General features: G+C 47.7%; 4 protein-coding genes across 16 annotated transcripts; 1 reads left to right on the plus strand and 3 right to left on the minus strand.

Moving 5' to 3' along the window:
- Positions 1–13,853: 13,853 nt before the first annotated feature.
- SMUG1 (single-strand-selective monofunctional uracil-DNA glycosylase 1) lies at positions 13,854–21,062 on the minus strand. 2 transcript variants are annotated; one of them, XM_027543084.1, is made up of 3 exons: positions 21,026–21,062; positions 17,179–17,480; positions 13,854–16,174 (listed from the first exon to the last, which is right to left on the minus strand). In XM_027543084.1, exons 2-3 carry the CDS (start codon positions 17,467–17,469, stop codon positions 15,647–15,649), a joined length of 819 nt encoding a protein of 272 aa, XP_027398885.1. In that variant the 5' UTR covers positions 17,470–17,480; positions 21,026–21,062; the 3' UTR covers positions 13,854–15,646. The 2 variants fall into 2 exon arrangements, with proteins under 2 accessions (XP_027398885.1, XP_027398884.1); XM_027543083.1 differs by having other exon boundaries at positions 18,937–21,044.
- Positions 21,063–56,153: 35,091 nt separating this feature from the next.
- CBX5 (chromobox 5) lies at positions 56,154–90,586 on the minus strand. 4 transcript variants are annotated; one of them, XM_027543088.1, is made up of 6 exons: positions 90,455–90,586; positions 90,192–90,288; positions 73,565–73,743; positions 69,229–69,415; positions 65,947–66,047; positions 64,005–64,282 (listed from the first exon to the last, which is right to left on the minus strand). In XM_027543088.1, the coding sequence occupies exons 3-6, from the start codon at positions 73,699–73,701 to the stop codon at positions 64,132–64,134; spliced, it is 576 nt and encodes a 191-aa protein (XP_027398889.1). In that variant the 5' UTR covers positions 73,702–73,743; positions 90,192–90,288; positions 90,455–90,586; the 3' UTR covers positions 64,005–64,131. The 4 variants fall into 4 exon arrangements, with proteins under 4 accessions (XP_027398886.1, XP_027398888.1, XP_027398889.1 ...); XM_027543085.1 differs by lacking the exon at positions 90,192–90,288 and having other exon boundaries at positions 56,154–64,282; positions 90,455–90,585; XM_027543087.1 differs by lacking the exons at positions 90,192–90,288; positions 90,455–90,586 and adding an exon at positions 75,492–75,592 and having other exon boundaries at positions 63,996–64,282.
- Positions 90,587–91,158: 572 nt separating this feature from the next.
- On the plus strand, positions 91,159–97,575 carry HNRNPA1 (heterogeneous nuclear ribonucleoprotein A1). Of its 4 annotated transcripts, XR_003511256.1 has the most exons (12): positions 91,164–91,272; positions 91,822–91,938; positions 92,211–92,357; positions 92,495–92,705; positions 92,800–92,892; positions 92,982–93,074; positions 93,313–93,387; positions 93,582–93,740; positions 94,290–94,445; positions 94,686–94,751; positions 97,144–97,219; positions 97,433–97,575. XR_003511256.1 is itself a non-coding variant. In XM_027543090.1 (11 exons), the coding sequence occupies exons 1-10, from the start codon at positions 91,258–91,260 to the stop codon at positions 94,739–94,741; spliced, it is 1,122 nt and encodes a 373-aa protein (XP_027398891.1). In that variant the 5' UTR covers positions 91,164–91,257; the 3' UTR covers positions 94,742–94,751; positions 94,987–95,707. The 4 variants fall into 4 exon arrangements, 2 of the variants coding, with proteins under 2 accessions (XP_027398892.1, XP_027398891.1); XM_027543090.1 differs by lacking the exons at positions 97,144–97,219; positions 97,433–97,575 and adding an exon at positions 94,987–95,707; XR_003511257.1 differs by lacking the exon at positions 93,582–93,740 and having other exon boundaries at positions 91,165–91,272.
- Positions 97,576–99,351: 1,776 nt separating this feature from the next.
- NFE2 (nuclear factor, erythroid 2) lies at positions 99,352–106,655 on the minus strand. 6 transcript variants are annotated; one of them, XM_027543094.1, is made up of 4 exons: positions 102,993–103,789; positions 102,225–102,708; positions 101,872–102,040; positions 99,352–100,640 (listed from the first exon to the last, which is right to left on the minus strand). In XM_027543094.1, the coding sequence occupies exons 2-4, from the start codon at positions 102,329–102,331 to the stop codon at positions 99,630–99,632; spliced, it is 1,287 nt and encodes a 428-aa protein (XP_027398895.1). In that variant the 5' UTR covers positions 102,332–102,708; positions 102,993–103,789; the 3' UTR covers positions 99,352–99,629. The 6 variants fall into 6 exon arrangements, with proteins under 6 accessions (XP_027398895.1, XP_027398893.1, XP_027398898.1 ...); XM_027543092.1 differs by lacking the exons at positions 102,225–102,708; positions 102,993–103,789 and adding an exon at positions 106,371–106,655; XM_027543097.1 differs by lacking the exons at positions 102,225–102,708; positions 102,993–103,789 and adding an exon at positions 103,796–106,332.
- Between the last annotated feature and the right edge of the window lie 11,111 nt (positions 106,656–117,766).

The raw sequence follows: 117,766 nt of genomic DNA on the forward strand, positions 1-117,766 counted from the left end.
CAGTGTTTAGAGCAGTGCCTGACAATGCCGTGTTAGTGGTACCATCACACAGAACAAGCCACCCATGCCGCGTTAGATCCGGTCTTGTGCAGAGAAGGGAGAAGGGAGCCAATCTGGGGGTACCAAGACGATGTTTAAAGAAAGAGGTCTCTCTTAACCCCACCGGGGAGAAACTGAGAACAGCTTCTTCCGGGGTCACTGTCGATGGGTTCCTGCAGGTGGGGGAACAGGCTCCTTGGTCACACAGGCTGGCCTTCAAGTTCCAACGCCTATGAACTACGAGTCCTTCAGCGAGACATTTCACTTCTCTGCACCTCATTGTCTGCATCTGTAAAATGGGGCCAATAATACCATTCACCTCACAGGGTTATGGAGAGATTACATGAGATCAGACATAATCAAACTGTTTACTGGTGCCTTGCCCGTGGTGAGTGCTCATTAAATTTTCACCTTGTTATTACTGTTATTTCATCAAGGGAGTGAGGGCTACACAGTGGATTCTAAATCCAAGCAGTGAAGCCAACAGGGAAACAGAGGAGGGGAGAAGGGCTAAAAGCTGGGGGCAGGGGCAGTGGAGTCAGTAACAGGAAAGGAGACCAGAAAATGGGAAGGGAAGATAGAAGGGTAAAGATGGGAGACTTGGAGCCAGAAAGAGAAAAGGGAATGACAGAGAGATGGGGGACAGGGAGAGATGGGGAGATGGGGGGATGGAGAGAGGGAGAGGAGAATGCTTGGTGTGGGTGGGGACCCCAGGTCAGGAGGACAAATGAATGGGGCCTCAGAGCAGGAGTTGGGGAAGTGGGAGGGGGAGAAGGGGCCTGTGGGGCATATCGAGGGGCAAGGGAAGTGAGGGAAAAAGAAAGAAGAAAAGTGATGGGAGTTCAGAATCTGGAAAAAGAGCTAGCTGAGCTGGTGCGGCCCGTTATGCAAAGGTGATTCCAGCCGCTGCTGTGCTGTGCTGCCCCCTCTCCTGCTCTCATTTTCAGCTTGGCTTCCCTCTGGCCTCCCTCTTGCACCCTCCTGCCATCTTCTACCTTCTCAGCCCCATGACCGTGGAGGTGGGGGGCGGGTAACATGGGAGGGCAAGGGGCCTGGGCTCTGCTCCCCAGGGGGTGAAGAGGGAAGGAAGGAAACAGTCCCTAAAGTAGAACAGAACCCAGGTCCTTGCCTTCTTCTGGCATCTTCCCCTTCATCAGTATGAATACAAGACAGCAGCCAAAAGAAATCCAAGAATGAAATAATAATAATAATAGCAGCTAAAACATTAGCAGTCTGCAGTTTACAAAATGTTTACAAGCCTCAAGTCTCCCAATACCCCTTGTGATGTAGGCAACATTACCCCCATTTATTACTATCATTATCATCAAGGAGTCTCCCATGCTTCCTACCTGCTAAGTGCTTCACTTGATCTAATCACTTCTCTTGACAACAAGCCTATTATCCCCATATTACAGATGACAAGCTGGGGGCTGGATCCTATGCTCCTATTCTGATCTCTCCCATCTCTGATCTCATCTCTGATCTCTCGCATCTCTGCTAGACCCTCTTTTCTATTCTCTCATCTCCTCTTGTCTTCCCTTGATTCCCCTCATCCAACAGGGCCGCCTCACTAAACTTCAACTTAGCTATCTGTTCACTCCCCACCCCCACAGGGACAGGCAGGAGCTGGTGTGACTACATGGAGCCTTTCGTGGTTGCGGAGGGGTCATGCCACCTGCAGGGAGCAACCTGAAAGAAATCACACGGCAGAGGAAGTGGACTAGGACAATGTCTTCAAAGATGCTGGTTTTCCCCACATTCCTCCCCCAAAGATCTGAACCATGTAAGACACAGATAAAACAGAACCATTAAAACACACGTGAAAGAAGAAGACAAGGTCAACAAGTTGGGGTGAGAGAATGTCCCCAGGAAAGCAAACCTAAGCAGGGAGAATTACTGAACATTGGAGTAGCTGAAATCTTCCTCGCCACCACCAAAACCCCTTTACCTGTTCATTGGTCATGGACCCAGCACCCACCGTATGCCACGCATCAGAGATGTGACTAACGCCAAGGTCATGGACTTTTCTCTTCACTCTACAAGAAGACCCCCTGGAGAAGGAAATGGCAGCCCACTCCAGTATTCTTGCCTGGAGAATTCCATGGAGAAAGGAGTCTGGTGGTTACAGTTCTTGGGGTGGCAAAGGGTCAGACACAACTGAGTGACTATCACTCACTCATCACTACAAGTTTCAGGAGGGTTTACCTGAGATGGGCTGGGTGCAGTTACTGTAGAAGGAAGAACTGACAGGACTCTGGGCTGAACGAATGAGCAGGAGAGCAGTGAGGACTATAAAGGTCGGAGGCCATGGGACACGGGGAGAAGGAAGGGCCCACACAACATTGTCCCCGGCTAGTGTGTCTCAGACTGGAGAGTGTCCCAGCCTGGGGTGTGTCTGTGGCAGCTTTAATTTCCTGCCCCAGGCCTCCCTGGGACAAGGCCCCTGTGTACCTGTCAATCCATTCACCTTGCACACGATGCTGTTGACGCCTGCTCCTGGCTACTTCTGCTCGTTAGCACATCAGCACAGGGATCATCAGGAACCGAAATAAATCAGATGAAAATAACATCCCACACTCTCCCACAGAAACAAAATCTGCCCTCCCTGTTGGCACAGTCTCTTGCCTGCAGGAAGGGTGAGCGCAAGTGAGAGTGGCAGAGGACAGGGCAGGCAGGCAGGGAGGAAGGAAGCGGATCCCTGTTGGGGAGAACCCCGGATCTGTTGGGGGGCACCCTCCCACAATCACAAAAGTGCTGTGCCTTCCCCAGCAGCCAGCAAAAAACAGGCCTGAAAAAAAAAATAGGGCCTACACCTGTATGTGACTATGGATGAGATATGTACGTGTGAAACCTAAAACCTGGTTCTCAGGAAGGCTGACACATAGACTGACCAGCACTAGAGGTACTGGGAATATGACCAGTTTAACACCTTAAAAAGCTTTCAGGGAGTGTGAGCAGCTAGTGGGGCTTCAGACTGAAGCCCAATCCTAGGCAGGTAAGTGTGTCCAAGCATTCACCAGCTCAGATCAAGCCATGCTCCACCCACTCAGCTGCCATGAAAAACTGGCCTCCTTTCCCCCTCCCTCTCTCTTTCTTGAAGCAGTTTGTCCTCATCAGGGACTCCTGGGTTAAAGAACCTGGAGTTAGGACAGAAGATCATAAAACTTCCCACATAACAAAATCTGCTCTTTCCCACAGTGGGAGAAAAAAAATCAACAACACCCCCAACTCTTCCCAAACCCAGGCATCACTCACCTCTAGAGCCTGACCAAGCCTCCAGTGAGTACAGAGATGGACAAGAAAACTCACAGAGATGGGTCCCTCCCCGGTAGGCCAGGTAAACCATAGGTGGCAAAGCCCTCCCTCCAAGCACCCCTTCCAATACTTGGACATCCCTTCCATGGCTCCCTAAGGCATACAGAATAAATCTGCCTTCATGCCAAAGCACTGATTCCTCAGAATGACATCTAGAGCCCTCCTTAATACAGACCCATACTGAGCTCCTCTAATTTCTCCTTCCTCCATCACCCTCCTCTCCCCAGCTGCTGATCCCCATATGTGTCAAGGAGCATGTTCTGAACCATCCTGCTTCCAGCTGATTGCCTGGAATGCCCTCTCTACCACTTCCCGGGGCTCCCATATGCTCATCAAAGCTCTCCCCATCCTCCTCCAAAGCCAAATGCAAACCCACCTTTCATTCATGCTTATTGTCTCCCTTTTCACAAGACCAACTTCCGGGCTATCCTTCACTCGTTCACGTTGAGAGGCAGTTTGGGGAATGTTCATGGAATTGGGTGAAGACTCCAAACCTGTTCTGGGACTCCCAGTGGTCTCAGAACTAAGTGGGCAATCTGTGACGCAGAGGTGGCAGGTGTCTCCAGAGCACCTTTACCCCATCGGGACTGGACCCTGGGGAAACGAGGCTGCTGCTGAGGGAGACGCTACAGGTGCTTCTAGGCTTCCTGCAACTGTTGGGAATGGTACTTCTGAGGGGCTCTAGGGGCTGTTAGACCAATGGTGGTGGTGGGCTTCCTTTCTTCCTCTGACTCCTCTCTCTGTCATTCTCTCAGTTTCTCTCAATCATCATAATTCTCTTTTTTCATTAGGCAGGGGCTTCCTTCTGCCTGAGAGACACCTCCCCTTAGAGCTTTGCTTCTCAAAATGTGACCCAAGGTGGGACTTCCCTGGTGGTCCAGTGGTTAAGAATTCACCTTCCATTGCAAGGGGTGCGAGTTCAATCCCTGGTCAGGGAGCTAACATCCCACATACCTTGCAGCCAAAAAAACAAAAGCAATATTGTAATAAATTCAATAAAAACTTTAAAAAATGGTCTAGATTAAAAAAAAAATCTTAAAAAAAAAAAATGTGATCCGAGAACCTGCAGCATCAGCATCCCTGAAAACGTGCTAGAAATGCAAACTCTCAGGCCCCAGACTGGCCCCGGCCAATCCAGTCCTCCAGTTTAACAAGATCCCCAGGTGGTTTGTATCCACATTAAAGTTTGAAAGAACCAGAAAAGCTAGGCTCAGGGCCCAACAGGGAGGCTGAATGCCTCAGATATTCATTCATTCATTTATCCTTTCAATAAATATTTAATAAGCACCTACTGGGTGCAAAGTGCCGTGCTAGGCCCTGGGGGAGGACACGGTGACTGACTCAGCTCTGGGTGCACAGGCTGCAGAGGGTGAGGCCAGCTCCTGGCATGGGGGAGGGGGAGGGAGGGACGGAGGTGGGAGGGGCAGGCAGCGGACTGGGTCAGGAACAAGGCGGGTGCATTCGACTGGAGACTCCCAAGACCCTGACACTGGTAAGGGATCTCTCCTACCTCTCAATATGGAGGATCAGTCAGCGAGATGGAAAGGAAGCAGCAATGAGAACAAGGGAGAAAGCTGAGCTGGTAGAAACGGAAGATGGAAATGAGGAAAAGTGAGTCCACAACAGACTCTCAGAACTACCCTCGCTGCTCATCCCAGAGACACACTCGGCCTCACTTCCCAAGCTCCCCATTGAGTGCCCCCTCCAGGACGCGCCCCACCCCACCTCCAGGCAGATGGCCTCCCACAACAGGAGTACCCAGTGCCCGCAGGAATGGAGGACAGCTTCAGCTCTCCGGCACCCCCCAACTCTGGGGGCTGAGAGGAGAGGAGATAGGTCACACCTGGAGGAAAGTGGCCCTGGCCGGGGGAAATTGCCAACCCACTCCAGTATTCTTGCCTGGAGAATCCCAGGGACAGGGGAGCCTGGTGGGCTGCCGTCTGTGGGGTCGCACAGAGTCAGATACAACTGAAGCGACTTAGCAGCAGCAGGGATAGCAAGAAGCACACAGATGCGGGGCGGGGGCGGGGGGGGCGGTGTAGCTTCAGATGAAAGGGACCAGAGTGTGGAGAATGAACTGTAGGGAGGCCAGCTGGGGAGCTGCTGTGCTCAGCAGTGCAGGCAAGACTAGTCTCAGCTAGGACTGTACAAGTGGAGATGGCGAGTCGTGGTCAGATTTGGAATATATCTGGATGATAAGGCTGATAGAACTTGCATACGGATTGGGGATGAGAGGTGAGGGAAAGAGAGTTAATGAAGATGACTGACTCCTGGGTCTGGGACCTAAGCTACCTGCTAGATTAGCATAATCCAAGGTGATCTGGGGAAGGTTCTGGAAGAAAGGTTTGGAGCAAGCTTTGGAGGGAAGGAAAGACCTAGGACCTCAACTGGGGAGAAGAGAGTCCATGTTGGGAAGTCATAAGGAATGAGAGTGAAGAGATGGGAAGGAAGGGGGAAACCATTCAGGGGTCCTTAGTTCAAGTTTCCTGAGGGCAAGAATAGAATCATCTGTGTCCCCTAGGGTCCTTCATTGCTATTCTGCACATGGTAGGTTTAATCAGGTACTCCATAAACATTTGTTGCTTATTGAGAAGTGACCCAAAAGGCAGGGTAGGGTGGTATAAAGAGCACTCAACTGTGTCTTGGCAACCCTGCCCACATACTGCCAGAGGGACCTTGGGCAAGTCACTGTCTCTCAGGGCCTCGGATCTTCAGGTCCTTTCTTGCCCCAATCCTCTTTCCTTGACTCTAAGATTAGGATGTTAAACTTCGGGAGGCACTGTAGGTTCTCGAGCAGAGGTAGTAAGAAATGGGCAGTCTGGAGGGAATGAAGCCGAGGCCCAGAGAGCGGGTCAGCATCATCTAGATGCGGGTCAGTGAGGGTCTGCCCACTCCCAGGGTGGCTGGGAGTGAAGAAGGATCCAGCCAGGAGCCCCCCACATCTCATGCCCAAATTTTCTTTGCTGCGATGTCTCAGCATTTGGGGGGAGTTTCTACAACTGCACAGCTTCTCAATATTGGAATGCTTAGACTCAGTCATTGGATGTCCTTTATTCTCTTTCTGTTCTCACTCCTTGAAAGTGAAAGCGAAGTCGCTCAGTCGTGTCCAACTCCTTGTAACCCCGTGGACTGCAGCCCACCAGGCTCCTCCGTCCATGGGATTCTCCAGGCAAGAATAGTGGAGTGGGTTGCCATTTCCTTCTCCAGGGGATCTTCCCGACCCAGGGATTGAACCCAGGTCTCCCACATTGCAGGCAGACGCTTTAACCTCTGACCCATCAGGGAAGGGGATCTTAATGTCATTGAGGACCCAAATTTTATATCTCCAGCCTGGACTTCACATCAAACCCAGATCTGTATGTCACTCAGCCCATCATACACTCCTACGTGGTTGCTTAATAGGCATTCCAAACTTACCACGCTAAAGGACTTCCCTGGTGGTCCAGTGGTTAAGAATCTGCCTTCTAATGTAGAGGATATGGGTTCGATCCGGGGTGAGGAAACTAAGATCCTGCACCCAGTAGGGTAACTAAGCCCTGGAGCTGGTGCAATGAAAGATCCGACGTGCTGCAACAAAGATCCTATGTGCCATAACTAAGACCCGAAGCAGCCAGATAAATATTTTTTTAAAACTCTAACATGTCAAAGACTGATGCCTCCCCAAAACCAGCTTCCTCCTGCAGTACTCCCCAAGTCAACTCTTGGCAACTCCAGTGGTTCTGGTCACTCAGGTCAAACCCCTTGGTCTCATCCTGACTCCACTCCTTCCCTCACACCCTCCACCAGGTCCATCCGCAGATTCCTGGGCTCTCTGCAAAGTATATTCAGAATCTGACCATTTGTCATCACCACTGCACCTTCCTAGTCCAGGCCGCCGTTGTCTCTTACCTGGTACTGCAATGGGCTCCTGCCTGGTCCCCGCACGTCTCCCCTTGTTTTCTCAATTGAGTCTCAACACAACAGTAAGCATTTTCTATAACAATACAAGGCGGATCATGTCACTTGCCTGCTCAAAACCCTCCAGTGACTCTCCATCTTACTCAGCACTAAAGCCAAAGCCTCACGGTGACTTATTTATCCCCATGTGATCAGGTCCCCATTACCTTGCAGACCCACCATTCACCCTCTCCCTGACGCGCTCTCTCCAGCTGTATCAGCCTCGTTGCTGTTCCTCCAACAGCAGACACGCTCACATCAGGGCCTTTGCCCTTGCTGTTCTCTTTGTCGGAATGCTCTTCCCCCAGAAATCTGCATGGCCCCATAGCATCTGGTAAACGGCAGGCTCCATATGCTGAGGGGCCTGAGCAGGGATGAGACAGGGAATGAGGAGGAAGAGGAGGTGCTAATGGAGTCTGGTCCCACATAAGAAACAAAATGGCTCGTCTTGCTTTCTCTCTCCTCCTCCTCATGAGGGACTTGCTCCATCCTAGTTCCTTAGGAAGGGCCCCACTCTCCCTCCCACCCTCCGAGAGCCTCAAGCGCACATCCCTCCAGGACTCCGTGGGCCTCCTGAACAGGAAACACCTCACTTGTGTGACACTGAATAAGAGGGCCCTCTCTGCTCGGCTCCAGGGGACCGGTGGGGAAGAACTGGTCTCCTCCAGTCATTCGTGCAGGAACCTCATCTTCACCACTGTCCAGCGGGGCCTGAGCGGGTGAAGTCCATCACCCTTCCCCGCTTCTCAGTCTGGCCTTTCTTTTCCTCCTCAGCCCTGCCTTGCTGCTCCCAAGCATCAGGCCCCCCCTGGCCCACACTGGAGGCAGGCTGAGGAGTGAAGGCTGGTGTTCCTCAGCCTGCCTCCAGTGTGGGAGGCCTCGGAGTGGTCGGGGGACGGCTTTGGGTGTGGGAGGCCACCAGAGAGGCAAGGAAACAAGCGATACAGAAGCGGTGCTGAGATGGTGATCCAGAGGGAACCAAGAGAGCATCGGCCTGAAAACGGGGGTCACACTCCGGGGCAAAAAAGAGGAGAGAAGCGAGAGCTGACAGATGGCAGGAGCTGGAGACAGGGAGTGCGAGAGACAGTCTCACCTCCCCCAGGGACAGAGGGACGGACAGAGAGACACACCAGAGGAAGGAGACTGAAAGACCAAGCCCGCCCGGGAGCAGGGGACGGCGGCCGAGACTACCCAAAGAGATGTAGAGAGGCACGGACAGACCAGAAGGCCGCAAAGAAAGCGAGGGACAAAAAAGAGCAGAGGCGGGAGTGGCGGGAAGCGGCGGGCGCGGGGCGGGCGCAGCGGAGCGGGCGCGGGCGCCGGGAGCCGGCTCGTAAAAGCCGCGCCGAGCGGGGAAATTGCCGCCAGAATCGCTGAGCTCCACAAAACGCCGCCCGCGCGGCCCGCCGCCGCGCCCGCTCCAATCTCCAGCCTCATCGCCGCGCGGGCTGGTTATGCATTTAAATGTTATTTAATTGGATTGCGGAGGAGCTGGGGGCCAGAGCGGCCCCCGCCCCCTCCCCGCACGCGCCGCGCGCCTGGGCGGCTGCCTCCTCCACAAATCTGTTTTCCGAGTCACAGATTGCAGCGCACCCCCTCCCTACCCGCTCCACCACCCCGACGACTCCCCTCCGCGTCTGGGCTCCTTCTTCTGTTCCCTCCTCCCAAACGGAGCCAGAGGACACTCGGAAAGACACAAGTCCTCTGAAGATGCGTGAAAACGCAGGGGCTACACAGAAATACTCCAGACGTACAGGGACCTACCGGCAGCAAAAATGGGTCACAGTGAATGACACGAGTGTCCATCTGGGAGATTTTTCAAAATGCAGAGACAAAAAAGATCCCCATGGATCACAAAAGTACACAAATCCATGTAATAAACCTGAGACCCACACTCTATAGGGAACACATCACCCTACCCCTTGGAATGGTTGTCACAAAGTGACACCACCATACAAGCGGCAAGATCATGCTAACTCAGTGTGAACTCTCATAGACCTTCCTAAAGCCTGAATATTCATTGGAAGGACTGATGCTGAAGCTGAAGCTCCAATACTTTGACCACCTGATGCAAAGAGCTGACTCACTGGAAAAAACTCTGATGCTGGGAAAGACTGAGGGCAGGACGAGAAGACAGCGACAGAGGATGAGATGGTTGGATGGCATCACCGACTCAGTGGACATGAGTTTGAGCAAACTCTGGGAGATAATGAAGGACAAGGAAGCCTGGTGTGCTGCAGTCCATGGGGTCACAAAGAGCCCAACATGACTTAGCTACTGAACACGACAAAGCCAGGTAAGGAGTAAAACACACATTCACTCTCAGAGCAGCCATCACACCCCAATAGCTAGCTCATTGGTGATGCCTTTCTGGTGCTGGAAGGCAAACCTTTCCTTCAAAGACATCCTGTTCCTCTCCCAGTTCACAGCAGAAAGCATCATCAGATGAGGTTCTGAGAGGCAACTGCATCAGTCAAGTTTCTTAAAACTGAACAAACAAAACTGAATCAAAATCACAACAGGTGAATACTGGAAAGGCCTTCCTCAGAAGACAGAAAGTTCAAGATCTCAAGCGGTGAGACTGGGCTTCTCCCCGATCAACTGCAATGAGACGCATTCTGCAGCCAGGACTAGGAGTCAGCACCATCAAGGTAGATGGAAGGACAGAATGACCCGCTGAGGCATGTCCCCCACACACTCCCCGGAAATTGCTGGCCTGAAATGATCCGGGTCAAGTCGCTTCAATTAATGAAAATGGAAATGACAAGCTGGCTTGGCGAAGGCCACCACGGAGGACTATTCTGGGCTCTCAGCCACTCCCTCTGCCAACCGGGCCTAGAGACTGACATCAGACTGAGATCCTCAAGAAGGAATTAGGGGCGGAAGAACAGGCAAGAAGATGTACAGGAAAATCCCATTGCAGTTGTTTTGTTTTTGACAGAATGAGGACCAAGATAAGGAGAGAGAAAAAGGGGGAGAGAAAGTTTCCCCAAATACATTAAATACATTATAATTCAACCTTGACCGGTAAGCTTGGGCTGGGGCCAGGCGTGGCATTAAGACCTCTGAAGAAGAAAGCAATTTAGCCTCCCCCAAAGCAATTTATTTCTGTATCAACTGATGGTCATACCTGGGAAGTTTATCCATGTGTCTAACGTCAATGTCTCATGCTCCAATTGAAATTATTTCCTTCTTTGGGGCATTAGGAAAAAATAGAAAACTGCTGGCCTACATCCTCCCAAAGAGGAATATTCGGAGAATTAAGACCTAGTCTGGGCTGGGCCTTAGTCTCTATTCCTCCCCTCCATTCCACTCATCTTTGCCTAGTGTATGCCCAGGCTGTTTCTGACCTTTTTTGTTTTAGCACCTGGACACCCCCTAAAACACCTACTGCTGTTTTCCATCCTAGAGATTCATGGAACAAGAGATGAAAAAGGAAGCCCCCTTTCCCATCTCCCATAGGGCCAAGCCCAACCCCTGGTTCCAGCCAATCCTGGCCCGGAGTTCATCCTTGCAGGTGGGGCTGGGAATTCTTGGGGCAATCTGACACCATGGTCCCCTTTTTCGAACACCCACTCCATGGAGGTGGCCAAACCCGGCAGGTGATGGGAGAACTCCCCAATCACCACCCTATCCCACTGGCATACAACCTCTTGCGCACATGGAGAGCTGATCCCTTCCTCAGTCCATGTGCCCAGGGTGCTGTGTTTAGAACTTGCTCACAACACCTTTTCCGCTTGATTTATACTATAATATATGCTTGTGTCTCCTAGCGTCCGACAGTGAGCAACGTGAGGGCAAAGAACCATCTAATTCACCTCTGTCACCCCCTGCGGTACCTGGTGTAGGGAAAAGCACACAGGGGACATCAATAAATGTTTGTCAAATTGGGAAAGTGAAGGACCACACAGCAGTCAGACACGACTCAGTCTTCCTTTAAGCCATCCTGTTTCAGTAAGGGGAAAAGAAAAAGAGGAAAAGTCTCTTTCCTCCCAACACATTCCATCCTGCAGAGTCTCAGAAGCACCCCTACCCAAAGCCCAGTTTGGTTTCTATCCAGTTGAATATGTGTACTTGTGTGCATGTGTGTGCACATGCATACATGTTGGGGTGGGACTTAGAAGACCCAATCACTCCTCTGAACCAGAACTGGATCACCATCACTGGGCAAAAAACAACAAACTCTGAATACTTATGTTAAGTGGATGGACACTCTGGGGTAGATCTCCAAACCCAGATTTGAGCACGGCTTGTACATTCATCCTGGACACCTACTGTGCACCAAGTGTAGGGTTATGTATGACAAAAGGAATATGAGACCCTCTCCTTGCCTCCAGGACCCCGAGTGCAATCCTGCCTTCACCTTGGCTGCATGTCCACAGCACAAAGAGAAAACCAGATACGAGGCTGTACTTCAGACCTCCTTAACCAACATCTCTTAAAGTGGAGCGGGGACACTTTCCTTTTTTAACACCTCTACATGTGAACCAATTCCACAGTTCTATCCAATAGAACTTTCCACGATGATGGAAAGTTCTGTGTCTGCATCATCCAGTCAGTAGCCTCTAGCCATGTGTGGCTCTTGAGCACCTGCAATATGACAAGTGACTGAACAGTTGAATTTTTCACTTGGCTTCATTTTAATTAAATAACCATGCATGGCTAGTGGCCAGCGTATCAGACTGCAAAACTCTTGATGATCTCACGTCACTTCAATTTGGCTTTAAAATACTTTTCACAACATTGGTTTTTATCTTTGGCTGCACCATGCAGTTGGTAGGATCTTAGTTCCCTGACCAGGAATCACACCCAGGCCCCAGCAGTGAAAACGCCAAGTGCTAACCCCTGGACTACCAGGGAACTCCCTTACAATATTGTTTTGTAGCAGCTGACATCACCATTCCCTTTGGCCCAGGAGAAAATAATGAGATTCCCCTCCCTAAGGACACTCTCATTTGTACTGAAGAACCTGCTCTAGGATGGATGGGGAGTAGGGGCCAGTCTGGTGGGTTAAGGCCCATTGGCCAGCTAAACCACCACACCAGCCTCCATCCCCAGACTGGAGGAAAGGCAATGAGCACCCATTTGTTAGTGGTTGACATGAGCTGGGGAAGAAAAAGGAGTGACATTTCTGTTATGGACTGAATTGTGACTCCCCCAATTCCTATGTTGAAGCCCTAATCCCCAAGTGACTTGGAGAGATACCTGGAGATAGAGCCTCAAAGAGGCAATTAAGTGAGGTCATAAGGGTGGGTGGGATCCAATGTGACAGGTGTCCCTTCTAAGAAGAGAGATTACGAGGGAAGTGTGACAGAGAAAAGATCACAGGAGGACACAGCGGGGAGGCATGCCCAGGAGAGAGGCCTCAGGAGCAACCAAATCTGCTGACATCTGCATCTTGGATTTCCAGGCTCCAACACCGTAAGAAAATAAAGTCCCCCAGTCTGTGGTATTTTGTTATGGCAGCCCTAGCAGACTAACATGGTGCCCTTGGAGAAAGGGAGGCCCAGGACTTTTTCAGGCCCGGGGACCTATTCAGCCCCTCCCTAAAGAGATGCACCCCTAGAACTGAGGGCACCACCACCACTAGAAGCCAGATGCAGCAGTGACTCTGCCACACCTAAGTCTTCAAGTCGCCTTGGTCACTGCCACTCAAGGGCCTTTACACACTGCCCAACCCTACCCCTGCCCCCTCATGATTCTCACCCCAACGCTAGGCTTTCACACTTAGCAACCCTATCGCCCCAGACATCTTCCTGCAAAGGAATTCCCCCCCTTCCCATTCCTGATCCCACTCACCTACACTGCCTCCTGTACTGGCCAGCCCCTCCCTCCGCCATCTGGCGGCTGTTTTCCATGCATGTGTTCTCTTACCTCACTTCCTTCACTGGACTGCAAATTCTCGAAGATTAGTCTAGCATTCAAGACCTTTCACAAGCGGGCCCCAACTTACTCTACTTGTTCTCCCAGCTGAGCCAAGTCAATATGAATCTATTTGCCAGCCCATGAACCTAAGAGTGCTCTTCTCTAAGCTCTCCGAAACTGTCCCAGTCTCTAAAGCCACCTGAAATGCCACCTCCTCCAGACAGCTCTCCCTGACTACCTTAGCTAAATATATAAGGCAACAATGGCTTCCATCTCCATGCAGTTACTTCAGTGCCTGACCCAGTGCTCTGCAACATGGGGCAATAACTACCTAGCACCATTGCACTGACAACAGAAAGAGGAAAGGAGCCTGAGGCACATGGGGGTGCAAAATTGTAATTAGTTTTAAAAATATTAATATGGCTGTGCTGGGTCTTAGTTGCAGCATGTGGGATCTAGTCCCCTGGCCAGGGATTGAAACTGAGACCTCTTGTAATTCTGATGCCAACCACCTGCAGTTAGTCAGGTTTAAGGGTAAAGTGCCCAACAAGACTGCCCTCGCCGCAGATGTCAACTTCAGGTTCAGGGGTCATCAGGTCACCCGCACTGCTGACTGGCTATGAATTCAGGGGTTCCTACACTCCCCTCAGGCTCAATAATTTGCTAAAATGACACAGAACTCAGGAAGGCACTCCACATATTGTTACAGTTTTTATTATGAAGGATACAAATCAGAATGAGCCAAATGAAGACACATAATGCAAGATCTGGGAGGGTCCCAAAGTGACTTCACATCCCTTCTCCCTTGGAATCAGGACATACCACCCTCCTGACATATCCACGTGTTCACCAGTCAGGAAGTTCACCAAAGTCTCCCTGTCCAGAGTCTTTATAGGGTTTCATTATGAAGGCAGAACTGATTGAAATCATTAATCTCGTGATTGAGTTCAATCTCCAGCCCCGCCTCCCCTCCCTGGTGGTCAGGCTGGTATCACCTGTCTTGAAGTCCCCACCCTCAGATCACATGGTTGGTCTTCGGGGCATGGTCAGCCCTCCTGAGTCAAATTTCAGCAAAAGCTCATGTGTAGTCTGAGGGTCCCATCACAAATGACAAAACTCCTGGCGCTTGGGAAATGCTGAGGACCTAGAGGCTCCCTCTCAACAACCAAGAGTGGAGGCCACTCAATTTATTTATTATATAATGGGGAGGACACATATTAAAAATCTTGAGATCTGGAGATGGTCTATACCAGGAGCTAGAGTCCAGTCATGTGTTCCTTATTAAGGTGGTCTCTGCTCCTGACTGTATGCACTTTCCCAGCCCTTACTACAGGGGCAGACATGCGGCAGAGCTAAGAAATGAGTTAGCTGGAGACACCAGGCTCCCATCCACCTATCAAAGTGCCCCAAATAGCAAACTAACCACTCGACGGGCCTCTAACAGAGATCCTGCAGCTCTGGCAAGGTAATTAGAGACTTCATACCATTACCCAGCCACCCAAGAGAACCTTTTGCAAACAGGAAGAGGTAAGAGGGAAAATATAAACTACCACCTTCCAGCCCTGACGTGCAGGAGGGAAAAAAGGGCCAACACAAAAGGGTTTAGGAGCTTTTAATGCTTAGCCTGAAAAATCACAGGCTGGGTTTTCCATAAAGTCACTGGTCCATCTCTGGGGCAAGACCATGCCCGTCACTCAGGATACAGGTGGAGGCCCAGACCACCACCCCTCCCCTCACCCTGGTCTTCAGGGCAGAGGGGCTCGCTGTGTAGTGTAGTGCGTCCCCAGCCAGGAGGCAGAGAAGCCAGAAAAGGTGTAGTGAGCACCTGCGTGCCAGGCACTATGCAAGGCACTTTAAAGTGTTATCTCAGTTAATCCCCACACCAGCCCAGTGAGGCAGGGACCCCATTTTATAGATGAGGAAGGATCCTGAGGCTTGGAGAAGTCAATCCACTTGTCCAAAATCACAAAGTTCACAAGTCTCAGGGCTGGGATGGAAATCCAGGTCTTCTGGCCTTTCCCACGCTGCCACACAGAACTCCCCCTGACCCACCCTCAGCCTCTCATCAGAGATTCACTTTTAGCAACCACGACCCACGCTTTGTCCCAGTGCCTGTGGGGAGACAGGTGAGCTGCAGGAAGCCGTTCTAGGAGGACAGGTGGGGATCCTGGTGGGACCTTTTCTCTCAAACAGCAAATAGGACCTCAGAAGTCACTGTTGGGGTCTCTGCAGAAGAGAGGCTCCAGGGAAGCAGTGAGGTAGAGTGGCTCAACAGATGTTGGTTCTCTGTGGAGTTGGGTACCACAGACGGAAGGAAGGTGAAGTGAGCAGGAATCAGGTGGGCAAGCAGGAGCAATGTCAAAATGGCAGGTCCCCCAAACTGCGGAGCCCAGGGGGACCTTGTGGCTCCAGTCCAAGAGGTGTGTGGTCATCTGCCGGCCCAGAAGGACCCAGAGGCCTTGAACATGTCCTGTGCCAGCCACAGGGGTGCTCAACTGGTCAACAGCGGCAGCAGGCCCAGCTCGTTCAGTCTCTCCTTGGCCACCGCCTCCCAGCCCTTGTTGGCCTGTGGGCTGCGAGGGGAGGGGTGCAGGAGCCCCTCCACCTGGACCTCGGGCATCAAACTTGCCAGAGCCCGCCGCGCCCGCTGCTCAGCCACGCGGCCCACGCCCACCACCAGCCGCACCCCCAGCAGCTGCACCTGCCGGCACAGGGCCGCGTCACACACCCCCAGGAGCTGCTCGCGCTGCTTGGCCGGCAGCTCAGCGGGGGTGATGTTGCGCCCGCTGGGAGCCAGAAGGAGCAGCGGACACAGGTTGTGGACGAAACAGTGACGGAAGAAGACCTCGGGCTGTCCACAGAGGTTCCGGAAAAAGCCCCAGAACCGGGCTCCGCTCACCTCGGACTGAGGGCACTCCAGTCCCAGCACTGGTCGCTTGGGGTGCTCCTGGGGAGGGGTCCGCACAGGCCCCCCAAGGCCCAACCAGTCCCGGACTACACTCACTTCACCAAAGGGCACCTGTGAGGAGAGATACACGAGGGCTTCGAACTGGAGACCTGACGCCTGGGGTCTGGACCGAGCAACCCCTTTCCACCTTCCAGAAGGATCTGTCTCCCATTGCCCCCACCCCCACCCCAAGGCCGGAAACTAGGATTCCTGGCCCTTGTCTGAGCCTGTCTGTGTTTCTCCAGTTTTTCATGTGGTCTATGGTCCAGAAGAATCTATTTGTTTGCCTCTACCCCAACTAGCCTTTGGGACCAGCCACAATAAACATGAGGGGATATCTGGCCCGACACAGGGAGTGATGGGTAACAGGGGGACAGACAGATGGCCTGGGACAGAAAGGCGGCCAGGGTGAGAGGAGACACAAGGACAGGGCTGACCGCCGCTGCCTGGGTGCCCTCTCAGCCCCAAGTCTCGGGCTGTCATTTCCATTGATCATCATTGATCACCTTTCAGCCCCCAGTTGGGGTCAATAAAAGCGATTGAGCCTCCTGCCCTGAAGCCTCTTCCCCTCCCCCATCTGCCGAGCACCCCCACAGAGGGGCAGTCACTCATCCGGAGGTCTGAGAGGGAAGCAGGCAGGCCCTGCGGCCTGCTCTCTTCCAACCTCTCCTTGGCTAAGAAACAGAACCCGGGCTGCCAGAATGCCCTGCCTCTCTTCCCTGACCACCCCGTCAACCAGTCTCCCCTGAGGAGCCCTGGTCCCTCTCCTGACCCCAATAACACTCTAGGGAGAGGGGAGATCCGGCAACGCAAGGTAAGGATGGGGCTGGCGGAAGGAAGGGCTCTCAGAGGCAATTAGTGGACCGCTCACAAGGGAAACGGAACTACCATTAATGTGCTTGGTTAACTACAGGCAGCGAGGCCGGGAGAGTGTCTGAGACCACAGGAGCCAGGGTATGAGGATGGGGTTGGGGGGCGCACCCACACGTGTCCACCGTCATGCACATACTCCTCCACAGCACATGCAGCCAAGCGTCCGCCCTGGACCCTCCCACTCCACCCCACAAGCTCTTTACCCCCGTCTGGGCCATGCCAAAGGGTCCTGGGTTCATGCCCAAGAAGAGCACTTGCTTGGGGCCCTGGCAGTAGCGGGTCACGTAGCTGCGATGTGGCTCCCACGCGTATTCCACAGGGTTGTAGACGATGCCCACGAGCTCCGAAAACTGCAGTTGCCTCAGCTCATCATTAAGCCGAAGCTCTTCCTGCAGGAAGCCCTCGGCCAGGCTTCGAGGGGAGGGCTGGGGCTCCATCAGGGCACCTGCAGGCTGGAGGTGGGGCCCCGATGGGAAAGGCTGGGGCACAGCCATGCCACTGTCACCTGGAAAACAGATGGACAGAGGCCCCAACAGCCCCAGCTGTCGAGTGGGAGGGGTCCAGGCTGAGCAGGGCCCTTACTACCATTTCCTGGGCTCAGAAGAGACTGTGTCAGTTAGCCCTCAAGCTCTAGGCAGGTCTTCACTCAGCCCAGTTCCTGGTAATGAAGGGCCTTTCCTCTCCTGGATTCAAGTACTCTTCCTCTTCATAAATCACCCAGTGAGCACAGCCTGTAACCACCAGTCATCCCCCACTCCAAACCCCATTTCCACCAGGCATAGGTTTAGGGTCACTAGCTCCTAGGCCATGCCAAGGTTTTCAGTGAATATTTAGATGGCAAACTTTCAGCACTTTTACTGTCATCCTTAATAAAACAAGCCCATCCAGGATGGGCTGTGTTCTGGAAATCAACGTGCTGAAGGATGGGCTGCAGGTGCACAGCCATAGCACAGAGACTAATTACAGAGCTGATTTCAATAGATGCCAGGTGGTGAGCAACGCTCTGTGCCAGGTACCCCTCAATGATGCATATAACAACCGCACGAGGTGGGCATTACTGCTCCCATGTTACAGGTGAGAAAACTGAGGCTTAGCAAGATGAAGCAACTCGCTGAGGGTCACTCACTCAGCAAGTATGCAGCTGGAATCTGAACCAAACCATCTCACACAAGCCTTTGCTTTCCACCACCCACACCCATCTTGCTTGAGATGGTTTGATCAGCCACCTTGCTAATAATTCTAGAGCCCCCCCAACCCCAACCCAGCTTTTTGCTCACGTTGAAGAATCTTCAGTGGTGAGTGAGACAATTAGCAGACTCAGACTAGACTCCTACAAGCTATGTAACTACGGCCAGAGCTTCAGGTCTCCTCATCCAAATACTAAGAAAAATAATATCCACTTAAAAATACTGGAGACCCATGTGGTTCAGTGGTAAAGAATCTGCCTGCAATGCAGGAGACATGGTTTCAACCCCTGGGTCGGGAATATCCCTTGGAAGAGGAAATGGCAACCCACTCCAGTATTCTTGCCTGGAGAATCCCATGGATAGAGGAGCCTGGCGGGCTACGGTCCATGGGGTCACAAGAGTTGGACACGACTGGGCGACTAAACAGCAAAACTTAAAAATATTACTGTAACAAATGGAATAAGATGTGTAAATGGTGGTCGGGGGAGCAAAGTGGGAAACGGAAGAGGACAAGAAAGAGGGAATGGGGAAGAAGCAGAGGGAGCACCCCAGCTAGCTTTGTAACCCACAAAGGCCACTCCTTCCAATCTTCCTTCTCATCACTCCCAGGTGAACGCAGAGGCCCAAACCGATTGATCATTCCATTCACACTTTCAAAATGCCCTTCCTATCCAAAGTCCCAAAACCTAACACATGCTATTTTCACAAATTCATAGACTCCTTGAATGAAGCAGGACTGACTCCCCCATCCCCACACACACATTTGAGTCATACCTGCCCTTCCAGATGAAGCTCAAATTCTCCCTCTGGGAAAGCTGTCCCTCTTCAGGACACCGCAGCATTTGCTGTAGCTTCCCAGCCCTACCCAACCCAAGTAGGTCTGGAGTGGGGCTTGGGAATCTGTATTTAAACAAACTTCCTCAAGAGATTCCGATGACTGGTGATGGCTGAGAACCACTGCATGTCACCATGGTTAGTGGCATCTTCATGAATTCACACCTTGCCTCCTAGACTAGACTTGAGGCAGATCAGAGAGGAAGCCCTGTTTCATTTTCCTCCATATCTCCAAGGTCCCAGCTTTTATCTGACAGTTAACTGTGTCCATCTCATCTTTTTTCAATGCTGTTTAAAACTACCTTCTGGGAGTTCCGTGGTGGCCTAGTGGTTAGGATTCCTGCTGTGGACCGGGTTCAATCCCTGATTAGGGAACTGAGATCTTGCAAGCCACGCGGCGCAGCCAATATAAATAAGTGAAAACAAAACTACGTTCTACCAAAGAGCCTTTCCTGACAGACTCCTCTCCACTTCTACACCCTGAGTTGACTCAAGGCCCAGCTGCCCGTTTTGCACTCTGCTTGCTTCTGAGAGCTTGCCAGGCTCTGGGCACGTTTCCATCACATCTGGGCCTCCCACAGGGCAGGGATCATGGTTCTTCTCCCTCTCAACCCCATATGCAGGTCAAGAGTAACCTCTTCCCCCAGATGGGATCACAAGGTTGACACAACAGCTTGATCCATCAACCTGTTCTCTGACCCTAGCCCTGGAAAAGTGGGAAAGAGAGAGAAAAAAAAATCCTAACTATGCTCCAATATAATATAAAAATTTAAGAAGTCAGGGCTAAACTTAGGAAATCCTTCCCTAGACTGCTCTCAGAACTCTTTAACTGATCTGTCCGGGTGGCTACCCGGGCCAGCTAGACTCAAACAAAGGCTGAGAAGGGCGCTGTGGAGAACTCATTGTCTCCGGGGCCCTCCTTTGCATCTCCCCATACAGTGCCAACATTAGCAGACTGCCTGCTCCAAGTCTGGCATCTCTCTCAGGTCTTAAGGTTGAGCCTACCTTTAATCTTTAGGGACCCATCCTGAAGACAGCAAGGCCAGGGATACACCGAAGAGTGACAAGGCCTTATTTTCAATGTTCTAGAATTTCAAAGCCTGATCAGAAGGCAAGAGCTACAGGCTTATGTGTCAACTGACTCTAATTCTAGTCCCGGTTTCATCTCTAAGTTCTCTTAAGCAAGTCATTTAACTGTCTTCTCTGAGATGAAAATAAAAATTCCCATCCAACCTACCACCAGCTGTTAACTCATTCCCCCACCCCCTCCAATATTTATGAGTCTCTTACATGATAGGCATTGTGGTAGTCTTTTGGTGGGGAAGAAATCCAAAATGAAAAAAACGAATCATAAACGACTGTGACATGGCAGATAAACAACTGTAATACACTGTGACATACTGTGATTCCAGTTTTAATGCCCTGAACAAAACACCATGGAAGCCCAAAGGAGAAACCAGGAAGTTCTATGTAAAGTCACCCACGGACAGAGATCAAGAAATGTCTGTTTCTGAAATCACTGATAAATTACAGTGTCACATTAAGCACAAGTGGAGGGTGATCAACCGATAAGTCTGGCCACCTAGGCTCTCTGGCACTAAACTCAGTAAGGGCAGAAGGAATCCAAGACACTGTCCACTCCCGTGTCCTTTGGGGGCACTTTAGGAATCCACATGGACAATCAGCAAATCCTTAAAACCAATAATGATAACAATAATACTAATAGAGCATGGGCTCAGAAGTTCCCAACACTTCATCTCTCCTCCTAGTTCGAGGGGGCTGACAAGTAAGGATCCACAAGAAACTTCCACGTCCGCCCGCGGGCTCCGCCCGACGGGAAAGCCTCGTCTCAGCAGGTCTCCGGGGCGGTTCCATAGGCTCGGCTCTCTCTGAGCCGGGCGAGCCCCTGACAGAGAGAGGGGGCCCGAAACACAGACATTTCCACTCCCCACCTGTCACCTCCGGCTAGCCCGGGGAGCCCCTAGCCCGCCCCCCAGCGCCCCAGGTTCCCAGACTCCTACTTCCTCACCTGGTCCAGCGCCCCATCCGGTTTCCGGTTCCTTCCCCCACCCCCCCCGCCCCCGCCGGGCGCGGAGGACTGTGGGAGTTGTAGTCCACTTTGTTTAGGGAAAGAGATTGGCATAGCTGCGGCCACTTCCGCCGGAAATACTCAAATTCCAGGAAAGTGTGCTAAGTTCGCAATAAGTAACTCTGGGGGTTGTAGTTTATTCTTTACACCAGGGCTAAATCCAGACGACTTGAGAAGTGAGAAGCTAAGCTCTGAAAGGACCGTGAAGATCCTGGGCTCTAGCTGTAAAGGGCATCACCTCTCCAAAATTTCATACTCTTTTCCCAAAGGGATTGTGAATCTAGGAGCTTCAACTATCTGCAGTCTCTTAACTCACCTGAGGGTATTAACAATGGCTACGGACTATTTCTAGCCCTCCTGCTGCTCCAGATATAAGAGAGCTCTCCTATGCAGCCCTCCAAGGACTGTATGTAGAACACCCACGAAAGCACTTCCGGCATCTCTAGCTAAACTCCTTAGTAATACCTTTGAGACTCTTCCATTCCTCATTACTGTCCCAGCCCCTGTCTCCACAGCTTTACCATTTCACTTCTCTCCCTCCTCGGCCCTGCTGTCTACCCAGCCCTATTACCTTCCATCCTTCGCAGTCCTACCTCTGGAATACTCTGTCCAGGACACCTTTCTTGACAAATTCTAAGGCTGCATCTAACAGTTCACTCACTCCCACCTTCCCAACCCAATATGTCCAAAGCTGCCCCACTCCTAGCTTTGTTCTTGTCCTGTGGCTGGATCTGTGTCTGTGTCCTGACTATAATATTGTCATTAGACGGGAAACCCCATGAGGTCAGTTATCTGGTAGATTCTTCCCATCCCCACCCCCCTGAACACCCCAGCACAGCTATGCTGGAGACCAGAGGAAAGCAGTCTCCCTGCAGGTGGAGACCAATGAATCCCAGAAGAGGAAGAGGTGAGAGAGCAAGGATGCGACCCCCTTCTCTAGCCTCCTCTGCTCTCCTATCAACAGACAAAAACTAAAGGGTGCAGCAGGAGCTTCAGGGAACTGTGAGTTGTGACCCTCTGAACCACAGATGAGAAACCACCCCTACCCTTGTAAGACTTTGGAAACTGAATTAATCATCCCTTTCAACAAAGTCCATTATTTCCTGAGGTTTCATTTGTGCCAGATTCTCTCCTTCTCTGTCTTTGACTCTCTCTGCCTATGTATATGTATCTCTATCCCTAGTCTCTTGTATAGTCTCTCTCTCCGTGTACATCTGTCTCCCTGTCTCCGCTTTTTTCTCTGGAATGAGTGAAATAAGAGTATCCTGACCTTCTGACTGGCTCTTCACTCAGGTGTCTTTATCTCAGTAGATCTATGCGTTTCTGTGTTTCTAAACAAAAATTAGGCAGGGAGGGGAACCATGCTGGTGGTATTATCTTATTGCTTAAGAATTCTAGGAGGGAATTCCCTGATGGTCCAGTGGTTATGACTCAGTGCTTTCACTGTTGTGGTCCCAGATTCAGCCCCTGGTCAGGGAACTAAGATCCCACAAACTGCACGGCTTTGCCAAAATTTTTTTAAAACGTCTAGGAACGTCACCATCCCTTTGACAACCTTCCTGCCGCCCCACCCATCACCCCTTGCTGCCAAGCACCACCAGGTTGCCATTAGAGCAGCCTCTCCACACTCCAGGTCAGCTGTCAGGACAGTGATGAGTGAAGTGACTGACAGGCAAGCAGAGATCCCCAGGGCCCCGACCCATGATTCCATCTTCCTGGACGGGCTACATAACTGTTTCTGTCCCTGTAAGCCCATTCACCCCTGGGAACCCAAAGATAGGGAGTCCCGACATGGGGATATGGGGAGAAACTAAGTCCTGGGCAACCTGCAGTCCCTGTAGCTGATCCTAGAGGCACCTGAAGGCCTTCTCTGTCTCTGGTCCACGCTACTCCTCCCCACCTGGTGAGTCCCTCTCAGGAAAGATGGATGTGAGGAGCTCTCCCAAAGTGGGGGTGATGAGAAACAGAGATCCACAGACTTTTAAGAGATGGAGCCTGAGAGATGAAACTTGGGCTGGGGTGGGGCCTCCCACCCTGCCTTGTCCATGTCAGTCTCCTGGCCCTCTGGGAAGTCTCCAAGGGGCTGGCTGGCATCCATGGATGGAGCTTGTGGGGAAGGAGCAGAAGCAGACCCAAGCTGTGGCTTGGGCAGAGCCTAGAGAGTTGACTCACTCTCTAGGGGCCAGCCGGGTTTGGGACAGGGTCCTCAGCTGCCCACCAGCCTGCTTCTGGAGCTGGAGCCCAGGTGGTAAGGGGTTAACCTGCTGGCTTGTTTTCCTTTGGTTTTCTTGGGCTGGCTGGGTTGTATTGGGCCACGAGCGCCATCTATCGGCCTCTGGAGGTCCTAGCTCTGACACCCAGCTCACTTGGGCTTCTATGCTGATCTTTCAGCCCTTTCCCTGCTATCTCCAGGCTCCTAGGGGAGGAGCAGGGAGCTGTCTAGTTGCAGGGCTCCAGTGCAAAAAATAGCTATGGGGATTGGAGAAGGTGAGGGCCATGTTTCCCCCTCCCCAAGCACCAGGTATCACCCTGTTAGCTCCTGCCACCTGTGTCCTTGGCAACCCCAAAAGCTTCAGGCGTTTGACTTTTAGTGTCCCTCTGCCTCAATGCACTGGAGGCTGTCTCAGTTGCCCAATAAACATTTAAAGGCATTGGTGTGGAGAGGTGATGTAGCAGAGGACTTTAGAGTGTGGGCTCTGGACTCAGACCGCCTGAATTTGAATCTCAGCTCTGCCACTTACTAGTGGTGACTTGGGGCAAGTGGCTTTATTTCTTTCTGCCTCAGTTAGCACAACTGTAAAATGGGATGATCATTGTAATCCATGTCTTCTTTTGTGATAATTAAATGACTTAATTACGTAAGGTGCTTAGTACAGTGGGTAGCACAGGATTGGAGATCCATAAAGATCCATAGTTGTTGTTGCTTTATTATGGCCATATGCCAGGATCTCAGGCAGATGCTAGTCTGAGGACCCCAGATCCAGGCCACAGAGCCACATCAGACACACAGACATGAGGACAAGACTAGGCAACTCATCCCTGGATATTTCCACAAAGAAATGAGCTAGATTTGGGGGCTGGAAGTTCAGGATTGCAAGGAAAGTGGTTTCAGGTCACCAAAGTCAACAGGAGATGGGATGAGGGGAAACCGGAGGAAGGAAAGGCATTAAAGAAGAGGCATGAACAAGCCCTTTAAAGGACCTTGATTTAGAGAGGTGGCAAGGAGTCGCTGGGCTTCCCTGGTGGTTCAAATGGTAAAGAATCTGCCCACAAGTGGGAGACTCAGGTTCAATCCCTGGGTAAGGAAGATCCCTTGGATAAGAAAATGGCTACCCACTCCAGTATTCTTGCCTGGAGAATCCCATGGACTCTTTGAGTCTGGCAGGCTACAATCCATGGGGTCTGGGTCACAAAGAGTCAGGCAAGACTGAGTGACTAACACTTTCACTGACACTTTCGAGGAGTCTCTGATGCATGGGGTGAGCAAGGACCACTGCTCCGCAACGACCTGTCCTCCTTGGTACAGGCTGCAAAGTCTCAGGGTTTGATCAGGCTCCCCACGCCTCCAAAGACACATCATATCACAGCCACATCCGAGAGCTTGCAAGGACTTCACGCTTTCTCCCCCAGGCTGGTGGGGTGGGGGAGGGGACTCACAAATGGAGAAAGCCATCCGCAGGTCCCACGGGTTCTGCTCCCACCTCATTCCTGGACCTGAAGAACCAGGGGGAGCTTTGGTGGTGAATCCGTCCATTTGTTTCTTAACAGGTTTAGTCATCTCCCTGTCTCTGTGTCTTCTGTATCTCTGCCTTTATCTACCTTACTGGAAAATGGGTACATAGAATTCTTTTCCAAGGGGCAAGAAAGAGGGGCAGAATGATACCCTCTAAGTTAAGACAGAAACACAGAGCCAGTGGGGTCCCTAGTCCAGGCTCACCACTCCATCACCCCCTCCTCAGCCCCAAGGCAGCACAGACCAGCTTTATAGATTGATGGCCCTTTGCTGGAGGCAGGTGACAGCTTCCAAAGTCTCTCCAACTCAGGTGCTCTCCCTCTCCTGGGGCCTGGACGCCTGGGTCCTCAGGAGCAGGGACTGGCTGGATGGGTTGATTTGCATGGCTTACTTGGGAAGCAATTATCGGAGGAGCTGTCAGCTCAGCGCAGTGCTCTCCTCACTAATCGGATTTCACCAGAGCCTGGGGCTGGCAGGGGTGGGGGTGGGGGTGGCTGAGTAATTTGGCTTGATGCAGTGGTGGGAGATGTCGGGGCCAGGAGGCTGGACAATCTGTCTGAGTGGTGTGAGAGTTGTCCAGAGCAATTCTGAGGCAACCACACGATATCAGACAGACAGACAGCCAAGGCAACTCGTCCCATCGCAGCGCCTTGCAACAAGAGATGGAAGTTGCACTTCGGGCAAAGTGGGAGGTATATCTCCCACAGATTGAGCCAAATTGAGCAACTGAGAAGAGAGGTCAAGAAGAGTCTGGAAGAGGGACCAAGTGGCCAAATGAGAAGACGACCCAAGAACCCCAGCTTCCAATCTACCCCCGACCCAGGCCCTGTCCTGCCTTGCCCTCCCAGTATACCAGCCACAGGGCAGGGACTTGACCGAGTCTTCCAGCCCAGCTCCTCTCCCTACAGTGCTTCCAGATCACTTTCCTCCCTTTGCCTCTGGCTCTGACACTTGCTCTCTCTGGTCCCACAGCCTTCTATCTGCCCCCTCCTTCCTAACCACCCTGCCGCCCCCGCTCCATCTCTCCCCAAGTTTTGCAGGGGACTGTTGAGCCCTCTCCCTGCCTCTGTCCTCCGTCCCACACCTTCCAGAGCGGTGATGAGGGTGATAGCAAGAAGCCGCCTTTACTGAGTGCCCCTTCTAGACAAGACAGCACCCTAAGAACTTGATGTGGATTCTCCCATCTAATCCTCACGCTACAACCATGAGGGACATGCTCTCATGTCCCCGTGTGCTGATGAGGACACTGCTGCTGACCCAGCTTCCTGAAGGAGGGACCACACCTGGTCTTGGCATCCCAAGCTACCAGGATAGCCCTGGTGTGTGGCTCACATACAGTCAACATCTGTTTACTGAAGTCATGATTGAATGAATGATTCACCCTCTCCTCTACTTCTGGCTGACCTCCAGCCGGGTTCCATCCCCGTCCCAGCTCGCTCCTGTCCTGACCCCCCTCCCCTCCCCATCACAGCTGGAGCTCCCTCACACCTCTCCATACACTCTGTGCTCCCACGCATCAGACAGCCTGACCCCCTCACCTGCTCCTGCCTTCGCACAATGGCCCATCTTGCCCCGCCTTGCCTGGAACATTCTTCCCTCCCCATTTCTGCCACTGAAAACATTCTACCTGCTCCCCAAGGCTCACATCAAACGCCACCTCCCTCTGCAAGCATTCCCTGATCCTCCCTTAGCCTATACCTCTCTGGTGACCCTTGTCACCAACTGTTCAGTTTCACTTATTGCTAAAAATGTCTCATGAACCCTGCTACAGATCGACACTTAAGTTTTCTCTCCTGAGCACAGGCCCACTGCCTTGTACCTAGTACCATGCTAAGTCACTCAGTCGTGTCCGACTCTTCGTGATCCCATGGACTGTAGCCCGCCAGGCTCCTCTGTCCATAGGGAATCTCCAGGCAAGAATACTGGAGTGGGTTGCCAGTTCCTTTTCCGCCTTGTACCTAGTAGGTGCTCAATAAATATCTGTTGAAAATATGAATGTCTGTTCTCTGTTTTTATCTCATTTGGAGATGCTTTTATGGTGGTTTGAAAGGATCACTAAATCTTCAAGGAATCGCAGAGTTGAGGGTTTGGCACTTACCAGCAGTGTGACCTTAGGAAGATCACCACCTCTCTGGACCTTGGGCTGGGCATTTCATTCTTCACCTAGAAGGCAGGACATGTGAGGCATCCTCGTCTTATTTGCATATCTGTCTATGAGCTGTGGGGATCTGTCTGTCTCTCTCCATCTTTCTGCCTCACCACTGAGCCTCTGCCTCTCAGGCCCCCATCAGTTCAGGCCCATAGCCCAGGAGTCCTACCACATCTCCCTCCCTGTCTCTCAGGCATGTCGATTTTCCTGATGCTACCATTCCCTAGAGGGAGGGGAGATGGTCTCACCCTCTCCCAGGGAACCCAGTGGACCAGGCTCACCTTGGCTCCCTCTCCCCCTTAAGAAGTGAGACCTTGTGTTTTCCCTCTGAACATATTAATAATAAAGAAACAAGGCACTGGGCATGGAACTGGATGCAAATTGGCCCCAATTCTCAGCCCAAGGAAGAGAATGTCTGAGCTATGGACTCAGAGAAATCCTGTGCTCGTTTGCATGTCATTTGCATTATATTTACATGTGATCAATTTCATGTTCAAATGCACAATCCTCCCGCCCCAGTTTTTCTCCCTCAGGGTCCCCTCAGGCACTGCCCCCATCATCTCCCGCAGCCCCTGTCCTTCTTCCCCTGACCCCTGCCACAACCCACCTCATCCTTTTCCTCCTTCCTGCCAGGGTCCCCAGCCCGGTCCCTTCCTTACCCGCTAGGACCCACTTGTCCCACATCCAAAATAGACTCCTGGGGTCTTACCCCTCAGTTCAGGAGGGACATCCCTGCCTGCCCCCTCCCGCCCTGAGCCGGGCGGGCACAGCAGACAGCAAGCGCGGCTCTCAGCAAATCCCAGCCCCATTCAGCCTGGTGATTAATGGCGCTGCCCTCCCCATGAACCTGCCTTTAATACTGAGGAAGTTATGAAACCGCTATACATCAGCAGCTCCGGCCCCACTGCCCCCGCCCGCCGCCTCCTCTCCTCCACCCCCCACCCTCCAGCTCCCTCTTCAAAATCTCATTTGGGTTCCTGCCGCCTGGGCCCACCCCTCCTCTGGCCTTTGCTGGGAGGAGGGGGTGTCTGCCCCTGCCGCCATCCTGGTGAGGACCCACATCTCATTTTCCCTTCCTCTCTCCCCCCTGCTCCGCCCTCTCTCCCTCCCCACCCCCCACGGCTGGATCTCCGGACCCATTTAGAATTGCTGACATTTTATCTACATTACATACATCACTCCGTCCCCAGCAGCCATCTCTCATGGATTGGGGTGGGGGGGCGGGGTGGTCCTGAGCTTGGGTAGATGGTGGGGAAACAGGGAGAGTTGGGGAGATAGATGGCACTTCCTCTCCACCCCTTTCCCCTTGGACCCTCTCCCCAGCCACCTGGAAGGTTGTGCAGGTTGGTAACCTAGCCTCCTCATGTGAGTCCCTGCTATGTCACAACATCGAAAGACCTTTCCTTAGACTGCACAGACTAGGGAAGTCCACGTTGCCCAACACCCCTCCTTCCTCCACAGGGGCTCCTCCACAGGAGATTATGAAGGTGGTTGCTTAACCTCTTTTAGCTGACCTATACTAGTATTTCCCATACCTATCGGGAAGTCCCTCTGAATATCTAACCAGTGTTCCTCATGCTGCAGTCATTATTTTCGTCTTGCTTTGTCCTTAGAAGGCTGAAAAACAATATTTCCTCTCAAGTGAAGTAAACCTTTTGTTCCAATGCCCGAACAAACATAAATACAGTCACCAGCCCACATCCCTGGGTCCTATAGAGGCAATAAGAGGCAGAGCGTGGGACCCATGGGACCCACCCTAGACAAGAGGAAACTGAGACCCAAATTCAGGAAGAGGAAAGGCGAGAACCTGTCTGAGACCAAGAGACAAGGACTCAGGGATCCCACAGTCCCAGGGAGCAGTCTTCTCTCCACAGAGGGATGGACAAGGCAGAGGGCAGCAGCAGATAGCGAGGTCTAGACCAACCGACAGACAGCGGAGGGGAAAAAAGGAGGAGCCGGGAGAGAGACAGGCAAACAAAGAAACAAACAAACAAAGAGCTAGACAGACAAAGGGACCATCAGCCTGGGACAGGCAGACAGGCCAGAGGAAGCCAACAGAGGCACTGGGTGCGGCGTGGCCCAGGCTGGACACATGGGAAGGGCTCTCTTCGTCTGTCTCTATCTATCAGGGTCTCGGGCTTGTCGCCCACGGGGTCCACAGCTATCCACTTTCCCAGGAGTGTGGGTTCTCCTCGGGCCTTTCCACGCCTTGTCCCTTACCCTTCAGCCTCCCTAGCCATGCCCCATCCCTGTCACTCCTTCTCTCCCAGGTCATCTTTCTGACCTGCCCTTCACTCTCCATCTCAGGGAGACTCAGACACTTCCTGTGGGCTTTGGGAGGTTCCCATAGGAACCCAGCCAGTCCTCCAGGGATGGACAGGAAAAGCAGGGCTCCAGCTCGGGGGACAGCTCCCAGGCCTGCAGAAGGGAAAGTGCAGCATGGCATGTGTCCTCACGTCTGGCCATGCTTAGCCAACGGGGCCGGAAAGGACCCTCTCCCCTCCCCCCTCCAGTGCCTCAACCTCAGACAAAACAGACCTTAGGCAGTGGGTCTGGGGGGAGTGGCCGATTTGCATATTGTTTGCATCTCATTTGCATGTCCCGATTCCCACTTATCTCACACACCCTGTCTCTCCAATTGCAGGCTCTCTCCAGCTCAATCTGTCCCTAGGAGGGCTGGGGGCGGAGAGAGGGTGGGGCTCACACACTGGTGCCTGCCAGTCTTCCCTCCCACACCTCCTGCCAGCACAAGTCACATTTCTGCCCAGCCAATGGGCAATTCTCCTCCTACTTTAGAGCTACCCTCTCAACCCCATTTGCCAGCCACACATCGTCTTCCAGACATGACTTTCACTGTCCTGCCTCTGACCTTTGTCCCCACATGTGCCCCAGCCTTCCCCACCCCTCTGTGTTTAACTCCACATTAGCATCCTTCAAGGCCAATCACTAAGCCCTCCTCTTCCATGAAGACCTCCCTGATCACACAGCCCAGAAGGATCATAAAATTGCATTTCTCAGTACTGGAAGGCACTTCAAGAAACCCTATGGTTTGTCTTACTGGTTTTCAGGTAGACAATGCATCACTATCCCCATTTTATAGAAGAGGCAACTGAGACACAGAATCAGTTAAGTTTCCCAGTATAGGCAGTATAGGCAGCAAGCAGGGAGGGAGTTTGAGCCCAGGACACTCTCTCAGTGTTCCTTGTCATACCCTCTCCTTGTCATTCATTTACCTGGGAGCAATGCCGTGTTCTGGGAACCTTCTTTTCTGGCCAGTGAGCAAACCATTGGATCTTATTGCTTAACTTCTCCTAGATTGGGATTTTGGTCTCCCAAAATCTTCCGGGGTTCCACCACAGAGAACTACTGTAGTTCCCTGAATCCTCCATGCCCTTTCCTAGCAATATGTCTTTGCCCATGTTGAGTCCCTCTGAAAGGTCTGGCTTTATTTCCACCCCTTTATGAAGTAGGAAAATTCCAGCTCCTCCCTCAAAACCCAGCTCAACTAATCACCTCCTCAGTGAAGCCTTCCCTGATTGTCCTCCATGGCTCCCTAGCACCATATTGAAGCCTCCGAGGCAGTACTTGCCATACTCAGGCTGACATCCCAGCCTCCCTCCTTAACTGCGAGTCCTTCCAGGGCAGGGGTCACCACATCCTGTTCAGCTCTTTCCCCAGAGCACACAGTGTTTACTGGACCAGATTTCCCCACTGCCTTCCTTCCCCAGCCCAGGCCCATGAACAGAAGCATCAACCTCTTGGGGAGGTCAACAAAAAAGACCAAGAAGTTGGAACCACATGCAAGAGAAGTCCCAGGAGACGGTCCAGGAGTACAGGATGTGTGTTTCTTAGTTTTCTAAACAATCCTTTCACCTAGCTTAATGCCTCAAGGAGAGAGGAAGGTGGAGGAAGAGAGAAATAGAGCTGAGGAGAGAACGGGGAACAGGAAGAAAAGAGGTGGGGTGAGGGGGCAAAGGGGAGAGGAGCAGGGAGGAGAAGCGGGGAGACCAAGCCTTTGATCCTCAAGCATGTCCAACACAGACCCCGCCTGTGGCCCTGGCATCATGTGTGGTCCCTTTTTCCCAGCCAGGAACATCTCTCCTGCCCAAGAACCGGTGAGGCTGGTGGGAGGGGCCTTGTCTCACAAAGCTCATCCTACAGATGGGGGTACTGAAGCAGAGAGGTACCCCATTTGCCTTCATGCTGTGGGGTCGAACCCCAAAACTCTGCTCTCTCCACAACCCCAGGGCCCTCTCGGTGTTGAAGACACACAAGAAAGAGGGGCAGGTGACATTTCACGCCCCACTTGGAAAGTCGAGGTGCAGAGGACAGGGGGTAGCAGTCACCTCCACATTCCATGGAGGAGCTTGAAGTGCAGGGCCATCTCCCACTGCAGGAAGCACCTCCCCCCGCCGTTCCCCACCCCCTTGCGTCAGTGAAGTCTGCCTAGCATGTTTAATCTGCTGTCATTTTTTCTTTCCCCTGTCAATGATCATGGCAGTGGAGAGACCAGCTCAGGTGCTTTCCTCTGAATGACCCCTCACAGGGCTCTTCCCCACCCCCAAAGTCCAAGGATCCAGCAACTTTTGTGGGTCTCTGCCCAGGGGCAGGCACTGGTACCCAGCCCTCCTCTCTAAGCCTCACTGGGGAAGTAGAGGTGGGAGCGTGGGATCACAGAGGACGTCCCCCTTTCCCACAGAACCAGAGCCTCCTCCCAGATGAACAGGCAACTTCCCTGTGTCTAGCCTCCCTCAGATATCCAACCCAGTGGCTTGTGCCTTTCTTAGTCAGGAAGTCCCTCCTGATGTCTAGCTTACATCTTTGCTGCTGCTGCCTGTCTGGTGCTCAGCTGTGATAGAGCAGAGTCTGCGCTCTAATGATCAGGGGATGGGGAGGAGAGGAAGTTCTTCACTTTAAGCCTGCGAAGGGAGGAGTGGTAATACAAAAAAAAAAAAAGGAAAAAGGAAAATGGGGTTCACTCTCTCAGCCCCATCTCTACGCCTCAAAACAAGAGGAATGGCGGGTAGACGGCTGAAGACTTCCTGACAGAATTGGATGATGAAGGGCAAAGGCAGTGTGCTCCTCCAGTGGCCTCCCAGCCTGGCAGAGACCCCTTAGCGGCAGCTGCAGGGGAAAGGTCGGCACTTCCAGAAAAGCTCAGTGCGCCGACGCTGCTGGGAATCCCTGCGGCTCCGCCGGAAAGGAGAAAAATCTGATCCCAGAGCCCCCTTGTGGTCACACGCAGGCAGGACAGGCAGCTCTGCCTGCCGCTGCACACCCACCACCACCCAACACGCAGACCCCGCCGGGGATGGCGGGGTGGGAGACCTTGAAGCCCTGACTCTGGGAGGCAGCTCCCAGTGCCCCATCTCTGGAGACAGACCCACTCTGCAGCCCTGAGCTCATCACACCCCCCAGTTAACCCCAGGGACAAGGTGTGGACAGAGACCAAAGTGTCTCCACAACCCTGTGTCAAGGGCTGACGCAAAACCTCATAAGTCCAGTCAGGCACACACACATGAACAGCCACACACACTCCTGGCTCCACAGATGTAACAGCACACACAGGGGTCTCCCAAGAGGTGGCTCCCGCAGATTCTCTGTTGCCCCTGTCCTGAGAAAGAGAGGGCGATTGGAGTGGGTGGTGAGGGCATAGGTCCAGAGCAAAGACGATGCCCAAGACCAGGTTGGGAGGGTGCCCTGGCCCAACCCTCATCATCAATGGGACCCTGAGGAGCCCAAGACCACTACCACCCCCACACCAGTGTCAATGAAGAGGTCAGAGGATGGGGACAGACTCAGCCTAACAGGGGCTTGGGGGGTGTGAAGACGGGGAAGTGGGGAGAGGGAGAGAGAGCGTCATAAGCCCGGATGGAGACCAGACTAACCCCTTGGATCCACAGCCTTCTTTCAGGTCTGTTCTCTTTAGCTAGTTGGAAGTCCTTCCAAGCATCTAACTTTGATCCTTTCTGCTGGGATCAGAGAAGATTTCTCCCTGGCTTTTTGCCTCTGTTATGAACCAAACACTTCTGAAACCTCAGGAGGAAGCAGGGGTGGGGAAGGGGGTTGGTAATGAATGAGAGGGAGAGCGCCTCAGGCAAGGGGGAGGTAGGTGGGACAGGTGGCCATCAGGAAGGTGGGGTTTATGACTCTCCTCCCATCCATGAGGAAGGAATGGAGATTATGAACTCCCTTTGAAGGAGGCACTTGGGGCAGAAGACAGGGAGGACTTTGCCGAAAAAGACTGATGAGTCTCAAAATATTTTAGATTATTACAAACTGCAGATGATAGGGAGAGAGAGGGAAGGCAGAGCAAGAGAAAAGGTCAGGAAATGGAAAAGGGAAACATCTTATCCATGAAAAAGAAGAAAAATGAACAGAGAGTGGAGACAAGGGCGGCAGACCTGCTGCGGTGAGGACCTGCAATAGGACTGTTGATCTTAACTGCCCTGGGCACCAAGATGGGAGTGACAGTACCTGCCTGGACTCTCAGTGAACGCAGCCCAGTGCCTGGCAAGGTGGCTTCCTCCCAGGTGCCAGCTGGTCACTGAATCAGAGCAAAGGGCAGGAGGGGCCCTGGGAGACCCCGAAGCCTTCCAGCTCCACTCTCATCACCTGTTGTTGTTGCTGTTTACTCACTAAGTCATGTCCAACTCTTTGACCCCATGGACTGTAGCCCACCAAGCTCCTCTGTCCATGGGATTGATTTCCCAGGCAAGAATACTGGAATGGGTTGCCACTTCCTACTCCAGAGAGATTTTCCTGACCCAGGTATCAAACCCACGTCTCTTGCATCTCCTGCATAGGCAGGTGGATTCTTTACCCCTGAGCCACCAGGGAAGCCCCCCATCACCTGTCCACCCATCAAACCATTATGGCCTTAGGGGAACAAGGTAGGTGCTGACCCCATAGCCCATGGATCAGAGGGACCCAGGAATGTGAATTCTGACCATCCCGCAGGTCATTCTGAGTCAACATCTGAGAACTGCTGATTTACCTCACACTGTCATTTTTCAGGGGAGGGAAATGGGGCTCCGAGAGGCCAAGCAACCTGCCCAGGTTGCCATCTGCACACCTCCACAGTCCCCACACATCAGTCATGGAGAGCTTCTTGTTTCTTTCTGGCTCCAGACTCCAGGAAAGGTCTTCCTGGCCTTGCCTCTCCGTGCTGACTCACGGGGGCCTCTGTCCCCTCTCTGACCTGTGTCCAGGGGCTCCGGCTTCACTAGGACCTGAGTTGGGTCCGAGTTTCTGATGTCCATCCCAGCACCTAACATACAAGAAGCGTTCAACAGACATTTTGTAGAATGAACAACACCATTAGTCAGTCCTTCCTAACCTCCACCCTGGGGGCAGGAACTTCCTCGGAGTCCCTGGGAAGAGGCCAGGAAGTAATCCGCTGGCTTCTGTTCCCTCCAGTCTGGGTCTTAGAGGGAGCGGGGACCAGCTCCCTTGCCCCCAGTCTTCCAGAGCCAGCCCCACCCGGAGCCAGTGCCAACCAGGGCCAGGAGAGCGGCAGGACCCAGCTCTGCTTCCGGGGCTTGCTCCGTGAGCAACTGGTCTATTTGTCCTCCAGGTAAACACGTGAGGTCAGGAGCCTCCTCGGGAGACCAGGCAAGGCTGGTGGCATAAAAAGACAAAGGGTTATGGGTGCTCCACCCCTACTCCCCAGCCAAAGGCCAAGAGAGAGACCAACCTGAATGCCAGTGGTGCAACTTGAAGGCAAGTCCCACGTGGTCCGCCTCAGGGGGTCTGTCCACGCTGAAGGTCTCCTGCTGCAGAAGGCCAGGTGGACACAGACTGTGGAAAGATCCAACTGAGCAGAAGTGGACACTAGGGTGGTCCAAGCAAGCAAGTCAGCACCATCCACTGTTACTCTGCAATTGTGCACTGGCAGGCTGGTGATGGCAATGGCACCTCACTCCAGTACTCTTGCCTGGAAAATCCCATGGACAGAGGAGCCTGGTAGGCTGCAGTTCATGGGGTCGCTAGGAGTCGGACACGACTGAACAACTTCACTTTCACTTTTCACTTTCATGCATTGGAGAAGGAAATGGCAACCCACTCCAGTGTTCTTGCCTAGAGAATCCCAGGGACGGGGGAGCCTGTTGGGCTGCCGTCTATGGGGTCGAACAGAGTCAGACACGACTGAAGTGACTTAGCATAGCATAGCATAGCATAGCATAGGCTGGTGATAGACTGGAGACAGTCAACTAGAGCTGGGGTGAGCTTAGGAACCCCCAGGGCTCAGTGACAGCAAAGACAGCAAGGGACAGAAAGGGGGTGAGAAGAGAGAAGGAGAGAGAGCAAAACATACACAATGGCACCCATGCAAGGAGGGCAACTTGCCTCCATCTGCCTCAGTTTCCCCTTTGACACACCATACGGACTCATCACTCATCACACAGCCACTGCCCAGCAGCTGGGCCTCCCTGCAGATTCCCAGAGCACCGAGGACACCCTCCAGGAGAAGTGCGGGGTACCTGACAAAGGCAGGCATGTGGGTTCTTGTTACGGATCTGCCATGAATGTGCTTTGTAATTGTCAGAAAGAACCTACCCTCACTAGGGCCCTGTTAAAGCAGAGGGGGCACACCGGGAGGACTTGAAGATCACCTCCACCTCCACCCCGAGAGATGGTGATGCCAGGTGCATAGAGATGGCATAAGGCAGTGGGCGGGGGGAGGAAAAGAGCCTGCACTAAGAGTCCAGATGCATACGTGTCTCTTCTTCTTCTCAGATGGGGACACTGAAGCCCAGAGCGAGCCCATTGTGCCAGGACTTCGAGGACCCACAGACCCTTAGTGATTGACATGTGATCGTGCATCAGCAGCCTCAACACTGCGGTAAGGAGCTTACAGAAATGCTACATCTCAGGCCCATCCCCAGACTGACTGGACCAGAATCTGCATTATTTTGGCCATGCCAAGTGGCCTGTGGGATTTTGGATCCCCAACCAAGGATTGAACCGGGGCCCTCGGCAGTGAAAGCATGGAGTCCTACCCACTGGACCGCCAGGGAATTCCCAAGAATCTGCATTTTAACAAGATCCCCAAGTGATGTAAGGTTTGAGAGTAGCAGATGGCCAAGCACGTGGGTTTCACATGGATCTACTCAGGCCCAGCTCCTCTGTTTACTGTTCCCTCCCCTGCAAAGTGATGACAAAACTTCCTTCACAGGGTCATCAGGAGGACTGGGGTCCACATGGAATGAGAAGCGTTTGGCACAGTGCTCGGCCTGTGGTGAGCCCTCAGGAAGCAGTCAGGTCACTGGAACTAGGGCTCGCACCATTCTGTGATCCATTATCCTTGGTGCTTGGAGCTTTCTCGGGACAGCCTGGTTACCTGCTGGCTGTGTGATCTCAGGCAAGGCACTCAACCTTTCTGTGCCTCCATTGCCTCACATGTAGATTAAGAGTAGCCAGAGTACCTCCCTTGTAGTTATTGAAGGATTAAGTAATTGAATGATCTGATGCATGTGGCAACTCGATAATTTTTTTTCATTTTTTTATTCGACAATCTTTTTTTGGCCACTGTGCAGCATGCAGGATCTTAGCTCCCCAACCAGTAATCAAACCTGTGCCCCCTGCACTGGGAGCAAGGAGTCCTAACCACTGGGCCACTTGGAAAGTCCCTCAGCAAATATTTCTACTGCTATTATTGTGAGAGCTCTGACGTCCAGAAACCTAGCTTTCTTTACCCGCTGGGTCATGAGGAAGAGGCTGGGGCAGAACCTCTTGGAAGGGGAGTCAGGAAGGGGAGGACAGGACCACTGCCAGCAGCTGCTGTGCCCAGGGACGGAGCAGGCACTCGTTCCAAAGCCCCATTTCTGAATGAGACCATATGTGCACCTAGATCATGACACACAAACACCCACTAATAATAGCACCAGGGTAAGAGTCTCAAGCGGAGAAGGCAATGGCACCCCACTCCAGTACTCTTGCCTGGAAAAATCCCATGGATGGAGGAGTCTGGTAGGCTGCAGTCCATGGGGTTGCTATGAGTCGGACACGACTGAGCTACTTCACTTTCACGTTTCACTTTCATGCATTGGAGAAGGAAATGGCAACCCCCTCCAGTGTTCTTGCCTGGAGAATCCCAGGGATGGGGGAGCCTGGTGGGCTGCCGTCTATGGGGTCACACAGAGTCGGACAGGACTGAAGCAACTTGGCAGCAGCAGCAGCAAGAGTCTCAGGGGGCTTCCCTGGTGGCTCACGGATAGAGTCCACTTACAAAGCAGGAGTCGCAGGATCAGGAAGATCCACCAGAGGAGGGCATGGCAACCCACTCCAGTATTCTTGCCTGGGAGGGCTACTGTCCACAGGGTCATAAAGAGTCAGACACGACTGAAGCGACTTAGCATGCAAGAGTCTGAAAGCTTTGCCACAAACTTGCTGTGCGAGCCTTAATAAGTAGCTTGCCTTCTCTGTGCCCTCAGCCTCCTCATCTAGAGAAAAGGATCAGACCATTAAACAATCTCTTGTAACATTCTGATTCCGTGGTTCTGGTACATTGAAAAACACACCTGCCCCCCCGTACACGTCGCAAAATGGGTAACCACAGGGCAGCCAGCACGCTCCTCTCCCCACCTCACCCTCACCCTCACACACATACACACACACACACACACACACACACACACACACAGGACCAGAGGCCAGATGGAGGCACTCTGGAATCAGCCTAGCCTTGCCACAGACGCTGGGCTCTTCTCAAGGCCCCTCCCACCCCTTCCCTCCACAGGGCCAGGTGAGCTGGGGCATACCCCTTCCCAGGCAGCACAGTAAAGTGTCTGCTGCCCCCTCCTGGCCAAAGAGGGGATGGCTGCCTGGCCTGCGGAGCCAGACTGAGGGCCTGCAGGGGTGGGAGGTGGAGGTCCAGCAGGCACCCTGTCCTTAAAGTCAACTCCCCTTCAGTTGCTTCCCTTCCAGGATCCAGATGAAAGCTTGAGAAAAAAATGAGGACAAGAAAACCCATTGGCTAATTCGGACCCCTGGGTGAGGAACAGAGACAGGAAACAGAAATAAATACCAGACACACTAATATTTATTATATTAGCAGACAGATAGATGACACTTCATATGAGCCTGGCAGGGTCATAAGTGCTTTACACATATTACCCCATCTAGCATGATCCCCCACTTCACAGTTGGGGAACAAGGCAAAGTCACCTCATTACACAGCCAACGGGCTCACATAGAGCCTGACCCACCCCTCAGAGGAAGGAGCTGAGAAGGACCAAGTAGAGGGAGAGACTCAGACTCGTGGAGGCAGCTACAGAAACGTGGGCGAGGAGGCGGTGGGGAGGGGGGAAGGAAAGAGCAGCAGGATGGCCCGGAGAGGGAGGGGTGGAGGGCGGGCTCCCCTTTGACCCCAGGGCCCCAAAGATGCTATCATGCCAGACCCGCCGGAAAATCCTTCCTGGATCCCTCCACATTCCAGCCTCTGCCGGGCTGGTTTTACAGCCTCTCGGCTGCTGGACACTGTTTATGGCAGCCCCATTCTCCAACCCTTGTCTCCAGGCCCCAAAGGCATCTGGCCAGGCTGAGGGAGGCTTGTGAGGGCGGGGGTCCCCCGCCCAGCCTCCCAACCCCTCCTTTGAACCCTGCTGGGCGCCGGAAGGAGGGGGCTGGGTGGGCGCCACAAGGGCCCCTTCCAGGCTCCTTCCAGGCTCCTTACTGCATGTCTGTGGGGAGGAAGCAGTCTCCTGGGCCTGGGCCACCCCACTAGGACCAAGTCCCAGCTCTGCCAATTCCTTGGACACATGATTTCCCATGATTTAACCTTCCCCAGCCTCAGTTCACCATTATGTAAAGTGAAAATAATATTACTTCACGGTTATTTTCAGAACTTGACATATTATAAATAAAGCATCTGCTCCAAATGGTAGCCGATATTATTAGCTATTACAGAATTTGTAAATGAGGCAAGAACTAGAGAGTCCCACCCCGTTCAGTGGTCCTAGAAAATTCCACTAATTCTACTCTCAAGCCAGTCCCTGCGCTACTAGCTCCCAGGGCTCAGCAGGTTGGGCCCCATCCCAGGCTGTTCAGCCTCCACACCTTCTGCCTGGGCTTGGGTGTGTTGCCCTCTGCTGGCAGTGGGCAGAACTGCAGTCTCCTCCCCTACCTGGGGCCTAGAAAGCAGAGGCTTTGGGAGCAAAGAGCCACCAGGAAGGAAGGTGGAGAGGTTGTTCCCGGTGCAGGAAGTACAGGGACAACCTCTATGGAACCCAGAAAAACACCAAGGGCAATAGGACCCAGAGAGGGCTCGGAGCAGGAGTCAAGGACTAGAACCTCTGTATTCTAGGGAAAAGTTTGGGCGGATGAAACTGAATGGAAGAGGGATGAAGGAAGGCTTTCTAGAAGGGCTTCCCAGTGATGCAGGGAGAGTTGATGGGAAGGGAGCAAGGGAAAGTGTAAGACAGGTCCTTTCCAGAGACATGCCCACCTGACAAAGACAGGGAGGGCTAGGGGACCACATACCTCCAGAGACACACAGAAAGGGGATGCTAGGGATGGGAGAAGGACGCCCTCTCGCACACTCCAAGGATGGGAAGAGGTTAATCTGTCTGCAGGCAAGTCTGGAGTGTCTTCCAGATAACTCTCAGAACCTGGCTGAAGATGAACAACTCCCAGGGAGATCAGGAGGGGAGACCCAGGAGCCCGGCCTTCTCCGCTCTCCCTTCCTCCTGTCCACTCCCCCAGTCCTTTACAGAAGTCGGGCCAGAGGAAGAACTTGCAATCACAGCTAAGGTAGCATAGCATTACCCTTCCTGGCCCCCAGGCACTGAACATTTATGGATCCCCCCTCCTCTAGCTCATTGGCCCATGCCCACCACTGGGCAATTTCCTAAGAAGGGAACTCAACCTCCAGGGACTCTGGACGCTAGACCTTTCCTCAAAGTCATCAGCAAGGAGTCCTCGAGCAATGTCAAGGGCTGCGGGGCCACAGTACCCTTTTTCTGAGTCTCCAGACACTCCAGGAGGTCTGCTCTCCCCTCTTTCAATTCCTTTCCCACCAACTACCCCCTCCCTATCCCACCACCAACCCAACTGTCAAGAATTCCAAACAAGAGGCTGGGTTCCAGGCCCCGTGTTTGTGTTTATCTCATGACAGGCTCTGTCTTGTCAGAAGCTGCCCCTGTGCCTGACCCCCTGCCCACCCCCAGAGCCCTGCTGGGAGGATATACTGAGCAGGGATGCCCACAGGCCGGGGCCTCGGGAGTGTGGGTTCCATATCCTCAGAGCAGCCTGGGCCCCAGACAGGTGGAGCTGAGCCTGTGAGGGCCCCCTCCCCACCCGTTTCAGAGTAGAGTCTTGAGGAAGGGCCTGCAAAGAGGATGTCAAGAGCAGGAATAAACACAGGGCATGGGGGAGAAACTGGAGCCACAGAGCTGAAACTGACCCTAAGCAGGTCATAAACAAAGCAGGACTACAGTAAATAAAGAGTGAAATCCACCATAAACAGAAAGTGAAATAGACTATGCCAGAGGGACCTGGGGCAGTTAAAAACATGAGCACTGACCCCTTCCCAAGTAAGCCATGAAGGGAAGGGGCCCTGGGAACACCTGGCCCCGGGAGAAGGAGGCCTGGGAAAGGGACAGCACGAGGGATGAGAGCTGACTGCTAACTGATGGGGCGCCACCACGGATGTGAGTTGATGGAGCAAGAAAGACGGAAGTGAAACTTACAGAATGGCTTGCTGGTGTCAAGGGCAAGGGTCGTCTACCCCACTTTGCCTTTTCTGTTGATCCTCGCATCTCCCCTCCCTCCAGCCCCACAGGGCAGTGGGCAGAATCCCAGGAAATAGCCGAGGGGGAAGATCCAGAAGCTGAGGCCCACTCCAAACCTCAGGAGAGAGAAGCACCTGAGTAGGGTGGGTGGTATGGAACAGACGGCACAGAAGGAATCCTCAGATACCTCAGCAAGAAAAAAATATGAAATACTGGAGTCAGCAGGGCTCCAAATTCAAAGAGCCAGCCCTTTGCATCCTCCCCTCCTTTCTGCCCCATTCTCCTTACTGTCTCACCTTCCCTTTCTCCCTCCTCTGGTCTCTTCCTCCTCTATTTCCCCTCCTCTCCCGCAGCATCCACCCCATTCCAAAGCATCATTCCAAAACTCAGAGTCAATCCCAGCATCACTCTTCTGTATCAGCTGACCCAGCAGACTGACACTGCAGGGACCCCCAGCACATTCAGGACTTGTCTCTGTCTCTCTGTCTCTCCATCTCCCTACTGGTCTCTCCACATTTTCACCCTGTCCACACGCACTCACAGGCACTCACACTCACACGCACTCACACTCACACACCCTCATAAGTGTAAGTTCTCTTCATCTTCCTTTCATCTCTGTGTGCACGTCCTGGCTGCCATGTCCTGCATCCATCTGAACTCTGGAAATCAGGAAGAGAAGGATGAAGTTGGCACCTGCCCTTGCCAAAAAAGGAATCCAGGTAGATCCCGTTCAACTCCTAATCTGTAAGCATGAGTGGGGGCCAGGGGGGTGGGGAATGATGGGGCCTATAAACCTCCCCAAATCTTCCAAGGACCAGGAGAAGGTCCAGACATCATCAGCCCTTAAAGCCATAACCTGCTTCACTGCTGCTTGCGCCCCTACCCTCCACCACACAATTACTATTCATAGTGCACAGCTGGGTGATTAATGACCTGATTAATAATTACTCAGGCTAATAAAATAATTAATTAATTTGGCAAGTCATTATTTATCTGTTCATTCTCAACCTGAAACTCTGCAACCAGGAGTTTGGGAATCTCCCCTCCAGGCTCTTTCAGAAATGTGATCATTAATGCGAGTAAGGAAGGATGGGGGGATGGGACCTCGTCACCCTGAGATCCTCCCAAGGTAGGAGAAGAGACAGGCTGAGTGCAGATGCGAAGGGCTGCAACAGACTGACCAGGCAACCTCAAGCCCTGGAAGGAGCTGACTAGGGAGGCTGGGGCTGTGGGAGAGGGGGAGGACACTTTTTTTTGGGGGGGGGGGAGAGGAGACCATAACAGGGAGTTGGGGGTGGGGAGCCAAACACCCAGGTTTGGGGAATTCTTGGATGTATTCTTTCCAGCACATGATGGATGACACCATTTTCAACAAATGATCTTTATCTCGCCTCTTGTCTCCCAAATTTATGATGTTGCCCCCAAGCCCCAGGCTAGACAAGCAAGGATCCGGTGAGTCCTGGGGTAGGGAGGGGGCTGACTTGAGGTGAGGTCCAAGAATCTGTGGGGTGTCTCCAGTACTCTGCAGAAGGGAGAAGTCTCCCTCTATCATCAATTTCTTGATAAACAAAGCTCTGCACAGGACTTAGAATTGAGTTTCTAGAACCTACAGAGTCTGGACCACCCCCCTCCCAATAGGGATGGGAGCAAAGAATAGGGAGAAAATAGGAACAGCTGATCTCCTGGGGGCTGGGAAGGGAGGCAGAATCTGGCTCCAGTGAGGGAGATGATTGGCATATCCAGCCAGTCTTTAAACAGGCAGAGCTATCTGCCACATTCCAGGCAGAGGGGCATACACAAGACACCAATTCTCTGATGTCTGGGGCTGAGCTACCTGTCAGCCAGCCATTCACTGTGAGTTCAGACCTGTGGTAGGCTGCCAGTATGTGCAAGGACAAATAACCAAACCTTGCCCTAGAGGCACTCAATTTCCTAAGGGGGAAAACAGACTTGTAAATAGATAATTCCCTCTGCCTTAGTGCCATTAAAAAAAAAAAAAAAGTATATAAAATCCACAGGAGCACAGAAACATCCTGCCTGGGGGTGTCAGAGAAAAGCAATCCAAAGAGGGGACATCTGAACTCAGCCTTGAGGGGAGAGTTCCTACTCTCCCCAAGTGTGGATGGAAAGTAGTGCAGAGACATGGAAGAGCGAGAGGTGCTTGGAGAGTTATCAAGGATGGAAGTGGCCTGAACAGGAGTCTAAACCTTTTCTTGCAGGCAGTGAGGAGCTAGGAGAGGTTTAAGTAGGATAGTGACCTGCCCTTTGGAAAGAGAATATGGAAGGTGCAGAAGACAGATGATAGCAGAGGGTCCAGTTAGAAGGGTGAATGAAGCATGTCCTGGCTGAGAGATCCCGAAGGTCTGACAAATCAGGACCAGGCAGTGGTCTGGAAGCTGGGAGCAGGCAGTTTAGATTTCAAGCCTCCATGAGTCTGAGAATAGAGAGTCTAAGCCTCAGGCTGCAGTGATTTTCCTCACCACCCACAACCATCCCACCAGCCGGGTATAGAGAAGGGCAGGAAGCCTGGAACTGGGACTTTGATCCAGCCACAATTTTGAGGGGTGGGGAAGAGCCAGACCCTCCTCCACAGAGCTGAGGAATAGGGGAATTTTGAGCCAGGCCTGGCTGGAGGGTCAGATGTCTGTGTTCAGCAAGGCTTCAGCAGGGGGCGTGGACAAGAGACCAGAGACAAGCAGAAACCCGCCCAATGGGTGGGTACAGGGGAGGGGCCGCGCGGCGGTTTTCCCTGTCGCCAGCAGAGGGCGCGCAGGAGGCAGGCCCGATCTGGAGGTAGCCGTATTGAGTTGGCCTCGCGGGCCCGGGCGCCCTCTGCTGGGGGCCTCTCCTGGAGACCCGGACCCGCGGCTGCAGCAGTGGGGTAGTCTTCCATCACTCCCGCTGGGCTACACCCAGAATTCCGCAGGAACCTCGGGTCTCGCCCTGGAATAATGGATTCTAGGTCTGAGACAGCCAGTTCTGGGTTGAACCTCCATAGCTCACAATTTACGTAAAATAATACTTTCTCATCCATTCTTCTTTCCAGCCGTCTGGAAAGTGAACAAGACAGGGGTACATCCCCATTTCAGAGATGGGGAAATGGAAGCTTCAAACCGAGGTCACATGGTTAGTATGTACACGACTTAAATCCAGGCCTCCACCCCAAGGCTATATTTGATGTTCCTGGTGGTGGTGGTGGTGGTTTAGTCGCTAAGTAGTGTCTGACTTTTGCGACTCTACGGACTGTAGCCCGCCAGGCTCCGTTGTCCATAGGATTTTCCAGGCAAGAATACTGGAGTGGGTTGCCATTTCCTTTTCCATTCATGTCCCTACTATGTGCTAGTCAACGTGTGGTCACTGTTCACAGATGAAGGATCACCCAGGGAAACAAACTAGAGGGCCAAGAGGAAGACTAGTCGGGCTGGCGCGCGCAGGACAAGCTCCCGTTTCCCAGGGGTACAGAGAAGCCACTTAAGGAAGTACTCTGAGCGCACCAAAGGGCGGGGCGCGGGGGGCCGAGGTGCAGCAAGAGCCAGTGTGCAGACCTTCGTGGAGATCTGTGCCGCCAGCATGAGGTCCGAGACTCGAAGCCTGGGCTCATCCCGAGACAGCTCGCCCCTCCCGGCTGGGGAAGGGCTCCCAGCAAGCCCCAGGCGGGGGGCGGGTAGCAGGGCCACCCAGAGTCTCTCCCAGTGGGCGATCAGAGTGAGCGCACCTGGTCAGACTCCGCCAACCCCTTGGGTCCTTCAGCCGCTTCCGTGGGGGAAGGGCGGCCGCCTCCACCTAGGCTTCTGCCAACTGCGTCTAACTCTGAAACTATATTACTTTTCCCACCCCAACCACCCTTGACGGACTTCCGTGGTTTCGGGTAACTCGCCTCCAGCTCCTGATAACAGGGAATCATTACCCCCTTACACTATACCCCGCAGGTCTGACTCCAAATGGGGAAGTCCTTCCTGGTGTCTGGCCACCATTCTGCCTGCTGCAGCTAAACCTAACAAGCTCTGTCCTCATGGGAGAAAGTAGGTGCTTTAACTTTCCTCATTTTAGCTAAAGCATCCAAGCCTCCAGCCCCTTTTCCACATCCTATTTCCCCCTCCTGACAAGGCTTCTTTTTAGGGACCCTCGTGATCTTCGTCTCTCTTGCCTTTCCTGGTCAAAATAACCCAAAGTGTTTTCTGATTGGTTGTCCTCTCCCTTCCAATATCCCCTCTCTGTACTGGACCTCCCGGGCTGTGCTGATGTCCAAGTCCCACTCGCCAGGGTCCACAGACGGGCTCAGTTTCCCCAGTAGGGCGTTGAGTGCGCTGCCTCTATGGTGCCCTTCGGTTTTTTGAGGTCCCCTCCCCCAGCTTCTGAACAGGACACCGCCACGTTCTTTCATTCATCTCAAAAATATTTATTGAGCGCCTACTATGTGTCCGGCCTGAGTTCCTCCCCTCGACTCACTCCTAGCCTTCTGCTGCTTCCTAAGCTTGGAGGAAGGAGCAGGAGATCTTAGAGTGCCGATCTCCAGTCCGGAGCTCGAGTCAAGAGAGCTGAAGGTCATCTACAACCGGGTGAAGCCACGAAGGTAGGGCGGGGCTAGCCGGACGCCTGCGGGTCTGAATGCTCGGGGACCGCAGAGAGGACACTGCGCCAGGCGCCGGAGCCTCCCAGCGTTCTGACCTGGCGCAAGGATTTCCCATTCTTAGCGCAAGGAAGACCCCTTGTGGCCGTTGTGGGAAGAGCAGGCAAGAAAACAGGGCAACAGCCGGGAGATGACAGTCCCCAGCCAGACTCCCTTCTAGGTCTTGCCTGGCGGGGGGTGGTGTGGGGGAGGCGAGGGGGTGCTCAGTGGCTAGCCGTGCCCGGCAATCCTTCATCCCGCTTCCACACCCTCAAAACCCAACCACCGGCACTTCGGGAATAGTGTTCTTACCAAATCACAGGGAAAAATGTCTGAAACAGTAGCACGTGTGACTGTGGTTAGACATCTGGACGGACTTTTCTAGAAGCGGTTGGGAGGACTCAACTCATCGCAATGAAAGGATGAAAAGAAACAGGCCTTCCGACCCTCCCCAGGCGGTGAGGAGAAATTCGTTTTTGAGGCTGAGGCGAGTGTGGGATTATCAGCCCCTGCGGTGCGGCTGCCTCCGCTCGGAGAAGGAAGCTCTCACCAGCCGGGATGCTCAGAGAGCGTTGGAGCCGGGGCCGTCCCTTTGCCCGCATCCTAGGGGTGAGGGTTGAGGGTTGAGGGGTGGGGTGCACAGGGTCATCGGGAACAGGAAGGGAACTCCATGTTCGTCACAGTAGATTGTCACAGTCCTGAGAGGGGACCGTCAGGGCAGGGATGATGCACCCCACACACCCTGTGTGAACTCAGCGGCAGAGTACTTACTAGGTTGCGCCACTCCCCACCCCATCCCCCTTTGACGCTGCCGGCGACAGAGCCCTGTCTGGGCAGCGTGAATTTGCATATATTTGCATCGCCAGCTGCGCACAGCTGCATCCGGTTTTGGACCATAAATTCGTGGCGGGTGGCTCCTGGCCAGCGGGCCCCGCGCGGCGGGAGCTCTCTCTCCGCGCGCCTCTGCCGGGTCTGTTCACGCCTCGGGCGCTAGCGGGGTCTCACGCCTCCCCGAGCCGCCTCCCCCGGTTCGCGCCACCTTCCGGGCGTCTGTCTGCCTCGGCCAGCCGCAGGCCAGGCCTAAAAGCCCAGATCCCCGTTCTTCGTCTCTCTGGGTCATGCAACGTATTCCTCTTGCTCTGACGCTTCAGGCCAGGGATTTCAGGGCAGATTTTCCTGCCAGGACTAACGCGTAGCCTTCTAGGTGGTAGTCCTGCCTCCGGAAGCCCCTTGCCAAAACACAGGTCTAATCATGGTCAGCGTTTTAAATTCCATGGACTCCCCAGGCTTGCAGAATAAACCGTGTATTGTTCACTCTCACCAAGGAAAGCCCCTCACATTTCGCCAGCATCTCTCTTCTTTATCTTTAGCCTTGTCCCTTGCATCACAGCCAGACCCAGGCACATAACAGCATGTGCTTCAACAACACAAAACTGCAGGAGAGTATTTAACTCTCCCAGAGCCCTCTCCCTCTGCCTGACCTGTACCTGCTCCTTGTTTTCACCTAGACTGCCCCTCCCTTTTGTCTGCTGGCTCAACACATCCTTAAATCCATGCTAAAACATTTCTTCCTCTGGGAGAAATTTGTTCCCACCCTAATTTTTCTTATCCCTGGCAACCTGTAATGACATCTGTTAACACTCACAATATAAACGTTTGGTCAGTTGCACCCACCAAATTGTTAAGACAGGGACTGTTTGTTGCTATGTCCTGGCTCTCCCACCAGGAGATGTTCAGAAATACTGAATGAATGCAGTTATAGTTCCCCTAGGCACCCAGAGTAGAACACACATCTGAAACATTATTCTGGCTCCAAGCATCCTTTACAAGACATTTGTGAGGCCACAGGAGAGTTCCTACCCCAACCCCATTCCCTTTTGGTCCAAGCACCTCTCCACTGGAAAGATATGAGGAGTGAGAGACTCAGAGTCATGAGGCCTAGGGCTGCATCACCTCGGAAAAGTTACTTCCTCCCACTGAGGCTGTTTTCTCAACTGAGAATAATGGGAAGAGTATTGACCACTTAAAAGGGACTTCATAATGATTGAATGAAATAGTTCATGAAATGCCTGAGTGCCTGCTTAGTCACTTCAGTCCTGTCCGATTTTTTGCAACCCTATGGACTGTAGCCCGCCAGGGTCCTCTGTCCATGGGATTCTCCAGGCAAGAATGCTGCAGTGGGTTGCCATGCCCTCCTCCAGGGGATCTTCCCAACCCAGGGATCGAACCAGTGTCTCCTGCATCTCTTGCGCTGCAGGCAGGTTCTTTTCCATTGAGTCACAGGGGAAGGCCTCGTGTATGCTTGCTCCATATCAAAAAGTGTTGGATTTCTTGAGATTCCAGGCAGATGACGTGAGGATCCATCTTGCCCCCCACCCTCTGGGCAAGAGAGCATCTCCACTCACAGTCCAAGCCAAGATGCTTAAGGGCCTGAGGTTTCCAGGACCTCCAATTTCAGCAGTCTGCATTCTACAGAAATGCATGGGATAGCAAGACATTTACCCAGGGTGGTGGAGGTCACACCTGCCTGTCCGCTGATAGTCCTCACTGCTGTTCCCCTAATGGCCACCAGGGGGCAGCACAAACCCCCAAATCACCTCAGGCTGCCTGACCACTAGTGGCAGGTACCTTCTGGGCCATTCTCAGGACTGAGTCCTGGTCCCTGACTCCCTAGTCTATTTCTACCATCCCCTCCCAGGCAGGTCTTGGTGACTCTCCCACCCCCACCCCTCGCCCAATGCCTCCTGCTTTTTCTGCTGCTTTTTTGTTCCCTTGGCCTCCTCAACAGAGAAGGCAATGGCACCTCACTCCAGTACTCTTGCCTGGAAAATCCCATGGACGGAGGAGCCTGGTAGGCTGCAGTCCATGGGGTCGCTGAGGGTGGGACATGACTGAGCGACTTCACTTTCACTTTTCACTTTCATGCATTGGAGAAGGAAATGGCAACCCACTCCAGCGTTCTTGCCTGGAGAATCCCAGGGATGGGGGAGCCTGGTAGGCTGCCGTCTATGGGGTTGCACAGAGTCGGACACGACTGAAGCGACTTAGCAGCAGCAGCAGGCCTCCTCAATGCCCAGCCTCCCCTCAATCATGGCCAGTCTTGCCCTAAGCAGGCACCCCAGGATTGAGGAGGGTACAGTTAAAGCCTCTGGGAGCAGAGCACAGCAAAAGTTCTGGGGAGGACAGACCTGGGTTCCAGGCCCGACTCTGTCACCAATCAACCATGACACCTCAGGCAGACCACGAAGGGCGTGTCGGTACATTCATTGCATGGCCAGCTCTACTTTGCTGCTCAATGTCGATCCCTCTGTCTCCACCCACGGTTCACCCTACCCTTGCTCAGGCCAGAGCCTCCCTCATACCAGCCCTATTTCCGGTCTGGTCTCGACCTCTCTGAGCTTGTGACAAGACCCATCCACCCGCTAAGACATTCCTGGTTACACAGCCCTCTGCCGCCCCATCTCACAGACAGGAGGCTAGCTAAAGTTGTCCCTGTCAAGACTCTCCTCACCTTTCTTTCATGGAGATGGTGACCAGGAGGTGCCTGGACACAACTCAGCTGCCCTTCCCTGCCGTAATGCTTCTTCCTTCACTCTCCACCATACCTCATCCTTCTCCCCTTTCTTTTGACTCTCTTTTCTTTTTGTCTCTTTTTATGCACCCACCATTTCCATTTCCTCTCTCCTCTTTCTTCTGAGCCTTGGTTTCTTCCCATCCTCTCATCCTCTAGAAACCCTCTTCTCTCTCCATCGTAGATGTTTGCCCTGCTCTCCTAGGCGAGCTCTCCAGCATCCCCTTTCAATACCCATCGAACATCTTCTGTGCTTCAAGGGCCAGCCTCACTGATAAGGGTATTGAGACCCAGACCATGCCATGCAGAAAGCAGGAGGGCGGGAGGGAGCCCTGGAGCTGAGGCCAGAGTGTTTGGGCAGGGAAGGTCTTGTCAACCACATTAGTGTTCTTGGTGAGTTTCACACTTGCTGGTAATAAGAGAGGACTTCCCTGATAGCTCAGATGGTAAAGAATCTGCCTGCAATGCAGGAGACCTCAGTTTGATTCCTGAGTTGAAGAGATCCTCTGGAGAAGGTAATGAGGGAGACAAATCCAACCTCCCTTGATGTCATTTTTTTTTTTTTTAGGCCATGAAGCATGGTTTATGGGATTTTATTTCCCTAACCAGGGATTGAACCCGGACCACAGCGTTGCATGTCATTCTTTAAATTATGTTCACATCCTTGTTCACTGTCCATCTCTCAGAAAGTCTGTAATGACCATCCCCCAGCACCAACTATATCCTAGACTGTGAGCTCAGAAGGAAGAAATAAGATGTAACTCCATCTATAAAGCTCTTTGCTTGGAGAAGCCTCCAGGATGCTCGGGAGGCGGCAGCAGAAGGCACATGGACACAGAGGCCCAGAGTGACAGGTCTGGGACTCATGAGCTTTATCAGTACGTCTTGGCTGAAATGATGAGTGGTCAAGCTATCTCAGGAGGAGGGAACCCAGGGATGAGAACCAGAGCTGAGAGTGGAACACTGGGACCATCACTAGTTCAAAGGTACGAGGCTGAGTTAAAACAGCCAGAGAGGTAGGAGGGGGCCTTCCAGACCCCAGGTCCTGGTAGAATCCACATGTAGTACATGCATATTAATTTTAAGCAATAATTGTTAAGAATATATACTGCTATTTGTGTTTCACCTGGGGTTAAAAAAAATATATATATAGTGCTATGGAACTATTTTATGATAAGCAAAAACATACAAAATGGTGAGTGCTGAGTGCTCACTCAGTCATGTCCTATTTTTAAGAACCCATGGACTTAAAGACCCACCAGGCTCCTCTGTCCATGGGATTTCCCAGGCAAGAATATTGGAGTGGGTTGCCATTTCCTCCTCCAGGGGCTCTTCCTGACCCAGGGATCAAACCCACATCTCTTGTGTCTCCTGCATCTGCAGGAAGATTCTTTACCACTGCGCCAATGGCACACAATGTAAAAATATGAATTTGTCTTCTATGGGCAAAAATCTGATCAAGCACATAAATATAAAAATATGTATTATATATTAATATGATAGGATTATGGTTTTTCCACTTTTTCCTTTTATCAACTTTTTGTTATGGTTATAATAAAAGATAAAATATTTCGTGAAAAATGAAATAATTATTCAACATTTGAGCTGACTTCCCTCAGGAAACTGACAGCCAGCACGGGAAATTAATTTAACCAATATCATGCAGCCTATGAATGACAAAACCGGACTTGAATTCTCATCTGATGATTTTTTTCCCAGTTTCCCGGGCTGTTCTGGGCTCGTGCTTTGGCTAATTCTGGAGCAAGGTCAGTTGTGAGCGTCTATTCTTTCCTAATTTCTCTCCAACCCCACTTTATCCTGCCTCTCTTTGTGCCCTTGACCTTCCCATGTGCTTGCTAGCCTTGCAGTAGCAGGCTGCCCCTGAGGCCCTTTCTGGCCTCTCTGCCTTTCCACCTGAATAGACACAGTGCCTGCAATTTTCTGCTTCTGATCTGTATGGCTGTCCTGGTACAGAGCTACGAGCAGCTTTCCTTTGCCACCATTAATGCCTTCCTCCCCTTGGCCCACAAGGCATCTTCCAGAGCCTGTCCCGAGCACAGTTCGAAGCACCTCTCAACCATATTCATGAAGGGTTTGGGGATGATCTTCTCCCTGAATTACCTAGGCTATTGCATTCCCTCCATTAGAGTGACTCGACTTGGACTCCATGGAATTTAACATATTCAAATGAGCAAAAACATATATTTAAGAATTGTTGTTCTGTCTCTCAGTCGTGTCCGACTCTTTGTGATCCCATGGACGGCAGCACACCAGGCCTCCCTGTCCATCACCACCTCCTGGAGTCTGCTCAAACTCATGTCCATTTAGTCGGTGATGCCATCAAACCATCTTATTCTCTGTCCCCTTCTCCTCCTTTCCCAGCATCAGGGTCTTTTCCAATGAGTCACTTCTTCACATCAGGTGGCCAAAGTATTGGGGCTTCAGCTTCAACATCAGTCCTTCCAATAAATATTCAGGATTGATTATACTCACATTAACACACCCCTTCAACTCTCATACACACACAGACCTGCCATTTCCTTGGTGGCAAAAGGGGAGCTGTTTGCCTCATCCATTTTGGGGGGATAGCAACAACTATTTTGTTCTGAGAAATCTCTAATGCACATTAGCAGACCCTTGCCTTCAGTCAATGGGACCCCTGTACAGCCACTCCACAGCACCCAACACCCTCTCCTCTCAGACCCTTCCTGGGATGCTGGAAGCAAAATTGGGGATTGAAGGAAGAAATATCAGGATTCTAGGCACTCCACCTCCTACACTAGGGTGGAAATTGAAGTCATTCAGGATGCAGAAGGACGTTCCAAATTTTAAAGTTTCTAGATTTTCTGGGTGGTCATCCAGTCCACAGCAAAGATGATTCTAACTCAGGACACATGAGGGTAAACACTACATTGATTCACCGCCCACAACTCTTCAGAAGTGAAGTTCCAGCCCGCTGCGTCGGGTGAAGGAGAATATATTATGCCTGGACGCAGAGGATTCAGTCTTGAAGGGCCTTGCGGGCTCCGCGATGAGCCTCTTTCCTCCTATCTGCGTTAGCGCATACGTGCATACGCGCATGCGCACATGCCCCCAGCACAGAATGGTTTTCCAAGCCTCCTCTCCGGAGAAGGCAATGGCACCCCACTCCAGTACTCTTGCCTGGAAAATCCCATGGATGGAGGAGCCTGGTAGGCTGCAGTCCATGGGGTCGCTAAGAGTCGGACACGACTGAGCGACTTCCCTTTCACTTTTCACTTTCATGCATTGGAGAAGGAAATGGCAATCCACTCCAGTGTTCTTGCCTGGAGAGTCCCAGGGTCGGGGGAGCCTGGTGGGCTGCCATCTCTGGGGTCTCACAGAGTCGGACACGACTGAAATGACTTAGCAGTAGCAGCAGCAAGCCTCCTCTCTCCCATCCTTCCTCATTTAATTCTGGTCTCCCAGTCCTTTGCAGGGACATCTTGTACCCCCGTTTCTCTCCCTTCCCTGCTACACCTCCTCCAATCCAAGCTTGCAAGTTCTTCCCCAGTCCTGTCTAACTCAGCTCCTTAATCCAAACCAGAAACCTTCTCTGATCCAAACCCACAAACCCGCAATGAGTGAAAAAAGCGTGGGGTGAAATAAAGGGGAGGGGATGAGAGATCAGATCGCTGTCCCTCACCTCCCTCTACAAGGCAGGCTGGGCCGGCCTTCTGGGGTGAGGGCGGGAATCTGAGAACTGTTTTGACTTGTCCTTGACCCCCTAAGCTGACGAATGGGGGCAACAGGAGTCCCTGATGAAGAAAGTTTTTACTCCCATGATGAAAGGCTGCAACAAATTCATACAGAAATAAGTATCCAATTGGCTTAGCTGGACACTAAAGATCAGTGTTTTCCAGCCTTGTTACAACACCCAAGACTCCAGTCATCTCAAGGAGGGTTATGAAATTCTCAAAAGCGATTATCTTAAAAATTCTCACGGAAAAAGTATCACACAGTGAACTGACTTTGTAGGGATGGCAAGGTTTTCTCTCCCCTACAAAATCATAAAGAAACCAATAAAAATATAAATGGTTTTACAAGGTTACGAAAATCCGTTTTAGACATTATTGCTGAGAAAATCAGAAGGGCTGAGGGTAGAGATGCTCCAATCCCCAGAAAAAGGAAAACGGGTGATACTCTTTCCCATTCCTTCAAGGAAGTGGGGGAAAAAAGTGTACTTTACATTTCCTCTCAACCTCTTCCCTCAAGCCCTCTTACTAACATGAAAATAAAAGAACAGGGAGAGAAAAAAGGGAAAAACAAATTTTTAAAAATATTTTAAAAGGGAAAAACAGAAACTGACAGAGGGTGACGAACAGGAGAAAAAGTCAGAGGGGCAGGCGGTGGAGGAGAGGCAGGGAGGGTGGAGAACACGTGGAGAGAGCTGGTGTCCCAGTCTAGCGGTGGACATGCCTGCATTCTCCCCAATGACACCCTGAGGAGCAGACAGCTCCTGCTCTCGCCCAGGATCAAAGCGGCAGTTCCATGCCCTCCACCTCCCAGCTCCAGGTGCAGACCGGAGTGGAGGAGTGAGACAGGGACTAGAGGCAGGGGGGCTGAGACAGGGGCCAGGTCTCTGGGAGCTGACTCTCCCACTTCTTGCCAGGAGAGTTGAAATGGAAAGCAGCAGCGGGTTACAGTCGGGGCTGAGAAGTAAGGCAGAAACAGGCTGCATGGAGAGGGCTGCATGGTCTTGGGAGTCGCAGGAGTGGCCCATCACATTCCTGCACAGCTCAGGCAGGGGGTTCAGCATCCCTGCCCCCCTCCCTCTCCCAGCAGAGCTCACCTGCCCCGCTCCCACCCTTGCTGCAGATGTAGGAGCAGAATTTCATAAGCTGCAGCAGCTGTGGCCAGTGCCTCCACTCCTCACCAGCTTCCTTCCCCAGAAGAGAGCAGCAGCAGGAGGAAGGGGTGGAGGGGGAGAGAGGAAAGGGTGCAATAATAACCCCAAACCTTTTCATCTCAGCAGCCTCCATATTTATCAGTAAGCTCAATTCTCAGCAGCTCTTTCTCTCTCCTTGGCTCATGACCAAATGATCACACAAGGCTTTGCTGAGAGGAAGCATGAGGCCACTGAGCCGGCATCGCCTCTCCCAGTCTGGGGGGTGGGAGGGAGTGGGGGGCACCACATTATACGGAGAAAGAGATGCACCTGTTTCCAGCGGTGGCGTGGGGTAGAAAGAGCTCATAAAGAGTCCCAGGTTGTTGCAAGAAAGATAATAATTTGATGGGGTTGAAATTAAATGTCCAAATTGAAGCTGCTTATGGACTTTGAAGGGGGTGGAGAGAACATGGGGTGCAGAGACCAGAATGAGAAGAAAAAAAAAATAAAGAAAGAGAAAAACACACACGATGGAGCAGACAAAAGGGAGAAACCATAAAAAATACCGACGCACAAATAAAGACAGAAGCTGCGAGAGGAGGGAGCTGGCACCTGAAAAGCAAGATGTTACAGCTGCAGAGGGGGTTGTGGGAGGAGGAGAACCCTGGGAGGAGGAAACAACCAGACCCTTGCATTCATGTCTTCACCGGGTTCACAACTTTATGCAGGCGAGTCTGTGTGGGTTCTCCCCGGCCCCTTTATCCTCCACACTGTGCCCATGTGGCGTGCTCACACACCAGTTGGCCAGGCTTTGCCTTATCTGTCCCCCACCCACCACCACAGGTCACACCCCGGGCCTGGAGAGCCTCTTGGCCTATCCACAGGCTGTAATGGGCTGCTTTCTGCACACACTCTGGTGCAGCAGCTCCTAGCACGGGGGCTCTGGGGCTCCTCTCCCACTTCCTTCCAAAAGCAGGAGGCTGCCTGGGGGGCTGCTTCCTCTTAACAGGGCGATTTCAAGCTATGCACTCAGTCATCCGGCTAAGCACAGACTCCCACGCGGCGGCCCTCCATCTTCCCCAAGCTGTCGGGGCTGCATTGATTTTGCAAGCTCCGCAGCCCTTCAGTGGAGACAAAGGGGGAGGCACGACTGGCCGGCCGGCCGAGGGCTCGTCTGCTGGCATGCTGAGAGCCAGGGTTCCCGGGAGAAGAGTGATGAGCGGCAAAGAGCTTAGCTGAGTGCCAGGCCGGCATACCCTGACCCACCGGAGGGAAGCTGTTTAGGAGTGGGAGCGAGTGTCAAAACTCCAGTCGCGCTTTCTGACGGGCCCAAGGCAGAGATAAAGTGCGTGATGGTGAGAGAACTAGAAAGAGATGGAAAGGGAAGGGGGCAAGCAGTCCCCAGCTTCAGAGGTAGGAAATAAATAATGTCCAGAAGGGTCTGGCTCTGAAGTGGACCAAATGGCTCTCCTGTCCCATGTTTATGAGGTCATGGACCATTAAACCAGCCAACCTACAGATGTCTTCATGAGACTTTACGAGATTAGACTGGGGAGACCCTATAACTCAGCAGCAAGAAGGGAAAACAGGAGGGGAATTGCAGATAAGAGATGGTGGAAAAGGAGAGGAGGCGCCTCTCAGCAGGTCTGGGTTCTGGCATCCCTCCGTCTTCACTGCTCGCTCCCGAGGTTCTGCCCACGTTCCTATGAGATTCAAAACTGCGACAGGCTTACGTTACCCAGCAAATGTTCTATCTACGTTGATTATCTACGTTTTCTTTCTAATCCAACTTCCAATTGCCCCCCCCCCACCGCCCCACCATCATCAGATGCTCAATTCCTTTGGTTTTTATGAAGCAAATCAAAAAGCTCATAGTCATTATTTATAAACTCACATGTATTGGGATTTTCAAACCTGTTTGTCCATGTGGTTTTCCACAAATTCAGTAACTAAGAGCTGACGTTTCTAGGGGTCCCTGAAAGTTAACGTTTATTCTTCCAGCCACGCAGGCACAGAATCTGAAGGGGTTAAGGGGAGGAGCAGGGAGCAGGGTCCACTTTCTCTTATTCCCTTAGGCTTGCGCCACCCTGTGGCTGTTTGCAGAAAGTCAGAGACCAAGAGTGCTTAGAAAAAAGCCCTTGTTCTCCCAGCTCTTTCAGGAACCCATGTGCTGCTACTGGCTGAGCTTAAGCCCAAATTAAGGAAGGAGGGTAAGACCCACATCTTCAAACCACCACTCAGGATCCGTACTTGAAAAGCAACCATTTATTAGAACCAATACAAGAGTATGAAAAGAGGGAAAGGGGGTGGGTGGAAGGGGGGAGAGAATGAGGTCTGCATCAGATGTCAGGTGTGGAAACACGTAAATTGCCTACTTTGAAACATTTACATTTAAAAGGCGAACATATATATATATCACTTATCCTAAAAAAAAAAAAAAATCAAAAGCAAACATGTTTGGCTGAAATATAACCAAGAAACAACCAAAACTCCCCCACAAATCAAAAAGGTCCGTAGAGAGTTCAATTTCCCATTTTTCCATTCAGAAATCTGGCTACAAAGTGTGATTTGTTTTGCTGCTCACGATGGTACTGAGTGCTGAAAGAAAGCCAGCTCCTGGAGTCTCTCAGAGCCCACCCTGTGGGAAGGGGTGGGGAGGCCTGTGGGCTGCGGACGAACCAGCTCCTGACTACTTGGCAGGATGGCAGACGTGCTCTCTCCACCCTCCACGCCTCCCCAGAACTGCCTGGTGCTGCCGGTGCTGTGAACAGAGCAGTCCACAAAAGACCAAGAACTGGAATGTGACTGCAGCAAGGGGCCAGGACCTTGTGCTTTTTCGTGGGTTACACATCTAGGGCCAAGGAGAGGGACAGAAAGAGCCCTATTGGGAAGAAGAGGAGCTGGCTGAGCCCCTAAACTGAGATGGAGAGTAAGGCTCTTGAGCCCACACCTGGGCAAATAGTGTCTGAGAGTTTTCCCGAACCAGAAGGAAAAAGGTCAAAGTCAGGTTCAGAGTGGACACTGAGAAAGAGATGACAGATGCTGAAACCCGTGAACTGGATGAAGCTCTCAGGAGTATCAATGCCCAATTTGGAGTGTTAATCATGTCCCTAGAAAAAAAAATTTCCACCGTGGCTTTTTGGTGGGGGATGGAGGAAGCAGTTATGTTTATTGAACCAGCTGGTTCCTATGGGGAGGCGGCGGCTCGAGGACAGATACCTAGAAGAGGTGAAGTGACCCAGCTGTCCTGGGATCAGTTCAGGGAGGGAGAAACGTTAAGTCACACCCACGGTGTGCACTTTGCTCCTGAGACAGCTCCAGTACGTTCCAAGCCTTAGCTCCCAACCTGCAGGGAAACAAGCAGTAGCACCTGACTCCTTAATCCAATGCTCTCAGTCTCAAACAGCCTCTTTTTGTGGATGCAAGACAGAAAATACTGTGCCGTCCCCCATAACATCCTAAGTAAGTCTGGACTATTAAGATTCCAACATTCATGAAAACACTGTCAACATCTGAACTAGCAGCTTTGATGAGGGGTGGGGGGCAGAGAACTTGCCGAGGTCACTAAGTAGTTCCAACCTTGGGACAACTCAGTGAGGACAAAAACCTAGACTTCGGCTCAAGGCATCCTCCATCGAGGACCCTGAAGCATTCTGTCAACTATGATTTACAATGCCTCACAACACCCCTGTGAGGTAGGTCAGTATTATTACCCCCATTTGACAGATGGGGAACTGAGGCATTGAAAGGAGTGACTTGCCCAAGGTCAGCCATTATGAATCAGAGGAGGAGCTTGGCACACACAGTCAGCATCCACTCAGTTCTTGTTCCACACCCTGGAGTGTTTTTTTTCTCAGAGTACACTTGAGAGCAAAAGAAGTCGGTAGGCAGATCTCTCTCTGCAAACCAGATGAACTCAATCAACCCACAAGTATTAACTGATGGCCTATTATTTATCCAGCATATGCAAGGAGTCTTGGAGAAGAAACTACTTCTGAAAGTCATGCGAAAATAAAGTTACATTTTAAACATTAAGGGCATGAATTCTTTTATAAAGAAATACTCAGTGTACCATATGTGAAGGACTAAGTCACACTGATTTCTCAAAGTTCTATACTGAGTAACCCAAATCCTGAAATTCAGAATGAAGCAAGACCACGCTCAAGCAGAAAGCTAAGAACCACTTCCTCAGTGGCGGTGGGGAGTGCTCTAACCTCCATGCTGGTGGGGAAAGGCCAGCAACAGCAGTGGCAGCTTTCTCTACAGGCTCCCCTGGGAACCCTGGCACCAACCCGCTGGTGCCACTCGTCCTTCCCCCATGACACCCAGGGGTGGCAGCTTTCCACCCTTTCTGCCTCAGCTCAACCCCAGGAGTTGTGGTATCTTCACATCAGTTCAAGATGGAGACAGATGGTGACACTTATTTTTCCATTTAGGGAGAGGGTATGAAGTGGTACGAAGTGATCTCTATTAACTAGTCAGAGACTCTTGTAATATTCCTACCTCCTGCCAGAGGCCTAAATCTTTAACAAAAAGCAAAAGAAAAACATATCCCCACCCCCTTTGGATTTATACTGGATTCTGGTAGAAATCACTATGACTGTTATCCTAAAACTAGAGGATAAACTAAACTAAACCCACAGCCAGTCCTGGTTTAGAATCAAACCGGAAGCTACTGGAAACTGCAAAACACTGACTTGAACCTTTAAAAGTGCCATGATATGATGACACTCAACCTCTTCCAAGGTCTTTTTGAAGAATCTCCAGGCAGGAAGCACCTCCTTTCCTCCATACCCACTTGCAGTAGCCAGAGCAACAGGATCCTATGCGCATCAGAAGCTCAAACAGTGAGTTAACACACACAGCATCATGTCCACCAGGGATACTCTAGTTCCAGGAAGGACCAACCACTGCAAGACCTAAATATAACCTTTCCTCATTGATTGCTGATCACACTGGGTAAGGCCAGGTGATGCGCAAGTTCAAGACTGATTAAAGCAGCGGTGACAGTTCAGGGTCAGCCTGCATCAGAATTCCTCAAAAAGCATGACAAACTGGCCAGCGGGGCCTGGGTCAACTGTGAGGGTCACACTCACCAATGCCGGAGGACATCACCAAATTAAAAAAGAAAAAGAGAAAAAGGAGAGGAGAGGATGACAAGATAACAAGTTCACTGCATTCAATTTGGCCTAATTTCTTGATAATAGTTTCCTATTAGATTTTCTGATTAATACTGATGGCTCTTACCTAGGCTGTGATAATTAGGTTTTGATCTATTGTGACATTAATGATCACAATCAGTTGACTTTGAAATTGTCTTAATTAATGGCTCTTCCCTCGTTGGCCGCCTCCAGTGCAGGGTCTGTCCCCTCCCCTCCCACCTTGTTTTAACTCCTTCTCCTACTGGCCTCAGAGACAAACAGCAGGAGGATCACTTTATTCCAAGGAACCAAGATTTTAAACTATCTTAAGACATTTCTCTGACAGAGGAGCAACATGAGATGTTAGGTGAAATAAGGATCAGAACGAAAGGCTAGAAAACATGCTCTCAACAAAGAGGAAATACTCCATCTGAGAAAACAGTCAGAGTAAAGCACGATGTTAAAGTGGCAAACGACAAGCTGAGGAAACTCTAAAAAGACAAGATGAGGTAGTTTAAAATTCAAGAAATTCAGCGCAAGCAAAAGAAACTAGAATTTTTATGAAGCTATCCAAAGAACCTTCACCTTTAAGTCAACTTTCAATTATCCAACTCTCAATTATGCAGGCAGAGAAAAGTATCATTTTTCCTGTGGTCACATGGTCAGAACTAGGACATTTCTTAAGGTCAGACTGTTTCTCAGCAGGGCTCTCTTAGCATGGCTCGGCCTCATCCTGGACCTCCCCAGACGGATTAAGTCAAAAACTCCAGGTCACATGTATTTCTGGGAGGTTTCCGCATAACTGACACAGTATCTGCTTAGAAATCACCATTTTGCAGCATGAAATGAAACTACACTGTCCAGAACAGAGGCCCAGGTATCACCAGATGGGCCCAAGCCTTCTTTTCAGCACATTGGAAAGTATGTCCCTGTTTTAGGCTCCAAGTCAGCCTCATGTTAATTCCTTCAAAAAGCATGAGAAACTGAAAAGGGTGTGAGCAACTCTTGATTTGCAAGGAATACATTTTACAGAATCTACAATGATAACAACACAAAACTGGCCGTGCAACATAGTTGATGCTTTCCACAAGCGAGGATTAACTATACTATTAAATACTTCGGCAAACAACCTAGGGACCAGAGCCAGGGGTTCTCAACCCCCACTTAACCTGTTGTTCTCTCTCAGGAGTAGCATTTCTAAGTAAACCTGTTATCTTTACTTTCTGGGCTAAAACAAGCCCTTGCAGTTCATCTATGGCCAGTTACCTTGGTTCATCCAAGGTCACAGATCTTTTCTACACACGAACCTAACCATCACCCGACTACTCTAGAACCACAAACTACACCAACCAGTGGTCTCTGCCCCCAAATGTAAAATATGTGCCCACTTGTAACATTTATTACACTATGCAGCAGTATGGAAATTCTTTGAGGTCAGAGACTGCATCTTTTTGAACTTTGTATCCCCAGGGCCAAAATAATGTCCACTGAATGAAGTAAATGCTGGTGTACACTAATGTGATAGGAACTGGACAGCTCAATACAAACCCACTGTGACTAACTGGGCGGGTGGGGGCCCCAATTCTGAGCATATGCTCTTAGGGGCAAGCCAGGTAACACCTCTAGTTTTGAAAAACCTAACTTTTATGATTAGTGGTAGAGCCAAAATGAAAAAAATAAATACACTGGGTTCAGACCTTTCCTCTCTCTGCCCTGACAGGTATGCTTGCTTGGTGGTCTAATTACAATAGTACACATCTCGGCACTCTTAACCTTCACTCTAAAAACCTAAACCAAAAGGATGGAGTTATGGCTGCCAAATGAGCTTTTCCTTTGACCCCGTTTGTGAGAAACCATTTCCACATCTCAAATCTAATGACATAACCCTTCCTGAGGTTCTTGTGCCACCGTGAACTTATTTTAGGCCCCAGAATTCAAACCCTAAGGGCAAAGACAATCACTCGCTGGATTCCTCTGACCCCTCTGCACTTTAGCTAAGCTGGGTTAAACAGAGATCCAACCAAATCACAAGATGAAAATCACAAGCACTTTCCTCCAGGCCCCAGGATTTGGCCTAAAAATAAGGAAATTGAACTGCAGGGAGGCTACAGCACAGGAACAAAGAGTTAAGAATAATTGAAAACTGCCCAAGAACAAGACCAGCTTTTCTTCAACAATAGTAGTACAGATATATGGCTGAGGGACTGCCAAGAACCATCTAGACTTTCGAGTGTTAGAACGCACAGGAAAGCTGGAGTGCAGAAGGAAAAATGATATGGCCCTCTCCAGGTTAAAAACGGGTGCTTCCATCAGGGCTGACATTCTCTAACAGCTAATCTTAACATGAGGGCTTCTGCCCAGCCCAGGGCTCAGGCAAGCAGCTATGCTGACTTGGTAGACTCTGGTGCTCACAGCTCCGCTACATTCTGTGGAAGGAGAAATCTTTGAATGCTGATTACAAGAAAAAACTCAGCAATAGGAAGATGTTTTGAAAGAGGACTAACAGGAAAAACACACTTTGAGCACCTGAGACCTAGGTATTTAAGACTGCTTAGCCCAGGGCTACTAACTCTTTTGAGAGGAGAAAGCCCCACGAAAGCAGGTTTCTGTTCCAGGCTGCAATTCTCCAAGGGCCTGGACAGCTACTTGACACCATCAAATGCCGAAGGCACAGACAGGCGTCTAGTTTCCTTTCTTCTGAAGGGCTGAGATGAGTACTGGCGGCTGGCTCCCTCTATTCCTACAGAACTGGCTGTGGATAGGCAGGGAGAGAACAAGTTGTTTGGGCAGCACATAGTATAAGACCTTGATTTCAATAACTGTGGACAGAAAAAGATGAATGGAGTGAAAACTAAAGTATTAAAGCAGTGATGAATAGTAGACAATCCTGGGGTTTTTGCTGAAAGAAATCAGGTTTTGATGAATGTCGTAAACATTACCCGTAACCCTGGCAACCATGTGCCCCAGGTTTCTCAAGACCAATCTCAGTACCAAATCATTGGGCTGCTTTTTGTCCATGGCCTAGATTTTCGCTCTAAAAACATGGTCACTGGACTCTGTTTACATGCCCACTCCTCCTGGGAGACAGACACTAGCCACATGGATGAGCTGTCATTTTCTCCACCTGGAAATTGAGAGACCCGGATGGTCTTCTCGGCAGCTCTGGCCTATTTGTTCTGTTCTAGCACATCCTAATTGATATCCTTAGTTACTCGCATGAAAGACCTCTTTTCTGACCATCCTTTCTTTCACATGCCCATCAGATCAGTACTAACAACTGTCAATTATCCAGCACTTGATCTAGGCCTTTAATTCCTTTAGTTAAAGAAGATGGAGATTAAACTCCTACCCATTTGAGGTGTGGGTTATGAGTTCTCACCCAATCACATTACCATTCAGAAGGATTTTCCTGGATGGCTAAAACCAAAAGCTTCATTGTTCCAGTCCGTCATGTCACTGCAACAGCTGTCTTCTCAACTGTGCAGTATAATCTTTGACATAATTTATACAAGCACACGGAATTCAATCAGCAGCTGAGCAGGGAAGCAATGTTAACAAATGCTATGAACGGGTATATGATTTGCATATTATTTGGCTCATCTGTGAACTGGAGCAATCTTTCCATTTCCCTCATTACTCTGAAAAATCTAGAGATGGTTGAATGCTCCTGGCCAGACAGCTATATGTTTTAAAAATCAAAAGCAACCACAAAAACAACCTCAATGGCTGGTGAACTCTAGAGTTAAGGCTATTTTAAACATTTATTCTTATTTCCTCAGCTTCAGGCTGGGACAAGGATGCTCAAAACCCTGCTATTTCCTGACTTTTAGTCTTGATTCTCTAGCCCCCTTTAACTACGAGAAAAAAAGGGAAAAGAGAAGTAGGGTGTTCCTTGGGGAACAAAGGCTGAAGGCTATAATCAGAAAAATAACCTCTCAACATAATGGCAAAGCAGGAAGAAGCCAAAAAAGAAATACTTTGCTGAGTTGGGAAGAGGCTGTGTCAACATGCCGGGGCCTGTCATTCTCGGAGGTCGATAGTCTTCTATAGAAATTAAAAAAAAAAAAAAGATCCAACTAAGAATTTGATGGTGGAAAAAGGGAAGGGCATTAACACTTTGGGGACTCTTGGTGGCAAATCCAGAAGTCAACAAAGCAAGGAATTTATGATTATAAATGCTATGAATATTTAAAATTGATACTGTGGCCAGTGGCTCCCCTCCAAGAATTCCCCACTGAAAATAATGGCATGGAGGGGAAAGTGGGGTCCACTGAGAAGTCTGAAGCCTCTTTGGTAACACGACTGCTTTGGGAGGCCACAAAAGTTGGCAGGGTTGGAGGGTGCCTAGCACCTTGGCACAAGCACCAGGCAGTCACTCACACCTACATAAATATATAATCCAAATGAGAGAGATGGAAGGAAATAATACATACATACCAAATGTGATAATAAAGACAGTTGTATCCTACCCCATCATCCTCATGTACTAATAGCTACAAATTTCCACAGTTAATAATCTTGTCATTTTATAACAGACTTCACCAACTTGCAGAAGCCGAATCAGGGATTGCTAAGAAATAAGGCCAAAAGTCCTGGGGCTAGAAGGAGTGCCTTGACAAATCTGAATGGAAAATTTCAAGCCCTCCAAAGGATGCCGCTCTTCTGGGAGGATGGTGAGGATGAACAACAGAGGGTGGCCCAGAAGACCACATCAGGAACCCTGTATTCTCCTGGGTAGAGCTGAATGAGGTTGGGGAAGCCCCAACAGGTAGGCAGTTGCTGTTGGCTTTTTTAAAAGACGGGCAACATCTTTTCCATCCCAACATCTCAAAACAAAGGCTAGCTGGTCATCAATATGTTCTAAGAGCCAAAGCAAGAAACCAAAATTCAACATCATTATAACAAAATCCCCCACCTAAAAAGCAACCAACCCTGAAAGATCAAGACTCTAAGGTGACTAAAAAGTTAAACTTCATCTTGAGGTCACAGGGGAGCAGAAGGGAGAGAGAGCAGGGCAAAGGAAAAAATGGTGGGAATTACACACAGTATGTAAATGCCTGGTCTTCACAGAGAGACACTTATCATGAATCAGACCATCAGTTATGTTACAAGAGAACCAATACCAACATTTCTCCTGTGGAGCACAGTGATAAGCACATTTTTTATGGATGTGTTTAGGATAGAAGGGGGTGGGTAGAAAGGAGAGGAGGCAGGGAGCTGAATGTATTATGTACAAAGAGAAATGACAGAGACCACCCCCTCCTTTAGCTCTTTGCTGTTTCTTTCTCTTTGTTTTCCGCATCCTCAGGATATGCATGCCACGTCAGTCTCTCTTCATAAAATGCTATCACAATTTGTGGACATTTAACATTAGCTTCTTTTGCAAGAACCAGGTCTGCTTCATCCGTGTCTTTCCTGGAGAGAAAGAATATGAGACTTAGAAGAGAGGAAGAATGAGAGTCTGTCCAAACACTGGTTTGTGTTACTGAATTATGAATTAGCTGACTTGATTTCCTCTCCATCAAAGGGAAAAGGATCCTAACAGCTCCACAATTTCAAGGAGAAATTTAAGTCAATGAATCAAATTGTTAGTAAACACTGTTTAACGACTACATCAGGAAGAAACAGAAGACTTCAGCTAGAATAGATGGAACACATAGAGGGTTTAATTAAAAGGCTGAAAATTAAACTACTATATAAATTCTGCTTTCATAAGTTTTATTTGTGTGTATGAGCACGTGAGTGAACACACAATCAAAGCTACATTCAGCCCTATTGATTACGCATAAATTGCTCAATCCAGTTTCTGGATCATCTGGATCATGAAAGGGTCCTAACCCTTCTCATCTTCTGGCCTTTTAAACACTCATCCTTTTGGTCAGAACTGTAGGTTGGAACAATAAGAAAATAGAAATTTAAGTCAACAAAGAATGTAGAACCTAGTCACTAAAATGAAATGCAGGAATTAGCTGCAAATTTCAATTATCCAAGTTACACTTTTTACTATCCAGTGTAACAAAAACAACAAAAATCTAGCAAGTTCCTTAACCAGGATTCCAAATCAAGAAGAAAAAAAATTTTTTAATTAACATTCCACTGAGATGTGGAAAAAGACAACTAACTTCTTTTTTTCCCCCTCCACCTAACTCCTTTTCTAGAAAATGGAGATACTGAACTCATGGAGGTAAGCATTATGGGTAGGAAGAGGAGGGGGAAAACACACAGCTTAGAGCAGCTACCCAAATTTGGACTGTGGTGGAAAAAGGTAGTTAATATGTGAATGTAAATCGTTAAGTTCCACATATGGCTAAGTGGGAAAAGCAGTCAATACAGCTCCTGACTTTGGACAGATTATAGTGAGTCTTCAAATACAGGCTTCTGGGTAATTTACCTCAAAATTTCGATCAGATAAAATATTAAACCTCCTGACTATCCAACTTTTAAGCTAATTAGTTTCCTTAGTGGCACTGTAGCAGGAACCCTCTATTTAGAGATCAAACTTAAATCACAAGCCAGAACACATGGAAACAGAAAGGCAGGGGGGCTGCACCATAAATCACTCTGACTTTAAGAAACCAAGCTGAGGGGAAGCAACTACACTTTTCTCTGAGAGCTATTCCCTCTACCGGATGAAATAACCTGTGCTTTGGCTAGTATTATCCTTAATGCTTTTTGTTAAGATTACTTTTCTCTTTTAGACATTATTCAGCGGTCTTGGTCTTCAGTGGTGGCAGAAAGCCTCACTCAATTTCTATCCCATGGCCACAGGCTCATGGTGTTAACGGTAAATGATTCAGAACTGTGTAAATAAATGGTTAGATCATGTTTATATGTTTCCTACCTCAATTCTACCATTTTCTGGTATGTGGGCTAATGTAATTTGGCTTAATACCAAAGTTTTACAATCTTAAATCCACTCTGAACCACAATTCCCATTTAATACTGACAGCTGGTATCAGTTAAAAATTTAGATCACAATTCTTAGTTGGGGAATACTCAGTCTTCCCTCCCTATCTTCCATACGAATTCAAGTCACTGCAAAGAAACACAATTGCAGAGGGAGGCCCAATCTCTCTCACCATTTCATTAGGAACATTAAGTCGCCACAGGAATCTGTCGCCCCAATGATCTTTTCTGGTTCCAGTCCTCTCTCAAAGCCCCGAGCGATATCATTGCTCTGCTATAAATAGAAGATGAAGAAAGGTTACAGCTTGGAGGTAAGAGTGAAAAACCTCCCTGTTTCTCAGCTCAATAAAGCACAACCTAAGTTAATATTACTGGATACCATTTTGGTCACTCAATTCATAAAGTTCTTAGAACTGCAGAAATACAATACTGCGTCAGCCAGTAACAGAGATGCTAAGAGCTATTTTGCAGGAAGATGCAGCTGTCTTTTTAGTATTCCGTCAAAGGACTGGGAGTGGCCCCTAAAACTGCTTAATATCCCTTAAATATTCTGGAGTCATCATCTAGGAACTCCTCTCATCCCCTAATCTAATATCCTTAAACTTGCTTCTCAGATGATAAACAAGTCCAGGTGAACTAAATCCTTTTTCATTTTATAAACTTCAAGTATACCACCTCTCAATCTGGAGTTTATTCTCTGGACTTGCAGTTCACCTAACAATGACCAGTACTTTTAATACTTCTTTTCACATAGCCATCTGTACTTACAAATGAACAGTGATTAAGATTAAGAAGGGATTCAAAGAACTACTGTAAAATAGCAAATTTCTTTCAGAGATCACATATTATAATCCCCATGCACTGGGGAAGAGGCCCTGATCTGTGCCTGTCCCCTCCTGATGGAGATAGGTCATTAGCTTTATAGAGTAAACTGGAGAGGGATTTAAAACAAAAAAAATTCTGTAGGGGATTATTCAAACTTGGTCAAATTGCAATCATGCAATCTAGATAAGGAGCATAGGATTTGATTCAGGTGCGATGGCACTGGTGAGAGCAAAATGGTGAAATTTTATACAAACCAGGTAATTTAAACAACCTTACTATGGAAGATAATGCCAGCTTATCTAATGGTAACACAAAAAAGACTTAGAAAGACTGCCCAAATGAACTAAATCGCCAATGTCTGATTTTCATGATAAAATCTCTGATCTGCCGTTCACTTTGCTTTCTTCTGAGAGATACAAAGCCTTCAGCATCCAGGTGGTCCCAAAGATACCAGGGCCCACACTGAGCAGGAAATCCCATGCATGAATCAGGGGACATACAGGCTCAAAAGCACAGCCTCTTTTGGGGGCGCTTAAAGGGAGGAGGTTCCCAGATGTGCACACAGCTGCTCACAGCTGGAATGCTGGCACAGCAACCAAGTCGTAAATCATAGCTGGCGGCTGAAAACAGTTTGCCACATAGGGAGGGAAGAGAAGAAAAATGTTCAAGCTGCTGAAAAGGAGCCGAGGCGAGGAAAATGCTAAAATCATCACACAGGCAGTAATCTTAAATCAGGCATAATGCCGACTAACAAATTTTTCTGCAGTGGTCTAAAGAAAGAAACGAAATCCCCTCCTGCACCTTTAAAATATACAATCACCTATCTTCCCAGCTGCCTACATGACAGCCATCAGGACTGCTGAGAACGCTGCCAGGGGCCCCAGATGAACATTACAATGTAAGGGACATGTGTGTGGGGGGCTGGTTTTCAAGGTCGGCAGCATCAAAACCTGGCCTAGGAACCAAACTCTGCACTGGCCAGTGTCTCAAAGTCAGATTGATCCTTTTTTTTTTTTGCCCCCCTCCCCCAGACTGCTCCTTTTTAAAAGAACAGAAACCTTAGGTTGAGGAAATACATACTGTATGTCAAAAATGGCTACAGAAGTCATGTTGTGTTGTTTCTTGGTCTCTTTACTTAGCTGGAAAATGCATCAAATGACAAAAACCAGAATACAAAGGACTAATAAAAAAGTAAAAAGAAAGATAGACCCAAGTCTTAGCTCCTTAGAGAAGGGAAGGCATTTTCAAATTATTTACTAGTATGCTATATCATAATGATATACACATCTCACCAGAACAGGGCAGTTTTAAAAAATAAGATTGCAAAAAATAAAATTAATCAGGGAAACAAACAAAATACTAGCGTCCACTTTCACTGACAGCCTCCAATCTTTCATTCTTATTTCAATTCTTTTTGGAAAGTTGTTCTCCCATTTTCTCTCCTCTAGAGACCAGGAATCACCTGTGTAAGTCTCTAGAAAATACTAATGCACAGGTCCAACCCACAGAAATTTGAATTTTATTGGTCTAGAGTGCATCTTGGGCACCGGAGGCTTTTGAAACACCCGGCTGCCCCCCTGCCATGAGTCTAATATGCAGCCAGGGCTGGGAACTAATGCTCTACCAAGACGGGTATCCAAGGAGAATGAAGATAAATATGGATGCTTATGGCAGGGATGCTAGAAGATTCAGAAGCAGACTTACACTTCTATTGTATTAAACTTTAAGGGTATGATATATCCTTCACCACAAAAGACTTCACAACCTTGAAATTAATGAAAGGAATGGAAGCACAGATGGAAAAGATATAGATGAGAAAAAAAAGACAGGAACAGTGGTTATGGCTACTTAACAGCTAAATATCAGGATTAAAAAAACTGAATCAAACCAAAATTTCATAAACACATTTTCAAAACTGAATAAAAAGATTCCAAAGGAAGATGAAAATTAATTTGAAACATGTAAAAATACAATAGGATCAAGAGAGACTATACATGCCACTAAACTGTTCACTTTAAAATGGTTAATTGGGGACTTTCCTGACGGTCCAGTGGTTAAGACTATGCACTCCCAATGCAGGGGGCGTGGGTTTGATTCTGGTCAGGGAATTAAGATCCCACATGTGTTGGTGTGGCCATAAATAAATAATTTAAAAATAAAATAAAATGGTTAGTTGTATGTTATGTGATTTCACCTTAGTTAAAAAAGAAAGACTATAAAGGGTTAAAGTTAAGTGCTATCTTTGGAATAAAAGAAAAAAATGAAGTGGTAGATATTTTAAAGCTTCTTTCTATCCCTAAAAAATTCACTAAAGACTCTCTGTAAGACAACTCAGCCACCTATTCACAAAAAAGGCACAGAGTGGCTGAATGTTTTACAGGGATTTAATTTTGCCACCTTAGCACAATTCAGTGGACACATATTACATTTCTTACTCAGCCAGGAGGGGGCGCTGTAGTGGATCAACAACCCTCCCCAGTGAACTCTCGTGTTCAACAATCTACCTTACAGGCCATCCTCAGAATAAAACCAACCAAAACAGTGCCCCCTTTTTTTGGGTGGAGCGAGGAGGAAGCACGGGAAGAAGAGTGGGGGATGGAGGGGGGGAGGACAGGAGAAATAAAGCTTACCTCTCTCTTTTTTTTGGATTTGATATCATCAGCACTGTTTGAGAAATTGGATTTCCTCTTGTTACTTTCTGATTTCTCCCTGGGTTTGTTATTTTCACCCTCCTTCATCTTCTTATACTTTTTCATAAACTCAGAAATTAGCTCAGGGCAATCCAAGTTTTTCTCAGGTTCCCAAGTATTGTGCTCCCTGGGCAAGAATGGAGAAAAAAGGAAAGAAATGAAGAAGTTTTGGGGTAAGAGGGAATCCAATACTTTACTTCACAGAAGACAAGTAGGCAAAAAGGGAATAGAATCCCTATGCTTAAAGGAGATAATAAATTTGATTCTAGAAATCTATCTAATATATCGACACACACACACACAAAAACTTGCACACAATTATAGCAGCATTTTAGTAGTCAAAGACAGAAAACAATTCAAATACCTACCAACAGGCGAACAGATAAACATAACATGGTATATCCATACAATGAAATACTATTCAGCAACAAAAAAGGAACATAATACTAATATATGCTACAACATGGAAGAACGTCAAGACTGTGCTAAGTTAAAACTAAACAGATGCAAAACACCATACACTGTCTGATTCCATTTATATGAAATGTCTAGGAAAGACATTTAAAAACAGAAAGCTGATCAGTAGTTCCTTGTGGCTGGAGCTTGCAATTAAATACAAAAATGTTCAAGGGAATTTGGGGAGGTTACGGAAATGTTCTAAAACTGGACTATGCTGATGGTTGCACAACTCTAAAAATTTACCAGAAATCACTGAATTGTATACTTTCAATAAATGAATTTTATGGTATGTAAACTGTATATCAATAAACCTGTTAAACATTCAAATATAAGTTCTGCTTTCTAAGTGGCAAATGTGATTTCATACATCATCTATGTAAATCCTGAAGAGAGGACAATTAATTATGTCTTAATTATGTTACTTATATTTCCAAGAAATGCCAACAAATTGTTGGAAGGCTTAAGTAGTTAATTAGAAAAAAAAAGGCAGTAAGGGGTTAAATCATTAGAATATAAGCAAACCATAAAAAGGAAAAGACTCAAAACTGGGATTTGGAGTGCATTCATTCATTGCTCTGGATTCAAGTCTACTGTCACTAGGTAATCAAAACGCATCTCTATATTAATAAGCAAAAATAATTCAAGTTAAATAACTGTGTCTAATTAAACTTGGATCAAGGGGAGTCCTTCTATGAGGAAAATAAGTTTGCATTCACAAACTTGTTCTCTGTATTCCCAGCATGGATTTTAGAAGTGCAAAACACCAATACCAATAGCAGGTTATGTAATGAAAGCAAGACATTTATCTTCTTTGGGAAAAACTAGACCAGGCATCCTCTTCACTCCTAGCCAGTGGCAGAGGTTCTTTCATTAAGAACTAGCTACATCAAGATATATCTGTACATATATCACAGACACAGTTTCTATAATCCCTTCACTGACTTAGGAAATATTTTTTACATTTATGCACAATTTATTTTAGATACTTTATTAAAAACAAAAACAATGTAGTATCTTTAAATAAGAATGGTTTGAACACATGCTGTAACTTAATAATGATGGAAAAATCTGAGATATTTACTCTAGACTTCAGCTTTCTGCAAAAAGAGCTTAAGAATGAAACAAAGTTTATTTCTAAATCATTTGAGCTAAAACTGGAAAGCCTCTCCCTCACAGCTCTTCTTTCAGCCAAAAAAAAAAAAAAAAAAAAATCCTCGTACAATAACTTCTCCCAAATTCACAGATATATATAGTTTACTATCCCAGGAGAGTTAAGGCACCAAATCCAAGAGGCATGCCAACACTGTAGTACAGTACGCAAGCGAAGATGCGGAGGTAGGAGAAGAATCTCTGTTGCCTCCAAGGAAAGCCAATCTTCTAACGGGATTATCCCTTCCCCACCAGGTTAGTATTATTTCTACAACAATCAGTTTTCCCAAAAGACAACATGGTATAACTTACAAAGAATCTGGATTTTAGCACCGAAGAAATGTGATGCTGGATCCTTGTTTTAGCATGTATCAGGTATGTTATCTCTGGTAAACAATTAATTTCCTCGTCTGTAAACTGAAAATACCTCTAAAGGCTGTTACGAGAATTATAGAGAACACATGAGGTAGGATATAACCACTGCCTAGCAAACAGCAGGTACTTAGTTGTGGACAATGTTGAAGGGGCACAATCTGTCTCAGTCTTTAATGAAACTCTAGATACTTTTGAAAAACTCAGGACAAATGTTAATCCATCTACCCTAAATCTTTTCTTTACCTCTTTTATCTATGTAAGGTACCAATAGCTCAACTACACAGTCTTCAAATTCTTCAAAACACCCAACAATTTCCAGTGATGATTCAATGGGCCAAATAAACACCCTTAAAGTCTTCAGGTGTATTTTTGTTTTTTAAACATTTATTTTTTGGCTGTGGTGATCTTCACTGTTACACTCAAGCTTTCTCTACTTGCAGCAAGCAGGGGCTACTCTTCATTGCGGTGTACAGGCTTCTCATTGCGTTGGCTCCTCCTGTTGCAGAGCACAGGCTCTAGAGCGCTGGCTCAGTTGTGGTACACAGGGCTTAGCTGCTCTGAAGCATGTGGGATCTTCCTGGACCAGGGATCACACCAGTGTCCCCTCCATCGCAAGGCAGATTCTCAACCCATGGACTACCAGGGAAGCCCCCTTCATGAAGGTGTATTTTAATTCCTAGCTCATGATGCTCTAGGCCTCTCAAATCTGTATGCTCAACTCTAGAGGATGCCATGATACCACACTTCTTTAGAAATATGGAGGGCATATTCTGACTGCCGTGCGACCCACATTTAGTTCTGTCTGTGCTACAAATGCTAAGCATCCTGCAGTGCATGAGCCGTCCCGCCTAAAACCCCAACAACGCTCCAGATGAGAAACTTGATTCCCATAATAACCTTGACTATATTCCAAAGGCTCCTGATCACACCTTTGTCCCAAGGTACTGACAAAGCATTCAATTTTTTATTAAAGTCTCACACTTTAAAGTTGTGATGTTCAATATGGTAACTACTAGCCACATATGGTAAATGAACATTTGAAATGTGGCTAGTATGAACTGAGATGTGCTGTAGAATGAAAAATATATAACAGATTTTAAATTCTTAGCATGAAAATATAAAATTTCATTAATAATTTTTGTATTAATTTGGAAATAGCATTTTGATGGGAGTGTCTAATAAAATATATTATTAAAATTAATTCCACTTTTCCTTAATGTAGCCACCATAAAATTTAAAATTACATCTGGCTTGCATTCCATTTCTATTGAACACTCCTAGGAGCCTAAACCAGTTCCTATCAGCTCACTGCTGTTCAGAGAAATCCATTCTTTGTTATCAGGCATCCTGGGAAGAGAATTAATGAGAAATTAAGGCAAAATGCCTAATGATTACACAGCTTCATGTAATTCACTTTTCAAGCTACCTCTTCTATGCTTCAGTATGTGTATATTTACTTCAGCACTTAAAGTCAGTTACTGCCTAACTCTGAATACTCAACACTTCAGTATCATTCTTAAAGCTCACTGACGTGAAAGAGGGGTTTTAAGGTCTTTAAAATAAATAATAGTAAAAAAGACAGATTGAGGAATAAAGATTATATTAAAAAGTGTTATTGTAGAAAAGAGGTGGAATGTATTTGAGTGTTCACTCAATTTCTTTTGCGTCAGTTTTATATATATATAATTTAAATTTTTAAAAATAAATATTGGGTCTCAGATTTAAGTCTCTTATTAGGATGAGTGTTAAAAAAAATAATGAAGATGAGTGTTTCATCCTAGGACACTTGTGAGGGCCAAGGGTCATTATGGAGAGCTATGGGATCAACTACAACTTCTACTTAAATGTATGTATTTTAGTTTGGTTACATCCAAAAGAATAACAGCTTACACTTAAACTGACCTTATGTGTCTGACTCTATACATTTCCCCAACATCTCTACGATATATACTATTTCTTATCCCTATTTTATTGAGGAGGAAAGAAGATTAAGGAACGTCACCAAGGTCACCCAGCTCATACTGTAAGTGGTGGGAGCAAGAATCTGGACCCAGGCAATCTGGCCCCTAATCTACGCTTCTAACCAGTTCATTACACTGCCTCTCAAAAGCAGTCTCATTAGAACATCAGCTCCAAGAAGCGGAGACTTTGCTTAGTTTACTGCAGTGTCTTGCAACTCTTAGAAAGGAGTACAGGCGAGGAAAGAACAAGACAAAGATGGTGATGGCTCACAGGGAAATGAACCAAAGCTGTCTACCTGCCTGAGTCCCAAAGCATGACAGAAAGTACTTACTCGGAAAAGCCTTTCCACTTCAGTAGATATTCCACTTGCCCCTTAACCACACGCCTGTCTAGCACCTTCTCCACAACATACTCCTCCTCATCTTCTGAAGAAGAACTGTCAGCTGTCCGCTTGGTTTTCTTTCCCATGTCTCACGCTGATTCACCTGAAGGACTAAGGCCACCGGGTTCCTGCAAATGGAAAGGACAAAAATGGTCAGAATCCATGTGGGCAGTTAAAATGTTCAGTCTCTTCTTGATGGGATGCAGCGGGTGTACACAAAGCTGCCCTGTACCTTTCTCTTGGGTTTTGAAACATTCTACAGATGAGTCCTAAGAATGTAACCAAAAATGGGCAGATCCCCACTTTCTTAATTACAACTTTCTCTTTGGCTCACAAGATCAAAATTATTAGATGGCCACAATTATCTAACTCTAATTTCAGATTCCATAAAACAAGTAGTGTGTGGTATTTTACTCCTGGTACCTCTACAACTGTCTACAAGTCATAAACTGGAAGAGAAATATGGAAAACCTTCTATTTAAGATTTTCTATAAAAATGAGAGAAAAAAAAAAAGAAAAGCCACCAAAATCTAACTTTCCCCTGCTCTGAGCATTCTGAGCAGTCTCTTAGCAGGACAAAAAAGGCCTGCTCTGGCATGTTTCACCACATTTTCAGTGACTCGGTACATTTCCCTTCAACAAATTGAGCTTGTCCCTTCAGAGCATCCATCAGCTCACAAAAGCAAGGCTGACACCTCAAATATATTAAGCCTCATCTTTCATTTGGGGATAGGAGGGAGGCAGGGAGGAGAAAAATATTTTTTTGTCCTAAAAATCAAAACTAGTCATTGGGCTGTTCAGTAATTCTTAAGGCTCAACTAATCCAAATATTAAGGAGGTACCTCTCCTCTTAACTGGAGCTGACTTTGGGCCAAAGGAAGAGGAGGAGGAAAACAGAGGTCTGGTCCCAGACTCACAGCAACATGAAGCCTCCAAACACAGAAGAACCATTCATAGGCCCAAGGAAAGCTGAAGCAAGGCAACACAAATGGAAATTGAGTTAAGCTCAGAAATATGCACAACCAGGGGGTATACAGCAGAGACTCTAGTGTTTTAAAATTCTCTCCTTGTTGTCACCACAATCATTTTTAAGAATTCTTCCATAACCTTGTTAAATGGTGCCTAGAGTCTGGATTATAGAGTAGCAGGGATTGTTTTCTTAGGTGAACTCCATTTTATTTTGCTGTAAACCTTAAAGCTTTTTTTTCAGCATTCTAAAAACATTTTCTTTCTGATCAGATGACCACCCCAGGAATAGGAAAGGTCACTACTAATCTCAGAATTTTGTCTTTGAGTACCATAAAAAGTTGCATTAATCAATTTACTGCAAACTAGCAAAATTTAGGGAATTCCAAGGATATATAGTTGTAAATCATACCTCCAGAACTTACTAGCAATAGGTGTGCCCACCCAAAAAACTCTTTTTATCAAAATACTTCGTTTGGATGAGGGAGTGGGAGTGGGGGGAATGTAAGGTAAGGAGTTTCAAAATAATTTTTCCACGAATTCAGACGAAAGTCCTTTAGCTTCAAGGAAAAAAAATCTGATTTATTTAAAATAAAAGCAGCCTCCAACCTCACCAGAGACAGGAAATGTCATATTCCAGGGAGAATACCCCACCCCACCCCCACTCACCTTGGAATTTCCGGGAGCTGAGCAGTTTAGGTCAGAGCGCCAGGGTTAAAACCAGCCCCGGGTTACATGCATGCAGTTAAGCATTGTGACTATGGCCTCCCCTGCCTCACGAGGAAAAACAAGGATTTACATATGTGTTCTTCAGTTTCAGGGAGGAAAGAGGACAATCTCCCTTTATACCTTCATGCAGAAGAGGAGCCCCAAAGGTAGAAGATGAATGGGGGTTCCCTCCTTTACCTACCGGATCGCCCCAGTTCTTTCTTTCCCTCTGGGCTAACAGGAGGGGCCTCCCCTCCCAGGTCTGGGGCTTGGCGGGCTGGCAGCTCCCCCGCCCCCACCCAGCTGCCTAGGCGCCACTGCGCAGCTGTCCCAGTCCGTTGCCATGGCAACTGGCAGCCTTACTAGACTAAGGGGGGAGAGAAGCAAACGGAAAAGTTAAAAGGCTTAACTTTCCTTTTCAGTGAAGGCAGGGTGGAGAAGTTGGAAGGTACCTCCCTTGGCCTCAAGTCTAAGGCATTCAGAGCTCCAGGGAATTGGCTCTTGGGTTTTTAAATCCAGAACTTGTGCTTATTTCTCTAAGAGCACTGGGAATTTAATCAATAGCATTTTAAGATCTAACAGGATTATCGCTCAACTGGAAGTGGGGGCGGGGAAAGGCTAGATCCTTCTACAACAAGATCAGGACAAACTACGACCCCCTAATCCAGCCCGCCAGGAACACTTTAGGCGAGGCCTTTTCTACCATCTGTCACTGAACAGTTAATTAAAACTGGGAGGCGGGGGAGGTGCAGGGAGTAACAGGAAAGGGAGAAGTATTTCAAAGATACTATACAACTTTCCTTCTTGGGGGATTGCTAGATTCAGAAACAGAATCTAGAGACTTGAAGCACTACCGAATTTCAACTGAAATTATAGACAGAAAACAATTTAATTCTCCAGTAGTTTTAAAAAACAGAAGGGAAAGGAACAGTCCAGTCACAACCATTACTGTTAATTGAAAACCACTTCTCATTAGTTGTTTTTGTAGTATTATAAAACACATTTTAAAATAATTACCCACTTGGAACATTAATTATACAATATAATAATAAAAACCCCGTGTATTAAAAATTCCTAATACTTGAGAAAAGGAGGACTGAGATAAAGAAAAGAGACTTAAGAGACTTGCAGTCCTGTGAATATTCCTTTCTGCTGGCCTTAAAGAACATTTTAGAGAGCTCCACAACTCTGCTCTCTTTACAGATGAGTCTTTTAGAGACAAAGGCTGCTGCCACAAGAGAGTATGAATAAGGGACAATCAAAAGCAAAGAACCCAACTGAGGGGGAAAAAAAAAAAAGAATGGTGATTATTCTGCCTATCAAATAAGAAACTGTAGGGTATGAGAGCACAATGGGCAGTTTTCAACTATAAGAATTTCTTTAACTTTGAATAGACTCATCAGGAAATCTTAGTAAAATCTGCCTTTCTCAACTCTCTAAGTTTTTAAAACTTTTCATAGTTAAGGGATATGAAAACAATGCCAAAGGAATTATATCAGAGTTGTGATTCTGTGATTAACTTCCCATGTGTGATCCTGAGTAAATAAATTTTAGGTCTAACCCCAGAATCACTAAAGGGGGCCAAATAAATCCCCACTGCCTACCTCCAAGGGAAAGGGTGAGTTTATGTTGAAACCAAAGGCTGTTAAGTCCCCCAAGAGAAGCGTTTATAAAATATTACAGGGCCTAATACAACAGCAGCAGGAAATACGTGACCTTCCAAATTCCTAAGCCATTAAGCCATATTACATGGAGTAACTCCTGCAGTTCAACATGTTAGAGAGCAAGAAAGGAGGAACATTGTCTTTGTTAACCTGCTGCTGGTAAACCAATAAACTTTCAGAGAAAAGGCAGGTAACCTTTTCTCTCAAGGGCAAAATTCTTAGTCCTTAAAACTCAGGAAAACATTGGAGACGGCAGAATGAAAAAATAGCAGTTCTGTGAAGGGATAAGGGACAGGAAAGAATGACAGCAATAGTAAGATTTTAGTGAAACCTTTCAGGGAAAACAAGGGAATCCAATGAGGAAACGGACAAAAACATTCTGGTGTCCCATCTTTCTCCTTAAAACATCAAGAAATAAAGAACCAAATCAATTCCCCCTTTCCCACTCTTAAGAACTGGCTAAAATGCACATGGCTAAGATCCCTTTCTCTTTGGGAAATGGGTTTTGCAACAGCTGACAAATCAAATTGGGCCTGATGCCAGGAGTCAGAGTCCAACCATAATATTCTGTAAAGAATGGCATGCAACTGTCTTGTAAATCTCCTGGACAGTCACAGATCAGAAGCTGGCAAGGATGACGACATAGTTCTGATGGAATGTGTCTTATCTTAACCTTGAAGTTACAGATCTGCTCAGGAGCAGCAGTAAGAAATGAGAAATGCACTCAGACATCGGAGGGGACATAATTCTCTTTTAGACAGTGCGACCCAGTGTATTAGGGTCAAATGAAACACAAAGCCAGACGGACAATTTAAGGGCTAGAGCCTGGACCAGATAAAGCATCTAGACTGGTGGTTCACGCTGAGCTTGGGAGCAGGGAGTGCTCCAGTGTGAGAAATGAGACATGGCTGGCAGGATGATGGAGAGATTAAGGTAGAATCCTGATACCATGCCGGAGGAAGAGAGGCCGAGCCTCTTGAGCACAACCTTATTATCCGTATGGAAATCTCCATGGGAAGCGGTGAGCTTCTCAAGTCCCGTCTTTCAGACATAACATATCTCAGCCTTTTCTTGAACACACACAGGAACTCTCTGGTAAAGGCATCAACAACTACAGACAGAGTCCAGCAATTTAAGTGCCCATCCGATCACGAGAAAGAGCAGGCCCCACCAACCCTTCATATCAATGATACAAGGCAAATTCATCTTACAGGCAAGCCCCTGTGTGCTGGGGGAAAACACCTAAGCCAGGGAATCTGGTGAGAATTCAGCCTTGGACAAACATCAAAGACCTTTGCGGTCAGGCAGTCAGAACGTACATTCCAAGTCGATGACAGGGAACTTCTTTAACAGATGAAATCTTCCAGAAAAAAAAAAAAAGAGAAAATGGGAAGAGGTGAGGAGGTGAAGCAGAGAGGGACCCAAAAATCCCACACATTGTAAGGGTAAAAGAGTAAAAAAAAAGGTAAAAACTGCCAGTCCCCAGAAATTAGAGAGGGCATCACAGAAAGCTGGGGCAACCCAGAAGAACAACAGATGTCATGATTAACTGTTTGCATTAAGAGATCAATACTGGAAGCAGAGAACCACTCACATGAGACCGTTGGTTTCTGTACTCTGCCCAATCCCTCCATTCACTGCTTATCAATGTCAGTTGTCCTGGTGGCTTTTGCATTTTCATGACGACTTACAAGCAAAAGCATATACATACACACACACACACACACACACACACACACACACACACACTGTATATACTTATGTATACACAGTGTGCGTGTGTGTGTGTGTGTGTGTGTATATATATATATATATATATATATAAACTAGGACTTCCCTGGTGGTGCAGTGGTTAAGAATCCATCCACCTGCTAATGTAGGGGACACAGGTTCGATCACTGGTCCAGGACGATTCCACATGCGCAGGGCAACTACGCCCAGGCACTCACCGCTACTGAACCCACACTTTGAAGCCCAGAAGCCACAAGTAACAACTACTGAGCCTGTACACCTGGAGTCTGTGCTCCTCCACAAGAGAAACCACCGCAATGAGAAGGCCACGCACCACGATGAAGAGAAGCCCCCACTGACCACAACCAGAGAAAGCCTGTGCGTAGCAGTGAAGACCCAGGGCAGCCAAAATACACACACATGCCTATATATAATAATCCTAAGTCTTTCTCTAAGCTTTCTTTGTATTGTTTAAAAAGTAACAAAAGCAACTGCTAAGTTGCCTCACTGAACTACCCGCTGAACTATTGTGGGTAGTCAAACCAAGTGTCAAAATGCATTAATCAATGAGCTCTTTTATAGAATTTTAATATAAATTTTATAAGCACACTAAGAACGCAAATCTTCTATAAAAAAAGTCATTCTAAAGAGCAGAAAAGGGCAAGGGCATATGCAAAGGTCCCTCTCACATGTATTAATTAAATATGCCACTGACAGGAGACTTCCGTTGGTCCAGGCTTGAGAAACTCCCAAGTCTCCCCTAAGGCCCTTGGGGAAAGCTGTTGGCTTATGTGAAGATTAAACTGTCAGCTACAGCGTTGTCTTCAAGGCGTCCTCTTTATAGCCCACTGTAGCAAATAAAAAGATGAAAAGAAACCAAATTTACAGAACCGTTTTAATCTGGTCTGTATTCTTTGCTCTTCATAGATCTAGAAGTACCAATGGTTTTAGGTTTGCCACACATACAGCATAAAACTAAAATACCCTCTATAAAGATGTTTTCTTCCACTAGATTTATGATTTCCAAAGTATTAGCCATGTGGCATCTTAACAAAAACACAGCATAGAGATGCACATTACAGCTGTCCTGGCTCTCTCAGGTTTTGTTAAATGGGCTGATAACTATCACTCCACATCCACCAAAAGCCCATGAGCACCCAATTCAAGAGGAGTTAAAAGCTTTTTAAATGTCTATTTAAGAGACTGGATTAGGAAAGAGTTGAGGAGGAAGATTAACTGTGGTCGTTAACACCCCTATCATTAACAAGCCACATATAGGCAACACAAACTTTATTAATAGAGAGGAGTGTGGAAAGAGGAAATGCTCCTCCCTTGGCTAGCAGAGCTCCAGTTCTCCATCCTTTAAAAAATCAGGCCAAGGCACTGCATCCACCAGTCACAGAATTATTCTGGGGCAAAGTATCCTATTTGCTGATTATCTAACCCTCCTGTGCCAGCAAGCAAGGGAGTAGAGTCTTTTCTTCTTTTAGATTAAAACATATACATTATAAATGGAGATAAAGGCTACCCTATAAATTTCACTGTATTGTCCTCCAAGCTCTGACCCCATTAAAAAATATAAATGAATGTGTACTACAGCAGTTCTCAGAACAACTGTTTTATGTTTGGTTCATTGGTATATTTAGCAGTAACACACAAATTCTTGATATCTCATTACCAGATCACAATCCCACAAAATAATCTTACATGGGATTTGTTTTTTTCCTACATTCAAATCTACTGTGCTTCGTCTCCCAAGTGTCTGCTTTCTCTAAATTTAGTTAGGGCACACCTAAAGCCATCATGGGCAAGAGGTTAGCTATTCAATTGTTTTTCGATTCAAGAGAAAGTAGAATTTGGTACCACTAAGGGGAAATGTCTTCCAGATGGTGCCTCTGAACACCTCTATCCTTGGAATGTACTGAATTTCTCAAAGCACCACAGTCTCTGGCAAGTGTTACCTCACACCCACTCCTCTCTACTAATTAAATATGATGAAGCATGAACTAGTAGAGCTTGTCACCTTTCATGAGGAACCTGGCAATTTCTCCATAAATTTTAAGAAAAATGGATAAGAGTACCATTTGAGTAGATGACTGCGAATCTCAGATTTTTACATACCACTTTGGCAAATCATGTTCACAAAATATGGAGGAGTTAAAAGAAAACTGAAGTGCACATCCCCAATTAAAATTACAGTCATAAAGCATTTCTCAAATAGTCGTAAACTTTAAGATTCAAACTTATCTAGCTTGTACAGATTTTGGTTATCAGCAGCTTAAGTTACAATGGTTTCTTCAAGTCATTTCAACATATCCTCTATTAGAAGGAAGAGCTTCTACTATGCCTAACAATTTACATTCTACCACAGTCTTAGTTTAGCAAAGACATTCAAGAGTCATAAAAATTAATTTGCATAACCATAAACTAAAATCTCTAATGTAACTATTGAGATGGTATTAGACTTTAAATCAGTATGCTAAAATCTGATTAACACATCCTGACAATAAGTTTTTATAATTGGAATAAGAAAGGTATCTCAGACTGTAAAACTTCCAGGAGTAAGAGAGCATTCCTTCAACATATGGCATAGTTTTGTGCTCTGCCATTACCTTGGTGTATTAGCAACATGAATTATATTGAAGTCACAGCCTACAATTTAGATAAATAAAATCAACCCAGTATTGAACTTTTTCCCATCCCATACAACGGTATCCTTGGCAGCTCCTTGGCCATCTATTAAGATGCTGACCAATTTCTCTCTGTGGCAATTTAAAAGCTGTAAAAAAACACATAATGGGTGATGACAGGAGAAACAAACCCACACCAGAAATTATTGAACCTTGTACATCTTTCCAAGTGTCTCTATTGACATATAAGTGTGAGTTACTATGCTACAATATCATAAAAGTGTGCTCTACACTTTAGATATATTGACAGTTAAATGCAAAGAAAGGCCACCATCAGATAAATGGCTTAAGGGATGGCCAATCTCAGACCACCCAGCTCTTCCACTGAGCATTCTGACACATTGCTTAAGCCAAATAAGATGTTTCTTTTTGTCCAGCTTCCAACCATCATCCCAACTCAGAGCCTATGCCAAAAGGATGATACAGTAATACTGACCCTTGCTCTAAAATTCTCTAGTTGGTTATATATTTATTGAGAGCCAAGTAAGTGTCAAATATTGCATGAGCACTGAGTTTAAGCCCGTCTTCAACTTAAGAACTAAGCTGAAGTATCACCAAGTCTCTCCCTGGTTCACTCATCAGTGGCTAGCGCATCCCAAACGCTGCTGTAAAAAAAAGCTACTAAAAGGGCAACTAGTTAACAGTAGCAGTATCAGAACTAGGAATAAGATAGGAGTCCTATCCCAACTAGATCACTGAAAAGTTGAACTACACAGGCCACTTAACCTAAGGTGTTAGCACTTTGCCCTGCTTATCTCACAGGTCTGCTGTGGGGGAATAAAAAAATTAGAAAACACTTTTAAATATATAAAGCAGAGAAGTTAAATGTCTGATAGTAGATGAAGTTAAAAATACACTTCTATCTTCTGGAAGAGTTTGCGTAGAATTGATGTTATTTCTTCCATAGAAGTTGGGGAAATTCACCTGTCAAGCCATTTGGACCAAGAGTTTTTCTCTGTGGGAAGGCTTTTAACTACAAATTCCATTTCCTTAATACACTTAGGAATAGTGAGGTTCTTAGTTTCTTCTGAAGTGAGCTTTGGTAGTCTTTCAAGGAAGCCATTCATTTTATCCTAGACATTAAATGCACTGGCATAATTGTTCATAATTCTCCCTTATAACTCTTACAGTGTCTATAGGATTAGTAGTGATATCCCTTATTCCTGATGTTACTAATTCGTCTTTTTTTCACTGATCAAACTTGCTCACTACATTATCTTCTCCCAAAAAACCAACTTTTTCACTGATTTTATTCTCTACAGGTTTTGTTTTATATTTCATCAACTATTCACTGCTTTTACTTTCACTATTTCCTTTCTTCTGCTTACTGTTACTTTCACTATTTCTTCTGCTTACTTTGGGCTTGATTTTTAAAAATTGAATTTGTCATGTAATATTTTAAGGTATACAGCATGTATATCTTTGATACATTTATATATTGTAATATAGTAGACAGTGTAGTCATATTTATCACATTATATAATTACAGTACAATATTATCCATATTCATGATACCATGCATTAGGTATTTTTTGATTTATTATTTTTAAAAATAATTTTATTTTTGGCTGCACTGGGTCTTCACTGCTGTGTGAGGGCTTTCTCGAGTTGTGGCAAACAGGGGCTGCTCTTCGCTGCAGTGCACGAACTTCTCTTTTTGCAGAGCACGGGCTTCAGGTACACTTGCTCCAGTAGTTGCAGCTTGCGGGCTCTAGAGCATGGGCTCAGTGGCTGCGGTGCATCACGTGGAACCTTCACAGACCAGAGATTGAATTCACGCCCCCTGCATTAGTGGTGGATTCTTATCCACTGTGTCACCAGGAAGTCCTGCATTAGGTCTTTAGAGTTTATTTACTACTTACTCCAACTCTGTACCCTTAAACATCATCATTCTTATCCCTTTTTCTGAGTTAAGATAGAAAGACTCTAGATCTTTCCACCTTTTAAAAAAAACCTTGTATTTGTATTGGGGTACAGCAGATTAACAATGTTGTGATAGTTTCAGGTAAACAGCTAAGGGACTCAGCCCTTCATCTACACATGTCCATTCTCCCCTCAAACCCCCTCCCACCCAGGCCACCATGTAACATCTACCAGCACTCCCTGTGCTATATGGTAGGACCTTGTTTATCCATTTTAAACATAGCAGTGTGTCCATGTCAATCTCAAACGTTGTCTTTTTAATTAAAGCATTTAATACTATAAATTTACCTCTAAGCATTGCCTTGGCTATATCCCACACGTTATGTCATCATTTTTATTCAGTTCAAAATATTTTCCAATTTTGTGTGTGATCTTGTCTTTGATCCATGGGTTACTCAGAAGTATATTGTTTAGTTTCAATTATTTGGGGTATTTTCCAGGTGTCTTACAGTTACTGATTTCTAATTCCATTACAGCCAGAAAACATACTTTGTATAATCAAATCCTTTTGAGATTTATGATAGATGGTCTGACTTGTTAACTACTGCTATGCACTTGAAAATAATGTATATTCTGCTACTGTTGGGTGGAATATCCTATGAATGTCTATGGTATCAGGCTCACTGACAGTGCTATTCAAGTCTTTACTGCTTTGCTGTCTACCTGTTCTATTAATGGGCTTCTCAGGCGGCACAGTGGTAAAGAATCTGCTTGCCAATGCAGGAGACTCTGTTTGATCCCTGGGTTGGGAAGATCCCCTGGAGTAAGAATGGCAACCCATTCCAGTATTCTTGCCTGGAAAATGCCATGGGCAGAGAAGCCTAGCAGGCTAAGTCCATGGGGTTGCAGAGTCGGACACGACTGACCCCAGAGCACACATTATTTCCGTTTTGTTTTTTTAAACTAAAAGGTGTTAAGGTTCTATTGTTTTCTTTCTTGTATTTTGATGATTATTAGTTGTGTAAATTTTAGAATTATTGTTTCCTCTTGATGAATTGATCCCTTCATCATCTACATTAGTGTTAACTCTTTGCCCTACTTACCCCATGTCTGTTATGGAAAAAGAATAAGAAAACTTTGCAAAGTACACAGGAAACAAAAGATAAAATGTTTGATAACAGTAGTAGTTAAAAATAACTTTAATGAATTTTCTGAACTATCTGTAAGTTTTATCTATCCTTGTCTCCAACTACATGCATAAATGAGGCTTGCCTATGTTTATCAGATTACTAGATATAATTTATTGTTGTGAAATACTGAACAAATTAGCAGTATATTACCCTCCACAACTCCCTGTGAGGTGAGTTGAGTCTTACTGATTTAGGGATGCGAAACAAGGCACATGGAGTTCAAGGATTTGCCTCAGAAACCAAAGATAGATTTCCTAGCCTGTTGGGTTGACCTCTTTGTACAGGGCATTTTATTCCGACATAATTATGCCCGTTGGCTCAGATATGAACTTGTTTTATTCTAAGAATTGTAGATTACAATCAGAGAAACACTTGAATTCAATTTGGTTCCTCCACTCCCTGGAAGAAATAAATAGTGTGTTATAAAACTTGATCTTGAAGCAGTCCTTTCAATGACACCATCTCAATCCCATGATTTCTGGTGTGCTTCCTAGCAGTGAAACATGATGCCACAGGCACTCCGTAAGTCTGAAGAGTAAGACTGCACATCAGAACTTCCCTGAAGGTCCAATGGTTAAGAGCTTCCACTGCAGGGACTAAGATCCTGCATGCCGCACAGCCAAAAGAAAAAAAGACTGCAAGTGAAAAATTTTAAATCTAGGTCCATGACCTAGTTTCAGGTAGAAAACTCTGTCAGTTCTTTCTCCCCCTTAAAATTCTGCTTACTCCCCTCTCTTTAAAAAAAAAAACTTATCTTAACTGAGGTAAAATTGACTTTAAGTGTTTAAGTTTGATGAACTATTCTTACTGGGTAGGAAATCCAGACTACACAGTCCTCAGCCTCATTGGAATGACTGAAAAGTGGTTCAGCTAGTCTATTACACTCGTTTTAGAAAATCACACCCAAGTACAGGTTTGTTATCACGTGTTAATACCCTGAGAAATTGACAACCAGTCAACAACTCAGTTTTCTGTCCCTCAAGTTCTAGGGAAAACCAGTTGGACTATATTGGCCCAAAATATAAGAACGAGTTATTGATTTGCATTTAAAATTGACTTCAAAAATAAACTCCCAAGACAATGTAGGAGTCACTTCATAAAAAATTTTAGGGCTAGAGAACTCTAAGTTATCACCTAGCCAATTCCTTCCATAAGAAACTAAGGACCAAAGAAGGCAAATTGCTCACTTTGAGTTTCCTGTGCCTTTGCCTACTCTCCCCACCACTTGCTCCTCATTTTAAAAAATAACCTTTTCTTTTTTGAATTAGGTAATATTTATTTGGGTAGGGATTAAAGAACCAGGGTACAGTAGCCTGAATGATGCCTCCCTCCACCCCGCAAAGATATACATGACCTAATCCCTCAAAGTTGTGACTATTACTTTATATGGCAAAAGATGTGCTTTAAAGATGTGAAAGGAGAAATTTATCCCAGATTATTAGGTGGGCCTTAAATGCCATCACACATATCTTTTTAAGAGAGGCAGGAGTTCTGAGAGAGACATATAGAGAAAGTAACGTGAAGACTGAGCAGGAAGTGAGGAGGCAAGGAAAACAGACAACCACCAGGAGCTAGAAAGGCAAGGAAGGGATTCTCCCCTAGGGCCTCCAGAACCGGCTCAACACCTTGATTGCAGACTTCTGGCCTTCAGAATTGTGAAAGAATAAACTCTTGTTGTTTGAAGCCACCAGGTTTGTGGTAATTGCAGCCACAAGAAACTAAGACACAGGGGAAATAAAATTTTAAAAATAATAAACCAAACATTTATAAAACTAATTACTGATGCAAAAAGAACTGTGCTTTAAATGACCCAAAGAATGCCTAAATCCTTTAATCTTTCATTTTAAAGGTAAGTTGAGGCAATCAGAGGATGCAATTTACTTAAAAGGATGGCAGATCTGAGAAGACAAATTCAGAAAGGTCTAATATTTACATAGCTGCTAACAAGAACAGTGTAGGTTTTCCCCCAAACATGCTAGCTGGTAGAGCTCCCGGGCAGACTAAACATAGGCAACAGTTGTCACTGTGGGTGTTCTGCCAACACAAGTGTAAAGTTGTCATCAGAAATGAATATGTGGCTTCGAGTGGCTTACAGAAATCCAACAAATCTGTGTCCTGGACTCTGCACAAGCCAACTCTTCTCAGGATGACCTGGACTCCTTCCCATTAGTACAATGATCAGTTAAAGCCATCCTCTACAAGGAGGGAAGGGAAATCAATTTATGTCAGAGAAAAAAGACAACTGCCCAGAGTCTAAGGTCATCAATAACAATGTGTAAATATCAGCCACACTGAGTCAGTTATAAGTGATATCTAGCACTATAATTTATTGCTTTTAAAGTCAACATCCAGAGCATTTAGGCCCAATTTCATGTTAGGTGACTGGAAATAAAAACAGACAAAATAAAAGGACAAGAAAAAAATGCTTTACCAGGAGATGTGATATGAGCTATTTCAATAAGATATAAAAATTATGCTATGTGGTTAAATAAATGGTAAAAGCAAAAAATACTAGTCTTCCTCAGAAACCTCTGTATCCTGGATACCGTTATCTCTTTTCCAGAAATACTGTCAAGGGCTCTGAAAATCACCAGAACTTTCCTAGATATATAAAAATCCAGTCAATTCAAAGGTATGCTCTGTCTTTGTCTTTCCCCAGTTATCATCCTGCTCACCTCCTACCTGAGAGAAGCTTTCTACCTATTGGATTTCATTTTCCTTTTAGATAACAATCATTTTATTGAAGAAGGAAATGGCAACACACTCCAGTGTTCTTGCCTGGAGAACCCCAGGGACAGGGGAGCCTGGTGAGCTGCCATCTCTGGAGTCGCACAGAGTCGGACACGACTGAAGCGACTTAGTAGCAGCAGCAGCAACAATCATTTTATGTTTGGATGCAACAGGATATGCCTCTAAGTTCTAAGCACAAGTGTCTGAAATTTGTGTAACACAGACTCAGCATTTTGTATTGTTAACAGAGTGTACAAGTTAACAATCAAACCAAGTTCTCCAAAAGCAAGAAATAAGTCTAAACTTAGGATTTTCAATATGATAGTCTCAGATTTCAATTAAAAACTACTCACCAAAATTTCCCCACCAGAGAGAAATGTTTATCAGACCTATTAACTATGACAGTGTAAGAGAACTTACAATAAAACAAGCAACTTTTATTCACACATCACAGTAAACCAAAAAGTCTAGGTACAATTCCTGAAATTTTTCAAATAAAAACATACCATTAAAAAACATCAAATTAAGGATAACTGATTAATTTGTTTATAGACCAAAGTAGGCAGGGCTGGAGATGAAAGGAATCTACTCAGAGAGTAACCTAGGGAGGCATGTTTTGGTTTACCTGTTCTTCAAGTCAGTAATTCTTTTCCCCCAAAGTATGGGTCTCTAAACAGCTGAAAAATCAGTTCAGCAGAAATCAACCTGTGTTTTTAAAAAAATGAAATAGAGTACTATAAATGAGAAAATGTCAGAATGCTTTGCGTATGTTTGTATAGTGAAACTTTAAAGGAAAGAGGATTAAGTCAGATGAGAATGTAAGAAGCATCTGAAGCAAAGTCTACCTCTCCAAAAACTTATTTGCCATTATTTTAGGAAGCCAAACACAAGATGCAATCAGTGTTTAAATGGAAAGAAATGGTAAAAACGTTAATGTAGCTTTCCTTTTACCCAATCAAACAGTGATCACTCTACATCTGAAGAGAGAATCAACATTTCCTAAACACTTCACCCATCTTATCTCTAAATTCCAATTGGTAAAATAAAAGATTTTGACAAGATAATTGATTCTACCATCTGTCATTTCAGATTAATGGTTTTCAAGTGGAGATTTTGCACTCTTCCCTCAAAGGACATTTGGTGACATTCTGACTGTCCCAAGAAGAGGTGTGGGGGAGGTGAGATGCATTTATTAAGCTCAAAATGTCAATATCGCTGAGACTGAAAAACTCTGTAGTAGATCAAAACTGTATTCCTTTCAAACCTAAATAAATCAGGGACAGATGGGGCTTCCCTGGTGGCTCAGACGGTAGTCTGCCTGTAATGCAGGAGACCCGAGTTCGATCCCTGGTTCGGGAAGATCCCCTGGAAAAAGGAATAACTACCCACTCCAGTATTCTTGCCTGGACAATTCCATGGACAGAGAAGTCTGGCAGGCTACAGTCTATGGGGTTGCAAGAGTCAGACAGGACTGAACAACCAAAGCTTTCACTTTTTTTCACCCTTAATCTGTTATCACTTTAGTTCTTATAAATGTTATAAATGAAGTAGTTACATTATTAGAATACCTACAAACAGCTTACAAGCAAGTACAAAATAGGTTTTCCTTTTGCAAGTGCCAAACAGGAAAATCTCTCCTCTGTTCACAATAAGCTCAGTTAAAATCATCTTCCTTTTGTATATCAGAAAAGTCTCTACTCATAACAGTATTTCATGTGGATCTGAATTTATTACAATATTTAAAGATTTTCTCTTTGACAATAAATCAGTAAATAATAGAGCAGTATAGACTCTGATACAGTCAATATGTAATTAAAATATTTTACTAAAAAATACTGGACAGAGTAGAATGGCCATTACCAACACGATATGGACTACTTATAAAATACTTTGAAGGAAATAAAATCAAAAGGCAAAAAAAAAAAACCAACCCAGGTGATGAATGAGTCCTATCTCCAACATCCTAAGCATTAACCTCCTTAAGCAACTTGTTTTTTTTATCTAAATCCAGATGTCCTCAAAGGAACAGCAGAAAGGGCTTAGGAGATCTGTAATGGATTAAAGAGAGAGATACAGATGCAGAGAAAAGATGCTCAGAGAAGAACTTAAAAGACTCTGGAGACATGGGCAATGCTTGTAAAACATTTAGCATGATGCCTAGCAAGTACTCAGAGTCACCTTTTCAAAATTTGCATTTTAAAATCGAGGGTCACCTTAGTTCTTAACAGAAAAACAGCACTTTTTTGAGGTGAGAAGTACTTGCTTGTAACTAAAAAACACAAAAACAATTGGCTTTAAATTTTAACGTTAATTACAAATTATTATCCCTGCAAAGATTTAAACACTGGAGATCCAACCTGTCTCCATCCCACTGTAACCCTGGAGGTAACACCCTTTGTTATGTTAGCTTGCCAAAACTTTTTCTATGGATTTACAAATCTCTTTGTCCGTGGAAATATGCATTATTACTATTATGTTGACTTTTCCTGGGTACCTTTCCGCAACAGTACAAAGAGATTTATCCTACACTTTCTAATATTTCAAGGCAGTCTTCGTAAAGAAGTTCTCAAAGTCAAAAAACATTCCTTGTCCCCACCCCCCAACCTAAAAATGTGGGATTGTGGGATGTACCGATGTGGGAAAACAAAAGCCAAAATTCAGGCATTCAGTACCAAACTTACAGCTTCCCTACCAGATAAGTGTGTGGCCTGGAAGCTCAAAGGCTTCGTTCAAACCATTGTGGATAAAATACCCACCCCCACGCGACATCGCAGGCAGTGACTCCTCATCCTCGCATCCCCAAATCTAAGACCTCCCTCTGCTGGAGCGCTGATTGGGCAGTCAGCCCGAGCGCTTTCAATAGGCTGTGTGCCTACTGGCTCCAGATTTGGTCTATCCATTTAAGCGCTCGACTCCCGCATCCCCCACTGGAGTCAAACCGCTGCCTCTCCGAGGAGCCCAACCTACCGCGCGCTTCGTGCTCATTGGCTCAGTGAGCCGCTGCTCAGGAGGAGCAAGCCCTCCTCCTACATACCGATGGCCCAAGGACCGGTCAGTCGGCAGCTAAAGGCAGACCCAATTGGCCTATACACTCGCCAGTCAAACTCTTCGGCTGCAAAGCTCCACAGAACCTACGGGGATAAAACATCCCGCCCCTGTTCTTCCATTGGTTGGGTGGACCCACCGCTCCCCCTTCACGATCCCCCACCCCGCGGTCCATTCATTACACACAATAACGGGACCAGTTGGAGTCGGTTCAAGACCTCGTATGCGTAGGCAAGACTGTCCGCCACTTACCCGGGATCGAGACCGACCACTCACGCTAACGTCTCCCCTGTTCTTCTGTGGTGAGACCACAAGCCACCGCCGCTGCCGCCTTCTGCGCAACGCCAACCGCCCGCCAAAACGGATCCTTCCCTGCGCCTGCGCGACCAATCCTGAGACCGGACCCTTTCCCCGCCCATTACGCCTGCGCAAAAGGGGCCCAACTCCCGCCACTACGCAGGCGCCTTAGGTTCGCCGCCGTCTTCTGCCCGCCATTTCACGTGTTCCTAGCGCCAAACGGAACTTCTTACGCGCCTGCGTAAACTCGCCATTTTCCTACACATGCGCTCAGCAGGCAGTCGTTGTCAAAAAAAGAAAATATTGTAACTTGCTAACTGCTTTTCTGATGTATAGTATTAATCATGGTTTGCCAGGTAAACTGAATATAACATTTAAGGCCGTAGAGGATTAAAGTTTCTTTAAATAACTTAAGTACATTCGAACATGAATGATTGAATTACTAGCCAATCACACTAGTTAAGAATAATATTACTCGAGAGCCAATAGACCCCGAGGGGTGGAGACTGCGTAGAACGCCCAAATGGATGACGTTACACAGCAATGCAACACCAGAGACCAATGGTAGGGGAAAGCTGTTTCAAATATCCAATCAGAGGTATTCGGGGGCGGAGTCTACCAATGCCGAAAGCGCGGAGGCGGGATAAAAAAGGGAGGCCGAAGGTAGGCTGGCAGATACATTCGTGAGGTTACTCCTTTCTGCCCGTGGACGCCGCCGAGAAAGCATCGTTGAAGTGTTCCCCGCCTCCACTGCCATCATGTCTAAATCAGAGGTGGGTAAGACGCCCTCTCCAGCTGAATATCCTTTCCTCTTCCTTTCCTGAGTTTAGCAGGGTGCAGTTTGTTTGCCTGCTTGCCCCAGCCCTGTCGACGGTTCTTCGATCGCTGCCCGGGCCTCCCCCTCCCTAAGTTGAGGTCGCCATTTTGTCCTCGTCGCCATGAGGCTGCTGTCTTGCGACCCTTAGCAATCACGCCTGCTCGGTGCCCCTTGCAAAACTCTTAGGCACATTTAGTCTGCTTTTTACCTTGTCCCAATGGGCTGCTTTTTAAAAGAGCAGCTACAGACGGATGTGGGCCATGTAGTTTTCTTTCTTAGTCCTTTTGTTGCGCGTGCGTCGGAGGGAGAGTAAGGGACGCATGCGCTCAGAGCCTCCGAGCCCACCCAGCCCCCAACATCTTGCCTCCCCCAGTGGGGAGAAACACGTGGTTTGTTGCGCCCCAAAGGAACAATAAGTGCTTCGTACGTTGCTATCTGTTTTCTTGCAACTGAAAGATAATTTGCGTTATAGCCCTGCTTAATTCTTCCCCTCCTCCTCTCCTAGTCTCCCAAAGAGCCCGAACAGCTGCGGAAGCTCTTCATCGGAGGATTGAGCTTTGAAACAACCGATGAGAGTCTGAGGAGCCATTTTGAGCAATGGGGAACGCTCACAGACTGTGTGGTAAGACTCGAAAGAGACAAAGGGCTGTAGAACTAGTTGGTTTCCTTGGCTTAAGTTGCTGCGGTTGTTGTTTGAATGCTAATAGGATGGTAGCTGTAAGTATGGAGTGGCTTTAACTGAGTAAAAAAGCACCCAACTAATTTACTGCAGATGGTTAATGGGAAAAGGAAGGACTTGAGATAAACTGTTGGTAATAAAGTTTCTTGTTAACCTTAGTCAAGGTAGAAAAGTCAACCATTTCGGGGGTCTTAACACGTATTAAACATTTTAAGGTAATGAGGGATCCAAACACCAAGCGCTCCAGAGGCTTCGGGTTTGTCACGTACGCCACGGTGGAGGAGGTGGATGCGGCCATGAATGCAAGGCCACACAAGGTGGACGGAAGAGTTGTGGAACCAAAGAGGGCCGTCTCAAGAGAAGTAAGTACCTTTTTCCTTCTTGCATTAGTCATTTGAAGGATTTCCACTAGGAGGACTTTACATGTGGGGGTATAATAGACTTAATATTCCTAACTTAAATAGGTTTCAATAACATAGGTTAATTTTTCTTACATTAGGATTCTCAAAGACCTGGTGCCCACTTAACTGTGAAAAAGATTTTTGTTGGTGGCATTAAAGAAGACACTGAAGAACATCACCTGAGAGATTATTTTGAACAGTACGGGAAAATTGAAGTAATTGAAATCATGACTGACCGAGGCAGTGGCAAAAAGAGAGGCTTTGCTTTTGTAACCTTTGATGACCATGACTCCGTAGACAAGATTGTCAGTAAGTATCAGGTGGCTGGCATTTGTTAACGGTTCTGAAATCTATGCTGTATACTGAATTCTGAGATGACCTGTTTATTTCCAAAATCGTGTAGTTCAGAAATACCACACTGTGAATGGCCACAACTGTGAAGTGAGAAAAGCCCTGTCTAAGCAAGAGATGGCTAGTGCTTCATCCAGCCAGAGAGGTGAGTTTGCTACTTAACTAAACCGTAAACATAACTTTGAATAATTACAGTCTGTCTGTATAGCCCAACACCTCATCTTGATTCTTCAGGTCGAAGTGGTTCTGGAAACTTTGGTGGCGGTCGTGGAGGTGGTTTTGGTGGGAATGACAACTTTGGTCGTGGAGGAAACTTCAGTGGTCGAGGTATGTTTGGCTATAGTTTACTAATAAAGAGTTAATGGTAAAATTGTAATGATCTCCTGATGACTTGTTGAAAGTTACATTTTAATCCAGATATAGTTCTGGCTCCTCTCTAACCAGTAACTGTTAAATATGGGAATAGTTCTAATTGAATGCTTCCTTAAATTTATACTTAATATAAGGTAACTTGTATGCAGTCCACATACTTTAGACCTGGTTTTTAAATTCCATTTTCTTCTAGGTGGCTTTGGTGGCAGCCGTGGTGGTGGCGGATATGGTGGCAGTGGGGATGGATATAATGGATTTGGTAATGACGGTAAGTTTTTTTAAAGAACCACAGGTAAAAAATTTTGGCAACCTTTAGAATAGGTTAGTAGAGACTAAAACCCTAGTGCATGATAAGCTCAACAATGATCTAATAGCATGTTGTGAGCAGGCCTTTAGCCATGCTTGCACAGAATTTGACTGCTGAATACTTTTGTCTTATTGAGAAGACTTGTATTCTTGTAGGTGGTTATGGAGGAGGCGGCCCTGGTTACTCTGGAGGAAGCAGAGGCTATGGAAGTGGTGGACAGGGTTATGGAAACCAGGGCAGTGGCTATGGCGGGAGTGGCAGCTATGACAGCTATAACAACGGTGGAGGCGGAGGCGGCTTTGGCGGTGGTAGTGGTAGGTATCCAGTGATCCAAGTACTTGGTGCAATAGCTAGATTAGCCTTTTAGAGTTTATCCTTAGGAGGATTTGATGGTTTTAAAGCATTGTGTGTTGTGCTGCATGGTACTTTTTTTTAATGGGCTTGCAATGCTACCTCCTCCTAGCTTTAAGCTGGGGCCGCCTCACTCCCAAATAGATAGATGGTTAAGTGGATAGTGGTGTCTTCAATTGGAATTAGATTAGCGTCTAGCAGGATTTAGTGTTAACTCTTGGGATCTTAGGCGCTTAGTTGATGTATCCAGCATGTGTTTGCTGTGCCCCTGGCTGGGTGAAGGCCTTAAAGGCGAGAGAATGTGTACCTTTTGTTATGCCATGGTGAGTTGGGTGAAGTTTTAGTTAATTGGATTATTCAATTGAGTGCCTTGCACATGAAATACAAAGATGATTGAAATTGGAGCCACAGAAGTTTGGGAGCAAGGCAGATCAAGCAACTTTTTTACCCTGAACACTAGGATTTCTCATTTTCCCTGAATAACATATAAAGGTCCTCTTTTCCATTCTTAGGAAGCAATTTTGGAGGTGGCGGAAGCTACAATGATTTTGGCAATTACAACAATCAATCTTCAAATTTTGGACCCATGAAAGGAGGAAACTTTGGAGGCAGAAGTTCTGGCCCCTATGGTGGTGGAGGCCAATACTTTGCCAAACCACGAAACCAAGGTATGGTATATATGTGGTATTGGAGGGCTAAACGAATATTGTTTAGGAAATGTGGAAAACAAAATGCTGACAATTTAAAACGTTGAGGAAATTTTAAATGACTGAGTTAAAATAGTTTGAGTTGGGCTCCCCCAACCTGTGATTTTCAACTTAAACAATGTAAATAGGTTAAGCCCCAACTATAAAAACATCGTTACTATTCGTACTTCTAAAGCTTAAGAGAATAAATTTTGTTCTTAGGTGGCTATGGTGGCTCCAGCAGCAGCAGTAGCTATGGCAGTGGCAGAAGGTTTTAATTACTGCCAGGTAAGTGAACACCTTTTTTTGTTGTTATTCTCACTTAATTGTAATTTATAATGAACCCAGTAACCCTAATATAGCTGAGCAGTGCAACATAGTTAACATTATAATTACAGTAAAATTGTGGATATTAAGTTAATATTCAGATCAGCAAAATTTGTGGGAAACAACTTGCTATTGGATTGTAGCCTTGAGTCTTAATATGTTTAGATTAACAACTTTATTCCATATTGTTCAACAGGAAACAAAGCTTAGCAGGAGAGGAGAGCCAGAGAAGTGACAGGGAAGCTACAGGTTACAACAGATTTGTGAACTCAGCCAAGCACAGTGGTGGCAGGGCCTAGCTGCTACAAAGAAGACATGTTTTAGACAATACTCATGTGTATGGGCAAAAAACTCGAGGACTGTACTTGTGACTAATTGTATAACAGGTTATTTTAGTTTCTGTTCTGTGGAAAGTGTAAAGCATTCCAACAAAGGGTTTTAATGTAGATTTTTTTTTTGCACCCATGCTGTTGATTGCTAAATGTAATAGTCTGATCATGACGCTGAATAAATGTCTTTTTTTTTTTTTTAATGTGCTGTGTAAAGTTAGTCTACTCTGAAGCCATTTTGGTAAACTACCCCAACAGTGTGAAGTTAGAATTCCTTCAGGGTGATGCCAGGTTCCATTTGAAATTTATTTACAACCTGCTTGGTGGAGAAGCTGTTGTCTTCAGAACCTTGGTGTAGTTGAACTGACAGTTACTGTGTTGTGACCTGGAGTCCACCATTAAAAGGGTCACCCATGCAAAGTCATGGAGTTTTTTTTTTATTTTTTTTGGTTATTAATGATTGTTGGCACATCCTATGCAATATATCTAAATTGAATTATGGTACCAGATAAAGTTATAGATGGGAATGAAGCTTGTGTATCATCCATTATCATGTGTAATCAATAAAAGATTTAATACCCTCTTGAATGGAATGACAACTGTATGGATTCGGGACTGGCAGAGTTTTGGACCTTCCCTACCCTCTACCCCTGATGTTGAATGCTTCTATCAATTCAAGTTCAAAACTCTGCCAGAGAATAGAAACCAGCTGCTGGCTAATGCCACCTCGTAAATCCACAAATTAGAAGTTTGGGGGAAGACCTTTTTTAAAACTGACTAGTGCCATTAAGAATTTTATTCAACACAAAAAAAAGGCTTACATTAAAGGAAAACTGCAGTTTCTGTCCTGGTTGGGTGGGTCTTTATAGAGGTTTATGGATTGACCACTTACTATATGGAGATTAGAATTTCATGTGGTAAGAAACCATATTGTCTACTTAAATACATGCTAACTGCAGTTTTCCTTTAAATACAGCACAAGATCACACAACCATCCTAAAATGTTGCTTGTATAGAAAATGACTTTTAAAATCTTTATAACGTTATTATCCAATCATTGTTATTTGTACATAGCTTCCTTTGAGCCCTCGCTTTGGTGCCCTCAATTTCAGTGCCATTGTACCTAGTAGTATAGATAATTGTTTACCACTAGGATTGTGTACTCCATCCCATGGGTGTGTTACCTGGAAGTTGGGGGGTGGGGTTGGGGTGGGGTTGGGTGGGAGGTGGAGGTGGGTGGGAAAGCATGGGTAATAGTTCCATGGGCTTGATATTGGCTGAGTTTGCAATGGCAGGTGGAACCTTAACTATTGAGGGAGTTTGCAGATACCTCAGGATTCGTGACAATGCCTTTAAAGATCCAGGAGAGATGTTTCAGCTACTAGGAACTGCTAGCAAGTATAGCGCGAATGGCTCCGAGCCCAGACACTCTACAGCTGAGAGTAGACACTTGTGGTATGTGGAGTACAGATAAGCCAGGGGCAGGCCACGGCACTCCATGAAAGCTAGGAGAGAGAAGTTTCAGTGACCATCGCAAGGAAGGAGGCAGACAAGAGTAAGGCACACCTGACTCTTAGGACTAGCAGTCAGAACCAGGAGAAAAGGTTTTATTGCTATGCTGATAGGTAAGAACAGATTTTACTTACATCCATATAGCTCTCTAAAATCCAGCCTTCTCATTTTCCTTAATATATTGAGCCAAAACTAGTCCAGTTAAGCTGAACTTGGTTTTTCTGGAACTGAGTTGCTTTAAATTGACACCCTACTCTTGGTGGCTCCCAAATGAAGGAAGTGAGCACTTTTTTAAATTACCTCTACTGTGATATATATTTACCCTTTAATTTCTATATTTCTTACCTTCCTTTGATCTATTTCCTTAAAACAATGGCTCAAAGTAATATTAGAATCTTCCCCCAAATGCTTGTGGGAGGTTGGGTGGGCCGTTAGTGGGAGGTGGGGGGTTAGCCTGAGATGGAACTTGTCTCAGAAAAAAAGCTAGTTCTAAAGGCTGTTTACTTTTCTAGGGAGGACTCTGCTATCACAGGCATATCAACTCTTTAAAAAATCCAGAAACTTCAGGCCAAGCTCATGGATAAAAAGGTAAGCTTTTATAAAGCAACAGTGTTTAGTATTCCCAAAGAAAAATGACAAGCTGTCCCTCATAGACTAGAGAGGTCTCATAGCTTGATCTGTTATCTACCTAATAGACTAGCCAGCAAACACTATTAAAACAATGGGGTTCTCAGTGAAGAGAATGGGTATAATGGTAGATTCTTTCATCTGCTTATGTACTTTTCTTTTTTCTTTTTGCAGAAACATCCTTATGAGGACCTTTATCTGAGCCTCTTGGTGCTTGATTTGTCACTGCCATGCAGTTATTTACTACCTGCTGTGCAGCTTGAATCAATCATTCAGTTTTGTGAATGAACTTAAAAAATAAAATGCATTTAACTTGGTTTTGTGCCTTGTTTTCTTTGTCTTCCTTCATGATATTTACGGTAAATAACTTGATGCTGCCTGTTCTTTACCAGATGAAGTTTGAGAATGGGAAATAGAGGAATTAATGATAGCCAGGTGTCTGGTACACCAGAATTGGACCCTCATTCTTTATTAGTGTTAAGTTCTTGAGCATAGTGGACCTCATCCAGGAGTGAACAAGCTTTTATTGGTCAATTATTTCCAGCTTCAAAAAGAGCCACAAGTAAAGGAGGTACTTCACCTTCACAAAGGTAATAAGCCTAGAAATGTGTTTGAAAGCAGTAGTTTAACTCTGAGCAAGTGCTTGTATTTTTCTCTAGCCTGTTTCCATCTTTGGTAAAAGAAAGCTTGTGAATCCATGGGTCCATTATTAACCAGAATTACGAGTAAGGAAATTCCCCATTTTTTATATGAAATAACCAGTTTTTGTGACCCACCCTTCCATCTTTCACCTGAAGTACTTATTGATGAATATATGTGTCTGAGAAGTCTTTCCCACTAGTGTACCTCCATGAGCAGTATCTCCAGTGCCTAGAACAATACCTGGAGCTTATTATGTGCCTATTAAATAATTTGTTGAATAAATGTCTAGTCTCAATTACCATTTTTGTGGCTTTGATTTGAATGAAAAAACTTGAGTCTGCTATCTCAAACTACCTGACCTCACATTTTCAAGTTTTTGAGAAAGTTGACAAGTTGGACTGTCTTCAGATCTATTAGGAAGTTTTCGTTCACTGGAGACCAACTTTTTCTGAATCTGTAGCCGTTAAGTTTTTATTTCAATCACTTCTGATTTTTTTTTTGTCTTAAAACTGTAATGAGTATCAAGAACTTGGAAGTAAGGTTTGTCTAGTGAAATGGAATAGAAATGTTAAATAGAAGTAAAATACTCCAAAGAGGTAATTTATATAATCTAGTGATCAGGAAGATTGGGAACTGCCCCAAATCCAAGCAACAGGACAAAGGTGTGTGGAGGGAGTTTGAAACTTATTTGTTCTAAAAAACATACTAGCAAAAGGCCCTAGATCTTTAAAGATATAGAAGGGGAAGTAGGGGGTGGGGGAAGGGCAGCACACTAAAACAAGAATTGGGTAATATCTAACATAACCAGGGAGATGGATGATTTAACCAAAATGCACATGGTATGTTGCTGTGGAGCAAGTTTTACCAGTCCTGGGTGTGTGAAGTCCTCTAAAACTTGATCAGTCACTCAGTGGTGTTCGGCTCAGACCCTGTGAACTACAGCACGCCAGGCTTCCCTGTCTTTCACCCCTGGAATTTGTTCAAACTCATGTCCATTGAGCCCGTAATGCCATCCAACCACCCCCTCCCCTGTCACCCCCTTCTCTTACACTCAGTCTTTCCCAGTATCAGGGTGAAAGTTGGGTTCCAATCCAATTCTCTTGTTCCAATCAAGAAAGGCCTGTCCTGTGGGCATTCTAGGCTTTTCAGTCCTAACACTCGGGAACCTCTTACAGAGGGTCTAGCCAGCTCCAGCAGCAATCCTAGCTCTATAAATAGGGGGCCACTGAAGAAGATGGGGTTCCTCAAATCATGGCCTCTGGCTCTGAGAAGGGGTTTAAAAGTGGTAGATCACACTGCTCAGGCCTAACTGTCGTATGTCCCGTCTCCTACAGTCATAGGGGAGAGAGAGGAGCAAGCTCAGCAGAACACCCTCCCCACCACCAACAGGCAGTGAGGTCTGAGGAGCACCCCACTTCATCACCCTCCCTCGAAAAAGAAGACAGCACAAGGCCATTTCCATAGAGTGCTTTATATACCAAAGCTCAATCGAGACTGGAAACCTAGAAAACTGAACCACTGAAGAGAGATTCCAGCCCTCCCCTCACATCCTTGCCTCCAGGCAAGTCTCACTGAACACACCTCGGACCTTCCAAATGCCGGGTTTCCAGCTGTGGTCCCCTCCTGGTCTACAGAACTCAGCTCCCACTGGGCCTCATGGATGGGGAGGACCTTTATCAGAAGAGAATGAAGGAAACCCCCATTACCAGTCCCATCCCCTCGGGCCAGCTCAGTCTGTGGCCTCCATCTTGGTCCCCCGGGGCACCAGGAAGATGGCCCCATCAGCAGCCTGGTGTAGCGCATAGTCTTCAGGGGAGTAGCTGTTGCCTGCTTCATCCCGTAAGTGCTGGAAAATGTCACGGTACAGGTCCGTCAGCTGTTGGCGCATGACCTCTAGGGTCCGGTCGGCTTCGCCTCGGGCCCGGAGAAGCCGCTCCCGCTCGCTGCCCAGCCGCTCCAGTTCCCGCTCCAGCTGCACGATGGTCTCCAGCTTTCTCTTGCGACAGTTCTGGGCAGCCACCTTGTTCTTGCCCCGCCTTCGGATGTCCCGGACCAGGGCCAGCTGGCTCTCTGTCAGCGGGTACCGCGCCAGCAGCTCGTTAAAGTCGTCTACTGGCAGGTTGACAATCTTGTCCGTAGGGAAGGGGATCTTCATGGCCAGGGCCCGCCGCTCATCCCGACTCCCTGCCTCCCCCCGTGCAGTGGGCTTGGCCCGCACAGGGCCAGAGGAGGGTTCTAAGGCTAAGGGGGTCTCGGCAGGTGGCAAGGCATAGTTGGGGTGGGTCAAGGAGTTGGGCATTAGTGAGTAGGGGTACTCCACTGGGTACATCTCTACATACTCGCTGCGACGCCGGCCAGCCTCCGTCCCCTCCAACTCAAGAGATTCAGCGTCGCTATAGTTGAGGGATAATCCTGAGTCAGATTCTGGGTCTTCTTGGGGCTTGGATGGCCCCGCTGACAACCCAATGTCCAGGAGGGCCAAGGGGTCTGGGAGGGGGTCACTGAGCAGGCCCGAGAGGGTCAGTGGCTTGGAGACTGGTACAGTCATGTTGCTGCCATAGGAGTACGGAGGGTCTGGGACATGAGACGTGGGTGCTGGGAGCTCATAAGGTGGTGCAGGAAGGGGAAAGCCAGGCTCCGAGTGGATAGAGCAGGGGCAGTAACTTGGAGGCGGTGGGGGCCCTGGGTATGGGACAGGGGCTGGGGGCTCGAACGATGGCTCACTTGGAGCATTCAGACCCTGCAAGAAAAGACACCAAGAGGTTTGTAGATGGGCTGAGGAAAAGAAGAAACCATCTCTCTCTCAGAACCAATCTGAGTCCCACTGAAAAAACCAGTGAGATAATCACAAGGGAACAGAAAGTTGCTAATAATCATTGAAAGCTTCTGGCAAAGTTGTGACAGAGTAAGTTCATGAAGAAAGCGGCTTAAACAGGAAGGGCACTCGCTGAAGTCAGACTTCAGAAAGGACTACCTAATGCCGCAACAGTTGTGGAATCCCCTCCTCTTTGGGAGAAGTTCTTACTGGCTCGAGATGTCTCTTGTCCCTTTATTTCCTTCAGGAAGACAAGGAGTCACTCCACGATGACCCTTGGAACCCTTTTCCTGCTGCCATTATCTAGGGTCAAAGGGTCAAGTTCGGACCCTGGCCATGCCCCGGGTGCCCAGCAGAGGGAGCTGCTGTGTGGGAAGAGGGCTTAGGGCAGATCCTGAGGGCCCAGGCTGGCGGCAGGAGAGAATGGAGTGGGCACAGTGCCAGGTCTGGGGCAGAGAGTTACTTCAGGGAGCCTCCGTCAGCTCTGCCCTTTCCCCTCCAGTCTCTCTGTCCCTGCCCAGGTGCAGAGAGGAGGAGAGAACATGCCGGGGAGAACTGGGCCCCCAACCCACATCGGGGAGCCACCCTGCTCCAGCCCAGCTGGGGACAAAGGCATCATTGTTAGGCCAACAGACACCCCTTTGTCCAAGTAGCAGGAGGAAAGGACCCCGGCATAGCCTGACCCCACCCCCCACCTTCCTGAGGCCCCTGAACTACAGCTCTGCTACCTGAGGGAAAGGGGCCCAGCTGCTGAGGACAGTGGGGGGAAATGAGGAACGAAGATGGGCAGGGTTGGAAGAGGGCAGAACAGAGGAAGGTGAAGAAGGGAAGGCGGGGCAGGAGGTGAGGTAGAGAGACGTGAGCAGAGTGGCTGCCCAGAGAGCTTGCACCCCCAATCAGATCCTTCCTTCCCACCACTGCTATCTCCTGCTCATCCGCACCCCTCCCCCTCAACGCTCTGGCCCTCCCTCCAGATCTCTTCGACTCCAGCCCTTCTTTTCACAGTGTCCAGAAAATCTCTATCTTGAGACCCTGGGCTCTGCTTGCTCCAGCGCCAGCCCCTGCCACGCACACCCAGGGCCTCAATCCCAGCCAGACTCCCTGTTTTGTTGCTTTTTCCTCCCCCTACCACCTCATTCCCCACTACCTGGCTTACCTGCAGCTCAGTGATGGACATGATCTCCTGCCAAGTCAGTTCCATCTCACCTGGCTCCGGAATGGGCAGCTGTGTTACCCTGTTCCTGCTCTGCTGTGGAGGACACGGGGACATCCTACTGGGCCAGGGCCTGGTCCGAGGTCCCGAGAGCCCAGATGGTCCCAGCAACCTGTATCAAAGGAGAAACAAGGGTTAGGGCCTCTCCTGCCACGGGTCAGCAGTTTTGTCCTTCTTCATTGAGCAGCTGGGCTTCCCAGGTGGCGCAGTGGTAAGGAATCCACCTGCCAATGCAGGAGACTTGGGTATGATCATTGTGTGGGGAAGATCCCCTGGAGGAGTAAATGGCAACTCACTCCAGTATTCTTGCCTGGAAAATCCCATGGACAGAGGACCCTGGCGGGCTACAGTCCATGGGGTCACCAAGAGTCTGACACGACTGAGCGACTGAACACGCGCGCATGCACGGAGCGGCTCCCTCCAGCTTCACCTGAGGGAAGGAGACGCCTCACCCCCCCATTCATGCTGGACTCATCAACAACTCCTTAAGCTAGAAAGCCTTTTTCTGCTGTGTTATCTCTACCTCACCTGCTATGGCTGTAGGCAGTTCCTCTGGGAGCACAGTAGGTTTTATCTTCTTTTCAGATAAGATGCCTTCTCTTTCCCCTACTGCTTAACTCCTCAGGACTGTATCACAGGCCAGGAGAGAAGCCACATCACCTAGGGTCGTGGTTTTATTTTTCCTGTCTCCTACAGCAGCATCAGGGATCACTCCTGATCTCCTCCTCTGCCCTCAGTTTTAGGATCTCAGTCTTTTCCTTCCAAGTTGAGAGTGAGTGCCTGGGGATCCCCAAGGAGCGTGTTGTGGGAAGAGCCAAGCAGACAGCCCCTCCCTTTCTCTAAGATAGGGCCCAGGCCTGCTGGCTGATAGCAGCCCTGCCCTCGCCTCCTATCCTGGTCCTGGGCTCCCCTGCCTGGGCCAGATAAGAAGTTTATCAGTGGCAGGCAGCAGAGGAGGAATGGTCTCTGGAGACACTGGACCTCTGCCCTGTGTCCTGAAGGGTCCTCTTGGCTATACCCCACCCCACAAACCAGGTCATATAGTAACCACAGCAAAGACTTACTTGGCATTTGTTGAGAACTGAGCCTGGGAGTCTATAGGCATTAATTTATGAGATTGATTTTCACAAAGATCCTATAAGGTCCATTCTGAAGCTGAGACTCAAGCTGCTCAATAGCAGAGCAGGTCTGGTACCTAGGGTTGCTGACTCTACTGCCTGTCCCACCTTCCAGGCGCCTTCCCAGTGCTGCTCCCGTGTCTTGCTACGCCGAGACTCTACTGGCAGGCAGCTTCAGTCAGCTCCTTCTGTGGAATCTTGGCCTCTTTTCTCTTCTAGGGAATATTTCTTTAGAGACTTGAATACTCACTCCCCTCCAGCCCCTTTGCTTTGGATCTGGGCTGGAGTTGCAGACCTGCGCAGCAGCAAGATGTCGGGCAAGCCGTCGCCTTTCTCTGAGCCTCTGTTTCCTCATTTGTAAAACCAGAGAGTGAGACAAGTTGAATTTGGAGGTCCCTCCCTCTCTGCTTGGACAGTTCAACATTCTCAGCAATCCCTCAGCCCTGCCTTCATCTTCTCCTTTCTGTCACCCTTTCTCCTCACTCCACCTCCCTATTCCCTGACACCCATCTCACCCTCATCTGTTCTCCCTTCCTTTGGCAAGACACTCCAAAAAGATTTGGCAGGGGCCCTCTGATCTCTTAGGGCCACGCACTGTACCCTATGTTTGCTGTAGAAATAAAGGCAGGCAGACTGGGTGGGTGGGGGAGACTTACAGAAGGACAGACAGAGTACAGGGTTGGATGACCTTAGATCACCACAAGGATGGCCTATCACAGGTATTTAATATGGAATCCACTCTGACTCACCACAAAATTCACGAGAGCTGCAAACTGTCCTTTCGAAGGAGGATCACCCCAAGTCCCTGCCTGCCCACTCCTTGTTGCATGGCCATCCCTAGAGCTGGGAGTTGCCACAGGCCCTTGGCCAGTGGGCAGAGGGCGGGGTGTTTATGTCTGTCCAGGATGCCATTTCAACACCGGAACCCCACCTTCTCCACCCAGGTTCTGGCGGAAATTGCCCAAAGGCAAAGTGAATGGAGAAGGGGTTTAGGGGGCAGGGACAATGACTCTTGCCTCATAGTCCTTCTCACACACACACACACATCCCGTTTTGTCCCTCTGTATAATTTCCCGGATCTGACTCTTAAGTGCAATACAAAGATCCTGCCCTAGGAGGCAGGAGACCAGGTTCTCTGGCATTCCACATGCATGATCTGAGGTAAATTGCTTTCTATTCATTCTCTGCCATTAAATGGAGACAGACCTGGAGAACCTCCTTACAGTAGATTGTATCTGGCTCAAGCAATCACAAACTTTATTGTGGGTTGCATTCACCTGGGGTGCTTGTGAAAACACAGAATTCTGAAAGCTGTCCCAGATCCATCAAAACTGAGTTCATAGGTACAGGTACCTGGCAATCAGCACTTTAACAAGTGGCCTGGGTAGGTGTTTCTGTGCCAGAGGCCCACTGTACTTTGAAAACTGTTAACCAGTCCAACCATATGGATTTACTTGAAAGAACACAAAGCCAGAAAGTCTGGCAAGTAATCTCCAGACTTCTCTTTCACAACCTCGATCCAGGCAAGGCTGGGTTCTAGGCTGCCCTGGTCTCTGAAACTAGATATCAGCCCCTTCTCATAAAGACCAGGAATTTAATTCTCCCTTTACCCTAGGACAGGGAAATGAGAATCCAGAAGGGTCACTGGGGGAGACAGGAAGTAAGGAAAGAGGCAGTTAAGGAGAACCTCAGGATCAACTCCAGCCTGCTCTTTGGTACAAGTCTGTGCCAGGCCAAAAGGGAGTAGTGTGTTCTTCCCTAGACACTCAGAGATGGGTGGTGGTCTATACACCAGCTGTAGGCTCCTCTGGGTCTTAGGAGCCTACCTTCCTGAAGACAGGCCAGGGAGCTGGCAGCCAGTGGTATAGCTTAGAGAGAAGGAATCAGATCAAATAGAACATCACGAAGGGTACAGAAGGTGAAGAGGTCCTGGGAAAGTGCAGCCTGCCTCCCTGTGTCCCTTTTCTTTTACAGCAAATGGTCCTCACTTTCCAGTTTAGCCCACACTTTGAGGTCACACACCCATCTTGCTCCCCAACACTGCATATCATGTAGGATGGACACCATCTCCAGGGAATATAATCCACCCTCTTTACTCTCATCCTAAACCATTCTGGCTTACCCAAAGAGATTTTATCACAATCCCTGAGTACACACAGAATGACATGGAGCTTTATGTTTCAGGATACAGACTGAGGACCATTTGGGGAGGGATGCTGTGGAGAGGAAGGTATTCGGCCCCATCTGCTGCCCCAGGTCTCTAACACCTTGACAAGGGGGTTCTGAGGCTTACTAGACTTCCCTCTCCTCTCCAGGTGTCAACAGAAGCAGTGAAAGGATGGGGAGGGATCAGTAAAACCTGGGGTGTGGAGTGATGTGTGAGCAGCCTGCAGCTTAGAAAGATTAGAAAGAATCTCCAAAGAGAGGGAGGCACACAGAAGTGAGAGAAAGCAACAGAATGGAGGGGAAAGGGGGTGGGTGGAGGGAGCCATGGGGAGGGAGAGGGAGTTGAGGGTGTGGAGAGAGATTTGAGCACAGTAAGATATGTGGGGTCACACATGACTCAAACAGGTGCATGGGAACAAGGGAAAGAGGGACGAGTTTCTGCCGTCCCATCACCCAGTCACTAGACCCCAACCTCAGTCCTTAGGAAGCCCAATGATAGAGAATCTCAGCTCCAGCAGCTGTGACAGGTGATCTCTCTGCCACTGTCCCCAGCCGACTGTCTCCTCAGCTGCCAAGATTTCCAGTCAGAAGCAACTATGCTGCAGTGGGATGCCTTCCTCTCCCTCCCACTTCGAGCTGATCCCCACTGCCCCAGGCCCAGAGAAGAGAAGGCACACAGAGAGGCGAGAACTCAGCACCTCCAAGCCCTAGCAGCCCATCCTGGTGCAACAACACTTCTCAGCGGCCCAGGTGTCCACTGTTTCAGATTCCTCAACTTCCCTTAGACCTCCCCAGATGGCTGGGCAGGGCAGCGTGATGGGATGGAGTAGGTGAAAGGATGGTACCGCATACCTGAGAGTCCAGCGACAGCCAGTCTGCCCAAGGGTTACTCAGGGTCACTCCCCAGCCCCTGAGGCATCCCTCGGGGAACCACTGTCTGGTCCCCATCCATAGCGTTTTGCCCCAAGAATCCCAAAGGGCTCAAGAAGCCACGTAGGTCTCCCACACCTGTCAAATTCCTCGACCAGGGGCAGCCTGGTAAGGTCTGCGACCTCCTAGGATCGCCCTGCGAGTTGATTCTTCTTTCCCTTTGCCTCCTCCACCTCCCCAGCCTGTCCCCAGATCCACTGCAGTTCTCCCCGCCCGCCCCGCAAGCACCTGTGGCAGGGTCCCAGCGAGGTGAGGAGAGCGATGAGAGAGATGAGGCCGGTCTGGGCTGACACCTCCTGGCTGAGGATCCCTGCTACCTCTGAGAGCCGCGGAGGGCCGTGCCCCGCCCCCCGGCCATCTCTGAGCGCCCAGTGTGAAGGCTCCGGGAGCTCCAGGCGGTCGCTGAGCGCCCAGTGTGGAGTGCGGGGAGCTCCGGGCTGGCGCACCAGCCTCTTCTCTGAAGCCCTCGGCCAGAGTTCTCCGTCCTTCCTCCAACCCTCCCCTTTCCCCGTGGCCCTCCTCTCCTCCTGCCCCTTCTGGCGAAGAGAGGAAACTTGAGCCCGGTGTGGTTTCTGCCCACACCCCGCCCCCAACTTGCTCCCGGCCAGCATGGGGCACACATGGCTCCCAGCCCTCCGTGTGAGCCCAGGAGTCCAGCCAGCTCTGCGTTTCTCCCATGCGTATGATGAATTCCAACCTGATGATCTAAGCGACAGAGCGACCTCTAAACTTCATACAAGTTGTACCCCCTGCCCTTTGCCCCTTTGACTGTCTTCAGGACAGGGAAACTGAGTCCTGGCAGGGTGGAGAGCAGCTGGAGAAAAGGACCAGATGTCTAGCATCCCAGTCGTTAGGCAGGTAGGCCTTCGGGACACTTCTTTTATTTCAGGAAAGCCTGGGCTCTGGGAAAGGGGTAGGGGAGCTTTCAGGGGAGGGGGGCCCAGCCGCTTTGATGTGTCCTTTCACCTGTAGCCTTCTCCCCTCCCTCTGCAGCCTCAGATGTCCTAGGACAAAGGCCTCTTTCTTGGCCAGGTTTGTTGTCAGTGTGTGAGGGGAGTTGGGGTAGGGGAGAGCCGCCTGGCAGGGACATTATTCACCTGCCTTAAAGGGGACCCTGGATGCCCTCTGTCCTTTCTTCCAGGCAGTCCCCCCAGTCACAGGGCAGCCACATACTCTGGACAGAACAGGACATGTGTGTAGGGTGTCAGGTCCCCTCCCCCCGCCAGCATTCACAGCAGCTCTGGGGCAGGCCAGGAAGTACCCCTGGAAGTCACTCATTCATCCATTTGCCTCCAAGCCACAACCCAAGTTCCAGGCCAAACAGATCTTTCTCCAGAGACTAGGAGAAAAGTCTGGCTTCCTCCTAGCTTTTAGTAGCTTTCAGCTCTAAGGAAAGTCTTTCCTATGTCTAGCTTCACTCCTTACAGCTGCAGCTTGCACTTTTTTCTATTTTTTTTTTTTTTTCTTATGATATTCAAGTTAAATTGGAAGCAGTTATTGACTGGGGAGGTAGGCAGGTGCCACCCTAAGACATGACTGGCATTCAGCCAGCATTCTGTGATAGGCTTGTGTTCACTATAAAAATAATGAAAACATTCTATCCCACTTGGTAAAGAATAGCTTCTGGGAGTCTTCCAAGTATTCCCCATCATTACAGTACTATGTCAGCCACCCCAGTTCTCTCTCAGGATGCCCCCAACCCAATAACACAAGCAAGCAACTCAAGAGGCAATGTGATACCTGCAGCCTGTGTGTATGGGTTTGATCAACACCCATGCCAAACCCATAGTTCAGTGATTTGAATCTCTACCCCAGGAGATCATAATTCTACATACATGATCTGTGTGGGGCAGGAGGTGACCCATGGCTTCACTGCATGTTACATGCAGGTTCAGAATCTCTTGATGACCTGGGTATGAATTTAGGTCACAAACATGAACACTCAGGTAGCTTATGTATTTATTTGGGCCCATTGGAGGAGATGAGAGGTGGTGATAGTCATACTTGTGGCTGATTCAGTAATGGTATCAGTTTAGTCAGATAGTCAATGGTATCAGATAGTCAACAAACATTTGCTGAATGAAAGCTACCAGTTCAGGACACTATTTGTGGCATCGCACATACAATTATAACACAAGTTATCCAGTGAATGAATGGATATTTATGGAGTGTCTACTTATCATTCATTCATTCAACAAATATTTGTTGTGGGTCTACTATGTTTCCCACTCCAGAACCACACAAAGATGAATAAGAACAGTCTGTGTCCTTATTAACAGCCTATGCAGGGAATTTGGGGTTTTTCAGGCGGCACTAGTAGTAAAGAATCTGCCTGCCAGTGCAGAAGACTCAGGAGATGCGGGTTCAGTCTTTGGGTTGGGAAGAGCCTCTGGAGAAAGAAATGGCAACCCACTCCTGTATTTTTGCCTGGAAAATCCCATGGACAGAGGAGCCTGGCAGAATACAGTCCATGGGGCCACAAAGAGTCAGATACAGTAATAAAGGTCTATAAAAAGTACTATGGAGGGACTTCCCTGGAGGGCCAGTGGTTAAGACTTCTCCTTCCGATTCAGGGGTACTGGTTTGATCCCTGGCTGGAGAGGTAAGACCTCACATGCCTTGTGGCCAGAAAACTAGAACATTAACAACAGAAGCAATATCGTAACAAATTCAATAAAGACTTCAAAAATGATCCACATCAAAAAAACGAAAAAAAGGTCCTATGGAGCTGAACTACTGTTGGGGAAATTCAGAGCAGGCTTCACAGAGGAGGTGACAATTGATCTGGGCTGTGGAGAATGACTCAGGGTTCATCAGGAAAAGAGGGGAGAAGGGTATTCCAAGCTGAGGTGTGAAAGCCCAGAGGCATCAGACTGAGAAGAGTACTCAGGGTTTCCTAGGGTGGAGTGTGGGGAAGGAAGTAGTGAAAAATAAGCTTGGGGAGATTGGGGCTAGATGTAAAAGTCTTGAAAGTCAAACTAGGGAGGTTGTGTTTCATCCCATGTGCGAGTCAAAGGCATGTTTGAAGCAGTTTACTTGTTTTCGGGGACAGACATGGTCGTACAGGCTGAGCTAAGTCAACAGACAGCCTTCATTTAGGCGGCTGGCCAGGATATCTCTCCCACCTCACCCTATTCCCCTCCCATAGGAAGAGGCTGTTACTGGGATTAGCAGGCTGTGTTCTGCCTCTAGAACATTCTTTTTTTTTTTTTAATGTATTTATTTATTATTTTTGGTTGCACTGGGTCTTTGTTGCTGCACACGGACTTCCTCCAGTTGCAGAGAGTGGGATCTACTCTTTCTTGCAGTGTGTGGTCTTCTCATTACAGTGGCTTCTCTTGTTGCGGAGCACAGGTTCTAGGTGCACATGGGCTTCGGTAGTTGTGGCTCTTGGGCTCTGAATGCAGGCTCAGTAGTTGTGGTACATGGGCTTGGTTGCTTCGTGGCATGTGGAATCTTCCTAGAATGGGGATCGAACCCATGTCCCCTGCATTGGCAGGCGGATTCCTATCCACTGTACCTCAAGGGCAGTCCAAGAACACTCTTTACAGCCCCCCAGGGGTCTGGATGGTTCCTTTAGTCCCCTCCTTTCAGATTCCTGCTGTCTAGAGTCAACCTCCTTCTATCTTAAATCTCCTTTGCTTGATGTAAGATTAACAGGGTATTAGGAGCCTGAATGGGTTGGACAGTGCCTGCAGCTAGGCAAGGCAGAATACCTAAGATTTTCCTAGCCCCAAGATCCTCCTGCGTCAACCAAAGTGGCAGAGACAGAGTGTGGAGAAAAACATGGCCACATATCTTTACTCTTATACCGTTCTTCATCCATGCTGCTCACGCACCCCCAAAAGGCTGTCTTATTGTCACCTCTGGTCAATTCACCCCACCCTCACCCCAGTGTGTGTGCACACCACCATCAGCATCAGGGCAAGCCACAGCCGTGTTGCCAAACACCCTACCGGGTTATGCAACCAGCTTCCCGAGTAGGGCGGGGTGGGTAGAGGTGAAACCAGGGGAGGGCCACAGGTCCCAGAGGGAGCTGGCTGCCTGGCCTGCTTGCCTGCTGGGCTGACCGCAGTGGCCCCAGGGGGCGGGGGCAGGGCTGGCCCTTTTATCAGTGCCCTGCAGGATTGCACCCGCCACCCCCTGGCTTCCTCTCTCAACAGACGGAAAGGGGAGGCAGCCACAGGGTGCAAGGGAGGGCTGGGCGTTATCCTAGGCTGCAGAGCCTGGCGGTTACCCCGGATGGCTGGGGGAGGTGTTGGAGGGGGTCTGGGACCAGGGAATAGTGAGGCCCCTCTTACTCAAGTAAGGAAAGGGAGATATAAACTGAGGCCCAGATGGTGGAGCCAGATGTCCTAAGCCATCCACTGGTTTTTCCTTGTGTTCCAGTTTGGATGAGGATAGGATTAAAAAAAAAGGTCTCTGAAGAGGTTCCTTTCCATATATAAGAATTCTAAGAGAATTGACTCAGGAGTCAGGACACTGAGCCCCACTATCAGCTCTAAAGAGCTTGTGGCTCTCAAGGGTCCAGAGTGTTGGGGAGGACTGAGGTTCCCAGTCCTGGCATCTGTGGGTTATTCCCAGGTAGCAGAGCTCCACACCTAACCTAAGACACATGAAGGCTGATAGATGAGTCCAGAATAGTCCAGCATAACCCCTGGAGCTTAATTCTAAATCTAGAAAGGGGAGTATGTTGTGTGGTATTCAGTTCAGTTGTCGCTCAGTCGTGTCCGACTCTTTGCGACCCCATGGACTGCAGCACGCCAGGCTTCCCTGTCTATCACCAATTCCCAGAGCCTACTCAAACTCATCTCCATAGAGTCGGTGATGCCATCCAACCATTTCACCCTCTGTCGTCCCTTTCTCCTCCCGCCTTCAATCTTTCCCAGCATCAGGGTCTTTTCAAATGAGTCAGTTCTTAGCATCAGGTGGCCAAAGGATTGGAGTTTGAGCTTCAACATCAGTCCTTCCAATGAATATTCAGGACTGATTTCCTTTAGGATGGACTGGTTGGATCTCTTTGAATTCCAAGGGACTCTCAAGAGTCTTCTCTAGCACCACAGTTCAAAAGCATCAATTCGTGGGTGCTCAGCTTTCCTTATAGACCAACTCTCACATCCATACATGACTACTGGAAAAACCATAGCTTTGACTAGATGGACTTTTGTTGGCAAAGTAATGTCTCTGCTTTTTAATATGCTAAGTTGGTCATAGCTTTTCTTTGAAGGAGCAAACATCTTTTAATTTCATGGCTGCAGTCACCATCTGCAGTGATTTTGGAGCCCAAGAAAATAAAGTCTGTCACTGTTTCCATTGTTTCCCCATCCATTTGCTGTGAAGTGATGGAAAAGGATGCCACAATCTTCATTTTTTGAATGTTGAGTTGTAAGCCAGCTTTTTTACTCTCTTCTTTCACCTTCATCAAGAGGCTCTTTAATTCCTCTTCGCTTTCTGCCATTAGGGTGGTGTCATCTGCATATCTGAGGTTATTGATATTTCTTCCAGAAATCTTGATTCCAGCTTGTGCTTCATCCAGCCTGGCATTTCTCATGATGTACTCTGCATAGAAGTTAAATAAGCAGGGTGACAATATACAGCCTTGATGTACTCCTTTCCCGATTTGGAACCAGTCTGTTGTTCCATGTCCAGTTCTAACTGTTGCTTCCTGACCTGCATACAGATTTTTCAGGAGGCAAGTCGGGTGGTCTGGTATTCCCATCTCTTTCAGAATTTTCCACAGTTTATTGTGATCCATAAAGTCAAAGGCTTTGGCGTAGTCAAAAAAGCAGAAATAGATATTTTTTTCTGGAACTGTCTTGGTTTTTCAATGAACCAACAGATATTGGCAATTTGATCTCTGGTTCCTCTGCCTTTTCTAAATCCAGCTTGAACATCTGGAAGTTCTCGTTTCACATACTGTTGAAGCCTGGCTTGAAGAATTTTGAGTATTACTTTGCTAGCATGTGAGATATGTGCAATTGTGTGGTAGTTTGGGCATTCTTTGGCATTGCCTTTTTTTGGGATTGGAGTGAAAACTGGCCTTTTCCAGTCCTGTGGCCACTGCTGAGTTTTCCAAATTTGCTGGCATATTGAGTGTAGCACTTTCACAGCATCATCTTTTAGGATTTGAAATAGCTCAAGTGGAATTCCATCACCTCCACTAGCTTTGTTCATAGTGATGCTTCCTAAGGCTCACTTGACTTCACATTCCAGGATGTCTGGCTCTAGGTGAGTGATCATGCCATCATGGTTATCTGGGTCATGAAGATCTTCTTTGTATAGTTCTTCTGTGTATTCTTGCCACCTCTTCTTAATATCTTCTGCTTCTGTTAGGTCCATACCATTTCTGTCCTTTATTATGCCCATCTTTGTATGAAATGTTCCCTTGGTATCTTTAATTTTCTTGAAGAGATCTCTGGTCTTTCTCATTCTATTATTTTCCTCTATTTCTTTGCATTGATCGCTGAGGAAGGCTTTCTTATCTCTCCTTGCTATTCTTTGGAACTCTGTATTCAAACTGGTATATCTTTCCTTTTCTCCTTTGGCTTTAGCTTCTCTTCTTTTCTCAGCTATTTGTAAGGCCTCCTCAGACAACCATTTTGCCTTTCTTTTTCTTGGGGATGGTCTTGATCACTGCCTCTTATACAATGTCACGAACCTTCATCCATAGTTCTTCAGGCACTCTTGTCTATCATATCTAATCCCTTGAATCTATTTGTCACTTCCACTATATAATTGTAAGGGATTTGATTTAGGTCATACCTGAATGGTCTAGTGGTTTTCCCTACTTTCTTCAATTTAAGTCTGAATTTGGCAATAAGGAGTTCATGATCTGAGCCATAGTCAGCTCCCAATTTTTTTTTTTTTTTTTTTTTTTTGCTGACTGCTGATGGAGCTTCTCCATCTTTGGCTGCAAAGAATATAATCAAGCTGATTTCAGTATTGACCTTTGACTTCTGCACCTTTTTGTGGTGTAGAGTAAGTAGAATGATGTTGTTGTTGTTCAGATCTTGAATCTTAAGACCTGGACTTGAGTCCCTGCATTCACTGGTTACATGACTTTGGGCAACTCAACCTTCCTAAGCCTTGTTTCTTTACAAGGGAAAATGGAGATAAGGATGATAATACCTATTCAGTGAAGTTTGGGGGAAGATTAAAGGAGATCAATAAGCAAGGCTGGGGAATGACAGGCTAGGCTAAGTAGCTTCAGTTGTGTCTGACTCTGTGCGACCCTATGGACAATAGCTCACCAGGCTCCTCTGTCCATGGGATTCTCCAGGCAAAAATACTGGGCTGAGTTGCCATGTCCTCCTCCAGGGAATCTTCCCAACCCAGGAATCGAACCCACATCTCTGCAGGTGTATTCTTCAGAAGCTTAGAAACCTGGAAACCAGAGTGTTTCAGAGGCTTGGGAATTGAGAAGAGTCTACTTATCTGGAAGTCAGACTCTGGTGGAGAGATAACTGGAACAGAACTGAAGCCAGGAGGCAGTCTGGTTCTGGGAGAGAACCAGGACTAGAATGCAGCAGTGTTTGTGGGGCTGGGTGGTAGACTTTCAGGAACTAGCTCTGGAGCCATGGCTTTCCCACCCCAGCACTATTGGGCAGGGCCAGTTTTAGCCACGCAATGGGCACAGTGCCAGCTTTATGAGCTTCAGTCACCTTCCAGGAACCCCAGAACCCTCCCCCTCACCTCACCCTGTTGCAATCCTTTGCAGTGGGCGGAGCTTCCTGGGAAGTCCCACCCTCTGCTCCTCAAGAGGATGGAAGGCTTGAGGCCTCACTATTCATTTCCTCCTTCAAACAGGCATCCTGCTCATTCCAGCCTCCTCTCTCTGCTCCACCTGCTCCCTTGCACCAGAATGCTCTCCTTGGACCTTTCTACCAACCAGATGCAGTACAAAGTGGAAGAGAGATCTGGGTTTGAGTCTCAGTTCACACTTAAAAGTTCAGACTTGGGCAAATTATATAACCTCCTTGAGCCTTGGTTTCCCCTTGGTAAGTGGGGAGAACTGAGCTTCTTGTGAGGGATGTAAGAAAATGTACATATAGTGCTTATACAGAAAGACTTTAGTGTTGGATCCCTTCCTCTGATCCACTGTCCAAGATCCAGCTTCATTCAAGTTCTGTCTCCACGCCACTTTCTTGGGCTACTTTAACCCTTACCCATAATTTTTTGTCTAACTCCTTTTGCAATTATTTTATGTACCAGAGAACTAATAATCTCATATAAATGTTTTCCAGTTGAACTATATGATTTTGTGTGTTGTTATATCATTCTGTAATAGTGATAATATAACTATATTAGCGGGCTTCCCAGGTGGCGCTGGTGGTAAAGAACCCACCTGCCAGTGCAGAAGACATAAGAGACATGGGTTAGATCCCTAGGTCAGGAAGATCCCCTGGAGAGTACCTGGCAACACACTCCAGTATTCTGCCTGGAGAATCCCATGGACAGAGGAGCCTGGTGAGCTACAATCCACAGAGTCACAAAGAGACTAATGGAACTTAGCACGCATGCATGAAAACTGTATTATACAAAACCTGTCTCAAGCATCATAGTATAATGGTTAAGAAGACAAGTTTTAGAGTCAGAAATGCCTTCATTCAAACCTTGGGTCTGACAGTCACTTTGAGATCTCAAGCAAATTCTTTAATCTCTCTGAGCCTAATTTTATCCATCTGTAATTTGGGGATAATTACAATACTTATCTTACATATTATTGTGAGAAGTTAACAACTAAGCAGAGACATTACTTTGCCAACAAAGGTCCATCTAGTCAAGGCTATGGTTTCTCCTGTGGTCATGTATGGATGTGAGAGTTGGACTGTGAAGAAGGCTGAGTGCTGAAGAATTGATGCTTTTGAACTGTGGTGTTGGAGAAGACTCTTGAGAGTCCCTTGGACTGCAAGGAGATCCAGCCAGTCCATTCTGAAGGAGATCAGCCCTGGGATTTCTTTGGAAGGAATGATGCTGAAGCTGAAACTCCAGTACTTTGGCCACCTCATGCGAAGAGCTGACTCATTGGAAAAGACTCTGATGCTGGGAGGGATTGGGGGCAAGAAGAGAAGGGGACGACAGAGGATGAGATGGCTGGATGGCATCACCGACTCGATGGACGTGAGTCTGAGTGAACTCCGGGAGTTTGTGATGGACAGGGAGGCCTGGCGTGCTTCGATTCATGGGGTCGCAAAGAGTCAGACACAACTGAGTGACTGATCTGATCTGATGTATGTTTAATTTAGTGATTCAATGCCTGGGATATAATAAACACTATTAAATAGCACATATATGGTACATCTATTATTATAAAATAAATATTAAATATATTAAATTAAATTATTGTTAACTAATAGGTAAACTTCTTGTGAGGGATTGCATTTTAAGTTTTTTTTTTTTTTTTAAACCATACTCCACAGCATGTGAAATCCACCAAGGATTGAACCTGCGCCCCCTGCACTGGAAGGCAGAGTCTTAACCACTGGCCTGCCAAGGAAGTCCCATGTTTTGTCTTTTGTATATATATCTCAAGGTGTCTATTTCTGAGTACAGCATACTGTCACCCACTCATCAAATATTTTGAGAGTATTTAACAGATTGCTAAATTTGAAGGATACCAAGATAACTGAGGAGTGAGCCTTGCCTTTGGGCAGACACATGTATAAACAGATAAATGGTGATGTGAAGTAAGAATGGCTAATTTCAGGGGGAACAAAGGAAAAGCAGCCTCAGAGGAAAGGCCTCAGAGAGGAGGTAACCTTTCAACTAGTCTTGAGAAACAGAAGAATATGAATTTGCTAGGGAGAAAAATGGGGGACAGCATTCTGGGAAGAAGAAACATCATGTGTAAAACACAGTGGTGGGGGAAGTATATAAAGTTTTGGTCAGTTACAGAGTCTAGGGGTCCAAGGGTGTTTTTAAGGAGATCTGGGTGGAGGGGTAGTTTCCTGAACTTTCCTGGGAAAGTAGGGTAGGTCGTGGTGACCAAGCCCAGGGCCCCCTCCCTGCCAGCAGTCTAGCTGCCTATCAAAGTTCTTGGGATAGTCCTCTCCCTCCAAGGACCCTGAGGTAGGTTTGGCTGACCTCCCCTGGGAGCACTGAGGGTTTTTCCCAAATTGCTTCCAGTCTCTTGGAGTGACTATTCTGGCCAAAACCGACAAGATGGGGGCATCCTGGGATTCTCTCCCCTGTTGTCCCTTTGAGTCCCCATATCTTATGTATGGTGATGAAGAACCAGGATGAGCACTGTCTAATTTGCTCAGTGTCTGGTCTCTGTGCTCAGTCGCTCAGTCATGTCTGACTCTTCACGACCCCATGAACTATAGCCCACCAGGCTCCTCTGTCCATGGGATTTTCCAGGCTAGAATACTGGAATGGGTTGCCATTTCCTCCTTCAGGGGATCTTCCCGACCCAGGGATCAAACCCAAGTCTCCCGTGTCTCCTGCATTGGCAGATGGGTTCTTTACCACTTTGCCACTTGGGAAGCCCCACTGTCTCTGGATCACTTCCCAAATTCTCTTGTGTTGAAAGCTCTTCCCATGAAGGCTGTCTCCACACCAGGGCCTCCGACTTTCCCTGGTTATTGTCTGTGTTCTTTCTGGTTGCAGCTAAAACCATGCCCATAGGCTGGTGTCTGCAGTCTCTGGCCTTTTTTTCCCTCAACAAGATCACTTGCCAGAGAATTAGATATCCACAAGGAGGAAGGTGGAGGGCTCATGGGCCCCATCATCCCCCAACTATCAACTTCCCTTTTTGAGAATGGAGAGAGAGAAGGAGAGACAGAGACCCATCTGATTGGTGCAGAGCCAGCATCTCAGTTGTCCAGACAGGAAATGAAAAGAGGACTCCATCACTTCTCTCTCTCTTGGGTTAGGAGAAGTGGAAAGAAGAAATAAGGGGAAACCAAGGGTTAGAAAAGAAGATAGAGCTGGAGCAATTCAATGCAGACAAAATCCTCTGAAATTGAAAGTACTTATTCCCTGGTGGTCCAGTGGTTTAGGACTCGGCACTTTCACTTTCAGGGCCTAGGTTTGAACTAAGATCCTTCAAGCTGCTCAGAGCAGCCAAAAAAAAAAAAAAAGGAAAGAATCATCCTCTGTTTACCATCTGCCTTTCCTTCTCATACCCTAACACTCCTCCTCCCATCCTAATACCCTCCTGCCTCAAGAACCAATAAACCATTAGTACTATCTTTTAATTTTAACTTTATTTAAAAAAGAAAAATTTTTTTTTTGATATGCCACAAGGCATGTGGGGGATCTTAGTTCCCCAATCAGAGATCCAACCTGCACTTACTGCATTGGAAATGTGGTCTTAACCCCTGGACCACCAGGGAAGTACCTCAATTTTATTTCTAAAATAATCCGTCCACTTCCCTTCATATCCAGAACTATAAACTTGCAGACACTGTAAACTTCCTTACCCCTCTCAATCTCCACTGAACTTTCCTGCAAAACAAAACATTTTTGGTTAAATCCAATGATTCAGCTTCTTCACATCTATACCTGGGCAGCTAAATATGGATGGAAGAAGGACTTACTGGGTGGTCCAGTGGCGAAGACTCTGCTACCAATGTAGGTTGGGGGGAGGGGGGAGGGGCAGGGGGGCCAGGGGGCCAGGGTTC

Source organism: Bos indicus x Bos taurus, chromosome 5 (assembly GCF_003369695.1).
Source record: "Bos indicus x Bos taurus breed Angus x Brahman F1 hybrid chromosome 5, Bos_hybrid_MaternalHap_v2.0, whole genome shotgun sequence".
Taxonomy (NCBI): Eukaryota; Metazoa; Chordata; class Mammalia; order Artiodactyla; family Bovidae; genus Bos; species Bos indicus x Bos taurus.

Bases quoted from the DNA above. Each gene is read 5' to 3' on its own strand.
- HNRNPA1 (XM_027543090.1), top strand. The intron at 92,358-92,494 runs GTAAGTACCTTT...TTCTTACATTAG, and splicing joins AGAGGGCCGTCTCAAGAGAA to GATTCTCAAAGACCTGGTGC. The intron at 92,893-92,981 runs GTGAGTTTGCTA...TTGATTCTTCAG, and splicing joins TGCTTCATCCAGCCAGAGAG to GTCGAAGTGGTTCTGGAAAC.
- SMUG1 (XM_027543084.1), bottom strand. From the start codon at position 17,469: ATGGCTGTGCCCCAGCCTTTCCCATCGGGGCCCCACCTCCAGCCTGCA. The intron at 16,175-17,178 runs GTAAAGAGCTTG...CTCTCCTCACAG, and splicing joins TTGGCATGGCCCAGACGGGG to GTGCCCTTTGGTGAAGTGAG.
- CBX5 (XM_027543085.1), bottom strand. From the start codon at position 73,701: ATGGGAAAGAAAACCAAGCGGACAGCTGACAGTTCTTCTTCAGAAGAT. The intron at 66,048-69,228 runs GTAAGCTTTATT...TTCTATTTATAG, and splicing joins AATCCAAAAAAAAGAGAGAG to CAGAGCAATGATATCGCTCG. The intron at 64,283-65,946 runs GTGAGAGAGATT...CTTTCTCTCCAG, and splicing joins TTAATGTTCCTAATGAAATG to GAAAGACACGGATGAAGCAG.
- NFE2 (XM_027543094.1), bottom strand. From the start codon at position 102,331: ATGCGCGCGTGTTCAGTCGCTCAGTCGTGTCAGACTCTTGGTGACCCC. The intron at 102,041-102,224 runs GTGAGTTGCCAT...CCTTTGATACAG, and splicing joins TTCCAGGCAAGAATACTGGA to GTTGCTGGGACCATCTGGGC. The intron at 100,641-101,871 runs GTAAGCCAGGTA...CTTTTCTTGCAG, and splicing joins TGTCCATCACTGAGCTGCAG to GGTCTGAATGCTCCAAGTGA.